This window comes from Mustela lutreola, chromosome X (assembly GCF_030435805.1).
Source record: "Mustela lutreola isolate mMusLut2 chromosome X, mMusLut2.pri, whole genome shotgun sequence".
NCBI lineage: Eukaryota > Metazoa > Chordata > Mammalia > Carnivora > Mustelidae > Mustela > Mustela lutreola.
Window position 1 is genome coordinate 42,939,153 of NC_081308.1, and position 105,414 is coordinate 43,044,566.

Consider the following 105,414-nt stretch of genomic DNA (forward strand, 5'->3'; position numbering starts at 1 on the left):
GAGCCTGTCCTTTTAATCAAGTAATAATTGAGCCCCAGTTGTTTACTTTGCACTGTATAGGCACTGGGGAGATGCTGGTGAAACGAGACATAAAGATTTCTAACTTTGTGTAAACCTAGGTTGGAAAAGGCAAAGGAAAGAAGAAAGAAAAGAAAAAAGAAAAGAAAAGGAATAAATTAAAGATAACTTCAGAGAGAGGTCAGAGTTATAAAGACAGCTAAAGGAGGTTATGTTGGTGGAAATAATGATGGTGGGCTGCTGGTCTCTTTGAAGCCAACCTTTGAGCTAGGACCTGATTGACCAAAAGCCAAATAAATGTATGAAGAGCTTGGAGAAGGGCACTGGCAGCCATGGGAACAGCAAGTGCAAAGGCTCCGAAGTGGAGCAGAGTTTATTTTGTTCTAGAAACTCAGATATGTCCTCACAAAGTTGGAAAGCACACACTCAGTCTGGGGAAAAGTGTGCTTCATTCCTTCTATCACCCAACCACTCTCAGCAGCCCGGGCTGATAGTAGGGTGCCCCTTTCTTGGTTTTGAGGCACCCCAGGTTGGGGTGTATGTGCAGGCAGGCCCTTGGGTCTAACTGTCCTGGCCTTCCAGCCACAACTCTTCCCTCAAATGGGATGAGAATAAAACCAACGTTCAGTCTAGAGAATGTGATCCTCAGCATATCTGTCTCCAGGGAGATCCTGATTCCTGTGACCAGATGCCTGTCTCAGATGCAGAAATCAAGGCTGAGTCAGGAGAAATAGCTCACTTAGGATAACACACTTCAAATGTCATCAGCTTTGTCACCCCAACTGGGACCCCAGGAATCTTCCTCTCATCTTGCCAAGCTTCCAGCACTAAAGAAACGGGGGCTCCTTCCCCGTTCTTCATCTAGGGCTGTGCTGGTGGCTCTCTTCTGAGAACCAGGAAACAGAGGCCCAGCACTTGGGGCCAGGGCCTCCCTAAGATTGCAGAACAGAGAGCCTCTGGGTTGTGACACCGTTAATAATGTCTGTCCCCATGTACTGAGCAGTTTGATGCTCACCAAGCCCTATTCTCTCTTAGGCTGTGCGCTAGTGCAATCTCATTTCCATCACTGCTAAGGGGTTTATTCCACCAACCATGATCCTTTACCTGAAATTTGAAGTCCCCAAAGCTCTGGAAATAGCTTTCCCACGTACTGGGCACCATTTGGTTACAAAACCTAACCTGACTTAATGAGGGACAATTTTCAGTTCTGGCTTATCCCACTTATTGTGAACGATTTCCACACCTTTACTTGAATAAATATTAAGGTTTATTATTATTATTATTATTTTAAAACGGGGCTGCCTCAGACCTCGCTGAGAGTGTTAAGAAATACACAGCTTTCTAAGATCCGAAATATTCAGAATTCTGGAAACATGCCTGGGTTTAACCATGGCCTCAGCCATTTTTACAGCTAAGGAAACTGAGTCATGTGCTTCCCCAAAACCAGATCCCCGAGGTTCTGAATTGAGGCAGCACAGAAAGCATTCCTATTCCGAAAGCGCAAAAGGTCCCGCCATTACCGCACATGGTACCCCGAACTGCCAAGCCTCAAAGGCTGGCGCCCCCCGAGGTGGGGCGCCCTGGGGGTTACGCACCCAGCGGGGAGTATCCTTGGCAGGCGGGGCAAAGGGGCTTCCGGGGCGGCAGCCACCTGGCCCGGCCCCCTCCGGCCCCGCCCGCTTCTGCTCTGCGAGGTGATTCACTCCCTCCTTCGCCCCGAGGGCCCCCTTCCCAGCCAGACGGCGGGCAAGACGGCAGGGTGTGCAGCGTCCCGAAATCCGCCAGAAAGCGAGTAGATACTCCGCGCCCCTAGGGACTCCGGCCCACCCCATGGCGGATTCCGAGCGCCTCTCGGCCCCCGGCTGCTGGGCCGCCTGCACCAACTTTTCGCGCACCCGAAAGGGAATTCTCCTGTTTGCTGAGATTGTGAGCGTCCCGGGACAGGAGGGTGGGCAAAGGCAGGGCGGAGTGGCTGGACCATGAGGAGCCCGGAGGCCCCGGGTGAGGCAGGCGCGGGTCTGGAGGCGCTCGGCAGTGGGGCGCGGGAGTGTGGGTTGGTGGTGGAGGCCCGAATCCAGGGGCTCGGGGCAAACCAGTGGGGACTGGAGAAGGTGGTCAGGAGCTGCTGGGCTACGGGGTGCCGCAAAGGGACCATAGCGCCTATGGGGGGGCCTTGTGGAGGGAGACCGTGTGGACACATTGGTGGGCTCCTCGGAGGGATCCCAGGGGGCTAGGAGGCCGGCGGGGGGGGGCCTCTCGTGGCAGGGCGTGGCGCGGCCTGGGCACTGGCGGGCGGGCTGGCTGCGCGCCCAGAGGCGGGGCCTGTTGGGGTGGGGCCCTGAGCCCTGGTCCTACGGTGTAGGGCGGTCCGCCCTTTACGAGTTCTTCCTTGCCCTTCTGTGGTCCGGAGGATGTCCTTAGCTCTTCGGGCCGCTCGGGGAGCCTGGGTTTCCCACCCTTGGCTTCCTGAAAGTGGGAGCCACTTTGATTCACTTGTAAAAGGGGTGCGACGCCTTTAACAGAGTCCTGCCCCTCCGTTGTCACTCTCACCGCTTCCCAAAGGGGTTGCCGAGGGAACCGCAGGTCCCGCCTCTGTTAAGGCCCTGAAGCTGGCGCCAGCAGTGCTCACCAAACACCTGGCAGCACCACTCCCTGCAGCCCGCCCCTATGCTGTAAGGGAAAAGGCGGGGGACCGAGGCACCCAGCTCTATCCCTTCCTAGGTGCCCCCGCCCCCGGGGCAAGTCACTTAACCTCTTAGTGCCTCAGTTTTCTCATCTATAAAATAAGGTTACTAATAATAGTACCCAGCTTATGGGGTTGTCATGATGATTAAGTAAATTCCTACTTGTACAGCCTCTAGAACAACTTTTGGGACAGTGAGCACAAAGTAAACGTTTAGCTGTTAGTATTTGTCATCTTTCCAGCCCTGGTAGGCATCGTCGGAGTTTGAGACCTCCAATTTAAGCCAAATCCCCTCAGCCCTGGATGCTGATTGGAGTTGGGGGAGGGGGTTGTCCCCTTTCCCCTGTCATCCTTCCAGATATTGTGCCTGGTGATTCTGATCTGCTTCAGTGCCTCCACGCCAGGATACTCCTCCCTGTCGGTGGTCGAGATGATCCTTGCTGCTATCTTCTTTGTCATCTACATGTGCGACCTGCATACGAAGATACAGATCATCAACTGGCCTTGGAGTGTGAGAAAGGGGCAGGACTAGGGAGGAGCCCCGGGGCAGTTGGGATGGTCCTGGGACCGAAGATGCTGACTTCCCCTCTTCTCCCCATGCCTCACAGGACTTCTTCCGAACCCTCATAGCGGCCATCCTCTACCTGATCACCTCCATTGTTGTCCTTGTTGAGGGAGGAAACCACTCCAAAATCATCGCAGGGGTAAAAGCCACAGAGGCAGCTCCAAGGCAAAGATAGGGGTTAGAGAATCCAGGGCCCAGTTCTGCTTCTGCTTTTGGGAGAAAGTATATGGCCCTTAGCAGGTCACACTTGTCCTCAGAGCCTGCAGGAAGGTCTGGACCATGCTCTGGTTGTCCTCCGGAGATCATCATTTTCCACGAAAGGCCATGCCTTGTCCAACACAGGGACCTCTGTGGAAAGCACAAAGAGGTGGCCCCTTTGTCAACACACGAGACTACTATCCACTAGAACTTTGTCTTGAATGTGCCATGTGCATGGTGCCACTGACGTGTGGGGCCACTGTGTGGTTACCCTGTGTTGGGAGGTTCTAGGAGGAGGGAGGATGGGGTTGGTTCCCATCTCCTGGCTTGTCCCTGGGGCTCTCTGGCTTCCTGATCTGGGGTTTTAGTCACCATCCCTGCATGGGAGCAGTCATTGGAGGTGGTAGATACAAGGAAGCAAGAGGCTGAGTAGGCTGACGGACCTAATACCACCTCCCTTGTGCCCATCCCCACCCTCAGGTACTGGGCCTACTTGCCACAAGCCTCTTTGGCTATGATGCCTACATCACCTTCCCCTTGCGGCAGCAAAGACATACAGCAGCTCCTACTGGTAAGTGTGTGTGTTAGTGGGGGGAGTGTTGCTGGGGGTTTGAGTAGGAAAGGGGGTCTCCCACGGGCATAAATACTGATGATACTGATGGCTTTAGCCCATGAGTACGGTAAGCTTCAGTATTCCTTGTCTGGAAATGGGCATAGGATCCTGCCAATGCTTTCCTCTCTTTTCCTCACTTGCAGACCCTGCAGATGGCCCGGTGTAGGTGAACTCCCTTCATTTCTCTCTGAAGCCTGCAAATAACACTTCCTTCGAGTAACTCCTCCCTGCCCCGACAACACTCCCAGCCAACTCCCAGCCTCTTACTGAAGTACAAGTGCCTTTATTGGGAGAATCTGTCTTCCTAGCTGCCAGTCCCTCCTGGGTGTGGCCACCTTTATGGGTGTGCCTCTCTGTCTCCCTTCTGCAGCACCCAGGAGGAGACACTTGTTCTGCCTGGACTATGCACCCACTGAAGCCACAAAATGAGGGTGGGGGGGGCCCAGATTTCAGATTCTAGGCCCTAGGTTGTGACCCACACCAAATAAGCTCCTCTATGTGGGGGGTGGTTCTGTGGGGGATAAATAAACAGATTGTTACAACATATGATAATGAATAAATTAATCCTTTGGTCAAATGTGGATAAATTTCAAGCATCAGGAAGGGGAAAATTGGGGAGGGGACAGCTGGAGCGAGGAGGTAAAGAAGCCAGGCCTGTTTTACAGCAAATATTAAATTACTTCATTAACACAAACAGATGAAGGAGGAAGGGGATTTATGGCTTGGGCTGGGAGATGGGATCATCTCCACTGACGGGAGAACAGAACCCTCCAGGACTACACTGCCTTCAAGCCACGATGCAGTTCTTGTCTCTGGCCTGGCGAGGCATCCCTGGGCGAGAGCTCCTGGGGAGCTGTGGAGATGGGGATTTGGGGGTTCCAGTTGCATTGTCCTTAGCAGGGCCAGGCCTGCAAAGATGCGGGGGCAGGGGGATGCGTTCCCCTAGGAAGAAGCCGTCCTCCTCTGAGGACTCAGAGCTGGGGCTAGAAGGTGAGCTGGAGCAAGATCCTGAGTCTGACCCTGATCCCAAATCACACTGGTGGTGGTGATGTCTGCCTGAGTGGCGGCCGTGATGATGATGATGGTGGTGGTGGCGACGGCGGCGGCGATGGGTGGGGCCTCTGGGTGGGGGACTACGAGGCCTGCGACGTTGTGCTGGGGGTGCACTCAGGGTCCGCCGAGGACCTCCTTCAGACACCAGAGGATCACGGAAGCTGACGCGAGGGGTGCTCTGGCGACCAAAGGCACCATCTTCTGGGCTCGGATCAGGCTGGCTGGGGAGTCCTGGGGGCGGCTCTGGGGGGCTGCGGAGCCCCAGCTCTGGCATAGAGTGGCGGTGGGGGGCCCCTCTCAGAAAGTGGGTGGGCTCCTCAGGGCCTGCAACTAGAAAGAGAGGGAGCAACTCCCTGTTATGTGGCCCCTGAGGGGAGGCGGGTAGAAGGGACTTCTCTCCACCTTACCCCGTCAGGACTGGGAAAGTGGGAGCAGCAGTTGGAGGGCGGCAGGGAGGTGGGGGGAGTTTGGGAAATGTGAAGCTTGGAGCAGACTCTGGGTGGAGGGAATAGAAGCGTGGCTTCTGACGTAAGGGGGGGTGACATTGACTAAAGTCGACCAAGTTAGCCATAGAATGGGGGGTGGGGCCTGGGCACGGAGGGAGGAAGGTGAGGGGTTTGGATGAAAGGAGGAAGAACTTGGGTTCAAGAGGGAACAAGTTGAGGCTAGGGGACGGGCCTTGTAACAGAGGGGCGGAGCCAGGGTTCACAAGGGGTAGTGTGGGCTGGAGACTAGTCCTAGCACGGTTTGGGGATGCAGCCTGGACGGAGGTGGGGGCGAGGCCAGGGATGCTGCCTGAGAAGGGTCTGGGCAGCCAAGGGGAGGTGTCCGGCTTGAGGTGGGGGCGGGGACTCGGAGAGGCTAGGCGTGCCTCCAGGGTTAGCTCACCGGGCTCTGGCTCCGTGCTGGTCCCTTTGCTCGTGGTCTCGGACGCCTCCGCAGTGGAGAAAGAGGCTGTGGATGCTGCGAGAGGTGTGGAGACCGTGCCCGCGCTCCAGCTCCGGCGGCCCGTCCCGGAAGGTGTGGGCTCAGACCCCAGGCTGCAGGCTCTCGAGCAGAAGATCAGGCCACGGCGTGGCAGGAAGGGGCGGCCCAGGAGAGCTCGCCCGCAGCGACTACAGCAGAAGCAGCGGTCTGAGGCATGCCAGTGCTGGCCCTCATAAGCCATCTGACCCTGGTCCAGGCCTGCGGGGATGGAAGAGGGGGAAAACTGAGGCAGAGCCAGCAGGCATAGCCCTTGCCTGTCCTGAATGGGGCCCATCTTGGGAAGAGGCAGGGAATCTGAGGCAGGGCACCCCAAGACACCCTCCCTCCCAACTCTCCAGAATGGGGCTCTTTTCTGGAGGAAGAAGGGAAACTGAGGTTTGGGCTTCACTCTAAGTTTCTTCATTCTTTCTCTCTGTGAACCCAGCTGATGTCTCCTCTTCTCCTTCTCTTTCTTTCCCAGGGTGCCCCCTCCCAGACTGGGGGTGGGCATTGGACTCTTGAGATGTGGGTCAGGTGGATGGAGTGTAAAAGGTGGACCTGAAGGAAAGTTGAGGGGCAGGGCTTAGAAGGTAGGGCGGGGCCTTGGTGGGAAAGGAGTGGGTCTTAGAGGGCAGAGTGCGGCTCAGGAGGTAGGACTGACTGTACCTAGCTGATGGAGGAGTTTTTTTTTTTTTTTTTTTTTTTTTTTAAAGATTTTATTTATTTATTTGACAGAGAGAGATCACAAGTAGGCAGAGAGGCAGACAGAGAGAGGAGGAAGCAGGCTCCCCACTGAGCAGAGAGCCCGATGCGGGACTCGATCCCAGGACCCTGAGATCATGACCTGAGCCGAAGGCAGCGGCTCAATCCACTGAGCCACCCAGGCGCCCCTGATGGAGGAGTTTTAGAGACTATGGAGAGTCTAGGAGAGTTGGGCCTCCGCCTAGGGAGTAAGAGGGTGACCACAGGGGGCTAGGGGAGCTGGGAATTAGGGGGAACCCTGGAAGTGGGCATAGATAGGCAGTTGTGCCTAGGGTCACACAGGTAGGGTTTCATAAGTCCAGCATGATGGGGGATGCTGGTGAGGGACTTGCAGTAAAGGGTGGAGGGCTATATGCGGGCACTAGACCGCAAGTATGGACTATAACGGAGGATCCTGGTGGGGTGGTGCTACGGCCAGGCTTTCCATGTGTTGCCCCGTCCCTTTTCCTATTCACCCACCAATGTGCTCCCCACAGCCATCACAGTACTCAGCGTGGCGGGCCTCGTAGCAGGCGCAGCAGTGGGGGCGGCTCTGACGCATGACGTAGCGCTGCCCTCCCAGCGATGCTTCGCACTCGAAGCAGCAGAAGTGCCCCATGTGCCAGTGCCGGCCCTCGGCCTCGGTGCACTCAGGGGAGAAGATGATCTGAGGGGGGAAGGAAGGGGGGAGAGGGACACGGGCCACCTTGGCCATCAGAAGGGCTTTCCCCTGGCCCCGCTCACCCTCCACTCCCACCCCGGGGTGGACAGGCATGAACCTCGTCACAGGCTTGGCAACGTGGGCGCAGGCGCTCTGCGTGGTGGCGGCCGCAGTAGACTTTGCCGGCATGGTAGAAGTAGATGAGGTCCACCAGCAGCTCGCGGCACGTGGAGCACACGAAACACTGTGGGTGCCAGCAGGCACCCAGGCCTGCTCGGCTGGCAAACACAGCGATGTCGCCACCTCCGATCTGCTTCCCGCACTGCCAGATGACAGAGAGACGCTGCCACTGACAGTCAAACCAGATGGGGGTCTGCCGAGGCCTGTCACACTTGGGCCTGCCCCTGGCCAACTTCTGTGATCCTAACCCACAGAGACTGGCCCTTCTAATTGTGGGTGGCCTTAAAGGCAAGTCTTGTCCTTAGGGAGCTGGGGAAATCAAAGAGACAGGCCAGGGGGCACCTAGGTGGCTCAATTGGTTAAGCATCTGGCTTCAAATCAGGTCATGATCTCAGGTGGGCCGGGGATGGAGTTCCATACTGGGCTCCCTACCCAGCGGGGAACCCGATTATCTCTCTCTCTAGTCGTCACTCTCTCAAATAAATAAAATCTTAAAGAGAGAGAGAGAGAGAGAGAGTTAGGCCAGGCCCAGTGGGGGAACCTTAGCAACAAACCTCACCTTAGAACCTCAAAGGAGGATCTAGGGTCAGGCTCCATCTGCCAGGAGGGGCCTTGAAGACAAATTCTACCTGCCACTGGGCCCTATAGACAGGCCAGACCACTGTGGCTCAGTTCTTAAGGACATGTCTTAAACACAAGAGGACCAGAGAGACAGCCCACACCTCACATCCACTGTGAAGAGGGAGCTAATAGAGAAGGTCCACTAGGGCCTCCTTAGAGACAGACCACAGTCAACCTTGAGCTGAGAGGGAACAAGCCCTGTCCATCAGGGGGCCCTGCAGACAGATCTTGCTGGCCAGGGAGGCCTTAAGGCATGGTCCCTGCCTAATGGTGGGATGTGAGGAAAGGACCCCATCCACCAGAGGGGACATGAGAGACAGACCCCTAGGACTGAAGCTGCAGGCTTCATCTCTTCCCAGGGCCTGGAGCAAAGGCACTGCTCTCACCCACTGGGGCCCAGCCTGGCTCACCTCCTCACAGATGGCCCCAGTGATGGTCACGGGGAAGATGCGCACGGTGCCACGGCCCAGGTTCTCCCGCTTCCGCTGCTGGCTGAAGGCTCTGAGCTCTTTCTTCTCCTCCTCCTCCAGTGCAGTGCAGTACTGTGCCTGGGGTGGGAGGGTCTTCCAGGCTCCTCCCACCATGCTTCCCCCCCCTTCCAGAATTTATCCACACTCAGTTCACCTGTAGGCTTTGGTCCAGCTGGGTGCTTCCTGCCCGACATCTCCACCCTTTACCTCCTCTCCCAGGGCTCAGCTGTGGTTTGGCCAAGGAATGGCCCACCTGTCCCTGCCTGTGTACACCTTTCACATTGGATGGGCTTCCCTTTCCTCCCCTGACCCTGTGTGTTTCTTTCCAGCTGCTTAGCATTTGCCCTGGTTGCGCCCTGCCCCCTCACTACCTGGCATGGCCTTCCTGTCTTCTCACTCCTCACCTCACTGTCGTGTGGGGGCAGCTGGTGCAGCAGCTGCTTGATCCTGTATTTTTCCCCAGGACTGTTGACGTAGGGAACCTTATCCTCTGGGAGGCAGCTGAAAAATTGGTATACCTGGGAGGATGTGGGGGACGGGAGAGAACAATTGAGACTAGCGGTGAGCTAGGATGCAGCGGGATGGTGGGCCCCTACTTCTCCCTACTTCTTGGAATCACATCCAAACTCATGGTTATAAACTTTATAAATTAAAGTCATCGGAAGGGACTGTCTACTGACACTCTCCACCTTTCCTTCCTACAGATCATTTCCATCACCTCCCACACATGCCATGAGTTCCTTCAGGCCTTGACCCCACGTTTCTCTCCAGCTGCTATCCCCCATTTTTTCTTTTACAGCAGAGTTCCTCAAAAGAGCTGTGGGCACTCACCCCCTCCACTTCCTCTCCCATTGTCTCCAGACCCAACTCCAGTCAGGCTTCCCTGCCCCTTCCGTCCCTGCTGCTCCTCAAAGCTGTTCCTGTCCCAGTCATTGACGATGTCCACACCTTCAGAATCCTTTTTCGGGTCTCAGTCCTCATCCAGCCAGACCCATAAGTAGCACTGAACACAGCTTATCACTCCCTTTTCCTGGAAATGCTTTGTTCCCTTGGCTTCCAGAACACTGTCCTCAGTTTCCTCCTACCTTATTGGCTATTCCTTCTCTGTCCCCTTTTTGGTTCTTCTTCAAGTAACCGACCCCCAAATGTGGGAGGAGCTTCAGGCTCATCCATGGTTCCTTTGCCTCTCTCTACATTCGCTCCCTGGGGAATCACATCCAAACTCATGGTTATAAATACCACTTCATGGCTCATGCTTCACAAATCCATACCTCCAGCCCTGTGATACCTCCCTTGAGTGCCAGGCCACATGGCCACTCACATCTCTGATGGGCATCTCAGAACTCCAGATGGCCAAAACCGAACTTATGCTCTGCCTTGGCCTGTCCCCTGTCAGTTAATCCATCCCTCCTTGAGGTCATCTTTGACTCCTCTCTCTCACACACCCACAAGCAAATCCTCTTAGTTCTGCTTTCAAAATGTATCCAGAATCTGACCACCACTCACTACTTCCACTGCCAACATGGTTATTAGTCATGGTCCCCCTGCCTCGACCCTCATACCTATAGCCTATTTTCCTCACAGTAGCCAGAGGGGGAGCCTGTTTAATCTGAAAGCAAACCACATCCCTTCTCCGGTCACAACCCTCTTGTGGCTTCTTCTTCATTCAGAATAGAGGTCAAAGTCTTCCCCATGTCTCCCTCCCCACCTCTGTCCTCACTTCCACTCCCTCTCCCAGTCACTCACTCTGCTCTAGCCACAATGGTAATGGTCTCCTCACCGTTCCCCACACGGCCGAGCACACTCCTGCCTCAGGGCCTTTGCTTGGCTATTCCTCTTGCCTGGATAGCTCTAACCATGGATATATGCATGGCACTTCTTTACCTCCTTCAGGAAGCCCAAACATCATATTTTCATAGAGGCTGACCCGGGCACCCTATTTACAATTCTAAGATTTCTCTCCTTCACTTCTTCCCTGCCTTTTTTTTTTTTTAATTCCATAGCCCTTAAAACTATCTGACATATTTTTCCAGGTGTGTTTACTGGCTGGTGCTCACTTTAAGACTCTAAGCTCCATGTGGGCAGACATATTTTGTGTATGTCTTATCCACTGCTGTGGCCCCAGTGCCCAGAACAAAGTGTGACATGCAGTAGGTGCTCAATAACTATTTGTTGAGCGAATCCATTAATGGAAATGTGGAGAACAAAGCGCTGGCATGAGACCTGAGTCAAGGGGTAGAATAGGAGTGAGGTGAACAGGCCCCGACCAACCTGCTCAGTGATCATTCAGTATTCGCCAAGAATTGTGGGGGAATGATCACTGTGAGATTGCAGGGGGGTCAGAAGGATTCACATGGTCTCATGTTGTCCCAGAAATAGGATTCTACCTGAGTGTGTGTATGTGTGTGCTGTGTGTGCGTGTGCGTGTAAGCATCTACTGGAGAAGAAGAGTGGGTGGCGGCCTCTGGTCACCTGCTCTGGCTTGAGACCAGGGGGCACCCAGGCATACTCCTCCGAGGCACAGCCTGAGTCATCATCGGAGATGGAGTGGCGCTGGAAGTCTGAGATTAGCCGACACATGATGCGCTCCAGGTCCACAGGCACCGTGTGCACCGCGTGCTCCTCCCTCGGGCATTTGCAGTGCTGACAGATCTTTCTGAGGGGACGGGGATGGAGGTCAGTGATTAAGGGGTGGCTCCCTTGGACCCCTGAGCAGCCCATGAAGGTCCAACTAAGGGGCTGGGACAGACAGATCAGCACCACCCAAGGACTTCTGGGCCTGGGGGAGGGGCTGCCGTGGGTGAGACCCGAGAGGAGGGCAAGGCTGGGAGCTGGAGGCAGGGCTGTAGGGTCTGCAGGCCCGCCTATGACTTTTATCTCTGGGACTCAGGTCAGACTTTCCTGGCAGTGGGCCTGAATAGGGGCGGGGCTCTGAGTCTGAGATTGGAGCTTTAAATTCAGGGGGGTTTCTCCTCGGGACTGGCTTTGGAGGTTGTGGGGGAACTTTCCCTAGAGGCGGGCTCTGGCCTGTGCTGAGGCTCTGAACTTGTGGGCGGGTGGAGGCTCCGAGCCTGTAGATGTGCCAGCTGTGGACTCTGGGGTATTTTGAGATGTTTGGGGTACAGGGCTCCAGGGGGAGGACAGGACACTGGGTCCACGAGAGGAATTTTGAGCCTGAGAGGCGCTGGATGTCAGTAGACGATGCTCAGCGCCTTGGGACTGAGGATTTCCCTAGGGATGGGACTCTGGCGTGTGATAACCATCTGAGGGCGGGGCTATGGAGCGGGTGGAGCTTTCCAGGGAACAGGACAATTGGGAACGAGTCAGGGGGCGGGGCCCTGAAGCTGAGCGTGAGGCTCCACCCCAGCTGAGTTGCTCTGAGGGACCCGGCTCAAGCCTAGGGGTGTGGCCGAAGCTTCTAGGGGTTTCCCCTGACGGCGGGGCCCTGACAAAGGGCGAGGCGCTTCATGGTCACCTACCTCCATCCATGCAGTAGGAAGCCGGGGCACTGCTCCCTGCAGGAGTTGCAGGGCTGGCCGCGGTCTGGGTCCTCCGCCTCTGGAGGCTGAAGTGAATGGGGACAGACGCGGGACCCAGCGAGGCGCGGGGGCGGGGAGAGAGAAGTCAACGCCCGCCTCTCCACTCCCGCGACCGCACGCTGAGGCCTGTCCCACCAGGGCAGCGCTGGGCAGGCTGGGACAGCGCCCGCAGCGCGGGGGAGGAGGGCACGACTGAGGTAAAGGCGGAGCAGCTGAGACCACCTCCCCGTAAACCCCCTTTTCAGGGAATTCCCTTCCCCCTCACCCAGCCTTGGATACCTCCCAACTGCCTCTGACTTCTTCAGACCTCACATACCTCTCCCGAACTCGGAATACTCTCCCCACCTGAGCACAGAGTCCCTAATCTGGGTGTCTTCTCTCAGGCCTCACCTTGGCCCCTTCTCTGCCCAGGAGGCCAGCAGGACTCCGGTTCCACAGGGTAGGAGTCTGCGGCCCCATCCTTACTCGGGATCTCTACAATAAACCTTCCCCTCTTTTCTGAATCTCAACAGCTCTCCCCTAAATCCTGGCTTCCCCCTTTCATACCCAAGGAACTGGAGACCCTCCTTCAGGATCTCAGGAGGCCTCTGATCCATTGAATAACCCCCACCCCAAGAAGCCTTGGTCTTCACCCTTCACATCCTAGGGCTATTCACTCCTCTGGACCACCAAACCCAGACCCCACCTAAAGACCCCCTCCAAAAGAAAAGCAACACTGCTATCTAGGAAGTCAGAAAGCTCCTGGCTCAAGTAGAAGCCTGGAAGCCCTCTTCCCCCACATCCTAATCCCTGGACCCTTAATATTCAGGCACCCCAGCAGTGTGACCTCACCCCTAAGATCGCCTTCTGTCAAAGTACAGGGGAAGTCCCTTTCCTCAGAAATTCAGGAGGTCCTCGTTCAGTCCAGGACCCCAGGATCCAGTCTGTTGGCCCTCAGAATCCCTTCCCAGAATTCACACGAGAAGGGAGCCCACCAGGTCCCTGGGGTGCTGATAGAAGTATGCAGAGAGGTGAGTAGGGAACAGGTGCCATCAGACCTGCGCCTTCCTCAATCCGCACACTTCCAGCAGCCCCAGCCCGTCCGTTCTGGGAATCTGGGGTTGGGGATTCCCAGACCCTCGATGGAGCGCCTCCTCGTTATCCCAATTCCCTGCTCCCGGGCCTCAGTTTATCCCTGACTCCCACCGCTGCCCCAAGTCTCGCTCACCGCGCGCCCGGAGCGGCGCCTCCGGGACCCACGCGCGAACATGGCGCGCCCGGGCAGGGTCAAGCCGGGCAGGGTCAGGCCGATGGAATCCTCACAGCCGTCAGGCCACCGCGCGTCCGGCCTGGGAGCTCTGTTCCGTAAATCTGACACCGGCGTGGGAGGAGCGCGCCCCGCACGGTCCGCCCCTGGCCCTGTGCTCACTCCTGGGCCAAGGCGCCCCCTGCCTAGAGGTGAGGGGCAGGCAGCCTAGGAGCGCCTTATGGGAGAGCTCCCCAGCCTTCTTGCCCTGGACCCAAGCCAGGCCTCAGAAGGCATGGCCCACAGGGCCTCCCACGGAATAGTCTAGGGCTTGAGGGCTCTGCAGCGGAGGAGGGGGGACTTGGAAGTGGTGAGCTAGGGTATTTGTGTTGGCATTTCGTGTCCGTTTATCTTGGAAGTTCATTGGGAGGAGGGGAGGGGTTAAAGCAACCTTTTGGCGCTCCTCCCCACTGGTGATATTCTGAGGGTCTCTTTCCCCCGGATGAATGCTGCAACAATGATCCCCAAGCCCATCGCAGTCCCAGCTGGTGCTCCCTCGCCACCATCAGAGAGCTGGCTCTCATATACCCCCACAGCCTCCACTCCCAGGCCTTATCAGAGCCAGGACTATTTGAGATTTATGGGGGAAAGATGTGAAAGTCACTGGACAGATTCCGAGGCCTCACCTCCTGCTCCCTTCCCTTCCTTACAGGTCCAGCTGTCTTGTCGCCCTAAGTCCTGAGAAATAGATCTTAAAGCTTTCCCTCCCTTGACTTCCATTTTTCTCTCTCCAGTTAGATATCTTTTTCCCGGAGCTCAGTCCCATAGCTGGGAGTCTCTCCTTTGCCTGTCAGACTTCGCCGTGCCTCAGGGCTGGGAGGAGGGGGTCCCCAGCCTGCCATCAGAACTCGGGCGCTAGGCGGGGGTTTCTAATTAGGCAAGGTGGGGGCAGCAGCCGTCGGGTCTTTCAGCGTGGGCCTAGGGTACCTCCTCCATACTCAACTCCATTAGGCACATCCCAGTCACTTCCCACCTCTCCCTTCCCCGGGGAGGAGCCAGGGAGAGGTGAAAGGGAATGAATGAATGAGGTAAGGAGTCACCCCAGTGCTCCGCCCACTGGCCTTGCAGCCTAGAGGGTCTCCGAGTTCTCCAGCTCTGGTGGGGAAAGGAAATGGCGAGAAAGCTGGGTCTGAAGAATAAGAGGCGGGTGGGTAGGGGGAAGTCTCCCTGTGAAGTATAGGAGTCCTAGCCGGACCCCTTGGGGTTTGAGGACAGGGCTCCACAGGGCCTGGGAAGGGGTGTGCGGCTAGTGGGCCAGAATTAGAACCGAACCCTAGAAAGACAGGGCATTTGGCAGCCAGTGGGCAGGGGCAGTGGGCAGGGCTACTCAGAGCGTGACTGGGAATGATTAGATCGGCAACACGGCTGGAGGGACCTGACATGAGGGGGTGACTTGAACGGCAAGTCCAGCAGGTCAGGGGCGGAACTTCCTCTCGCCGCCTCTCCCCCACCTCTCTGTCTCCCCCCCCCCCCCCCAGAGAAAAAAGACACACTGAGAAATCAGAGCCGGGAGGACTAGGTGGTTGAGGAGTTTATTTAGGGGAGGAGAATTAATCCTATTTGTTCTTCCTTGGGGAGGTCTTCAAACAATACCGAAGGGCTAGGAAAGGGGTGGGGGGCGTCTGAAGGAGAGAGGGAGGGATCACAGCCAGACAAAATGGCAACACACGATCACAGGCACTACCGACGTCACAGACACAGCGGAGGGTGCAGGATAGAGACTCCAGACCGGGCCGGGGTGTGAAGGGAGGGAAGAGGCACGGAAAGGGAGGAGAGGGGGTGGGCCGGCCCCACAGACCCCTTGGCTCTGTCCTCTGACTACCTAGCTGTCCTGTCACACGGGAGTGGGCAAGGGTGTGAGGGGTGCTTCTCTCTGGATCCCATCCCTTACCCTCCAAGCCTTATCTCTCCGCTCCTCCCAGGCCACCTTAATCCTCAGTTTTGGCCAGAGATATTCCCGCCCCCCACTCCACCGCCAAACCCGCCCACTTTAAAACATTTTTTGCACTGCTCCATTGGGGTGGGCTGCCCCTTCTGAAACAGCCACGAACACCCACTCTGCGCCCCGCCCTGTCCAGAACTCAGACCTCACGTCAAGCTTGGCCCATTCCTGAATCCCACTTCTTGCCTTGCACAAGATCTGCCCCCTTTAGAATCAAACTCGGTCTCCTGATTATTCCTAGCTATACCGCTTCAGTACACTCTGGTCCCAATCCAAGACCCGCCCACTCTGGAGCCTAAACCCATTCCTGGTTCAGGCCCCACCTCTCTAAAACCCAGTCCTCAGGTCACACCCCTTCTTGTCCTATTTCAAATCCTGCCCACTTTTGGGGCCTGACCCTTGCCTCACTCAAAGCTCCACCCATTCTAGAACCAGGCTCTCAGCCTCATTCCAACAACCCCTACTCCAGAATGCTCTAGGGCACCCCTCTTCCTTAGACTCTAGATCCAGTATGTCTGGAATCCACACCCCTTGCTTACCGGTCCTCTTCACCCAAGAGCTCCCCTCAAGTCCTCCTCAGGTCAAGTCCCCCAATCTGCTTTTCTCCCCCCTCAGGGTTGAATTTCCCCTCATGGCCCCTGTTCAGACATTGCTGGAGTAGTCAAGGCCAGTTGGGAGGAGGGAAGGGAGAGAGGGGAGAGAGTCTGAAGTCACACCGACCCTCCCCACTTAGCTGAGACCTGTCTTTTCCCTGTTCCCCTTTTCAGAGTCCCCCAACCTCAGGGCACAGGGCCAGGGAACAGACAGGGGCCAAGGGATGCAAAGGAAGGGGTGGGGTTAGGAGAGGGACCCACTCAAGGTCAGGCCCCTAATGCATGAGGGGTATGGAGTGGGGGCAGGGCTCGGACAGATAAATAGATATTTATATATAATATATATATATATAAACAGCAAAGAGAGTTAGAGTCTCCTGGCTTGAGGGGCGGAGACCTGGGGCATAGGGGTGGAAAGGGCGGCAGGGCTTCTGAGCTCTTGCCCACCCATGGGGTCCTCCCGGGCTGCACTGACCTGTGGAGACAAAAGACAGAAAGGAGAGGGGGTCCAGACATAGGTTGTGTCCTTAGGGTGGGGGGCTGGGCTGCTATGCCTCCACCTTGGCTTTACCCTCTGCCTGCCGTGCCTTTGCTTCCTTCCTCCTTCACTCATAGTCCTTGGGTCCGCTTCATCCCAGATGCCCCTACTGGGAAGGTAGCGCTTGTGCCCACTAGATTAAGTACCAAAGACATTGTGGTCCCCCTTCCACCAACCCCAAAATATCCATTAACATGTTACTGTTCTAGCCATTGGTGATAGACCGTATTGGGCAAAACAAAGCTGCCTATCTTTGTGGTGCTTGTGTTGTGATGGAGAAGACAGACTTCAAACAACAAAAATGTGTTAAGTGAGTTATCCAGTATGACATCAGGTGATAGTAAGTGCAATGTAAAAGCAAAAGGTAGACTAGGGTGAGGGGGATTAGGGAAGAAATGTTGCTGTGGTAAGTGGGGGTAGTCAGAGAAGAACTCATTTAAGAAATGATATTGGAATAAAGAGTTAAGGACATGAGGGAGTGAGCCATGCAGATAACTGGGATGAAGAAAAATCCAGGCAGGGGGAATAGCCAGTACAAGGGCCCTGGGGTAGAGCCACGTCTAGTGTGTTTGAGGAACAGCAAGAAGGTCAGCGTGGTTTGAATGCAGTAAGCAAGGGGCAGTGGTAGGAGGTGATGTCAGAGAGGCTGGTAATGGGGTCATATAGGGCCTTGTGGACTAGGCTGAGGACATCAACTTTGGCTCTGGATGAGGTGTAAGTCACTGGAAGAATTTGAGCAAAGAAGCATGAAATGAGAATACATGTCTCATGTTGTTTCTATTATTTCCTCAATAAATGTTTCTTAACATTAGTAGGGCTCTGAGTGATGTGTGTACATCATGAATAAGTCATGGTCACGTCCTATAGTTTAGTGGAAGAGACAGTCAATAAATACATAAATTAATAATTACAGACTGTGATAAGAAAAGCACAGGGTACTATAAGAGAGATAAGAAAGGGGACTTTGAGAAGCTGGCCAGGTAAGGTTATCAAAAGTAAGTGTGGGTGCAAAACTCCAGGGGGAAAACAAGTAACAAAGCCCTGAATTTGGCTTGTGCCTGGAACATGGTTGGGGTGGGGAGTGGGAGAAGGGAAGGGTGAGGCTTGGTGTCATGCCTGGTGTGGGCTTTAGCTTTTTTTTTTTTTTTTAAGATTTTATTTATTTGACAGAAATCACAAGTAGATGGAGAGGCAGGCAGAGAGAGAGAGAGGGAAGCAGGCTCCCCGCTGAGCAGAGAGCCCGATGCGGGACCCGATCCCAGGACCCCGAGATCATGACCCGAGATGAAGGCAGCGGCTTAACCCACTGAGCCACCCAGGCGCCCGGGCTTTAGCTTTTAAGGAGAGTGAGATGGGAGCCCAGGCAGAGCTCTGAGCACAGGAGGGCAGTGTCAGGATTTAGGATTTAACAGGATCCCTCCAATGCTGTGAGTAGAACAGAATGGGGATGTGGGGGGCGCCTGAGTGGCTTAGTTGGTTGGGCAGGTGTCTTCAGCTCAGGTCATGATCCCGGAGTCCTGGGATCGAGTCCCACATTGGGCTCCCTGCTTGGCGGAGAGTCTGCTTCTCCCTCTGACCTCTCCCCTCTCATGCTCTCTTTCATTCTCTCTCTTTCTTAAATAAATAAATAAATAATAATAAAAAACAAAAGAATGGGGATGTGGGTAGAAAGCTGTGATGTCCAGGGGAGAGGACAGTGAGACGTGGAAGATTATGGATATATTTTAATGGTAGAGTCGACAGGAATTTTTGATGAATTAGATATGAGGTACCTAATAAACTCCTCCCTGCCCTTTCCACCCTGGCCAAGTGCCAGAAGCTACCTCCATCCACGTGTCGTCATCTCCTCCTCTTCCCATTTCCCTCTCTCACAGGTGAGGAAATCAGACTTCTCAGACCCAGCAAAAAGGCCCAGAAGCCTCCCATTGCCTCCGCCTGCCCCCTTCCTTCCGTGAAATTCCACACTACCTCCCTCACCACAGGGGTTGGTGAGAGATGTTAAATCTATCACCACCTCCGGGACTGGTGTCCTCGACTGACCTTCATGACCCAAGGCCCTTTACCCTCACCATCTATTGGCCTTCTTAGAACAAACTGGCTTATCAATCACTTCTAAGGCTCACGTCGTCTTTCCTCGGCGGATTCCTGCACTACACAAGTCCTCCTGCCATTCCCTTCTTTCATTGGTTGCTCTGTCCGCTTTTCTCTCCCCTCCCTTCCGTCAGAGAGGCCCTTCTACTTCTCTCCCATTGGCTTTTCCTTCCGCCCGTCTTCAAGCACTTTTCTCTTGCTCTCCATCTATTGGCTAGTTTTTCGTTCTTCCTATTAGCTCCGCCTCTCTATTGGCGCCTCCAAGCCCCCACCCTGTGCCTACGAACCAATTACTCTTGACTCTTATTGGCTTACTGACCCGCCCGTCCCCCTTCCCGTACCATTCTTGGCCGCGCCGCCCGCCCGTCACTCACCAGACTACATCTGATTGGAGAAGGAGGTGGGCGCGCCCTGAGGGCCATAGCCTTGCTGCCCGTAGTCTCCCTGAGGCCCGTAGCCGCCGCCGCCGCCGCCGGCCGGCTGCCCGTAGTCGGGCTGGTAGCCGCCCTGGGGCCCGTAGGAGTCCTGGGGCCCGTACCCGCCTGGGCCCTGCCCGTAGCCTGCCTCACCATAGGCGTCCCCGGGCGCTGGTTGCTTCTCGGGGGCGCCGGGAGGTGCACGCATGAATGGGGCAGCCCAGCCTGTCTCCTTGAACACGAACCACAGGTTGCCGACCCAGAGCACCAAGTTCAGGAAGCCAAACACCTGCGGGAAGACAAAGCCAGGCCGTCGTCCTGTGCCTGTTGATTTGGCCCCGGGAGACGTCGAGGCCGCGCGCGCGGAACACAGAGACCTGGCCTCCCAAAGGGGGGTGCTTTCTAAAACCCGGACCCTCCAGAGTGCTGGCGCATGAACACCAATGTGCAGAAAAGTCACCTGGGGCAGGGGCATGGGGCGTGTTAGAATTCACACTTTCAGGGATGTTGACATCTATCACTATTACATACATACATTTATACATGTATAAAATATAATATAAATTTGTAATAAAGTAAAATGTTAAGCATAAATTTTTATTATGTATGTAGATATACTAACAGATGCATATACACATACATTATATATGCATATACAAAGTATATAAATATATGCTTTTATATTAAAACAAATACATGGAGCTTAAATATATACAATATAATTCAATTTTGGGACAGGCAGTAATAGCTCCTCTTTACAGTTGAGGAAGCTGAGGCCTGGAGAGGCTAAGATGCTCCAAGTCTCACACCCAGCAAGTGATAGAAAAAAAGTTGGGGGGCCCCCGGGTGGCTCAGTGGGTTAAAGCCTCTGCTTTCGGCTCAGATCAGGATCCCAGGGTCCTGGGATCGAGTCCCATATCGGGCTCTCGGCTCAGGGCGGAGCCTGCTTTCCCTGCCTCTCTGCCTACTTGTGATCTCTGTCAAGTAAATAAATAAAATCTTTTTTAAAAAAAGTTGGTATCTTAGCATCTGTAGCACGTGTGTACAACTTACCACATGCCAAGTCCTTTTCTAAGCACTTTGTATATTGCTAGTTCACTGAATACTCAACTTGGAGCAGGACCTCTTAGTAGTTTTCAGTTTACATGCGCAGCCTGAGGCTGAGAGGCTGAGTAACTAGTTAGCAGGTGGCAGAGCTGGGATTGAAGCTCAGACTGCCTAACTCTGGCCAGTAGGGGGAGTCCAAGTGAGAAACATTTCAAGTTATTCTTTCATTTTGCATACTGTAGGCAAAATGGTCCCAAGATGGTACCGAGTGGTCAGAGGTTCCCCACGACTAGGCTGGGCCTGGGATCCGGATCTCCCAAACGTAATCGGACAGAGAGTCTCATATTCCCTTCCTGAGGACTATTTGTGGTATTGCAGTGGTTATAACTGCTCTCTCATCCTTCAAGCCACTGTTGTTGGCATGCCTCCTCTGGGGATCCCTCTTGGATCTCCTTTGAATTCTCCCCTCATTCTCTCCACCGCTCCCCAAACCAGACTGTGAGTTTCCCAGCCTCCCTCCGCAACTGGCCCAGCAGCCCAGCCACCTTCCCAGGGCTTACCACTGAAGTGTTGAGGCCAGAGGTCACAGGGTCCCTAAGCTCCTTGCATGTGTTCCCCGTCTGGTGGCAGACAGACATCCCTTTGATAATGTTCTCTGGGTCAGTGGCCATTTTCACGTCTGACAGTCCCTTGGCCCATGCTGATGAGCTAACCAGCCACATGAAGGCGAACACAGCTGTGGCCAGGAAGTCCTAGGGCAGGCAAGGAGAGGCAGATGGCACTGTGACTAGGCTGCTTCATGACATGCTGTGGGGCCTCCTCAGATCACAGGCTTTCTTGGGAGGGGGAGGCCCCACAGTAAAACCCTGTCTCTCTCCTGCCTTTTCAGCTCTGAAGCCCCCAGTACTCACGTAAAGGTGAGCATTCCTAGCTTGGGCGTTTATGTGTGTGCGTGCGCGCACGTGTGTGTCTGTGACACAGAGGATGTGGGAGTGTAATTGTGATGTGTGGGTATGTGTGGGGGGATTTTGTGGGATGGTTTCCGAATCTGTGGAAAGTAGCGTGTCTTTCTACTTTCATCTGAATGTGGGAATTTATGTCATTTTGTGTCGGGATGAGGGTGTATGAGTACAGCTGTGTAGGAATCAATGTGTCTGGGTGGCATGATGACAAGCATGACTATCACAGTGAACCTCTGTGCACCTGTCTTTGATCTAGACTGTGTGGTTGTGTGCAAGGTGGCAGGTTTCCAGGGGGTAGGTCTGTCTGGGATTCTGTGTGGGCTCTGAGTGGGTCCCTGTCTTTCTATGATTCGGTTTCTTTGATGCTCCCAGCAGCGGCAGCAGTAACATCTGTAGCTGTTATGGGGACTGCTGGCATGTGGGACTGTCTATGGTTTGGTAGGTGCCTATGAACATGACCGTGTCCCTGAGGCTCTATGTCCCCCGGGCCCTGTACTTGAGCGGCTGTGGGGGGCTTACCATCATGGGTCCTTTGTTGTTCTCTCGGTACTTATTCTGCAGGAAGATGTAGGTGGCCAGAGCCCCCATGGAGTACAGAAAGGCAAACACAGCCACGGTGACAAAGAATTCAGCCGACGAGGAGTAGTCCCCCACCAGGAAGATTTTCTCCTTGTCCCCTCGGCAGGTGGGTGCGTCAAAGTACACTTGGTGCAGCCTGTGGAGAGACATGGCAGGTGTGGTCCAGACCCTAGGAACATGCCCCCCCAAATCATGGGTTCCCCAGATTCTGACAAGGTTCCTGGAAGAAAGAGGAGGAAATAACCCTTCACAGAGCACCTACTGTATACCAGTCACATTTTATGGATTGTTCACAGCATCCTGGGGAAATAGGTCTTAATCAATCCTTCCTTCCTCTAACCCAGGAACTTTTTTTTTTTAAAGATTTTATTTATTTATTTGACAGAGAGAAATCACAAGCAGATGGAGAGGCAGGCAGAGAGAGAGAGAGGGAAGCAGGCTCCCTGTTGAGCAGAGAGCCCGACGCGGGACTCGATCCCAGGACCCCGAGATCATGACCTGAGCCGAAGGCAGCGGCTTAACCCACTGAGCCACCCAGGCGCCCTAACCCAGGAACTTTGACCTCTTGGTTATTTGTAGAACATCTGAGGCACCCTCCCACCCTAGGATCTTTGCACTGGAATGCCCTTCTCCTAGATATTACTCCCTTCATGTCCTTCAAGTTTTGCTCAATTGTCACTTCAGGGAGGCCTTCCCAGATCTCCGTATTAAAATCAAATGGAACCATTCCCTCCCAGTGCTCCTTAGCCCCCTTTCTAGCTCCATTTTTCTCTATGGCAGTGATACCCCATGCATCTGACATATCATGTGTTTTATGTTTTTCCTGGATTTTCCCCATACTTCAAAGAGGGCTGGGTTTTTTCCTTTGTTGTGTTCACTGCTGTATTCCTAAGACCTGGAACAGTGCTGCCACACAGTAGGTGCTCAGTGCATGTTCATCCAGTGAAATGTACAGAGGCTCAGAGAAGTGCATTAACTTGCCTAAAGTCACACAGCTGGGGAGAGAACGGCACAGGTGGGCTCTGAACACTGTGTTTCCCCCTACATCATGTTGACTTTTCTCACTACCTCACTTCAGGTCCCAAAGAGAAAAGAAACGTATGCTTAGCAGAGGAGAGCACAGAGACTACAAAACAGAAGACAGACAGACAGGAGGGTAGAAGGGATCCTGGAGCACACAGAACACATGTACGAATGAGAGGTGCAGATTGGGAAGGTGTCCTGGGACTAAGGCCTTTCCTGCGGTGCAACTGAGGTCATAGGGAGAAAATGCATGTAGGGAGAAGGTCTTAGGTGGAGTCCCAGAGATCTGGCCTCAGACTTGGGGGGCAGGATCCTGAGACAGAGCAAATGTTGCTAGTCCCCTTGTGTGGCAAAGGTCCTGAGGGAGGGAGCTTACACTTATTGATTGATCACCTACAAGGCACTTTAGATAACTGCCTCACTTAATGACCCTCTCCCTAAATCCTCTAAATCAGGGATTAGTACACCCATTCGACAGATGAACAGAGGTTCATCTTAACACAAGGTTGTGTTAAGTTGCCCAAGGTTGTAGAGCTGCTAAAGGACAGAGCTAAGACTTGAATCTGGGTAAGTTTCTGGATTTCTAGTGGGCCAGGTTGGGAGAGATGGTGTCTTGTGGGAAATGGGGGGCCCTTGGGAGGTTATCAGGGCAGTGGGGGATTCAGTCAGGGGGACCATGGCAAAGACTTTTTTTTCCCCTCGAAACTTGTGGGTAAAAGGCAGGTCTTCAGGACTGGAGGTCCTAGGTGAGGGAGCTACTAGAGAGTGGAGGTTTCTGTGGCCTTCTGGATTCCCAAAGGAATCCCAGCAGTATCCCAGGCTGCTGGTTCCTCCCCTTCCCCCAAACTCTCTTTCCTGTCTTCTGTGAACCAGTGGATCCCTGCTTCCCACTGCCCCTCAGGCCATGCCTCCCCTGGTGCTTCTTTTTCTTTCAACCATTGCTCAGGGTCTGTCCTGGATTTTCCTCTTTACACTCTTCCCTCTAACCCTGGGTGATCCCCTGAGCCTGCATTTATCCTTAGTGCTCAAAAATGCCCAATTTCCAACTCAAGCCCTGACCTCTTTCCTGAGTCCCTTAAACGTTTTTATTTTCTTTATTTTAACAAGCCCTTGTGGCACACTTATTGTGTGCCCAGCACTGTGCTAAGCACTTTGCAAGTATTAACTCAGTCACTATTCATCATAATCTTGGAAGGGATATTATGGCATTATCACTGCCATAGAGAAAAATGGATCTAGAAAGTGAGCTAAGGAGCACTGGGAGGGAATGGTTCCATTTGATTTTAATACGGAGATCTGGGAAGGCCTCCCTGAAGTGACAATTGAGCAAAACTTGAAGGACATGAAGGGAGTAATATCTAGGAGAAGGGCATTCCAGTGCAGACGAGTAAATGGAGACCTGGAGCACTTATGTGATTTGTCCAAGTAGTGGAGGAGCCTCAGAAGCCTCTACTGAAATTTTGTCTGTGGGTCTCTGTCTCCCCACTCCCCAGGAGGTAAGCATCATTGCGAGGGCAATGACCTTGCCTGCTTGTGCTCGTCCTCATGTTCCTAGCACCTGGCACACAGTATGAGCTCAGTGAATATCAGAATTGCTTAACTGGGTTTAATCATTCCCTATAGCTAATCAGACCCCCTCATTATTCTCTGTGATAAAACGCTGCAAAAGGATCCCCTCTTTGAATTTCTCCCAGTCTGTAATCATCCTTTTTATCAATTTATTTGTTAACAAATATTGGCTCCCCGAGGGACAGCATGTTGAGCAGAAACTGGCATACAGTAGGTTCTCCAAAAAATTGTGTATGGAATGAATGAATGAATGGGAATTAAATTATATTGGCTGACATTAATTGAGCAACTAGTGCTTTAAGGCTATTTATCCGTATACACTTCTACTTTTGAATCTTGTTTATTGCCGTTCTTCTGCTCCTCCTCATTCACTAGAACACAGCCAGAGGGCACCAGCCAATGCCTGTCTTGCTCACCAGATGTCCTAGATGTCCAGAGCAGGGCCAGGCGTAAGGTATGGGCTCGGTGCTTGTGCGGTGACCTGACCCACCATGGTCTCCTGAGGTGGGGGCTGAACAGGAGCCACTGCGGAGGCAGTATTGGCCAGTCCTACCCCACCCCCACCATCTCCCCTGGGATCCCTGGGGTGGGCTAGGGTTGGGGGGCGCACCTGAAGGGGTACTCGAATTCAACCTCGATGCTGAGGTCACTCTCTGACTTGTTGGCACACTCCACGCTCAGCCGGAGCTCCCCGGTGTAACTGCCGCATGTGGCAAAGGCGAAGATAGCAAAGACCTTGGGCAGCAGGGATGGGGATGGTCATGGTGAGCCTGTGTACACGTGGGATGGGATGCCCTCCTCTGGACAGATCAGGGCCCAGCACAAGCAGCAGCAGATGGACCAGTCCCCACCCCCACCCCCTAATCAGGGCTCATCGGCTCCAAGGACAAGCTGATTACAGGGGTGTGGCTGTCTCTTCCAGTCTTTCTCTCAATGTCTCTCTTAGTCTCTATCTCTCGATGCTATGATCCCCCTCCTTCTCTCTTCTGTCTCAGTCTCTTTATTCCTCTATGTATTTCTGCCTGTCTCTGTTGTTCTCTGTGTCTCTGTTTCTCTTGGTATCTGTTTCTCTATCTTTCTCAGATGTTTCTCTGTCTCTGTATCTCTGTTTCTCTCTCTGCCTCTACCTGTCTTGTATCCATGTAGGTCTCTTTCTGTCTCTTTTTCTCTGGCTCCATCCATGTAAATGTATGTCTCTCCCTGTGTGTATTTCCATCCTTGGTCTGCTTGTCTCCATCTCCCTGCTCTGTCTCTGACTCAGTCTCTGTATCATGATCTCTCTGTCTCTCTTGTGCATCTCTTTCCTTGCTCCCCTGAGTATCTCTCTTTTTCTGTTTCTGTCTCTCCCCCATCCCATTTTTTCTGCTACTCTTCCTGTATCTATTCCTCTTCTCATCTCTGTTCTCTGTGCATCTCTGTCTCCCTTTTTCTTTGTCTCTTTCTCCTTGTCTCCACTCTCTCTCTCTCTCTCATCTCTCTCTGTTTTCTTCTTGGTATTTCCATTTCTGTTTCCATCCTTCCCTGTCTCTCATTCTGTCTCTGAATTTCTCTGGCTTTCCATCTTTTCTGCAGCAACCAGTTTCACACTCCACCTCCCCTGCCCCTCTCTCATCTCAAGGGAGGAGGTAAGACGTCACATTCTTCCACTTCACAATGGGGGTACCCTTGCTCTTACATGACGTCACATCACAGCCCCTCTATTCACTGACCCCAGCCCCCAGGACCTCACCAATTCTTCCATCCCCTTCCACCCGCACCCATCCATCCATTCCTTGCTCCCCACCCCTACTCTTCCAGAGCCCACCACCTCCTTCTCTCTCCCAATGGCCCAGACCACACTCACCCATTGCAGCACCTTCACGAAGCCAAGGGGCTCCTTGACCACCCGGAACTGACCCCCGGCCACCAGCTGAGGAGAGAAACGGTGGGGAGGGGGTAGGATTGTTGGGAATGGAAAGGGAGGTGAGAGGCAAGTCCACCAGGCAATGACCCCTGGGACTAGGGCATGTGACCTCCAGGAGTGAGTGATATTGGGAGAGAAGGGGTGAGAAGGAGAAAGTGACACTTCAGGGAAAGTGTGAGCACAGGGTCTCCGAGAGAAGATCCTTGGGGTTCAGGACTGGAGGGGAGGTCTGGGGAGATGGTGAGGTTGATGGCAGAGGGTTGTTGGGGTGAGGAAGATGGGGATGGGGTTGGGAACTAATTAAGGAAGGGGAGAAGGTCTGAAACAGTAAAGGTGAGTCAGATGGTGAAGGGGATCAAGTGGAGAGAGTGAGGAAGGAGTTGGGGTTCATTAGGGTGGGGGAGGGGGTCTTGGGTGGTGAAGGTGAGTCATACCAGGGAAGGAGTCAGGTTGGCTAGGGTGGGGGAGGGGTCTGCAGCGGTAAAGGTGAGTCAGATGGTGGTGGGGGGGGTCTGAAATGATGAGGGTGGGAGGGGTTGGTACTGGTTAGAGATGGGTGAGGTTCTGAGGTGGTGAAGAAGTGTGAGATGGCAGGGAGGGTCTGGGCTGAGTAAGGTGGGGGAGGGCTGGGACATGGCTTCACTGGATATGTACTGGGGGAGGGGAGACTAGGGGTTTTGGAGAGGCAACGTCGCATCGTCCCCCTTGATCTGCTCTGCGGGAAAGGGTGGTCATCTACTGGGGTACCTTCCCTGGGAGGGGCAGGTGTCAGCCCTCCCCCCCCATCCCCCGCCCCCACGCCTTCTGTCGCTCTATTTCCTAGCTCATCTATGAGCAACCCCCATCTTCCTTCCACTGTTCCTCCTCTCCCCGTCCCCGTTACCCCTACTCTAGCCCCAAGACCCCTCTTCCTCTCCTCACGGTTGCCGGTAAGGAACCGGGCTTCTGGCGGACCCCGCTGCTGCAGTGAGGACGGCCCTCGCTGCGGCAAAGGGCGCGCTCCTTCTTTTCTCCACCTCCCTCTTCCTCCCTCGCCTGCCGTAGACCCCAGCCCCTGTGCTGGGGACCGACTGTCCGCTGCCAGGACCCTGGCCACCACCACTCGGAGTCGCCTGATTCGCGGCGATCCGGGCGGGGAGGCCGGGCAGCGGCGGGCTCTGTCCTCGGTGCTGGAACACGTACCTGATTCACCACGTCCATGTCTGCCAGCAGCAGCATCAGCAATGCGGGGGGCGGGAGGCGCCTGCTAACAAGGGCGGGCGCGGGGCGCGGCGGGGGCGGCGCGCAATCGTCGGAACAGCCCAGGCGGCCACGGCTCCGCCCCTCGCGCCCCCGCCCCACTCTCGGCGCGCGCCTGCACACAGCGGGCCGAACCTAAATCTCGCCAGCCGCCATTCCAGCCCTAGAGCTGGAGTCGCGAGAGCGCTCTGGGAGGATCGGTGTCTCGAAAAACACAGCTAGAGGTCTGGGGAGTGGAGGACCATTCGGTCCTACAGTAAAACGTTTTTGTCAGGCCCTTTACGGAGTTTGTTGAGTGTCTTCTTACAATAGCCCTATGTGGTAGGGACCATTAGCCCTGTTTTTTACAGATGAGGAAGATGAGTCCCCGGAGAGGTGTAGCTGCTTGCACAAGGTCGCCCCACTAGTAATTGGCAGTGCCCAAAGTCTCAGCGATTTCAACGTAGTTCAAGGTCTTAAAAACCCTCTCTCCTCCTCCAACCATCTCCCCTATTTCTCTATCCTTTTCGTCAAAATTTTGCTTGCTCCAACTCTACCCTTTACATCCTGTTTATTCCCCAGCTCTCTTTTAATCAGACTATCCCTCCTTCATGCTACTAAAACCAGGCCCACAAGGTCAGTGGCGATTGCCATGTTGCAAAATCCAGTGGATAAATACAATGAGAGTTTAAGATGTTCAACCTCGTTTATGCTAAAAGAAATGCCTATAAAAGCTACTAAGATCCTGTTTTTCATCTTTGAGGGTGGTGAATATAAAAAAGTTTGCTTAAGCTCAATATTGGCAGGTTGGCCAGAAACAGGCATTCCCATAAATTACCAGTGGAAGTTAGATTGGAATAGCCTATGTAGAGGGCAATTTGGCAGAATTCGGCAAACTAACAAATCCATATACTGATCAGCTCAGCATTTATACTTCTAGGAACTTATCTGACAGATTCATACATGTGCTAAAAGTTGTATGTATAAGATGATTCACTGCAGTGCTGTTTATAATATGACTTCCTAAGCACTCCTTAATAGTGACCCATTTAAGCAAAATCTTATACATCCACAAAATGGAGTACTATGCAACTGTCATTAGTACTAATATGGAGCCTTGTAGGGGCACCTGGGTGGCTCAGTCAATTAAGCAGCTGCCTTTGGCTCAGGTCATGATCCCAGGGTCCTGGGGTCGAGCCCTGCATCAGGCTGCCTCCCGGTCAGGGAGTCTGCTTCTTACTTAACTATCTTGGTGATCATTCCAAGGCTCCATATCAGTATTTTTTAAAAAGATTTTATTTATTTATTTGACACACACACACATAGAGAGACAGAGGGAACGCAAGTGGAGGGAGCAGCAGGTAGAGGGAGAAGCAGGCTCCCCACAGAGCAAGGAGCCCAACATGGGACTCAATCCCGGGACTCTGGGATCATGACCCAAGCCAAAGGCAGATGCCCAACTGACTGAGCCACCCAGGTGTCTCCCTTTAGAATTTTTAAAAAGTATATGTGTTTATTTAATCTCTACCCTCCACTGGGGCTCAAACTCACAACCCCGAGTTCAAGAGTCACATGCTCATCTGACTGAGCCAGCCAGGTGCCCCATGTACCTTTTGAATTTTGAACCATCTGGATGTTTACCTACTTTTTAAAAACATCCCCATGTACACACACTTGAATTCACACAAATATGTAATGGATACCTCGCTGTTGGTGCCTTTTTGGCAAAAGAGCTTGGGTTTCAGCAATTACTTGCATTTGAATCCCACTTTAATATTTATTCCTGTGTGACTTCGGACATGTAAAATAGTTTTAACATGGTACCTACAGGGTTGCTGCACTGATTAAACAAGATAATCACTGTTATGCGCTCAGCCCGGGGCCAAATAAATGGTTCATTCTACTTCCTACACAGCTCTGGAATCCACTAATTTCTCACCATCTCCTCTGCCACCTCCCCTGGCTACGGCAACCATGGTTCCTGCCAATTTTAGCATCTCCAGTCTCTTCCCCCTCCCTTCTGTTTTCAGCACAGCCGTCAGAGCATCCATTTAAAATGCCGTTAACTATGTCACCACCCTGCTCAAATCTCTCCCGTGGCTCCCCACTGCTTTTAGGAAAACTCTTGCTCTGAGAACTGGGATGAAACCCTGGGTCGGAACCTCCCTGGCAGTGGCCCCATCCAGGACCTTTCCCAGCACTGCCTCTGATTCCTTCGGAGTGGGGCTGAATGCCACCTTGGACAAGTCCCGCGGCTTATCTAAGCCAGCTCAGTTTGGCCTGAGGGAAATCCAGAACAGTGCCTGGCACAAAGTAAATGCCTGATAAAACTTCGCTTGGTTAATGAGACCCCCAAAGGTTGGGTGATGACTACAGGCAGGGCAAGAAGCAGAAAGAGGAGCGCTGGGATCTGTGCGGGACAGTGGGGTACTCTTAGGTGGTCTCAGGAAAACCAGATGGGCCCTGAGTGGGTTCCCGCAGGCTGAAGGCTTCGCCCTTTGCTGTCACCCATGTCTTCTGTCAACGGACTTAGATTTTCTCTTTTTTAGGCAGAAGGTAGAAAGCAGGAGACAGGGTAATCCCAATTTAGCTTCCCAGAAATTCCTGATGCTGTCAGAGGACCCCTCTGCCTGACTGACGTATTACATACCAGGCTAAATCCAACCTCCAGGCCTTTCTACTGGCAGGACTCTACTCTGAGTTTTCTTATCCATTTCATCCCATCTGTTCTTCCTCAGGCTGACCTGACTGACCCCTTGTGGAATCTTTGACTTTCGCCCACTCTTCATCCAAGCCTCCACACATCCTCTCTCCTCCTCCTTCCTCCATCTCTGTCCGGTCCCCTTCCCCTCCCCCACCACCTCCACTCTGTCTCCAGCTTTTTTTGGCTGCTGTTTCTTCCTCCTCCTCCTCCTCCCTCCTTCCCTAACGCTGAATAATCAGGCCTGGCTGTCCTGGTTTCTGGAAATATTCGTGTGTGGGCAGTGGCTCAGGGCTGAAGCAGGGGATGGATGCCTGGGGGGCTCTGGGCAGCCCCAGACCCCCAGTGCAAAGATACCGAAATCCAGGGTTGTGGTCCATGCCTGTCTCCCTCTGGGGAAGGGAGAGCAGGTTTATTGAGCAGGGGAGGAGGGGTGGGAATTCAGAGGGCATGGACACAGGCCATTTCGTCTCCGAGGTCCTCCTCATCGAAGCGAGAGAGGATAGATTCCTCATCACTATACAGTGAGCTGGTCCCCTGTGCCAGCAGGTCACTGGCAGCACTGTCCATCTCGTCCAGTGTCAGGCGACAGGCATCTGCAATCTCCTGCTTGGCCAGGGCCACAAAGCGTGGGTCTCGGGCGAAGAGGCCCAGGCCCTCGGAGATGAGCACCTGGGGGCACAGATGGAATCAGAGTCAGCAGAGGGCCCAACATGGAATCAAAGCAATGTGCACAGCGGGTCAGTGTAGGTAGATGATGCATCATCCGTGAAAGTGTGCAGGGAAGTCACTGGGGACAGTCGTGCATACATCATGCTAAGCAGAAGTTGCAGAGCAAAGGGATAGATAATCACACACACAGTGCAGAGACCGGGGGTTGGGGGGGATGCCCTCTTCCCTCCTTCCCAAGCTCCCACTTCCTCCCCTTCTCCCCCATCCCCCTTGCCCAGGTCCCTTCTCAACTCACAGCCTCCACCAGGCTGTCAGCACTGCCCCTCTTGCCATGGCTGGAGTCCGAGTGGGTTCCAGGCACGGGCAGACAGGTGAAGGTGCGCAGCGGACCACTGGATTTGTGGAGGTATCCCTCCCCTGCTGCGCCCTCCTCCACCAACAAGAGTGGGGCATAGAGGAGCCGACTCCGTTGCGGAGGGGTTGCCCAGGAACCCTGGACCAGAATAAACATCAGGGGGCTCAGGACTGATGGGTGGGATATGAGGATCTAGGACTCACCCCTGTACCTACCTCTTATCACTGCCCACCACCCTCCAAGCACAACTGGAGGCAAACTGAATGCGAATAAACCAGACTTGAGTTTATTCAGGAGCATAAAAGACCTGGGTATAAATCTGAGCTCTGCCACTTACTGGCTGTGTGATCTTGGGTAAGCCTCTCCGGGCCTCAGTTTCCTCATCTGTAAACTAGGACTAACAACAGTACCTATCTCACAGGTACAGTGAGGCTTTTGTGAATTCTTTTTTTTTTTTTTTTTGGGAGGGTGGGTGGGCAGCAAAGCTTATTGAGCTCCCGAAGAGTGAGGGGTCCCGAGAGGGTTGCTTCCCCCAACCCTTTTTTTGCTTTTGTGAATTCATATGTGCCTCATTCTTCAGAAGACATGTGGTATGTTTGATAAATTCAGCCTAGGCTAACTCTACCCCTCCAGACCTCAGCACCCCATTCCCCACCTCACCTGTGCCCTGCTGGTGAGGGGTAACCCACGATGATAGGTGCCTGGGATGGGTAAATCTTCACAACCACCCTGGCGCCTCAGACACTGGATAGTGAAGGAAGGCTTCCGAGCTGGGGGTGGGGGGGAGGCACAGTGCGGGGAGGGGCGGGGGGGCAAAGAAGAATGTCAGTGCCACCCACCCTAGCCCTCTGCCCTGATGGCTCTTGGTAGGGGGGCTAGGATCCATGCCTGCTCTCACCTGCAGGTGTGGGGGGCAGCAGACGGCGGCGTGGTACATTGTGCCCATCCAGGTATCTCTGGGGTCTGTGGGGTGGCAAAATGATGGGGCGTGGAGGAGTCCCTGCCTGCTCGTTTAGGTAGGAGAGCCTGAGCGGGAGAGAGGGCTGAGGATGAGCTCAGGCCTGCGCATGGGCAATGAGGTCCCATTAGTCCTGCCCTCCTGCATGCGGCTCATGGGGTCATCCTACATGTCATGGCCAGAGTCCTTGGTGGGGACTTCCTCTTCCTTGTCCCGATTCTCCCGCTCTTCATTTCCTTTGAGTTGAGAACTTCCTTCTTCTGGAATGGTGAAAATAAAGCCGCCAGAGCTTCTCCTGGGGAAAGTGAAGCAAGTTAGACAAACCAGACCCCCTCCAACCACAATCCTCCTCGTATTGTGGCCCTGGGCTCCTGGTTCCTTCTTGTTCCATGCCCCATCCCCTACAGAAACACTGGGCTTTTAGGTTTTTTTTTTTTTTTCCAATTGGGGAAACTCACATAAAATAAAATTAACCTGTCATCATTTTAGTTTTTATTTATTTATTTATTTATTTATTTTATTTATTTATATGAGAGCGTGTGCGCGCACGAGAGAGAGACTGGAAGAGGAGCAGTGGGAGAGGGAGAGAGAGAATCCCAAGCAGATTCCATGCTGAGTGCAGAGCCCCAGTTTGGGCTGTATCTTGTGACCCCAAGATCATGATCTGAACGCAGATCAAGAGTTGGATGCTTAACTGACTGAGCCACCCAGGCGTCCCAACCTGCCATCATCTTAAAATAAATGTGGGCTTTCTTTTAATAGAAGTTTCTCATGGGAAGGACCCAACATTTAAAAAAAAATCAAAGTTGGCCTGTTGAAGAGACACCTTCAACACAGGAACTGGGAGTGTGTTGGGGGAGGTGAGGAGGAGGCTATAAAAGCTAGGTGTGACTTCATTATGTTCTTTCCTTATTTCTGGGAGGTAAGTGCTGTTATCATCCACCTTTTACAGGTGACAAGATTGAGGACCATGGAAACTAAGTGACTAGCCCAAGATCACTTAGCAAATGGCAGAACCAGGATTTGAACTTAAACTCACTTAGTTCCATGTTACGTGCTTTTTGTATCAAACTTTTGCATTGCCTTTCTCTTATGAATCTCTTATTACCCTCTGTTCCCATCTGAGCCCTTAAATCCCTTCCATTTGTCCTAAATTTCCATTCAAAGGTCCCCTTGCTCCTGAATTACCTCCATGTAGTGGCTAGTCCCTGCCTTCCCTTACAACATCCCACCAGACCCTTGACCGTACCTGTGGCCATGGGATCCAGTCTGGGGTCCACTGGGCTGTCTGGAATTGGGAGCCCCCCCATCGTCATCACTGGGCCCAAGGGAGAGTGAATCTGGAGGTCTGTCCCCAACAGGTAGAGACACAGAAATCATGGAGCTCCGGCGAGATGGGGGCTGGGAGCCCATCGGGGCCTGTGGAAGTCACAGGATTGAATGTTGCCATTCACGTTACATCTAAGTCACTCGGTCAGTGACACAAGTCACTTGAAGCTTATTCCCAGTGACCTCCCTAAGGGTTAAATCTGGGTTTCACCTTCCAACAGTGGATGGTAGGTATCAAATAAACGTTTGCCTGTTGTAGGGAGTCTTCTCAGGGGGCCTCGTCCCCAAAGGCAGTGTCCAAGTTACATAAGGAATTAAGGGAGTGTTTTTTTACAATCAAATTCCCTAGGGGAGTGAAAACTTGCCCTCACTTTATAAATTTCCGGGTTCTTCTCATCTTCCTCCTCCTCTCTCTCCTGTCCCTCTTCCTCCTCATCTGTGTCACAGGTGAGGGCCTGCCTGATCTCAGGACCCAAGTCCTGTAGGCTCCTCAGACCAGCCTGTGAGGGTAGAAACATAGGGAAGCAAGGTAGCTCAGGGTCCAAACTCCCCCATTCATGAGCCTGCTTCCCATGCAGGAGTGTGGGGTGGGGTAAGGGGTCCCTCAGCCACCCCTGACCCTCTGTAAGTCCTGGGACCTCTGTTTCCTTGTCTGTGACATGGGTTACACAAGACCAAGAGGGCAGGCAGCCTCAGCCATGGTGCTCCCACATACCCCACCCCACCCAGGCCCCTCTCTGAAGACCTGAAGGGCAGAGGAGGTACTTGAGGGGGCCTCACTCCCTAGTAGCCCCTTTTCTTTCCTCCGCCTGAATTTGCGGAAATAGTCCTGGATCAGAAATGTGGCGTAGAATTTGCCCACGGTGACCTCTTCCTCTGGGGGCAAGGGAGAAGAGGCAAGGTCACACAGGGGTCCTCTGTTCCCCCTACCCACAGCATAGACTCCCTTTGGCCCCCACTCCCATCCAATGCTAGTTTCCTGATGGTGAGTAATCGTTTGACATTTGGGTGGGCTCATGGAATTGGGGTGGAGCTAGCTCACCGTCAGGAGGGGGGATGACCTCATCTAGCAGCTTCTGCTTTATCCGCTTCCAGATCTTTTTGATGACAATCCGCAGCTCCTGATTGGCTTGTTCCAGGTTCCCTGCATCAGGAGAGAATATGGGGCATGAGCCAATAGGAGGAGCCCTTCGCAGCCACTCCTTCCCTGTTGGAAGGGGCTTCACAAGCTTCTACGCAGTCACACACCACCCCCATTGAACAGGTGGTAAAACAGGGCAGGAGGAGCCATAGTCACTTATTTTGAGGTTCTGAGCCAGGAGCCAGGCCCATCACTCAATGAGATTGATCCCTGCACCTCCCCCAGAGGCCCTCCCGCTCCTGCCTCTTCCCCATCCCTCCCATGCACCTTCTGTCTTGATCTTCAAGGATGTCCGAACCAGGGCAAAGAGTGTGGCATTGAATGTCACTGTCCCGTCTGAGTTGAGGGGCATGTTCATCGCCACAAGTCTCTACACACCAGGGACATGGAACCCACTTTGATCAAATGCCAGGGATGAAGGCATTGGATACCCAGGGGCAGAAACCTTTGAAGATAAAACCAAACACACCCTCCCCACCCAAGACAGGGTCCCTCCCCACCCCTGCGGTGGGCGGACAGCCCTTTCAGAGGTGGGGGGTGGGCAGGTGCACAGACCTTGCAGGCCACTCGGTGTGGGCACAGCTTCCCAAATCCCAAGGGGGGCTGGATGCGTCTCAGCAGAGCAACCACATCTAGGTGCTTGATGCGGCCCCTGGGACAAGTTGGGGTGGGTGGGTGGCACCGCTGTGTTGGAGATACCTCTATCCCTTTCTGAAGATTCAACCAGCTCATCTCTACCAACTTCCCCTACCCCCAACAACCCAGAGCCTGCCAGGGAAGAATCTGAGGGCAGTTGGGGAAGGCAGAGGACAGAGGCAGTGGGAACCTTGGGGCATCTATTGACTAGGTAATTGTTAATGGATAACAGGTCAGAAGTTCTGGGACTGGGGGACTAGGTGGGACAGGGCACTGTCCCCTGCAATCCCAGTTATGTGGTTATAGACCATACTTGGCTCCAGGGTCATATTCAGACCAGATCCTCTTGAATTCATCAAGGTGATGGGGGCCCAAGATGGACCAGTCTCTGGTTAGATAATCAAAGTTATCCATGATGACAGCCACAAAGAGATTTATGATCTGTGGGCCAGTGAACAGTGAGGGTTAGGTGAAGGGCTAAGCTGGGTGTGGGAGGTTGGTGGGACGCTGAGGTAAACTTATGGTTACTGGGTCACTAGTCCCTGGTTGATCTTATCAGACCAGCCCTTTCACCCCTCTGAAGATCTGGGCTCCCCACCTTGTCCCCAGACCTTTCAGGGCCAGCCCCCATGGCAGTGGTGGTGGTTGTGGGGAAACAGTCCTCACCAGGAAGGCGCAGAGCATGAAGAAGCTAATAAAATAGGCGATGGCAAAATTGCTACCACAGGTAAACTCCTCGCCAGGGCTGACATCAGACTCAGGGTCACACCGACTCCCAGGAAGGCTGGCAAGCATTATCTCCTGCCATGCCTCACCAGTGGCACACCTGGGGGTCATACAGTGGGGCCATTTTGGAGGGGAGGCTATGAAATCATCACAAGTGGCACTGTAGGGGACTGTAGGGTAAGAAGATGACCCACTTCATGCCAGGGGTTATATCTGGCACAGATAAATTCCATAAAGCATTTCAATATTTTAAAAGCTGGTGTGGCCATGACGATGACAGTCATGTTCATCAGGTATCCCCATGTTGATCCTGATGCTACTGATGGGGCACTAAGGCCTAAGAAGTGGATACACCTTACAGCCAGAAAAAGAATGGTCGAGGCTAGATTATTACACAAGACTCTTCAGATCACAGCCATAAAAGGTCTCAGGCAAAATGAACCCCATGCTGCCCTGTTGTTTCCACAGCTCAGACAGTCTGGGGCCCAGACAGGGTGTGTGGGCACCCAAAGACATGCTGGGGACCAAGATGGCAGTGGAGGAGGCATGGATGTCACCTGAACAAAAGCAGCACGGCCTGGGGAAAGGTCTGGAAATTGTTGTTTCGGTTGATCTGTGTGCCATCCTGAAGAGCCACCTTGCCAAACATCTGTGGGTGCACAGGGCATGTGTCAGAGTGGCAAACCCATGCCCCTACAGGTTGTCACCCATTTCATACCTTCCAGTACTCAAAAGAGTACTAGATCAAAAGATTCTCACAGATGTGTAGGTACTGCTGATCCCATTTCACAGATGTGTGGACTGATTCAGTGTCATCCAGCTTGTCTTTCAGCCCTCCACCCCCACTGTGGGTGAATTCCTACCCATAGTGCCTAAGGGATGCTCCCTGGGCTCTCCACTTGCCTGCATCCCAATGACTGCATAAATGAAGAATATCATTGCGATGAGAAGAGCCACATAGGGCAAGGCCTATGGGATTGGAGAGGAGGATAGATATTCAGGTCCAGGCAGAGAACTATAAGCCACAAAATGCACTGCTCCCTCAAGCCTGGGCCTACCGAGAGATGTGACCCATCCCCAAAGTGCCCATGACTATCAATGTCTCCCAAATGTGGACACAGTATTAAATACAATAGAATAAGGTCAGTGAGACCAAGGCTAGTTGGGAATTGGGAGGCTAGAAAAACAGAGAAAACCAGAAATGGTAAATTGCAGATGGGTATGGCCCACTGGGAAATGTAGTTCTTGGGGTGGTAAAAGGACAGGCTGAGAAGTGTGAGATGAGGGTGAGGGGTGGTCAAAGGGATGGGGAGTTACCTGAAAGGACTTGATGAATGTCCAGAGCAATGTGCGGATTCCTTCACCTTTACTGAGAAGTTTGACTAGTCGCATGACTCGGAAGAGGCGGAAGAAAGTGATAGAAATGCGGGAACTGTCCTCAGAGCTCTGAAGTTGGGGGTGTAGGTAGGTATGATGAGTCTACACTTGCCCCAGCCACCTCCCTGGCTCATGCTTTGGCCCTCCCAGCCCCCAAGTCCCTCAGAACTCAGGCCCCAGGATATAGTCAGGGAGCATTTCTAAGGACTCTTAGGAAGAAAGGAAGGGAGGGTAGGTGTGGAAAGAAGCATAGAGTCCCTGCTGTGAGGTGGGGGCTACCTCGCCAAGGTGGCCACCATTCTGCAGGGAGAAATGGCCAAGACAGAGGTGACAGAGGAGAGGATGAGATCGCAGGCCCAAATGAACAAAGGGAGAAACAATGTAGCAGATATAGGGGATAATGGATGGTAAAGTCATTATTCAAGGGATGATGGAGAAGGTTATATGGTAGTGGATCAAGATGGTTGTGGGAAGAGTTGGCAATGAGGGTGGAAGGGAAATGAGAGGGTATGGAAAATGATGGCAGAGAGCCAGTGGAGCCAATGGAGGAAATGATGAAGCCAGTAGTTTCATGGAGATGATGGAGATTAGAGAACCGATGGAGGACCCAATGGAGGAGACAGTGATGGAGACATGGAACCAGCAGCATTGTCAATCGAGGTGACAGAGCCAAGTAGTACCCAATGGAGGAGATGATGGAGCCCATGGCACAGTCAGTGGTGATGACAGAGCCGTGAAATACCCAGTGTTGGAGACAGTGGAGTTGTTGGAGAAAATTCAGCCAATGAAGTAGTCAGACGGAACGATGGAGCCAAAGCAGGAATTGGTGGAGTTGATGGAGTTAATGGAGGTGGATGTAGAGGCAATGAAGGAAATAATGGAAATAACAGGAGAGTCGTTTTAGGAGATAGCAGATGGAATTGAATGGAATGGAATAAGGGATATAAAGTAAGGAAATAAATGGAATAAGGGAGCTGGTAGGGGGGGCTTTGGCTAAACCTGACAGGGATTCAAGAGACATGGAGCTGGAATGAGGATTAGGGTGGAGGTAAGTTGAGAGGCCCTGGGGTTGAGGTGGGGGAAGGCTGGGTTTGTGGAAAGGCCAGTCCTTACGTTGACTTCAGTGACGGCAATGTCCACTATGCTGCCCACCACAATAAGAGCATCAAATGTGTTCCAGGCATCGGTAAAGTAATGCTGTAGGCAGGAAAAAAGTAGAGTCTTGTCTTCTCAGAGCTAGCAAGTTAGTATAGGGGTCCAGCGGTAGGTGATATTATGGAGGCAGGGCTCAGCTTGGACTACATGATAGGCCTTCATCTGGATCCTTCTCACTCCTTGATCTATGAGCCCTTGGTTGCTGCCCCCCCCCCCCCGAGAGCTCTGCAATGAGTGCCACCCCAAGGAATTCACCCACTGCAGGTGAGTCTAGGGCTTGGGGGGGGCACCTTGGGTTTGAAGGCGATGATTTTGAGCACCATCTCAACAGTGAAGAGGCCAGTGAAGACCATGTTGAGGATGTCCATGGCATAGTTAAAAGGAGCAGTCTGTTCATAGTGCTGGGAGAGAAAGCCAAGTGTGAGGACGGAGCCTGAGGCAGAGACCTCTCCACCCACAACCAAATATTTTCTGGCTTGGACTGAGGTGAGTCTGGAGATGTGATAGAACTATGCTTTGGCCGAACTCCTCAAACTGTCGATATCCCAATATAGATATTGGAAAGCCCAGTCTTGATTTCCTTGCAGCTACTTCTGACTAATGAGACAGAAATGGAAGTCTTATGCTGGCTGGGCAGTTTCTGTGAAAACTATTTTTGCTTTCCAATAAAAGGATAAAATGAGAAGAGCCCTTGGGTGCAGTCTTCCTTCCTTTTTCCTGCCTTGAATGTGGTTTTGATGCCTGGAGCCATGGCAGTCATCTTGTGACCATGAAGCAACAATCATGAGAATGAAAGCCAACTTGTTAAGAATGGAGGAAGAGAAAGACACTGGATACCTGATGAACAATTATCAAACAGCCTACCATATTTTGTTGACTCCAATATGCACATCTTTTCACATTTAGAATCTTTGAAAATGGGGTGCATTTCACAATCAATAGCAACTTACAGTGGCCATATGCATTTCCCCCACATTCTTATATCTCTTAAGTCAGGATGCAACTTCCAATTATTGGCCTTAGATTTGAAGAAATGTGGCAAATATTTTTATAACTTAAGTCTCTGTCAGTTGGGGATTTGGTTGCTTGCAGCCTAAAGCATTCCTAATGGTTCCCAAGGGATTGTGTGAACAGAGTAGGGTTCAGGTGTCTGGCAGGGGTCAGGGTGGGGAGCTCAGACCTGCATGGCTAGAGCAACCGTGTTGAGCAGGATGAGCAGGAACATGAGGTACTCGAAGGCAGCAGAGTTCACAGTGGCCCACACACGATACTGATGTGGGTTCTTGGGGATGTAGCGGCGGAGTGGCTGGGCCTTGAGGGCGTACTCCACACACTGGCGCTGCATACGGGTGCAGGGCATGAGTGAGCAGTGGGATCCCAAGGCAAGAGAGTGGTGGGGAGGGGTTGGAGGCCATAAGGTGAGGGGTTAGAGGTCACCTGGTTCTTGTCCAGCTCACAGTTTTGGTATTCCTGCTCGCCCTGGGCACGGAAGGTGATGATGACAAAGCCCACAAAGATGTTCATCATGAAGAATGCAATGATGATGATGTAGACAATGAAGAACACTGAGATCTCCACATGGTAATTATAGATAGGACCCTTGTCCTCTGCATTTGCATCGATGGCCTTGTATAGTAGACTGGGGAGGGAACCAGTGGGAATGGGTGAGGAGATATCCCAGTCCCCTGAGACCTGTCCCCAGACACCTTATAACAGACACTCTAGAATTTCCTGCTTAGCACCCCAAAGACCCCAAATCCCCTGACTTAGCCATCTGGGACCTCCATGCATACCCAGTGGTCCCCATACAACCTTCTAGAGAAAGTCTCCACCCCAGTCCTTCAAGACCCCCAAATCCCTTAAGTTCCCATGGACCACTAAATTCACTTCTTCATTCACCTCAGATCCCCATTCACTTCCCCAGAACTCCCCCACAGCCCCTGAAGATCTCTAAATCCTGTCCCATCAGCTTGAATTCCTTGCACCATCTTCCCAAAGATCTTCAACTAGAACCCCAAAGACTTATACAGCTCTCTGAAAACCACTGAGCTCCATCTCTCTGAGACCTCCCCCCCGTGCCTTCCTCCAGACCCCTACCTGGTCCCCCTTAAATCCTACCCAGTCCTTTCTAGACGTCCTCAGAGACCTCTAGCCTTTCTGGAGACACCCCCATACCCAGTCCCCAAAGCACCCCCAGCAAACTTCTGGAGGACCCCCACTCAGTCCTCTGATATGCTCACCAGTCCTCAGAAAACCATATCCAGTCTCAAGATACCTTTCCACCCATCCCCAAGGAGATCCCATTCTATAGACTCTTTCCCTCCTTCCCTGCCCATCCCTGGAGCCCTGCTCCTTACGCAGGCCAGCCTTCGAAGGTAGAGACAGTAAATAAGGCCATCATGGCTGAGAGGACATTGTCAAAGTTGAAATCACTGTTGACCCAGAGCCGCTCCCGGACCAGTGGTCGTGATACATCTCCATCAGGGTAGACCAGGAAGGAGCCCCTGTGGATGTTGCAGACAGAGTGGGTGGGTGAGCAGGGGTGGAGAGCTGGGGAAAGGGGCCTGGTGTCTCCAGCATGGAGTGGTGAGGCTAGATAGCTTGGGTTCAAATCCTACCCCCCTGCATTTACTGGCTGGGTGATATTAGGCGTTTAACCTCCCTGTGCTTCAGTTTTCCTCATCTGTAAAATAAGAATACTAACAGAACATATTTCCTGGCCTGATACAAGGATTAATCAAGTCATTCAATGAGAATAGTATCTTGCATATAGTTGGTACCATATATGTTAACTGTCATCTCCATTATCATCATTGTCATCTCCCAGGAAAAAAAATAATACTAATAATCAACATTTCTCAGCGTGAAGGATATGTCAAACCCTGTACTTGGCTTTACATGTAGAAACTTTACGTTGTAATACACTCTCCTTGTAGTAACTCATTTACTCCTTACAGAAACCTGTGAGATCTGCATTGTTTTCAGTTAAGGAAAATGGGACTCAGCAAGGTTAAGAAATGTACCCCCAAGTCTCATGAGATGAATTTGAACAAGGAATGCTTGACTTCAAAGCACATGCTTTTAATCACCACCCTCTACAGGAATCTCAAGATGGAAGCCTGGGACTTTATGACAGTGGCCATGGGTGAGGGGAGTGTTTGGGGATTTCTGGGGGGTCCATAGTAGAATGTAGGTAACTCTGGAGAATGAGAAGAGGGATTTGGGGGAGGTATTGAGGGTCTTTTAGGACTTGGCAAGACCTGAGGGCCTTTGCAGCTCTTGGGAAAGTTCTGGGGGTGTATTGTGGGGAATTGGGGGAGTTTGGGGGGCTTGATAAAAACTGAGGGAGTTTCTGCAGTTCTTGGGAGGAAGCTCCAAGGGTTCCAGGGGCCTGGGTGAGATCTAGGGGCCTCTTTAGCCTTTGGGAGGGGCCCCAAGCTCCACCAAGGGCAGGGTTTAGGGCACTCACTTGCACTCTTGGGGGGTGTGTTTGGCTTCATCAGTGCAACTGTAGAATTTCCCCTGTAGGGAGGATACTTGTCAGGCAGGTTTACCCCTTGCTCCCCACCTTGACCTTCCAGTGTTTCCTCTCACCTTGAAGAGCTGCACGCCAATGCAGGCGAACATGAATTGCAGGAGTGTAGTCACAATCATGATGTTCCCAATGGTTCGGATAGCCACGAACACACACTGCACCACGTGCTGCAGGTACCCACACAGATGGTTCATGAGACTACAGGCCACAGCAGCCAGGGGGGAGGGATTCTGGGAGTAGATGGGGCTCAGGGACTCGGGCTGGGGACACCTGGTCATGGACCAGGGATATGTGCTCAGGACCATGTGGGCACTGACTAGGAATAAGTATTTACCAGGAAGGGATATGGGGCCACATTTCAGGAACTTGGGTCAGAGAAATGTGGCCATGGGTAGGAATTGTTAGTTACTTGTAAGGAATATTGGTCAGGCCACATGATCAGTGGTCTGGGGTGTGGTTTACATGTTGGGTCCAGGCTGTGTGGTCAGGTGTCTGTGTAAATAGTCAGTCTGATTGGAGATTGGGGCCCTAGGAGTGGGGCAGGACATGGGTCCTTTGGGTTTGGGTGGGGCTGGGTTACCTTGAGTCCCTTGGCCCTGTTGATGGCTCGGAGAGGCCTCAGTACGCGGAGTACCCTCAGGATCTTCACCACTGAGATGGCGCTGGAGCTGGAGAAGGGTGAGTCCTCAGGCCCTGGCCCAGGTTTGGCCTCTGCTCTGGGAGCAATGGAGTGGGCAGGGGATGCAGAGGGTCACTCACTGGATGCCAAAGGAGATGAGGGACACGCTGACCACCAACAGATCCAACAGATTGAACCAGCTACGGCAGAAGGAACCTCGGTGCAGGAAGGCCCCAAACACTGTCATCTGCGGGAGGGGGAGAAGAACATCAGGGTAGACTCCGGGTGTGGGTATAGAGAGGGGAGGAGGGCATGGAAATAGGAGAGGTGGGCTGTGGGGGTGGGTACAGGATGGTTTGGGGCAACTGGGGGTAAGACTGGGGGCCTATTCATTACCTTTAATAGAATCTCCACGGTGAAAATGGAGGTGAAAGCATAATCAAAGTACCCCAGAATCTGGGAGTAGAGAAATAGGGGAAGCCACTGAGTCATGGCTTAGCGAAATCCTAGGGGTATGTGTATATGTGTGTGTGTGTGCACGTGCTTCCTGTAAGCTTTGCTGTCCCTCCCTCCTCCTTCCCTTCCCTCCCTCTCTTTTTCTGTCCTTCTTCTTATGCCCAGTATGACACCACTGGGAGTGTTCCCTCAGCCCCCAGCCAATGGCTCACATGGTTGCGGAAGGAGTGGGCTCGGATGGGGTCCTCAGCGGCCAGGGACACACTGCTGAGGATGATGAACACCAGGATAAGGTTGGTGAAGATATGATGGTGAATGAGGGTGTGGCAGGCCTTCCTCAGCCTGGGGAGTGGGGAATAGTGAGAACCCAGAACCACAGAGCTGATTGGGAGAGCCCAAGGGAGACAGCTCAGCATCTTTTGCATCGGGCTGCGCACCCTGCCAGAGCCTTGGTTGGTACCTGGCCCTCCACCTGCCCCAGCCCCTGCTGCCTCAGCCCCTCATCCATTCCCAGAACTCACGGGTTAGTTTGACTGAGACAGAAGAAGGCACTGCCCTCAGGGATGGGTATCACCTTCTCCTTGGGTACAACTTCCTGCAGAAGTTCCACATGCCCTGCACCTCCTTCCTCCTCTTCTTCCTCTTCTTCCTCATCTTCCTCGTCCTCCTCTTCTTCCTCCATGCCTGGTACCAGAAGAAGACCAAAAGACAGACAATTCATTGGAAAACGTATGTAAAACCCGTAGAATAGTGGTTGTCACACGGAAAATTCTTTCCATGTGTCAGCTCCTCAGAGAAGGTCTTTTAGTTTGTTTTGTTCACAGTTGGGTCTCCAGAACTTAGAACAGTGCCTGGAACACAGTAGAAGCTCAGGAAATGTCTGTTGTATGAACATCACCATCCTTGCCATCCAATACACGCTATCTTACAATAAAGGCTCTGAGAAGTTCTGCAATAAAACAAAAGTCTTTGTTTTCATTAATCTCAGCATCTCAAATGCTGCTGGCCACACACCAAGCCCACTACTTTTTATCAGTTTATTAGTTTTTGATGTAGTGCTCAATGATGCATTCGTTGCATGTAACACCCAGTGCTCATCCCATCATGTGCCCTCCTTAACGCCCATCACCCAGTTACCCCATCCCCCCACCCACCTCCTCTTCCACAACCCTCAATTTGTTTCACAGAGTCAATGATCTGTTATGGTTTGTCTCCCTCTCTGATTTCTTCCCACTTAGTTTTCCTTCACTTCCCTTATGATCTTCTGTGCTACTTCTTATGTTCCACCATATGATAATTGTCTTTCTCTGAGTGATTTATTTCACTTAGAATAATACCCTCCAGTTCCATCCATGTTGATGTAAATAGTAGGTAGTCATCCTTTCCGATCAAGCCCATCACTTTCAAGATGATTTCAGAAAAGTCTTCTCCTCAGACAGGAGGATCTAGGTGGTCAAGAGGTCTGCCCGGTGCTGTCTCTAAGGTCCCACACCTCCTCCATCTGGCCCTGCCCACTTGCCTGTTTCTTCATTCTTTCTGCCCTCCTCTTCCTCATTCTCCCCACCAGGCACCTGGGGACAGAAAGATGGGGGTCACCCATGGTGGGGGAGATACTATAGAATAAACCTAGGGGAGGCATGGAAGGAACACAGTAGTGGAGAGGTGCACAGGCAGAAAATGGGGGTTAAAACACACACACATAGACAGGTATTGGTGGTTATGGGAGGCGTAGACAGTGGCCAGGATTCTAACTCACCAACACTCCATTTTCCTGTGGGAGAGCCCCCTCGGTGCTCTTTTCCCTGTGAGAGAAAAGGGGAGCAATTGCTAAGGATTGCAGCAGATAGACGAGGCTGAAGGGGTCCGTGCAATCAGAACAGACCTTTCTGAGGTCCCATAGAACCTCCCTGCTTCTGCCCTCATCCCCACAATCTGTTCTTTTCACAGCAGCCAAAAGGATCCTATTAAATCTTAAGTCTGGCACATTCTTCCTCTGCTCACACCTCTCCTATGGCTCCCACTCACTCAGAGCAAAAACCAAAGTCCTCACTATGGCCCAGAATGCCCCCAATGGGGTCCCCCTATTCCCCCATTTGAGCTCACCTCCTACCACTCTTTTCCTTGCTCACCTCACTCCAGACTCCCTGGTTTCCTTGGTGTTTTCTTAAATGTGCTGAATGTGCACCTCAGGACCTTTGCACTTACTGTCCCCTTGTCTGAAGCACTCTTCCCCCAGATATTTTCATGGCTCATTCTCTCCCTTCATTTGGGTGTCTGTTCAACTGTCACCTCTGTGTAAAGGCCTTCCTTGACCAAAATAGGGTCTAACCCTATAGCAAAATAGCAACTTTCATTTCTCTCTATTCTTTTTTTCCCAAACTCTTTTTTTCATTATATATCCTTAACATATATTTAATTAAATTATGTTATATATTCATTTCTTTGTATTTTGCTTGCCTCCCCCAACTAGAGTGTCATCTTTGTGAAAGGGAGGACTCTGTCTACCTTGAACCCTGTCATCTCCTCAGTGTCTAGAACATGGCCTGACACAAAGTGGGAGATCAAAGAATTCACATTGAATGAATGAGGACTGACAGGTTGGATCTGGGGATATGGGTGACCCCAGGGTGACCAGGGTGACCGAGGCATCTCTGGTAGTGTGGGATGTATGTATGTGTGGAGACATACAGTCAGGGATCCCAGGGAGAGACTGTCTTGGGGGCAGAGCCAGACATCACCTGCCCTTGTCATTGACAGTCCCTGTATCTCCGCTGGCCAGGTTATCCACAGCAATGGCAAGAAACACGTTCAGAAGGATGTCTGGGGTGAGCTCAGGCTAACAAAGGATGGAGAAGAAGCCTGCCTGTGGACTGCCCATATCCCCTTAGCTACCCCACATTTTACCAGCACCCAGCCCCCCAAGGCTCCAAGGATACAGTTGCCGCAGATGAAGAGGATAATAAAATAGACACACACCAGCATTCCTGGGAAGAAGGGGCCGCCATAGGCCATGATACCATCATACATGACCGCATTCCAGTCCTCACCTGTCAGGATCTGAGGGTGAGAGTTCACTGTGAAGCTCTTTGGACCCTCCCACCCTATGCTTTCCCTACTCCTCACCCAACCCACCCATCCCATGGTCTCCAGACCTCACCTGAAAGACAGTGAGGAGGGCCTGGGGGAAGGTATCGAAGGTGCTTCGCTTGGTGTGGGTCTGGTCAAAGTTGAATTTGCCCCCAAAGAGCTGCATGCCAAGCAGGGAGAAGATGATGATGAAGAGGAAGAGGAGAAGCAGCAACGATGCAATGGATTTCATTGAATTGAGCAGGGATGCCACCAAATTGCTCAGAGATGCCCAGTGCCTGCAGCAGAGATGGGGGAGGCAGGGTTGACATGTCCAGTGGTGAGTCAGGACCCAGGGCAGGACTCCAGCTTGCAACGTGTTAAGGGCGGGTCAGGTCAAAATGAGCTTTGGAAGGGCGTTTGGGTGGCTCAGTTGGTTGGGCATCTGCCTTTGGCTCAGGTCATGGTCCTGGAGTCCTGGATCAAGCCCCACATCAGGCTCTCTGCTCAGCAGGGTGTCTGCTTCTCTCTCTTCCCCTCACCCCACTTGTGCTCTCTCTCTTGCTCTCTCTCTCTCTCTCAGTTTCTCTCTCAGATAAAAAAAATATTTAACAAAATAAAATGAGCTTTGGAGTTGGGTTGATGTGAAAATAAGATGTGAGGAGAAGGTTGAATTTGGGGTCAGTGTTGGCGTTGAGGGTGTAATGAGAGATGAAGTTAGGATGGAGGTTATATGGAAGGTGAAGCTAGAATTGGGTTTCAGGTTGGGACTGGGACTGGGATTGGGGTTAGGGACTGTAGCTGGGGATGGGGTTGGGGTTAGGGGTTAAGAGAGTATTTGGAGTTTTAGATGACTGAGTTGGGGATAAGGTTGTGGTTGAGGGTTGGGATAGAAGAGGGGATAGGAGTGAGATTGGGTCTGGGTCTGAGATTGCAGCTGGAGGCAGGCTACTGGTTAGGAGTTAGGGACATGGGGGTTGTGGTTAGTGATGGGGATAGGCTGTGATTTAGGGAGGAGATTAGAGATGGAGTTGGCCTTGGGACTGGGTGTTGGGGCTGTGGATGAGCTTGCATATGATGAGTGGGTAGGGGTTAGGGTTAGAGATGGTATAATATTTGCAGATGAGTATGGAGGGGAGTTCAGAGATGGGGCTCGGAATAATGTTTGAGCTGGAGTTGAGGTTGAGGAAGGGAATGGAAATAAAGTAGACACCCGCCCCAATGGACTTTAATCTCCATGAGGCCAGAGGAACCTGGGTGGCTCAGTCGGTGAAGCATCTGATTCTTGATTTCCACTCAGGTCATGATCTCAGGTTTGTGAGATCAAGCCCCTGGTCAGGCTCTGAGCTGGGTGTGGAGGCCGCTTAAAATTTTCTTTTTCCCTCTCCCTCTGCCCCTCTCCCCCAACTTGTGCTCTTTCTCTCTCTCAAAATAATCTCTGCAAGGCGGGAACTTGTGTTTCACTAGGCCTAGTGTTTCTCTGAGTGCCTGGCACCAAGTAGGTGCTCAGTGGTATTTGTTAAATGAATGGTAAAGCTGATAGTCACTGGAGCTGGGGAGGGAGCTGTTCAGGCTGTGCTTGGGGCCCCAATCTTCCCCAGCTCCACGCACCTAGTGACTTTAAAGATCCTGAGGAGGCGCACACATCGGAGCACTGAGATGCCCAGGGGTTGCATGGTGCCCACCTCCACCAGGGTGGTCTCCAGGATGCCTCCACAGACCACGAAGCAGTCAAAGCGGTTGAAGAAGGAAGAAACATAAGCAGAGGGGCCCAGGCCATACAACTTGAGAAGCATCTCCACCGTAAATAGACAGAGCAACACCTTGTTGGCATACTCTATGGGGAGAGGGGCAGAGGTGACTGGATTGGCCAATTTCCTCAGTAATGTGTAGGGGGGTGGGGGCCATGGGGCGATATGGGGTAGCTGTTATCGGGCCAGACACAGGCTGGGGGCAGGTAGGACAAGGGTTAGGGATTGGGGTGAGTCTGTAGGTCAGAGTAGGTGAGGTTTTGAAAGGCTTGGAGAGGTGAGGAGAAGAATCCATCAGCCTCTATGAGTCCAAGAAAACTCCATTTTGAAGCTAGTGTTAGAATCTGGGGTTTAGCTGGGATTGAGGCTGGTTTGAGGCTTGGGGTCAGAAGTGCGTTCAGTATTCAGGTTGGCATTGAGATAAAATGAATAACGGTAAAAGCTAGCACTTCTAAAATGTTAGCTTTATGTGGACTAAGCCATGTTCGAAGCACTTTTCACTTTAACTCACTTAATCCTTCCAACCACCTGCATGAAGTGGATACAATTACTAACCCCATTTTTGTAGATGGGGAAACAGACACAGAGGGGTTAACCCATCCAGACAGTGTGGAGTTAAGATTCTGGAATCCCAAGCCACCTGCCTGGGTTTGCCACTCACTAGCTGAGTCCTGGGATTAATCATTTAATTCTTCAGTACCTTGGCAATCGGTACTGTGTGCAGTAGTAGTTGCTTCACATAAGGCTTTAGTGAAGAAAAATTGAGTTAGTCCGTGCAAAGTGCTGAGAACAGAGCTTGATGCCCAGAGCAAGTGCTCTGGGAGTGCTAGCTACAAGGTGCGATGGGACAGGCTAAGGTTTCTGCATTTATTAGGGCAAGAAGGCAATGTCTGGGGGTCTGAGGAACCCTAGAGGCCCTGGATTTGGGTTTCTAGAGTGGAGAGAATTGGGGGTTGGGGAAGAGGGCTGGTAGTCCGGCGGTTGGGGAGAGGGCGCACCCTGGATCTGGGTGAGCCAAACGGGCTGCCCGTGGTGCTCTGAGGCGATGGTGAGCGTATTGAGGAAGACGAGCACCAGCACGGCCCAGTAACAGGCGGTGGACTTCACAGCCCGCCGGCAGCGTGCCCGAAGGCCCCGGTTAGCTCGGCGGAGGTGGCGGCTGGGGAGGAGGGGAAAGGTGAGTCCTCTGGTTGAAATTACCTACCTAAGCAGGGCCTGGGGGGCTTGGGTGGGCTAGCCCGGTGGTCACGGGGGACTTGGAGGTGGGGCTCACACAAAGTCATGGGGCCCCAAATCCCTTAATTTTCCCAACTCACCAAACCCTAGTTTTCATGATCTTGTTTCTGGAAAAGAGGAAGATGGAATGTGAGCGTCATGAGGGACTAAGGGGCAGTCGGTGGCTGGGGTTGGAGCTCAGGGGCTGGGGTCAAGGTTAGAGGGTCCAATAAGGATGGGGGTCAGGGTCTGGACTGGGTTCTGGACTGGTCAGGGGTCAAGGGCTGGAGGCCCTTACATGCAGCGTGTGCAACTGGCCAAAGCCCCCTCCTCTTCTTCCTCATCGCCTGGGGTCTCTGTCATCGAACCAGTGTCACTGGCTGGGAGGCTGGCTGTAGGAAGGGTAAGAGTAGAGGTCTGTACTTGAAGACCCCAGGTTCCAAACTTGGCTTGCTTCTCTGTCTGCCCATCCCACCATCCCCCATCTGGCTGGACCCTCACCATGGCTGCTGGTGGAGTGGGTAGAGCGGGTAGAGTGACTAAACCAGCGCAGACGTCCACGTCTCCTGGTGGTCAGCTCTGCCAGCTGTGGCCCTGCCAGATGGGAAGGACAGTTGGGGAGCGTGGCCTGAGGTTGGGTTAGGGCCGTGGTGGTGTGTGTGGGGGGGTGTTATTTGGAGACTTTGTTCTGGGTACAGGGTATTCAAGTGTGGGTCTGGTTCTGTGTCCTAGGCTGGAACCGGGAGCTGGGCCTAGAGCTGTTGCCAGTCGGGGCGGGATTTGAGGAGGGTAGCCCACATCTGAGGCATGCGTGGAGCAGGGAATGGGCCCCACGGGGTTGCCTACGGTGGCCGGCCCGGCCCTCTTCAGCCATAGAACCCAAATTGCCATCTGCTGAGGGGTCTTCGATGTCCAGGTCCTCTGCCTGCGTGATCCAGTCCAGGTAGCCTTGCAGGTCCTCCTCCAACTGTTGCTTCTCCCGCAGCTTCTGGAAGTCCCCTCGTGCTTTGGCCTTCTCCCTCTCCTTGGAGAACTCCCTGAGGGAGGAAGATGGAGAGCTAGGTGAGGGAACCACTCTGGCTCCCTTGCCTTCACCATTCCAGCCCTACTGGTCTCCTTGCTGTTCTCGGAATATGTCAAACACATTCTAGCTTCGCATCAGCGGTTCCCTTTCCTTGGGACACCTTTTCCTCAGATATCCATGTGGCCCATTCCCTCATCTCTTTCACATTTCTACTCAGATGTCACCTTCTCAAGGAGTTCTGTCCTGATTGCCCCTATTTATAATTGCACAATTTGCTCATTTCTATCCTTATCCTTCCTTTCTTTCCATAGCACATATTCCATATAAAACACTACATATGTGAGGTGCCTGGCCAGCTCAGTTGGTAAAGCATGTGACTGTTAATCTCAGGGTTGTGAGTTCAAGCCCCACACTGGGCATGGGGCCTATTGGAAATAAGAAAAAATTTCAACAACCCACCACATACATGTGTGTGGGTGTGTGTATACACAATCTGTTGTGTGTATTGGTATTATCTGTCTCTCCCCACCAGAATGTAATATCCAGGAAGACAGGGATTTTTGTCTTTTATTCTATTCCTAGTGCACCCAGTAGTTGCTCAATGTTGACAGATCGAATGAAGTGGTATTTCTGATGGGTTCTGAAAGGATGCCTAGGAGTTTTCTAGGAACAGAACAAATGGGACTGGGGCTGAGGGGCAGTATGGGGGAGGGTGTCTAGGCTCCTCACCCGCTCAGGACACCAAGTACAAGGTTGAGGACGAAGAAGGACCCAAAGATGACGAGACTCACGAAATATACCCAGGGAAGCTCATACCCCATGGCATCCTGCATCTGGGGAGAGAGAGGACATGCATCTCTCAGTATATGCAGACGCTCTTGCCTGAGCCTGGGGAGGAAAGGCAGGTGCAGTCTCGCACTGTGTGCCTGTCGTCCACCTCACCCAGTAGAGCACGTCTGTCCAGCCTTCCATGGTGACGCACTGGAAGACGGTCAGCATGGCGAAGAAGAAGTTGTCGAAGTTGGTGATGCCTCCGTTGGGCCCTGCCCAGCGCCCGCGGCACTCGGTCTGGTTCAGGGTGCACGCACGCCCGGATCCCGAAGATGCGCAGGGCGACGGGTCCTCCTCCGCTTCCACGTCTGTGGGAAGACGGGAGCTTTGGGTTCTGAAGCCTGCCCACCCACAGTCCCTGCTATCCTGGAGCTCCGTCCACCTGAGAAGTTAAACTCAGGGTTCGAGATTTTTCTAAATCAAGGGCAACTGTAAGCTCACAACTCTGCTAGATCAGGATTCAGAACCACAGGGAAGTTGTGAGTCTCAACCACAGGTATCTGGGGGGTAGAACTGTAAAACTTCTGGTAGAATCTTGTAAAGAGCAGTGAGCCCTGAGCCTGGGGGAGGAGTCTTGTGAACTGGGAAGGGACTCTTGGAAAAAGGGCGGGGACAAGGCTTGGGCGGGAGTCTGGATAAAGGGCTTGAGTATTTGGGGCCAGTCCTGGAGGATGGAGTCAAGCGCCTGGAAAGGTCTAGGCCTGTAGGTGGATTCTTGTGATGGGGCGGAGCTATTAGTCAAGGGGCGGCAGTAGTCCGGGATTGAGGGCGGAGCTTGAATAAAGGGGTAGGGCTTGTTATCCCGGAGGCGGAGCCTGAGCCTGGGGGTGGAGTCCTGTGGATTTGAGCACAGGGTGTGGCCCAGAAACCCGCGGAGGGAAGGGCGGGGCGGTGGTGGTGGTGGTGTCCTGTCCCCAGAGGGGTGGAAAGGCTGACCAGATCCCAGGAAGTAGCATGTCTTGTGCATGCGTCCAAGGAACAGCTCGAGTCCAATGATGGCATAGATGATGATGACAAAGAGCACGAGCAGGGCGATGTGCAGCAGGGGCACCAGCGCCTTCATGATGGAATTAAGCACTATGTGCAGGCCTGTGGGAACAGAGGGGCGAGGTTGGCCTAACTCCCAACTCCGGCGCCCCTCCCCCACCTCCAACCTCCTGGGGGGCGTGCCACTCACTTGGAACCCCAGATACCAGCCTCAGTGGCCTCAGCACCCGAAACGCCCTTAACGCCTTCACATCGAAGCCTCCCGGCTTTCCCCCTGTGTGCGGGGTGTCTCCCGGCCGACCAGGGCCCTGCTCCAGTAGCACGCTGAACAGCCTGAAGGGGTAGCACGGGATTAGGAGGCCTGCGGCGGGCCTCGGGACCTCCCTTCACCCCTCCCTTCTCGGAAAAACACAGGTCCTCGTGACTGGAAATGTGAAGAAGTTTAAAATATGTTGATATTCCTGATTCTGGCTGCCAAATGAGGGCAGTCGGAAACAGACATTTCCCCTGGGCCCCGAATTCAGCGGGCCTGGGGTAGGAAGTTGAGCTAAGGTCCCCTGCAGACGCGCACCCGACCACAACGATGATGAAGTCGAGTAGGTTCCAGCCATTGCGGATGTAGGCACTGGGATGGAGCACCAGCCCGTAGGCCACGATCTTGAGCACAGTCTCCACAGTGAAAATCACCAAGAATACGTACTCCACTTGCTCCTGAGGTTGGAGCCAGGGGCGGGGCGGGAGAGTGGGGGTTATTTGAGGGTGAGGCTTGAGGGGGGCCGCCGAAAAGGAAGCATAATCGGAGACCTAAGTTTCGACTGGATAGGAGAGGGTCATCTGGGCCAGTGAAGAGCGGAGATGGGGGCTTGAAGGGTTGTGGTGTGGTTCTGCTGGGGCTGGATCTGGCTTGGGGTGGGGGCGGGGGCAGGGGGGCAAGCCTCACCAGGTTGTGGTTGGCCGTGTTGGAGTCATCTTCTGGAAAGGGGATGTAGACCCCCAGGGCTACACAGTTGGCAAAGATGGTCAGCAGGATGAGGATGTCAAAGGGCCTCAGGTGACAGTCAAGGACCCAGGCAGATAGGTCTCAGATTCCCCACATTCCCTTGGAGCCTTCCCCATCCAATGCTGATGCTTAACTCAAGGCATCCAGCCCTGACATCCCAGCCCTTGTCCTGACCAAGGGTTTGACTTTGAACCCCCTAGAAACATTAGCCATCCCCAACTCTTGCTTTGATTTAGCCCTTGACTCTTGACACTCCTCCCCCACCCCCCGCAGTGACCTTCACATTTCTCAACTCACCCTCTAATCCAGTTCTTGACTCTTGATCCCTAGTGACCTCGGCCTTCCTCCATCCCAGCCCTGACCCAAACCTTGACTCTTGGTACCCTGGTGAAACCTCACTCCTGAGCCCCGCTCCGGCCTTCCAGGATGCTTCCACTCCACAATGCTGATGCAGAACCGCCGCAGGGGGTTGGCCAGGGTGAGGCAGAAGAGCGCCCGGGGTGACCGCTGAGCACTGGCCACTGCCACCGTCTTGTGCTTACTGTGCTGAGTCCTTCGCTTAGGGGTCTCCAGGCCCGATGCCCCATTGATTTCTTCACCCCCCGATGCTGGGGGCCCAGGGCACAGCCCCCATTCAGGACCAGGTCCCGTCCCATTGGCTGGGCTGGGCTCTGGGGTGTTGTCTGTGTGGAGAAACCGAGTCAGGGAGGGAGAGGGTATTGGGGCAATCATGGTTGCCTCCTGCCCGGTCCCATCCCTGTGTCTGGGGGCAGGAGAGAAGAGCATGTAAAATTAGGGAGAGTTGGGGTGGTGCCTGAGTTAAGAATTGCAGGGAAGAGTTGGTGTTGTAATTGATTGGGGGTAAAGAGAGTTTTTAGAGAAGGGAAGGTGAAATTACATTTCCAAGTAAAGTAGTCTTTGCTGTTAGACTTGATATGGAGTTTAAATTGGCATGGGGTAGGATTAATTTTATAGCTAGAGGCAAATTTAGGGTTAAATTCTAGTGGTGGATTTTGGATTGGGTTTAAAGATTTTTTTTTTTTTTTTTTATTTATTTTATTTGACAGAGAGAGATCACAAGTAGGCAGAGAGGCAGGCAGAGACAGAGGGGGAAGCAGGCTCCCTGCTGAGCAGAGAGCCCGATGCGGGGCTCGATCCCAGGACTCTGAGATCATGACCTGTGCCGAAGGCAGCGGCTTAATCCACTGAGCCACCCAGGCGCCCCTGGATTGGGTTTAAATACAGGAAGGAGTAGAGTGTCTGAGTTGGGATTAGAATTAGGATCAAGGTTAGGGTTAAAGTTAAGTTTGGATGGGATCTGAATTTGGGATTGGGGTTTTCAGCTAAAGTCATTCCCAATTCTTGTGGCCTTGTTCTAACCTCTGAGGGGCAGTAGGTTGGCTTGGTTAGGATCCCCAGTGTTGGAGGAAACAAGCTGTCTGAACTTGGCACCTGTGTGCAACCTTGGGAAAATGGTGCAACCTCCCTGAGATTCAATTTTCTTATCTGCGTAATGGAGTGATAAGAGTACCTATGTTATAGAGTCGTTGTGAAGATTAAGTGAGTTCAGCATTCAGAATAATGTCTGGCACAGAGTATTATTCCCATTTTGCAGGTAAGGAAATTGATGCAAAAAGGGAAGTGATTTGACCAAGTGGCCGAATTGGGATTCCAACATATGCAATCTCTGACTCCAAGGTAGTAAGACTTAATGACTTACTACCACCATCAAATGTGTTCATTCTCTCTCTCTCTCTCTCTCTCTCTAGTTTTTAAAATTGATCTGTGCTCTTTTTGGAGACTTTTTGGAGACTCAGAAACCTACTCACTAACAATATTGATATCTCGATGTTGGGGTTGAGGTTAGGTGAATTTATAGCTCATACTAAGGGGCTGAATCTACATTGGGGTTTAGACCCTGACAGGGGTTTGCCCTCTGGTTGGTAAGGTTTGCGTTAGGATTAAGCTTGGGGCTGGTTTTGGAATTGGACTTGGGATGGACACGAGGATGGAGGTTGGGGCCAGGATTAGGGCTGGGATTCAGTTGTGAACTAAAGCTGGGGATGGGGCTGGGAGGCCATAGGGGCAGGGTCTGAGTCAGACTGAGCGTCAGGGTTCAGGTGATACTAAGGCTATGTTTGGTGCTGTCGGGGAGGGAAACAAGGTGATGTGGTTCTGGTCCCCTGGTGACTCTTCAGGGGTGGGGTCCTGTTGGGCAGTAGATGGGGCAGAGGGGCAGAGGGTAGAGCAAAGCCTTGGCTTGCTCCAAGGGTCTGCAGGGGTGGAAGGCTGCTCTCACCTTTCCCGCCTTCAGACGCCGACATCCTCCTTTCAAGGTTGAAGAGCCATCTGCACACAGCCCCCCTCTCTTCTCCCAGCTTTAGAGAGATTAAGGTCACAGGGCGGGGCTGTAGCCGGGTTGGATGGGAGGGTGAATGGGGCAAAGATGGGACATTTTTGGGCTACAGTCTGACAACAGAAAAGGCACCGATTTTTAAAAAATATTTTTATAAAATATATACGAGTCAGAAATTAAAATAAGAAAAATGATATCATTTCCCAACAGTATTTGAACTTTGAAATGTGTAAAAATAGTCCTAACATAATATACTTATGTGTAAGATCTCCATGGGAAAAAATTTTCAAATACTGTCAAGTGATTAAAGGGAACCTAAGGAAATGGAGAGATATATTAAATTTACTAATAGAAATAGTCAATGTTGTGAAAATGTCAAATTCTTCCCAAAGTGATTTAGAGATTCAATGGCTGTCCCAAATGAAATCCCGAAAGATTTTTCCCTGTAATTTGACAAACTCATTCTAAAATTTATATCGATATACAAAGGATCTACAAAAGCCAAAATCCTTTGAGAAGGAACAAAGTGGGAGGACATTCCAGATCAGATATTAAGGGATGTTATAAAGCTACAGTAATTAGGAACAGAATAGAGTTCAGAAACTGAGCCCCATATATATGCAAACATGATTTATTTTTGACAAACACAGCACTAATGAATGGTGGTTACATGAATGTTTACTCTGTAATTATTCCTTAGCCTGTACACATATGTATAACATGAAGAGAAAGCATTTATGGAATACATGAATATTAGTGGTTACAATTTACATAGCGCTTTCCTACTGTATTATGTGTCAGGTACAGAGTTAGCAATGCTTTACATAAATTAATTGTTTTAATCCTTACAGATGAGGAAACTAAGACACAGGCAAATTATATAACCTGCCCACGGTTGCACCTTTAGCTAGTTGAGCGAAACATGTGAGCTAAAAAGTTGAGACGCAATTGTAGCCGCTTTATGCTAAAGCCCTTGCCCTTAACCTATACACTTTCACGATATGGAAGATGAATGCCGCCTTAAATGAGTCAGGAAGCCTCTCTACCCTCCGGTCCCTTTTCTACCATTGCGCGCGCGCTCACGCGCATAGACAGGCGCACACACACAGAGGTGTGCGCGCGCTCGTTCGCTCGCTCGCTCGCTCACGCGCTCAAAATACACTTAATTGCCCCCTTGGAGGAACCTACCGGACTGCAAGCGGAAGAACTACAACTCCCAGCAGCCATTGCACGCCCAAGCCTGCAGTCGCACCTTCGCACCAGGACGCCGCCAGGCATCCGGCGTGCGCCACACTCGTCCTCCGAACTACACATCCCGGCTCTCCCCGCGCAGCCTGTGACACTCCTTGGACCGCGAGTGCGGAACGGGGTTTCAACTGCGCCTCTCTTGCTCGGACCCGGCCCTGGACCCGACTTCAGACTCGAACACCGCTTCACCATGGAGGAGGCGGACCGAATCCTCATCCATTCCCTGCGCCAGGCCGGCACGTAAGGACAGAGCCCCCGCCCACCCCGGAATGCCCACATCCGGGACTCCAAAACTCTGGACCCAGTCACCCGGGAACCTTAAAACCCCAGACCCTGACATCTGGGGCTCCAACTTCCAGGACCCTAAGACACCCCCTCCTTACACACACACACACACACACACACACACACACACACGCATGCACGCACTCTGACGGCAGGGAGCTCCCAAACAAACCCTTTGCCCCCAACACTTGGTAAACCCCAAATTCCAGGACCCAGGCATCTCCAGAGCTTAAAACCTTGGATCCTCAACACCCAGGATCCTGAAGTATGTAGTTCTTGACATCAATACTCCGGGATCCTGGTATTAAGAAAATTGAAGCCATCTTGAGAACCAGGGAATTTAAACACCCAGGACGCTGGCACTCAGAAACCCTGGGACTGGATACTTGGGAACCTTCAAACCCTGTTTCCCAACACCTGGGCTTTTAAAATCCCCAGACCTTAAAATCTGGCGGCCTCAACACTTAGTCACCCTGACACACAAGGACTTCTGCATTCAAGGACCCTAAGAACCGAGGACGCCAACATCTAGGGATCCTGATTTCTGGGTTGCTTGAAACTAGAAGGTCTTGATATCCGGGGATCTTGACATCTAGGGACCCTGACATTTGGAACTCCTGCAAACCTGAGCCCTGAGATATCTAGTCTTAAAACCCTAGCAGCTCAATATCTAGAGGCCTCTGACGTGCAGGGAGCATGATACCTGGGGATCCAGAAACACAGAGAGCATGCCACCTGGGTCCCTTGCCCTTCCCAGACCCCAGAACTTTGAGATTTTTAAGGATATGGCAATTTGAGGTTTTTTTTTTAATAAAGATTTTTATTTATTTATTTGACAGAGAGAGATCACAAGTAGGCAGAGAGGCAGGCAGAGAGAGAGAGGAGGAAGCAGGCTCCCTGCCGAGCAGAGAGCCCGATGCGGGACTCGATCCCAGGACCCCGAGATCATGACCTGAGCCGAAGGCAGCGGCTTAACCCACTGAGCCACCCAGGCGCCCCCCCCCCCTTTTTTTTTAAATTCAGCTCCCTTACGTCCACCATTAGGACCTAAGGACTTCCCCAGTTCTTAGTTTTCCAAATGGAAGTTGAAGTCACCAACGCCCAGGACCTGTCTGAACTGTGACCATCCCTCCCCCACCCCACTTCCACCCCAATACTAAAGCTTCCATAAGGCAGCAGGGCCCAGCCTGATCCCTTTTGCCTGGCCTGCTTCCGGCCTGCCCTCTTTTTTTTTCAGGGCAGTCCCTCCAGATGTGCAGACGCTACGAGCCTTCACCACGGAATTGGTTGTAGAAGCTGTGGTCCGCTGCCTGCGCGTCATCAACCCTGCTGTGGGCTCCGGTCTCAGCCCCCTGCTCCCTCTGGCCATGTCTGCCCGGTTCCGCCTGGCTATGAGCCTGGCTCAGGCCTGCATGGTGAGTGCCCTTCTCCCAGTACACATGGCCTCTTCCTTCCTCCTTCACAAAGTCCCCGAGCTCCTTTGAAATGCTCGGCTTTCCTCTCTGCCACCTCCTCTTGTGACTGAGCATTCATTAGTGGTTAAGGACGCTGGCTCTGTGGTCAAACTGCCTGAGTAGCTCAGACCTTCACTACTGTGTGACCCTGACCCTTCTGGGCCTCGGTTTCCTTATTTCTGAAACTGAGGTGATAAAAGTAGAGTTATTAGGAGCATTATATGAGTTGATCTAGTTTGAGCCTGGGCTGGCCCTGGCTCCCACATTTTAAGCTTAGCGCCACTAAAGCAGTGCTAAAATTTTACCCCACTATGTTATCCACTTAGGAGATCCAGGAAAAGGCTTGACTTGGGTCACAGGCTCTCTCCTAAATTAATCACTATGTGCACTGATCGGCCTCACATGGATCACATGGTCATCCCCATAGGACACTGTGACTGGCTGCTCCTGCAGGATCGCTTGGGAGTTGGGGGTCAGAGGGTTACCTGAAGGAAAGTATGCTGGTTAAGTAGAGCTGTGTCTCTACTGCATTCCCCCTCGTGGCCCTGCCTCTCCTGAGAATAATTCCCAACCTGTCTCCCAGGTTAAGTGCCCTGTGGTGAAACTCTCATACCTCCCCAGTACAGATCTATGCCCAGTTACTATGCCTAGGCCCTCTGAGTAATGTCATTTCTCTTGGCTTGCTCACTCTGTGATGTAGGGTCAGTCCCTTAACCTCTTTGGGTCCATTTCCTCACATGTCAAACCTGTGTGAGAGTCGCACCTCCCATCTAGGGTTGCTAGGAGGAGTAAAACTCAGTGAACATAGAAAAAGTGGGCTAGAGCTCTGTGTAAGTGGTGTTATGGCTCTGAGAGAGGCCTGATCTGGTGGCTTGGATTCTAGCCACTTTTGGCTACATGACGAACGTGAACTTGGCCAACAGACCTAGGATAGGTGGCAGACGGATAGTAGAGTAAATACAGTGAAAATTTCCTTTAGCTCCCCCTTCCCGGGCCCTGGGGACAGGGTGGTCAGGTTTCTTGAATTTGGACCTTGCTTATGCAGTTTCTCTCTCTTCCCAGGAGGCCAAGGTGCTCTGCCCATCCCTTAGCTCTCAAGTTCGCCTGGCTCTCAGGGGTTCTCAGGTTCTTCTGCTGTCCACCTCTTCACATGCCCCACACCCAGTACTTTCTGCCACTCAGCCACCTCCATATTTTGGTGTCTGTCACTTCACACACCTGACTCCTGGAATGAGTTTCTGTATCAGTCACAACTCTTTGATTGCAGGTGTTGGAAAAAACCCAAAGTAAAGTTGTTAAAAAACCGGTGGTTTTCATACTCTTGTGATGGTGACCCTCTGACATAAATCCTCCTGTTGTGACCTAATCCACACACATAGGCAGATAATAAGGATGTTTTCTGAGTGTCTACCCTGGGCTGGACACTGTGCTAACATGGTATGATATTCCTTTGTTCTCTTGACAACTTTCTCAAGTAGGTACTGTCAGTATCCCCCCCTTCTTTTTTTTTTTTTTCAAGAGGAGGAAACTAGAGCACAGAGAACTTAAGTGATTTGCCGGAGGTCACACAGTGGGTCAGAGGCAAATCTTTAATTTGAGTCTGGGAAGTCTACTTTCAGAGTCTGTGGAGCTCCAGACCAATGGCAATTCTGACAGAGAATCAAGCTTTCCTTCTGGGCCTGTTTCTCAGGCCCCATGCAGAACCCTGATGGGGCCTATGAGCTCTTAAAGCAGGCACATAGGGAACCCATTTTACAGCTAGGAAACTGAGCTTCCAGGTAGTTCAGTAATCGGTCAAAGACCTTAGCCAGTTAGTGGCCTGGGCTGGATTTCATTCCCAATCTTTTCACACCAAAGCCACTAAGTCCCTTTTTATTTTTTTAAAGGTCTTATTTATTTATTTGACAGAGAGACACAGCGAGAGAGGGAACACAAGCAGGGAGTGTGGGAGAGGGAGAAGCAGGCTTCCCGCAGAGCAGGGAGCCCGATGGGGGGCTCGATCCCAGAACCCTGGAATCAGGACCTGAGCCGAAGGCAGAGGTTTTAATCCACTGAGCCACCCAGGACCCCTCTAAGTCACTTTTGTTTCGAGTAGGTCATTTTATTAGTCAGGGTCCAGTCTGGGAACCAAAACCCCAGGTGTAATTTGAGCAGGGACATTTTAATACAAAGAACTGTTAATTAGGTAAAAGGTGGTTAACCACTGAAAGGGTAGGAGAGATCTCCAGGGTGTGATGGAAGGAACATGGTATCTCGCAGTCTCACACTCCAAACCGTTCACTTTAACTGGTCTCTGTGTGTCTTTATAGGTTTTTGTTTTTTGTTTTTTTAATGCAGATATAAGCAAATGTGAATATACTTATCCCCCCCCCCTTTCTCCTTTCTATCTTTTTTCTTGCTATAGTAGATTTTGATTGCCCAGTTTCTGGTTGTAAGCAGTGATTCATGACACATAACAAAAGTCCCATCCACCTAACTTAGTAACCATCTAGGGTATGTACGAGCCACGAAGCAAGGCAAGAACCTATTTCTCTGAAATAGTCTAAAAACCCTTGTATCACACAGATAGATCCCCTTGGAGCATTGTGTTGACTACGATTGGACATTGTATCCTTCCTCTTCATGGTCTTCCTTATTCTGCTCCGTTTCCTGCTTGTTCTGCTCCAGGGAGCACATCTGCATACTCTGCAGTCTGGAAGGCAAAAAGCAAAACCAGAAATCTGCTTCCTGGTTTGGAGCCAGGGAGAAAGGCCCTCTTCTCACTATCAGAAGGGTCTGCCTGAGGTCATTTGGGAACTCCCAAGGTTTCTTTGCGGAGCCCTTCCCTTTTCAGGGCTTTGCCCATTTGTATTTCTCCTTCTCCTTCTTCTCCTTCTTCTTCTTCTTGTTCTTCTTCTTCTCTTTTTAAAGATTTTACTTATTTACTTGACAGACAAAGATCACAAGTAGGCCGAGAGGCAGGCAGATAGAAAGAAGGAAGCAGGCTCCCTGCTGAGCAGAGAGTCCGATTCGGGGGCTCGATCCCAGGACCCTGAGATCATGACCTGAGCTGAAGGCAGAGGCTTTAACCCACTGAGCCACCCAGGAGCCCCTTGTATTTCTTCTTTAGCAAAATTTTTTTTTCGTTACCTTGGCTGTTCTGTTGAGAAAAGGCTCCCTAAGGGACCCACACTCTGTCGTAAATTAATAAAGTCTGTCACGCGGAGGAAGAGGAGGTGAGGGCAGTGAACCCGCAGCCTTTTGAGGGTAATTCGGAAATCACAGCACTGTGATAGAGTTGGTCATTTTAATTTATGGGAAATCTGTAAAACAAGGGGAAATAAAGACTAGCTACCCATTCCCACGTTTGGTTTAAGGAATCGAAGCATGGAAAATAGAGAGGGCTTGACACAGTATCCACCATTATAATCGTCACTGGTATTCATTTTTTACGGGTGCTGGAGGAGGAGATGCTATATCTCAGAAGTGGTAGAAGAAAGCAGCGGCTGATAGCACTGTAAGAATCAAAAGGGAGGGAGCACTTGGGTGGCTCAGTCGGTTGAGTGTCTGCCTTCGGCTCAGGTCTTGATCCCTGGGTCCTGGGATCGAGCCCTGTGTCAGGCTCCCTGCTCAGCAGAGAGCCTGCTTCTCCCTCTCCCTCTGCCTGCCGTTCTGCCTGCCGGTGCGCGCGCTCTCTCTCTCTCTCCCTCTCCCTCTCCCTCTCTCTCTGTCAAATACATAAATGCAATCTTTTTTTTTTAAATAGATAAAATCTTAAAAAAAAGAATTAGAAGGTAGATAATCAGAGTCTTCTTCATACAGAGAAGGAAGACTCTTTTCTCCTTCTTACCTTTTTTTTTCCTAATCCCCCCGCAAAGCAGCATTTAATGTATTAAATGCTTAGACATGTAGAGCGTTTCCATTATTTTGCAAATAATGCCATAAAGAGGAACCTTGTGCATCTGTCCTCTTGAATTGTTTAGGGCATGGCTTCATGGTCAGCTCCTCAAAGCAGGCTTAGCAAAGTGGAAGAGTAAAAGCAGATGTTATTTTTGGCCAGTTTTGCCCAGTTGCCCTCACCTGGCTTTGTTTCATTTCTGCCTTCCTACCATCCGCGCTGGGGAGAGCCCCTGCTTCTCCATAGCCTGGCCCACTGATTTGTGGCCCTTCAGTAGGTGAGGAATGATATCTCGGTATCATTTTTCTCCCCAGCTTTGTACTTGGACAGACGTTTGTTAGCTTTGTGCTCCATTCTTTTCTCTGTACACACACACACACACACACACACACACACACACACTTCTTTGCCGAACCATTTGAAAGTGGCCGACAGCAGGATACCCCACACCTACAATTTTCATCACACCTCTCCTCAGTAGGACATTTGCCGAATCCCTGAAATTTAATATTGATAGTATATACTTAACAATTGATAGTAATATATTAGAACAACAGTATCTCCTATCCAGTGCCTGGTGGAATTTCCCCAGCTGTCCCCAAAATGTCCTTTGTTGCTGTTTGTTTGTTTGTTTGTTTTGTTTTTAACTGGGGAATGTATCTAATCAAGGACCCTACATTTTGTTTCACTGTTACTTCTCTAATCTTGCATAGTCAACAGTCCTCCTTGGTTTTTGTTTCTATGTTTCTTTTGTAATGACAAATGTTTTTGAAGAGCCCAGGCTGGCTGTTGCCTGGACTGGCTTACCCCTTGAGTTGGTTGGAGTGTTTTCTAATGAGCGGATTCAGGTTTTGGGCAGGAACACTGCCCTAGCGATGGTATCTCCCTCTCAGCATGCACCCGGAGGACGGATCGTCGCAGTGTCCTGGATCAGTGATGTGTGTGTGTGTGTGAGATCTCTCTGTGTGCTTTCAGTCTGCAGCAAGGTTGGGCATACTTGCCTAGGTTGAAGGACCATTTTCATTTCTTTTTCTGTGAACTGCCTCTTCCTATCTTTCGCCGACTTTTCTCTTGCATTGCTGGTCTTTTCTGCTTGTTTGATTTTAGACACTCTTTATAGACTAGGTAGATTTACTCTTTGCTTGTGATGTGAACTCCATATACATTTTTTTCTAGCTTGTCATCACTTTTGTGACTTTGGTAATTATATTCTTTAAATTTTTTTTAATTAATTAATTTATTTGACAGACAGAGATTACAAGTAGGCAGAGAGGCAGGCAGAGAGAGAGAGAGAGAGAGGGAAGCAGGCTCCCCGCTGAACGGAGAGCCCGATGTGGGGCTCGATCCCAGGACCCTGAGATCATGACCTGAGCCAAAGGCAGAGGCTTTAACCCACTGAGCCACCCAGGTGCCCGTATATTCTTTAAAATTTTTGTTTCTTTTCAGGGATTCAGAAATACTTGTCTTCTCTTTTGTGACATGTGGATTTGGGGTCCTAGTTAGAAAGGCCAGAGCCTTTCTTACTTCTTGCTCTCTGTAGCATTGACTATAATCACTCTGTGATTCCCACCCCTGTCCCCCGCAGAGGCCTGAAGGCCTTTGGGGAGCCAAGGTGAAGTTGAGAGGGTGGTGGTTGGTGAGAGAGTGGGAGCCTTTGTGGTCCAGGCCCAGGGCTTCCGGGACAGGGGAATTCTGCCTGTCTGACTGATAGAGGCTACCTCCCCAACCTCTAGGACCTGGGCTATCCCTTGGAGCTTGGCTATCAGAACTTCCTCTACCCCAGTGAGCCTGATCTCCGGGACCTGCTTCTCTTCTTGGCTGAGCGTCTGCCCTCTGATGCCTCCGAGGATGCAGATCAGCCTGCAGGTATGGTCTGCCCAGGGCATGGTGGGGGTGAAGGACAGCATGGTGTTCCTGGGTGTCGTAGGGGCCTGAGAGAGGTGGAGGTGGTAAAAAGGTTGACTGGGGGTGGGGTGGGGGATGTATCTTTGGGAGAGCTGGGGGGGCAGGGGAGGATTGGGGCTGGGGGAGGGGAGTCAGGGCAGGGGGAGAGGGTCCTGGGCTTGGGCTGCCCCAGGTGGGAAGTTGGTGCTGGGAGGGACCTCGGCCTCTCCTCCTCCTTCTCCTCGCCCCCCCCCCCCCACTCCAGCCACACCAGCCTCCTTGGTGCTTCTCTGACCCTCCAGGTGTGCTCCTGCCTCAGGGCCTTTGTATTTGCCAGATTATTCTTCCCCTAGATATCTTCCTGGTTCACCCTCTTACCTTTTAGAGGCTCTTTTCTTTTGTCACCTCAGGGAGGCCTTCCTTGGACTACCTTGTTTAAAATTGCGTGCCCCTCTCAGTGATCTTGACCCTCCTCTCAGATCATCACCTGACAGCTTTCTGTCTTGTACTTTTGACCTGTTCTCCTCTACCAGCATGCCAGCTCTGTGAGGGCAGGGGTACTTCTCAGTTTGTTCACTGAAGTATCCCAAGAGTCTAGAACAGTGACTGGTACACAGTAGGTGCTCTGTAACTGCTTGTTGAGTGGCCGAGGGTGAGAAGGCTAGCTAGCTAGATACGCATCTGTGGGGAGGGGGGTCCAGGAGCCGTGGCTGCTTTCCCAGGGTTTGTATTTTTGCTGTTATGGCCTTGTCATCTGATGGATGCTGCTTCCCCACTCTCCCACAGGGGACTCAGCTATCCTTCTCCGGGCCATCGGGAGCCAGATCCGGGACCAGCTGGCCCTGCCCTGGGTCCCACCCCTCCTCCGCACTCCCAAGCTCCAGCACCTCCAGGTGGGACCCATCAACTCCCATTGATGTTGCCTGTCCCCACCTTGGCCCCATCTGGGCGCTCAGGTGTTTGGCCTCCCTCCCACTAGTGGCCCCCACCACAGTTCCTCATGGAGGCTCTGATTCTGCTCTCCCCACCCAGGGCTCTGCCTCCCAGAAACCTTTCCACACCACCAGGCTGGTCCTGCCTGAGTTGAGTTCCAGAGGAGGTAAGCCTGAGGTTGTGGGGACGGGGCTCAGGAGAAGGATGGCCGTGGTAGGCCTGGTGCCCTGGGCCCAGCGGGAGGGCTAGCGGACTCTGTTCCTGCCCCCAGAGCCCCGGGAGTTCCAGGCGAGTCCTCTGCTGCTACCAGCCCCCACCCAGGTGCCCCAGCCTGCCGGGAGGGTGGCCTCACTCCTCGAAAGCCATGCCATCCAGCTCTGCCGGCACACGGGCCGGGACCGCCCTGGAGACGAGGACTGGGTCCACCGAGCACCCCGCCACCCCACCCAGGTACAGCCTGAAGCTCGGCTCCCTGCTTCCGAGGCCCCTGCTCATGGCTGCTTCCTACTGCTCCCATCTCAGCATACCCTGGTCCTCTGTGCCCTCCTTTCCCGATTTGGTCCCTCATCACCTCCCCTCTGCATGCGCCTAACGGGCTCTTCCCCTGAGAGAACACTGAGGTCCGAAGGACTGGGAACCTCAGACCAGTCACTCTCCTCTCCCCTCCCCAGAGCCTCGGTTTCCAGTTCTGAGACTTGGGCGGGGGTGATAGTGCCTTCCCCTCAGGCTAACGCTCCACCGAACAACCGGCATGTTCTTAGCAGCCAGAGAGGTCGGGTTTGCCCCCTTCCCTCCTGTTTCTATTACCTTCTTCCTGCCCCCGAGTCTCTCGTCGTTTCTCTGTCTCTGCCACTGTCCTCCGTGCTCATTTTTTCCATCCCTAGGTCTCTGTGCTGGCTCTTCTGGTCACTGTCGTTCTCGTTCTGTGGTGTTGCTGCCCCTCTGTTCTTGCTCCTCTGTCTCCTCCTTTTCAGACTGTTTCTCCACTTCCCTTCTGTTCACCTCTGGCACTCACTTTCCACCTGCTTCTGTGTCCCCCGCTGCCATTTCTTCCATCTTGACTTCTGTCTTTTTAATTAATTAATTATTTTTTTGACGTTTATCTTTTTTAAACTCGTAGACATTTTCAGACATAGAATATTCTAATGAATCCTAGGTGCCCCTCATCCGCTTTCAATTATGAGCCTTTCACCAATCTTTCTTCATCTTTTCTCCCTGAGTTGTTCTTTTTTCAGTATTATTTTAAGGCAAATCCCAGTATACATGCCATTTTGACTGTACATACTGAAGTATACATCTCTTAACTCATAAGGGTGTCCACTTTTTAAGGTAACCCCTGGGTCATTTTCACACCTGATAACATTAACACCTTAATACCATCCGTCACTGTGTTCGTAATCAGATTTCCCCAGTTGTCTCCAAACTGCTTCTGTTCATTCTCTCTTTCTCTCTCTCTCCTACTCTGCTTCCACCGCTTCTTTGCCCAGCACCTCTGACTCTGTCTCTGCTCTGTCCCCACGTAGCCTTGCCCCATCAACCTCTGATTTGGAGGCTGCTGATTTGCTGCCTCTCTCCCTTCCCTCAGCTGCCTTCTGTGTGGGGAGCGAATGGGTGGAGAGAAGCATGGCTGGGGGGGGGGGGGGGACCCTGTCCTTGGGGACCTCCCAGACCTGGTGCGTCCCGAGGGGGGAGGACTGGGCCCCCTTGGTGGGAGAGGCGACTGGGTGGAAGCCCTTTGTCAGGCGGCTCCCTGGAGGAGGCAGGACCTCGGGTGCTCAGCTCGCCTCGACAGCCTCCCATCTGCGCTGCCTTCTGTGTCCAGGAGGATACACGGGCCCAGCGACAGCGGCTGCAGAAGCACCTGGCTGAGCATCTCCGCCAGACCTGGGGCCGACCAGGGGCTCCCGCGCAAGCCCGAGACCTGGGAGAGCTGCTGCAGGCCTGGGGTGTGGGGGCCAGGACTGGTGCTCCCAAGGGCTCCCGTTTCACCCACTCAGAGAAGTTCACCTTCCATCCGGTGAGTGGGTCTGAGTGGCCCCGGGCGGGCTGTCAGGGCCGAGGCAGGCTTGCAGGGTCAGTGTCTGTGCAGACGACACACTTTATCAACACAGGTTCCTGTGTCCCCACTGGGTGTGCCCTCTGTGTGCTGGGGGTCCCCTGGCTTCTCAAGAGCTTCCGTGGAGAAAGGGGGGAGGGGTGGAAACCATGGCAGGGTGTAGGAGTGCTTTGTGCAAACCCCAGCTTCCCCAGATGGTTTCCTTGGACATGTCTTCGCTCCTTGACCTAGAGGGGCCATCATCCTTCTTGTATCGGGGTCTGGAAGGTTTCTTCATGAGCAAGAACTCCAGCCTGTGGTCTCAGAGCGTCTGGGTCCCCTAAACCTGCTCTGACAGCCGTCAGCCATTGAGTGGACAGGAGTATGGCGCTCGGAGGGCCTGCTGAGGCTGGGCTGGGAGGGGCAGGGCCTTCTCTGACAGCCAGGATACCCTCGTCTCACTCCCCCAGGAGCCTGAGGTCCAGGCAGCCCAGGTGTGCGATGTGCCGGCCCCCTCCCAGCAGCCTGAACAGGTAAGTGGAGCAGTGGAGGGGGTTCTGGGCTCCTGCCCTGCCTAGCAGGCCTGACACCCCACCCCCACTGGCCTGTCCCTCCTAGGACACGAGGGCAGCCCAAGAGCAGGAGCTGGAGTCTCTTCGGGAACAGCTGGAGGGAGTGAACCGAAACATCGAAGAGGTTGAAGCCAACATGAAGACCCTGGGAATCAACCTCGTGCAGGTAGGAGTGGGAGATGGGGATGGGGGAGGGGCCGCCCACCTGGGGTTGCATCCTGGCAGGGCCTAAAGGGCCTAGAGGGACTTAAAGGGGCTGAGAGGGCTTGGTGGCGGTCTGCTGATGTCAGAAGGGTTCAGAGGCAACCTCGGGGACCTGTGGGCTCTTGAGGGTTCAGGAGAATCAGTGGGGGTGAGAGGGGGATGTAGAGTCAGGGGCGTTGGAGCTGTGGGGGTTAGGGGCACCTGTGGGCTTCAGTCAGGATGTGTTGGTGTCTGTGAGAATCAGGAGGGGTGTGAACATCTGTGAGGGTGTGATGGGTCTGTCTGGGCAGCGGCTTGTGGGCCTTGTCAGGGCTTCCGGGGAAGGGGGAGGGGGTCATTGTGGAGGCAGAGGGATCAGAGGGGCCTGTGGGTGTCTGTCACCATCAGGAGGGGTCAGGGGGCTGCTGGAGGGTGGAGGGGTGTGTTGTCATTTGGGGGCGCTTAGGCTCAGTGGGGGCTAAAGGGCTGTGACGTGTGGCTGGGCTCCTCCACCAACAGCAGCGGGGGTCTTGGGGTGCCAGGTAGAGGCAGAGCGTCGTCAGAGCGAGCTCAACGTGGCGGAGCGTGAGCAGGTCCTGCGCTTGAAGAGCCGGGCGGCAGAGCTGCTGCCTGATGGGGCTGCCAACCTCGCCAAGCTGCAGGTGGGGCTGGCAGCGGGGCTGGGCGGGAGGGCCGGAGGCGGAGGGGTCCAGCCTGTGTGACACGGATCCTCTCCCATCACCTGAAGCTCGTGGTAGAGAGTAGCGCCCAGCGGGTCATCCACTTGGCGGGTCAGTGGGAAAAGCACCGGGTCCCTCTCCTGGCTGAGTACCGCCACCTCCGAAAGCTCCAGGATTGCAGAGAGGTAGCTTGTCAAGTCCCTGGGCTGTGGGTGGGGCGGGTTTGGTTCCTCCCTAGGGGGCTGTCCTTGTGCTGTGCTCACTGCCCCTCTGCCCCTGGGGTCCTGGCAGCTGGAATCTTCTCGACGGCTGGCAGAGATCCAGGAGCTGCACCAGAGTGTTCGAGCGGCTGCCGAAGAGGCCCGCAGGAAGGAGGAGGTCTATAAGCAGCTGGTAAGGCCCGTGCGGGGGCCTTGAGTGGCTTGGAGTGGATGGGGACTGGGTCCCAGGAGAGCGTCTGCTGTGTTCCTATCTAGGTGTCTGAGCTGGAGACCCTGCCTAGAGACGTGTCCCGACTGGCCTATACCCAGCGCATCCTGGAGATTGTGGGCAACATCCGGAAGCAGAAGGAAGAGATTACTAAGGTGCATCACTGTGGCTGTGGAGGGTTGGGGCCAACAGGCAGACACGTGCAAGGAGCAGAAGCATGTAGCATGGCCACACAGGGACCTCACGCCCTCTGAAAGGCAGAGCTCTCTAGCCACTGTCTGGGTGTGAGTGTGGGCTCATGGCTGCCCTGTTCTCTGCCAGATCTTGTCGGACACAAAGGAGCTTCAGAAGGAAATCAACTCCCTGTCTGGGAAGCTGGACCGGACATTTGCCGTGACCGATGAGCTTGTGTTCAAGGTGCGGGCCTGGCTGGGCTGGGTCGGGGGGTACAGTGGGTCTAGGCTCCCGCCTGCCTGTCTGCTCACAGGCTAGCTTGGGCCTCCGCCTGGTGTGAGCCGTGTAGGTACGCTGCGGCTTGGGCCCTGCTGTAAGCCACAGAGGGGGAAGTCAGGGGAGTGGGAGAGGGTGGACTTGGGGTCCTGGAGGTGGTATGTGTGGGGGGCGAGGGGGAAGCTCACTGGTCCCTTCTGTCTGGTCAGGATGCCAAGAAGGATGATGCTGTTCGGAAGGCATACAAATATCTAGCTGCCTTGCACGAGGTAAGTGGAGAAGGATGCTGGGGGCCGGCCGGGGTGGCGTGTGGTGGGGGTGCAAGCCTTCTGCTCTTGCCGTCCCCAGAACTGCAGCCAGCTCATCCAGACCATCGAGGATACGGGCACAATCATGCGGGAAGTTCGAGACCTTGAGGAGCAGGTGAGGCCCGGGGGTAGGAGGGGAAACCAAGGCAAGCCAGTGGACAGCACCTCGGCTTATGCCCAGAGAGGCTGTGGGAGCAGACATAGCCCATGGCTGGACTCTCAGCCTTGCCCCTTAGTAGCTGTGTGTGTGACCTGGCACCAGCCAGCGGCCAGAGGGCCCCAGCTTCCACTCGGAAGGGCCTTGTACCTGCTTCCCTTGGCCATTGGCAGAGGCTTCAGCCAGAGTATGTAGTGGCTCATGCTGCCACGTTAGCACATGACACTTTAGGCAAACAGATGGCACGTGCAAAGGCCCTGCGTTAGGGCACAGCATGCTGTTGCAGGAGGAGGGTGGGAGGAGCAAGGAGGGGGCCTCAAGTGGCCTTAATTAATTCAGGTGGCAAGCAGGAACTGGGACAGGGGCCCCACACACTGAAGGCGTGTGATTTGCCTTGCCTTAGATCGAGACGGAGATGGGGAAAAAGACCCTCAGCAACCTGGAGAAGATCCGCGAGGACTACCGAGCCCTCCGCCAGGAGAACGCAAGCCTCCTGGGGCGGGTCCGGGAAACCTGAGGAGCTGCAGTGCCGGTCTGCTCCTGGCATGGGGCAGGGAGCTGGGATGTTGGGGGTGCTGGCCAAGCACTTGCCCTAGCCATTCCCTCTGTTGGCTGCGCTCCTCCTGCTGTGGCCTTGGGCCCAGATCCCCGCCCTCCTGACCCCAACCCTGATCTGGAGTGATCATCCAGAGCATGGGAACTTGGCTGCCGTTTATTGGAGAGGGTGCTGGGGTTAGGACCTTGGATCCCAAATAAAGAAGGGGCTCTGTCTGCAGTCTAAGCTGAGGCCTGGATGGGGACATAGCGTTCAAGGCCGGGGAGGTGGGGCTGGCGGCAGGTGAGACATGGGATCTATTTGGCGATTCCATGGGTGTGGCTGTGAAAGCCCACTTGGGACCCCGGAGACCCACTGGGGTACCAAGTGCATGTGTATGCACTTGTGATGTCCCTGTGTGTTCTCTTGGCCTGTGTGAGCGAGCTGATGTCTTGGGAGCTGCATGAGAATGTGCATGACTGGGGTGTGTTTGTGTGGCTCTTTGGGACCTGAGATCTAAAGGTACCAAGGCTGCTTCTGTGCAGGGCGGGGGTGGGGTGTGCTGGGTGCACCCCATGTGACACCACATGCACGTGTGTGCCAGGCAGGGGGCTGGCCGTGGGTGTGTGCTTCAGGGGTTGTGGGTTGACAGGACCATGCTCAGGTGCGATGGTCTGTGAGGCTATAGAGGTTGTGGTTATCCGAGAGTACTGAGGCAGGTTCTTGGTCCTGTGTCCAAGAGACAGGATGGCCCGTGTGTGTGTGTGTGTGTCTTCCAGCCCAAAGGTGACCTGTCTGAGCGACCGAGGCAGGCTGTGTGTGTGGTTGGTGTGAAGGCTCAGTTTGGCTAAAGAGCTTGTTGTGGGAAGCTGGGCCAGGGGGCAGGGGCCAGGGCCCCTCTGAGCAGCCTTGGTACAGGGCGGATGCTCCAGAAGGGTGGTCTTCTGAGGCTCAGGGTCCCTGGCAGGCAAGACCGTGTATACCTCACTTCTTGGCCCCAGTGGGCATGTCCAGGGCCCATCACCCCTACCCCTGGCTACTTCCACCGCCTATTTCAGCCCCTGTCCATCCTTCCTCTTTTCCTTGGTTTTGAGGTTAGGGGCCGGGTGTGGGGTTAGCACTCCTGCTGGGCCTCTGGCTCCTCTTCTTGCGGAACTCGAATTCATCCACGGTCCACACGGCCCCTTTCTCACTCTCCACCCGCACGAAGCACTTGTGCAGGCTTAGGTTGTGGCGGATGGCGTTCTGTGGGAAGAAAGCCCACCGGGCCGGGGGTAGGGGGAACGGCTAGGCAGTCAGCCTCTGAGGTCAGCAGGACCCAGCCCAGACCAGCCACCCAGCCCTTCCCGACATGTCTACAAGCCCCGCCCCCCCCCAAAACCACGCCACTCCTGAGCTCGGCCCAGCACTCCGGTGACATTGGAGGCCCTCCCAGCCACTGCCATCGCCAGAAGAGCTCACCTTCCAGGTGGCAGGGTGGTTTCTGAAGAAGGCAAACATGCGCGTGAACCAGTGGTAGATCTCATTGAGTGTCCGCTGCTTCTCGGGAGCCTCCAGGATGGCCTGGCGGTTAGGGGGTCAGGTGGTCAGGGAGCCCTTCCCCTGAAGTTGGGCTGAGAGTGGCAGTGGCCCACCCTGGGTGTCTGACAGGGGTGGAGCTGAGGTGGGCAGGGGAAGGGAGGGAGGGAGACGGTGTGCAGTGATAGGTCAGAGACAGAGTTAGAAGTGGGTTGAGGTGGAGGATCAAGGCTGAGGTCGCAGTAAGTCTGGTTCGGGGTAGGCCTGCGATTGGGTTAAAGGTCTGGGATGGAGTTGGAGCTGGCCTTCTCCACGGGAGCAAGATGTCAGGGTTTGGGAAGGTCAAAACCCAGGAGTAGGGCCAAGTTAAGGATGTGGGAGCGGTAAAGGACCAGGCAGAGTTAAAGGTCAGCAGGGAAGGGGCTGGTTAAGGGTCTGGCTGGGGATGGACTGGGGCAAGTTGAGGCAGGGGAATGTGTGGTGTTGGGGATGGGTTAGGTGTGGGGATGGGTTAGGTGTGGGCCTAGGATGAAAGTTCTGGGCAAGCATTAGGGAGATTCAAATGAAGGGGCTGGGATTGGGTGAGGCCAAGGGTCAGATAGGTGTCACAAGGAAGGGGTGAGAGGCAGGATCCTGCCGGCTTCTTGGGGTATGTGGGGGCTGGGGAAGGAGGATAGTATCTGTGGTGGGGTTAGGGCAAGGGGCAAAGATCAGGGTCATTTGGGGGCCATTTTACAGGTCTGGGAGGGGGTTAAGTATGGGGTCGAGGTGGGCCCCAGGAAAGGGGGGGAGGTGAGGGCCAGAATTTGGCTCACACAGGCCTGGATAGTGGTTTCATTTTGGGTTGAGGGGGCAGGTCTGGGGTGAAGCTGGCATGGGGGCGGGTGGGGAATCCTGTGGGAGGCCTGGGTTTGTTCATGAGGGAGCCTGACCTGGGGGCGCTTGGAAGGAGGCTGGGAATGTGGGAGCCTGGTGCTCCCCTTCCTCCCCCCACCCCCATTTCTTTTGCTTCTCCTTGGCCCACACCGCCTGCTTACCCAGCGGATGAGGGTGGCATAGGTGAAGGGGGGCCGCATGTTGTGGAACTTGAAGTAGTCCATGTTGTGGAAGAATTCTGTAGGGGGTTGGGGAGGATCAGGTCCCGACCTGGAGCTCCTTGCTCCCTCTTCCATCCCCCATGCTACAAGGAGAGGCTGCCCAGCTGAGATCCCTCACTGCCAGTTGTCACCCTCATGGTGACCATGCTGAGCATTGGGCGCTGATGTGACATTTACTGCTTGTGCTACTTGCACCAAAATGGGCCTCACTGTCACCGAAGTTGAAAGGAAGTGAAATAACTTGCACACCAGAGGGATTCAGGTGGCCAAGTGGCAGAGGCAGGATGGCACTCAAGGGCCCTGATCCCTCTTAAGCCCACAGCCCAGGCCTTGCGGGCAGCCCCTGGATCCATGAGCTTGGGAGAATTCCCCCCGCTTTTCCTTGGAGGGGGCAGGGAGAGTTCCTGGGGAGTGAGGGGAGCTAGTTCCCTCCCTGCCCTCCCTTCTGACAACCGAATGGAGTAGCCAAAGCCCAGATTGAGTGAGCCCCAGGCCCTAGGGGAGATGGGGCTGGACAGGAGAAACCGCAATGGAGGGGGTGGGAGCAGGGGGCTTACAGGCTTTGGAAACGCTTAAAAGCAGCTTTGGCAAGGGGTTGTGTTTTCCCAAAGGCTGAGTGGCAGTGCTGGGGAGGTTTGGTCCTGGCTGTCTCCCACCCTGGGCCAGTGGGGGATGAGGGGCTGGGGGTAGGGTGCATGGAGGCTGGACCATGTAGGGATGTGGACCATCCTTACCTGGGAACGTGCTGTTTCCATGGCTGCCCCAGAGGTGCCTCCTCACAGCGAACAGGCCATCAGGGGCCTCCTGGGGGCTGGGCCACGCTGGGCCAGTGGTGACGGGAGTGCCACTGGCCACGATGCAGCAGGAGCCCTTGTCCGATGACACCTGAGGGAGGAGAGAAGAGAACGGCTGGTGATTCAGAGGCTTAAACTTTTCACTTCAATTTTAAATAAGTTTTTTTTTTTTTTTTTTTCCCAAAGCGAGGGCACTCTCTTCCCAATTCCAGTCTGATACAGAATCCCACAAAGCAGCATTGAGCTGTATGATGCCGGGGCCACGAGCTGGGGCTGAGTTGGGCTCCCTACCCAACTGTGACCTTAATCTTAGGGATGATAGTAATAACTATCGTGAGTGGCTTCACGAGGATTTGATAAATTAACCCCAGCAACATGCTCAGGAAAGGGGCCTGGTCCCTGGAGCCAGCTCCACGGGGGTGTGGCCTGTGTGATCACAGGGGTCCCTGCCCTTGTGTACTGCTCTGTGGGGGTCATCTTGAAACCTGGGCCCCATATGTCTATTTTGCACCAACCCCTGCCCCCTGGGTGTTACACGGCCAACCCTGCCCACGGCACTGGCTCTGTTGTCCAGTAAATGCTTGGTGATTTGCCGTTGCTTTGAAAACCCAAGATCATGATGTTTTGGGACCTTGGGGGGATTTGTAACCGAGGGGAGAGGTCTCCAGGTCTGGGCATGTTTGGAGCTGGGGATGGGGGGCACAGAGTCCCAGGGTGTGGGTGCAAGGGCAGGTTCCCTCCGCCCCCTCCAGCCGCCTGTACCGCTTGTGGGCCCAGGGTGGCTCACCGTGGATGGGGCTTTGGTCAGGGCCATCTTCCCAGCCAGGTGGGCCTGCATTGCTCCCAGCTTCTCCTTCTCCAGCACCAGCTGTGAGGACAGGCGCAAAGTGAGGCCTCAACTTGGCCTTTCTCTGCCGCATCCTGGCTCAGGCTGTGATCCTCCCTGGGAGTGCCCTACCTCCTCCCTTCCTTTATGCCAGCCCCCGTCCTGGGTGAGCTTGGCTCCTGGCACAGGGTAGACGGAAGGCTCGCCCATCATCCCCCAACCACCCCTCTCCTCTGTCACCTGCTGCTCCAGAGACTGCACCACCTCCCTCTGGAGAAGACACTGTGCCTTGCCCTTCTCATCTAGGAGATGGTCCGCCTGGCAGTGCCTGGGTAGGGGGAAGAGTCCACGTGGGTGACTATGGTGGGCCTGGCCTCCTGGCTCACCACTCCAAGTGAGGAGGGCCAGACCTTTTGGGAGGTGTCTCCTTGGTGCCTCAGCCTCCTCCCCTCTCTACCTCAGTCTCCCTCTTACACCTGCTGTTCCTTCAACACACGCTACTTGGCATCTCTGGTGCCAGGCCTGAGCTCGCCACTGGAGCCTGGCCAGGGTGCTGGAGACTCTGTTGGAAGGCTGGTGAGCTGAGAGGTAGGCGAGGGCAGGAGAGGCACTCCGGGTGGGGAGGGGTGGACAGCCTTGCAAAGTCATGCTCGTGAAGAGGACAGGGTGTAGAATTGCCACTGATAGTTGGGTATGGTGGGAGAAGGGGTGTGTGTGTATGTGTGTGTGTTGGGGGAGGCAGCAAGAGTCACTGTGAGAATCTGGAACTATGGGGATCAATGAAATCAGGAGGGGTAGGGGAGCAGAAGCCTGGCTGCCTGGATTCAAATTCCAGCTCTGTGACTTAGGAACTGGGTGATCTCGATTAAGACACTTAACTTTTTTATGACCTCAGTTTCTGTATCAGTAAAATGGAGGTAGGTAATAGTATACACCTCTGTTATGATGCCCCATTACACAGATGAGGAAACCAGGGGCCAGAGAAGCTAAGTAGCTTGCCCAAGGCCACGCAGCCAGTGAGTGGGATTTGAATCTTAGCCTTTGCCTTTTGTCTCATCAATGTACTGAGATGAGGCCTGAGCTGAGACCTGTACCACAGGCCTTTTCCCGCTCACTGGGGACCCTCCTGGACTAGTATGAGCCTGGATCACTCACTTGAAGAAATCCTCTGGCTCCTCGAAGACCTTCTCACATCCGGGCCACTTGCAGACACCATTTGCCAGCAGTGAGTAGGAGCCCTGGGGCACGGTCGAGAGGGCACTAGGAGGACAGAAGGTGTAAGGGGAGGCAACGGCAGAGCAAGGGTCCTTCCCAGCCTGGTCCACTGACCTGTCTTTCCTGGGTGTGCTGGGGCTTGGGAAGGTGCAGAGCAGTGCGGGCTCCCTGGACACCCACTCCAGGCTGGCCACGTTGATCCCTGTGGGTGGGGATGGCGTACCTTTGGGACCCTTAGGCTGGTCCCTCAGGCTTAGCCCACAGAGACTCTCATTTTGAACTTCCCACCCTCCTGAGCCTCTCAGGCCCTGATTCCCAGGGATTCTGTTGGCCCTAACACCCAAGGCTTCTTGGGGAGCAGCTCAAAGGCTGCCATTTGCGAGCGCTGACATTTCAGCTGCAGAGACCTGCGGTTCTGTGATTCGTGCCTTTCTGCATCTTTAAGGTTCTGAGCCTGACATTTTTTGGAGGCTGGAGTTTCCCAGATGATAAGACCCGATGCCTCCGACCTCCTGAGGGCCGCCATTCAGCAGCCTACGCGGCTCACATTCACGCCCTGGGGGGGTGGGGGTGGGGCTTGGGGTTCTGTAGAGAAGCAGGGTGGGGGGTGTTACCAGGTGGCAGGCCAGGCCGGGCCTTGAGGGAGAAGACACTGGTGGCAGCAGTGGGTGGCGGCAGGCTGATCATAGCTGGGCTGTCCAGTGGGCGAACCTGCAGCACGGGGGTCCGAGTGTGGGTATCCACCGTTGAGAGCTGGGGGCACACAGGGGCTGTGGTTCAGCCTCCACCCCGCCGTGGCACCCAGTTGTCCCACCTGCTCCCGCCGCCCTGCCCATTCCCGGTCAGTACCTGGTGCATGAAGTGTGGCCTGTCCTGGAGGAGGGCTTGCAAGTGGGGCGAGGGGCCCAGCCGTGCCCCAGAGGGTGCCACCATGACTAGGGGCACTGTGGGCAGCTGAGTGGGGAGAAGGCAGGCGTGTGAGATGCCATCCTTATCCTCACTTTTCTACATGTCTAGTTCATACACTCCTCACCACAGCCCCACATGGTAGGTATTCTGACCATCCCCATTTTACATATGTGGAAACTGAGGCTCAGGGAGAGCGAATGACTTTTTCAAGATCAAACAGCTAATAAGTGGCTGAGTTGGCCTCAACCCCGTCACCTCATATCTCTGGGCACCAGCCCTCTCCCTTGTCATGTGGGGATGCGGACACAGGGCCATGCCTGTGGGACCATGATAGGATCTCCTCTCCCGAGACCGGGATTAGGAGGTCGGGGAGAGCCTTGAATCTCTGAGACCTGCTAACTGGGGACTTTCTTGGCCCCGTGACATCTGCATAAGTCACAGACTTGCCTGGGACCCAGAAAACCACTTCCTGTGCCCCAGCTGGGCCCCCCGCCCAGTGCCACAGTAAAGGTCGGCACCTGTAGGCCCAGGTACCTCACCCTGCCTGCCCCATCCTGGGCCCTGGGCCTCACCTGCAGCTGCGATGGTGGCATGGGGTTCAAAGAGGAGGAGGAGGAGGTATGGGCCCCGCCTCGGAGGTCCCGGCCCTGGAAAGTTGCCCCTGGGCCCTTGGCCCCAAGCAGATCTGAAGTCTTGGGTGTAGCCCTCCAGTTGGGTGAGGCTCCCGGGGATGGGCCAAGCACCAAGGAAGGGGCCGAGGGCTTGGCTGGCCTGGGGTTGGGCATTGAGTCCTTGTCCGAGGGCTGTGGGGACATAGGGGGAAGGAGTTACACGTGTCCCCAGCGTTGGTGTGAACTGCTTGACCACTTGAACCATGTAGAGCACCCCTTGCCCTGTGCCCCGGTCAGAGCAGGCATCAGTTGGGGCCTGTCCTCAAGGGCTCCACGGCTGGACCCCAGCTCCGATCATGCATACATGTGGCACACACCCATGCATACATTGGTGTTGGGAACACAGATGTGCATGTGTCTCTGCACACGTCCCAGGTGCAAACGTGCCCGGCTCTGGCACTCAGCCTGCCCGTGCGTGCTGGCAGAGCGCTGGTGGTGATGTGTCCTCCACAAGGGAGGTGGGGGATTGGGGTTGTTTCTGGGGCCTCAGCCACAGGCAGGTGTCAGCTTTTCTTCTCCCAACTGCTTGGGGCTCGTCTCCAAGCCTTAGGCCCCTGGTCCTCCCTGCACTATACACAGGGCATAAAACATTTGCTGATCCTGCTGGGACTGGCTTCTGATTCTCTGGGTGGCATTATTTTATCCCAGTGACCTGGCATTTACAAGAGTGGAGGGGGGCATGGACTCAAGGTCCTTCTGGCTGCGGGGAGAGGGACAGACTCTCGGAAGGTGAAAGCTGGGGTACTGGTGAGGAGGCTCCTGTGACAGTCCAGGCAAGTGACAGTGGTGGCACAGACCAGGATGGTGTCGGTGGAGATGGTAAGTTGGTGGATTCTGAGTGTGCTTTGAAGGTGGAGTCAGGAGAATTTGCTGGAAGCTTGGATGTGGTGGGGGCTGGTGAGAGGGGGAGGGTCAAGGAGACCTCTGGCCTGGTATTTGCCTGAGCAGGCTGGAAGGACCAAGTGGACATCTTCTAAGCTGGGGGGAGCAAGGTTGGGGGTGACGATCCAGGGGTGGATAGACACGAAGAGTCTGGCATTAGACACACTTGTGGAAATACTGAGTGGGCAGTGGAGGATGGGAGTCTGGAGCTCAGGCAGTGGGGGGGTCTGAGCATCTCTGGGCTCCTGCCTTGCACGAAGCTGACATGGCAGGGGCCAGAGAGCAGGGAGATCTCAGGTCCCCTGAGCCAGGGCTGGTGGGAGCATCTTGACTCAAGCCCCACCAGTGTTTACCCCAACTCTGCTCTCCAAGCCTGCGCTCCTACTAGATGCTGTGCCTGGAATGTCTGCTCTTTCTCTGTATCCCCTATCTGAATCCCATCCAGAAAGTCCTCCATAATGGCATTGGGCTCCTTTGCTGAGCCCCAGAACTGAACACTCTGTGACAGGCAGGGCTTCTGCTTCTCAGAATCCCAGTCTAAGAGGAAGCTGGAGCTGGAAGGGACCGCCTAGTCCAACCACCACTTTACAGAAGGGAACACCCAGGTGCGTTCCACTGTCCCACGGCAACTTGAGAGCTCCCTGTCTTTGTCTAGAAAGTGTGTGTGCATGCATGTGACTCCCCAACACACAGCACTGGGTTGGGCACACAGCTGCTGATAGTAGCCCAAGCTGGCACAAGGGAGGTTTAGGGGAGCAGCTGCACCTTCCTTTCTTTGCTGTCAGCTCACGGGATTGTCAGGAGCTCTGGCATGGAGGGAGGTGGGGGTGAGAATCCAGGTAGTAAACTCTTAGTCTCTTGGTGCGGGGGGGTGGGGGTGGGGGCATTACATTACTGTGTGAGAAGCAAGAGCCTGGATCTGTGGAGGCTCAGGACTCAGGGACCATGAGGAGGTGAGCAAATGAATGAAGGTGGAGATCAGGGAGAGGCTTCTAGAAGCCAATGCATGCCAAAGACTGCCAGCAGTCCTCCAAGAGCTAGAAGGGAGGCATGGGCAGATCATCCCTTGTAGCCTCAGAAGGAACCAGCCCCACTGGCACCTTGATCTCGGACTTCTGGCCTCCAGAAGTGGGAGACCATAAATTTCTGTTGTTTAAGCACCCCCCTCCAGCTTGTGGTAAATGGTTATAGAAGCCTGAGTAAACGAATACCAACTTTGGTCCATGAGTGGATGGTCTCCACCACTCTGGCCTGGCCCAGACAGCTGGCCCATGGTCACTTCTGACGGTGCTGGGACACTTGGCTGGGGCTTATAAGAAATCTCTTCCTCAAACATATCTGGAACGTCCAGCCTCAGGGAAGCACAGGGACATTCTCAGAAAGGGGACATAGATGCGGTCTGTCTGGTGGTGGGGAACCTGGAGGGCCGGGCTGGGCAGCCAGCTTCCTGCATTGTCTGTTGGGGCGTCCCTTTCTGACTGTTTCTCAGAAGCTGCATGGAGGTTGTTTCTGGGACACAGAGAGCGTTTTCATATCGGGGTCTGCATCTGGGCCCTGTTGTCACATCCCCAGATTTTCCGCCATTGACGTCATGGCGGCCGGATGCGCAGGGCTTCATCGGCATCAAGGAGGAAGAGAAGGGGGCAGATCCCCCCCCACGGGTTTCGTTCCGAGAATTGGCTGGCCCATCCTGCAGCCGCCTTGGCCCAGGTGGGGGTGATATGGGTGCTTGCGGATGTGGTGAGTGACGTCCATCTGGCCACCATGACAAGTCCTGGGCCCTGTAGACTTAGGCCATGGAGAGACCAAAGGTTTGATGCTTGGGGACTACCATGCAGACCCTACAGCTGTTGGGACCCTGGGGCTCTTCAAATGGTACTATGCCAGAACCTCCGAATCATAGAACGTCATTTCTTATGTTCAAAGGATCCCAGAGTCTCAAACCCCCTCTGTGAGGGTCTTTGGGTCCAACTTCACAGATGGTGAAGGCCAATGTCAATGGTGTCCAAACTCACCGAAACTCCCTGAAGGACAGGCAGCTCACTACCTCACAGGGTCTCTGGCCTTACCAGGCTTGGCATTGTAGGACGCATCTGCCTCTTCTGCCTCTTCTGACAGTTTCCCTCCCAAGTTCTGTGACAGAAGACTCCCCTGATCCTGGGGTTGGGCTCGGCCATTAACTAGCTATAACTCTCCTTGGTCTTGCATGTAAACTGGGACAGTAATTGTACCCCTCGTCCCAAGTTAATGCACATGAAATGCTTAACAAAATGTCAGTGATGGTAAATGAACACGTGCAGGGCCTCAGTCTCCCTGTTCATTCTGGGACCATGTTCCTGTACTCATAGCTGTTCCACAGGAGATGGGGAGGAAAGGAGGGGGAGCTAGAGGCCAGCATGCCTTTGGCTAGGGCCTCATGGTGGGGGACACGAAGAGCCTTGGCCAGTAGGGAGCCCACTGCCAGGCTCTCTGGAGGGGTCCCGGGGTGGAAGTTCCTGGGGACCCATGCCCACTCTGGGGATATGGTTGAGCTCTATCCACAGACAGAGCCACAGAAAGCCTGGCTGACTTACATCCTTCCAGTATCACTACCCTGTGGCCACAAGGCCTTCTGAGTCATGGGACCCTGGGACCCCACCCAGACTAGCTCTTAGGAGGTTGGGCTCCATACTGGCCCATATGGCCACAGAGCCTCCTGCCTGAGTAAGGGTCCAAGTTGTGAGAAGGCAGAAGGGGGAATGGCAGCAGCCAGGGGGAAGCTCAGCTCCCCCTCCACCCCTCATGGGTGCTGAGAAGTAAACTGAGGCCCACAGTGCAGGGGAGAGACAGAAGCAGGGTCCTGCCAAGAGTCCTACGGTCTGAGTTTGGGTCTTAACTCTGCCATTCCATCCCTGTGAGGCCTTGGGAGAGGCCCTCTTGCCCTTCTCCAGGCCTCAGTTTGCTCCTGCGTACACTGGGCAGAGAGAGGCATGGAGGAGGTCAGGGCCAGGGCCCTTCCACTTTGTGTCTGGGGGACCTGCTACATGTCTGCAGGGCATCAAATCTACAACAGCCCCTCCAGCCAGGGGACTAGCTGAGAGACAGGGATACACACAGAGACAGAGACAGAGAGAGACAGACAGACATAGGGGGAACACAAAGACCCAGAGAACAAGAGATACAGAGAGATGGAAGAAACATGAGGTGGGAAAGAGATACACAGAGAGTGAGAGATGCTGAGGGAGGGAGAGAGAGAAAGGGAAAGAGAGAGAGAGAGAGAAAGGAGGGAAGAGGAACTCAAAGGAACAGAAAGTCCTAGAAGTATACACAAGGAAGGAGAGAATGAAAGAAACAAAAAGAGTAAGAGAACAGCACAGGGGGAGGGGAAGAGGATGAGGTAGGGAGAGGGTGAGAGAGAGGGAGGCATGTCCCAGATAGAGATAGAGACAGAGACAGAGAAAGAGGGAAACAGAGCGGGGCTGGGGGGAGAGAGAGAGAAGAGAGAGAGAGAGAGAGAGAGAGAGAGAGAGAGAGAGAGAGAGATGGATGCCCCAAATAAGAATAGTTGTTGGTCTCTGGCTACAGGAACTGAGGCTGCATCAGATAACAAGGAAAAAAGAAGGGCAAGATGCTGGCGAGGCTGGGTGGTGGGGGGCGGCCTGTGCTGGCGGATATATTGTACTGTGAAGCAGCAGTCAGCAAAGTGCCATGGCTCAGACACTGGGGAACAGAACAAAACAGAAATCTCAATCACAGACGACTGTCTAGAGGGAAGCAACTTCGTGATAAATGTGGCGTTTCAACCTGGGAGACAGCGGAGGCTACACTATTTGACAAATGCTTCTGGGAATATTAAGGGAAAGATAAAGTTAGTTAATGAATGATCAGTCCATTTTCCCCACCAATTCCTCTCTGGCCAGTTTGAAATGTCGCCAGTCAACATATACCCTGAAACGCATTCCAGATTTATTAAAGAGATAAGTAAGAATATTTTCTTGGGTTTCTTGTATGCCAGCCCTATGCTAAGCACTTACATGGTAAATACATTTAATCCTCACAACAACTCTTTGAGGTAGGTGCTACTATAATCATCACAGTACATACAAGGAAATGAAGGTACAGACAAGTTAAATGCCTGGCTAAAAATCATACAGATGGCTTGGGGTGAGGTTGGGCTTGTCCCAGACAGTCTGGCTCCAGTAAACCACACTCTTAACCTCCACAGCAAATGGAAAAAATGAAGCCATAAAAGAGACTAGAAGCCAACACAGGTGAACATTTATCTCATTTTCAAGTGGGAAAGGACTTTCTAAGCACAAAACCAGAGACAGTAACCACAGAAGGAAAGAGTAACCCATCTGTCTATATAAAAACATCACAGCATCACAAAACTCCATAAACAAATAGAAAAAGTGAGAGATGAATTGGGGGAAAATATCTGCTATACCTGTATGCCTATTGGAAGGTTAATATCCTTTCTAAATAAAAAGCTGTGACAAAGCAATAAGAAAAAAAAATGATGAGCACTCCATTGGGACTAAGGATATGACCAGACAACTTAAGAAAAAGTATAAATGCTCAATAAATAGTGTAAATAATCAAAGAAAGCAAATGTCAACAATGTGATATTTTTCCTTACCTGGTATGCTGAAAAAGGATTTAAAAAAATGATAATACCCACACAGGGCTGAGTACAAGAAGCATATAACAGGACAACCTTTTGGAAGGACGATTTGCAGAGAGGGTCAGACAACCTTAAAAATGCACGTGCCCCTTGTCTCAGCAACTCCATTTTCAGGAATCCAAGGAACTAATCAGGGATGATTATGGGGGAAAGAACTAGAAACAACCTGAATGTCCAGGAATTGGCACTTGGTCGAACAAATTGTGGTTCATACCAGTGTGAGGACAGTCTTGACAGCTATGAAAGATCATATGTTGAAACAATTTTTAGTGATCTACAAAAATGCTCCTATTAATTGAATAAAGCAGGAGCAAAACCAATAGAGAGAGTGGTTCTAATTTGGTTAAAAAAAAAAAAAAAACTAACAGCTAACAGTGAGCACTGCTAAGCCTGCACAGATGAGCTTTTCCCAGCCCTGAACAGCCTGCTTGGTTCCTGGACATGGACTCTGGACACACACACACACACACACACACACACACACTCACACACACAAGGTCCCAGGGTAGGACCACACAGCTAAACCACGACCAACAGTGGCACAAAGTACCCCCCAGGAGGTCCCCTCGTGCCGTGCAAGCCCAAGTTCAATTAAGTGCTCAGCCTGACCCAACAGCTCACTATCCTCCATCGATCGGGACAAACAGAACTGATGCTCACTCTGGTAAAATGGAAATGTCCTCATCAATGTTACTCAATCCACTATGATTAGGCACCAACGGTACAAAGCTCTGTGCTGGATCATGGAGCGGGGAAGGCTGGTCGGGGAAGGCTACACAAGAGAGCAGGAGAGACAGTGGGAGAAAGAGGAAAGGAGATAGTGGGAGTGTGGTGAAGATGGAGGAGACAGAGGCAGGGAAGCTGGGCAGAGCCAGAGAAAGGGCGATGGAGAGTCTGAGTGCCAGGGAAACAGACTGGGAGACAGAGCAACACAGAAAGAGGGAGACAGGGTGAGTAGACAGAGAGGGATGGGAGCTATCAGGAGACAAGAGACGAAGAGGAGGGAGGGGTGTAGTTGAAATTTCCAGTTACACCTGGACAGTTTCAAATTGTTCAAAGCTCTGAAATTCACAAAGACTGGCAGTTGGCCTATTTAAAAAAAAAATCCTGCCCATCTACATAGCAATCAATTTATTTATCATTGCCTCTGCCCATGCATTGATCAAGCACTTTCCTAATCAGTCTGCCGGCATTTATTATTACTATTATAATTGTAAAAAAAAAAAAAAATCTCTTACCTGACTGGAACCAAAGGAGCTGTCTTGCCGGTACCAGAGGTCCCCTGACCCCCGCCCGGTGCCTGCCTCACTACCATCTCCTCCACTGGACCCGCATCTGATGGGGGAGAGCGGGGACACTCACCTTGGTGAAGTGGACTGACAGAAAAGGATCAGCCTGGCTTGTGGGAAACTGTCACATATCAAAAACAACTTTGCTTTTATACTGAGAAGAAAAACCACGGTGTGGAAGCCACAGACCTCTCTCTCTCTCTTCTAATAATCCAATTTTTTTTTTTCGATGAGTGTGTGTGTGCTGATCATCACGGGGTGGGGGGGTTCTCATAGTTTTTTCTTTCTCTTGCTCTCTCTCTCGCTCGCTCGCTCTGTTTCTCTTCTTCTTGATTATGAGACTTAAACGGAAATTTTGAAATTTTGGGTTTTTTCTTTGCCCTTTACGAGTCATCTGAAAATATGATTTCTTCCCCTCGCCACAGAGGTGAGAGGTATCAATGAGATAACAGGGCTCATGAGAAACCACAGTTTTTTACACAAAAGTGTGCAGAGTTAGAAAAAAAGGGGGGGGGGACTCAAATAAATCACAGAGGTGTCCCAAGCAGGTAGAGACACCACTCTGTGAATGTGATGGGACAAGAAACACCAGGGAAAGAAACTGAATAGGGCTGGGTTTCCAGAGACTTTGCCCTGCTCCATGCCTCAGTATCTCCTTAAGCAGAATTGATATGGTCATCACTGTTCTTACTGCCCAGGGAGGGGGAGATCTGTAATGTGTCTCCTTACAGAAGGGGACGTGGAAGTTATTTCACAGAGGAAAAGGCAGGGAGTCCCTCTCTATCTGCCACAATTTACAGAATCTAACAGTCTGAGAATCACTAGCTCCCAGAATCCACTTTGCATCACTGAGCAAGGAGAGGGAGAAAAGTCTCGCCTTATCACGCCGTAAGGCCTGAGAGCTCTAACCTGGAGGGTACCCTACAGGGAAGATCCCTGTGTTAATGCATCTGTCCTCATGAAGCCCAGAGGCACCTTAGGACCCCGACCCTCTCCTATTCAGGGACACCACGATCTCAGTCTTTGCAATTCTCTACTTTGAAAAATCCTAGTTTCCAGGGTTTTTGGATGCCAAGTATCCACCATCCTCTCTGTAGCTGACATTTATTGGCAGTTTTCCCCAGGCCAGACACCATGTTGGACAAGTCTCCCAAATGATCACGTTCAATCCTCACCACAGCCCTTCTCGGTCCATCTTGTCATCATGGCTGTTACGCAGATGGGCCAAACAGAGGCACGGAGTAGTTGACGGACTTGCCCAAGATGACAAAGCAAGTGGGGACTCTGCCTTCTTTGGTGCCGGACGGGCTTAAAAACACCCAGGTTTCCTTGGGCCCAACAGTCTTGGGTCTTAAATTCGAGGCTGCAGTGACAGGGAAGTTCTGAGATTTGGAGATTCCTCAGGGGAGGTGAGGCTTGAAGCTTGTGAGGTTTTACGGTTGTCCAAGAGTTGGCAGCTGCATTTCCTTACTTGAGCAGTAACCCCCTTGAGCAGAAGCGCCAGGCCCCAGGGGCTTCTCCTGATAAGTCACAGCTGTGGCTCCCAGTCCCCGGCTCCTCAGCACCCTGCGTGGCCCGGGGTTCTGCCATCCAACATCTACTCCAAGCCCTATGCAAAACTGACTTCAGGCCTGGGGAAGAGAAATTGGAAACCGCTCTTTATTCACATGATACAAACCTAGTGGTTAAGACCCACCCCTTTGCCCCTTCACCTTTCCCCCCACCCCCACCGCCCCATTTCCCAAGCCCTAAAAAAAAAATCCTTAACTATCCTTAACTCTGACTCACCTTTCTGGAAAAGCCCAGAGGGGGCCTGATGGTCTGGCTTTGTGAAGATAAGAAAAAAAAAAGTGAATATATATATATATATATATATATATATATATATATATATATATAAAACAACCAGCCAACAACAACTTAAAAAAAAAAAAAAACCAACCCTCCCTACCATTAGTTCAAAACAAAACTTTCACTGGTTGAGGTTTCTGGGTTGGTGGGACACGTCTGAGACCCAGAGATGGCCCATGTGTGCTGGGCAGCCAGAGGAGGCACCAAAGTGGGATGAGGTCCTCAAGCTGGAGGCTTGCACAGGCTTAACAGGTGTGGCATGTGGTTGGGAGCAAGAGGGTGTGCGGCGCTTGTTGGTCAGGAAGGCATTTTGGGGAGCTGCCTTTAGGGATGTTTCCAGGCCCAATGACCCTTTGCTCTGCCTGGACTTGGGTCTGAACGTTACTTATACTTCCCGTGTAACCATAAACTAGGACAATTATCGAGGTGGAGGCCTCATTTCTTGCTCCAGGACCTGTCCCCTCTTGAGAGAGGGGACTGGTTTTCTTTTATAAGGTCAGAGGTATACTCTCCCTAGACCATCTCTCCCTTACCGTCATCGGCTCCAGAAGAGGAGTGGCCAGAGAAGTAGAGGGATGACTGAGTTAGGCTGGTGCCCCAGAGGCCCAGGGACCAGGAGGCCACTTGAGTGGGGCTCGGGGGTGAGGTGATGCTGTTGCTGCTGCTAAGAGCTGGGACCCTTGCAGAGTAAGAGCTGGGGGGTCAGGTGGACAGAGAGGGGCAGAGATCACCACCTCCTCTCCGTACTGGACTATATCGTCTTGTGTGGAAGGCTTCTGGGGGAGAGTACACAGGAGTACACAGACAGGTCCATGAAATTCCCCAGAGAATGGGGGCAGGGGGCTTGGACAGACTCGGGGGATGGAGCCACGGAGATACCTGAGTGGTTCCAGAGGGAACAGACAGCTCAAAGGCCCTGAGTGGGTGTGTGTGATTTGCTCGAGGTCTACGAAGGTGGTCGGTGTGGTTACAGTGGCGTGAGCAAAAGGAAGAGGGGGAGAAGGTGAGGTCAGAAAGGAGTTATGGGTGTTAGACCCTGCAGGACCTTGTAGCCCATTGTAAGGACTTTGGTTTTTGCTCTGAGTGAGGAGGAGGCCACAGGAGGGTTGTGAGTGAGGAGGCGACATGAACTGCCTTAGGATTTAACAGGATCCCTCTGACTGCTGAGTATAGAACAGACTGTAGGAGTGAAGATGGAAGCAGGGGCATCAGACACAAGGAAGCTACTGCAGTAATCCAGTGACTGATGAAAGCATTGGCAGTGGAGTGGGGAGGAGAGGCTGGATTCATGAAACATTTAGAATGGAGAGCACACAGAATTTGCTGAAGGATGAGAGTCTAGGGGCCAGGCCAGGACACAGATAATGCCCTAACTAGAAGTAAGAAGAAGAAAAAAAAACCCTCCAAGTCTATCTTGTTTAAGCCCCTACTCTTTCGTGTTTTTTTTCCTCTGTTGCTTGCAAGTGAACATATTCCTTCCTGATCCGTGACCCCACCCTGGACACTGAGACCTGAGAAGGGGGAGGTTACCGGAGGGGGGGGGACCTCCTCTCTCCTCAGGATGTCGCATGTCAGCACCTTGCATACAGCTGGTGTTCAGAATTTATGAAGGGTCATGCTCAGTGGACCAAAGCTACATGTCAGTTCCCACAGGAGGCAGGACCTCAAAGGAGAATGAATGAGAAAGCCAGAGCAGCGCTTGTGGCAGAGAAAACAGCAGGAGCAGAGATGGGAGACAGAAAGAGGGAAGTGAGGCCACTTTGGGATATGGAGTGCCGGTGGGGCAAGAAAGGTAGGACTCTGGTTTGTGATTACATTAGACATCTGCCAATGTGTTCAGCCAACTCCTGGCGGCATACAGTCAGGCTCAGTATTTTGCTGAGCTGAAGTCAGAAGAAGCTCATTTTCCAGAAGAGGTCAATTTTTCATTTGGCCATTCTTCAACAATGGTGACAAGTCCTGGAGAATGCTGAGGGTCACAGCCAAGAATATTCTTGGCTAGTGGCATTGCTCAAGCAAAGGATCCGAGGTGAGCAGGGAAGACCCAGTAACTGTGATAGGAGAGACCGTTTTGCTTTCTTAGACCTCACACTAGGGTGCAGTCTAGGTCTTCAGGGACGCTAGGCATTCACAGCTCTGGGGCAATGAGAAGTCACGAAGGGATAAGGAGATGGTGAGTCCAACCACAACAGGCATACTCTCCCCAATAGCTGCGTGCATTCTATGGATCTCCGGCCCAACCACCGCACAGCCCAGACCCCCTCCTCTGGCCTCTTTATTGGCTGTTCATCCCCTCCTTCACACAACCTCCAACACCCCGGTTGGCTCTGCTCTCGGCCGATCCTCCTCCGTGTCCTTCCAGTCAGCTAGACTTTGCAGCCTTTGCATATTGGTTCATTTCGTGCCAGCACTGCCCTTTGAGGTCTCAACTGCCTTCATTCTGGGTCCCTCATTGGCTATCAACCATCTCTCCTCCTGGCTCCAGCCTTCACTGTCCACTCCCATTGGCCCTGCCCCCCCCAGTCCCGCCTCCGAGGCTGTTCTTACACCGCCCCTTGGGTCTCTTTCTAGCCTTCGTATTCGTTAGTTCAGCCCTAGCACCGCCTCTTGAAGGCAGAGTGCAAGCTCACACGACTCCCCCACTGGCCCGCTGCAGCCATTATCTTTTCGTCATCTCCTCTACGCCACCGGTGCATGGCTCTCCATTGGCTATTCGCGGCCTCTGTCTTCCCGTCCCAGCGCCTACGCAACCAAGGGATCTCCTGCTTTTCTGGCCGCTCCGTTCGCTCCCCGCTGCCCCCATCGCCTGTAGTCATTCCATTTCCCCCGCCGCACACATGCCGGTCCCGCTGACACTCCCCAACTAGCAGTCCTACTTCTGCTCCTTCCATCCCGGACCCCGCACCACCCCAATTTAGGCATCCCCATTGATTCCCAGATCATCCCGCCTCCTGCACCGCCCACTCTCGGGCATCCCCATTGGCTGCGTGCTTTTCCTGCACTCGCTTCCCCGCTACGTCATCCAGGCGCGGCTCCCTATTGGCTTTCTGTTCTACCTGTCTTCGTCTCACCGCCTACACCCCCCGTGAGCCGTACCCCCCCCCGCGCTGGCCTTCCCATTGGCTGCGCGCCCCTTCAGGCCCTGCCCCCGCCGGTCCCGCCACCGGTGCCGTCGGTGCCGCCGCCGCCGCCGATATGGCGCGCCCAGCCCCTGTGGAGCCCCCGCTGCGGCATCCCGCGCCCCCCTCGCCGGCCGCGGGCGAGCCCCGCACTTCTGTTGAGGCGGCGGTGGCCCCGCGGAGAGTGCTGTTCGCCGACGAGGCCTTGGGGCTGCCGCTGGCGCAGCTGCGCCGCTACCGGCCGTGGGGCGGGCCCGGGGCGGGCAAGATGGCGGCGGCGGCCGGGCAAGATGGCGACGGCGGCGGGGCTGACGAGGACGACGATGGCGAGGATGGGGATGAAGGGGAGGAGGAAGAGGAGGCTTGCCCTGCGCCCTCGCCGCTGTGCCCCGTCCCCGCTGGCGGGGGGTTTTACCTGGTGCCCACATTTTCGCTGCCGCCCGCGCCGGGCCGTCTGGAGCGCTTGGGGCGCGTCATGGTGGAGCTGGAGGCGCTGCTGCCGCCTCCCGGAGCGGTCCCCGGGGGTGCCGGGGTGTGGGTGCCTGGGGGGCGCCCGCCGGTGCTGCGCGGGTTGGTACGCGTGCTGAACCGCTCCTTCGAGAAAGCGGTGCACGTGCGGGCCTCACACGACGGCTGGGCTTCCTTCTGCGACCACCCAGCGCGCTACGTCCCGCGCAGCCCGCCGGGGGCAGGAGCGGGAGGACCAGGAGCAGGAGATCCCATCCTGGATCCCGGCCTGGGCCTGGGCTTGGGCCTTGGCCAGGCGTCCGCCTCCTCGCCCGACGACGGCGGCCGCACTGACCGCTTTGCCTTTCAGCTGCCCTTTGCTGAGGGCGCGGGCGATGGGGCGCGCCTGGACTTCGTGGTGCGCTATGAGACCCCCGAGGGCACTTTCTGGGCCAACAACCAAGGCCGCAACTACACAGTCCTGCTCCGGATCGCACCCGCTCCCACACCCACTGATGCTGAAGGGCTGCCCCAGCAGCAGCAGCTGCAGCAGCTGGAGCCACAGCCCGAGTGCCAGGGTCCCGTGGAGGCTGAGGCCAGGCAGCTGAAGAGCTGCATGAAGCCGGTGAGGCGCAGGTAATGTCTGCCAGCGCCACCTCCGCCAACGCAGGGCTGTGTCTAGGATGGAGGACAAGCATCCCGACCCTGGAACCCCCTCAGGCCTGCTCTCCAGGACAGGGAGGAGGGCGCATTCAGTCAGTTAGTCAGAGTAACGGAGGCCAAACATGTGCTAAGCTCTGTTTTAATTACTGGGGTTTCATTCATTTATTGAATTCCCCGGTAAAACCCTGAAGGAGACAGACATCTTCCCTACCCTCAAGGATGATGTAGGCTTCTCTGGGAGATGGTTTGAAAGAAAAAAAAAACAAGCAAGCAGATAAGATACGGAGGGATAAGATTAGTTGCTGAGAGGAAAGTGAAATAGGTTAAGGCGATAGTTTGGAGGGAATAGATGCTTTAGAATGTTCAGGGAAGACCTTTAAGGAGGTGAGTCCTGGATGATTGTAAGAGTCATGTGCAGGTATGGGGGTGGGGTGGGGAGAGTTTGTAGAAAAGGGAACAAGGAGGACTTTTCTGAGGGGGCGCAATTTAAACTGAGTCCTGAATGATAGAGGAAGAGTGGTTATGCACAGGTGTGGGAGCAGAGAGAGATGAGGACAGAGGTCCTAAGGTGAGAATGAGCTTGGTGTGAATGATGAGCTGTGTGCTGCAGTGGACAGAACTTAAGTGAACTTAAGTAGGGTAGACCAAGGGCTTTACCAGTGGGGGACAGGGGATCTGATCCCCATTTGACAGAGCAGCAAACGGATTCCAGAGGGAGAAACTGGTTGAGGAAGTGATGGCGCCTGGCTTTTCCAATTCCACCATGGCTGACCTTGAAGCCTGTGCATCTCTTTACTATTACATTCTAGTCCAGTGCGAGGTCTCCTGCAGGATTGAGGGGCTGAGTCTCTGCTCTCACAGGGAAGCAGTGGCTCTGGCAGAGGCAGAACCAGATGGGCCTGGACTTGAAGCTCTTGTCCTTTGTTTTTGCCTGTGACCATTCAGAGCCTGGGAGAAGGAGCCACTTAACCCCAGGAGGCATCATAGGAGACTAGATTTTCTCAGTCAAGCTAGGAGTTCTTTGAAGGTAGCAGCTAGGCCTGATTCTTTTGGGGGACGGGGTCACGTAAGTCTAGTCTGGGAGAAGTAGAGTCTCCGTGCGTGTGTGGGAAATGCACACATTTCCCTGCCTCTGGGAAGGACTGGAAATGGGAATGGGAAAATGCGTTCTGGACCTTGTATATGCTTGATAAGAAGCCTCAGGCTGCAGCAAGATGATTGTGGTCCTGGCAAGGCCTTAGGCTGTGAGTGAGTGATTCAGAAAGGTCTAGCTTGGGGCTGGTGGGCAGTCAAGTACCCACTTACGGACCTGTGAGCCCCACAGTAACCTGAGACTTAAGTGTAAGGGGCCAGGCAGCATGCCTTCCCTTATGTGTTAAGAGAATGGATTCTGACATCAGTGCCTTGGTTCAAATTGCAGCCTTGCCGTTTGTTGGCGTTGTGACCTTGGCTAACTCATTTAACCGCACCATGCCTCAGTACCCTCACCTGTAAAACAGATAATTACAACACCTACTTCAGAGGAGACGAGTAAAAGCACTCAGAACCAAATCTGGCTCATAGCAGTGCCAGAAAGTGTTAGCTAATGTTTATGTTTAGGGAATCACACATACAGTTCCTTGGATATGCCTCCCAAACTCGGCTCTGCCCATCACCTACTGTGTGGCCTTGCCTCAGTTTCTTCATCTGTAAGCCTCAGTCTTCTCATCTGCTAAAGGGGAATGACAGTCACTTTGGATTGAACACAGCAAACATGGGCAAGGCACTGAAGGATGGTGGTAGCCGTGGAAGAGAATAGTGGTCAGCATTTACTGAGCTGTGTGCTGAGAGCTTCAAGGCTGTTCTCTCCTGAGTCCTGATGTGTGTGCTCTGTGGTACAGGCGCTCTGGTTATGTGCATTTGATAAAGGGGGATACTGAGGTAGCTCAGGGAGTGACAATGCCAGGGAGGACATGCTGGGGACTTTTTTTTTTTTTAAACTACTCCTCTGGAAGTTCTGACAGGGTTCAGGAAGAGTTCTGCATCTCATTTCTGGTGTTCCCAGCAGGGTATGCTTTCCTTTTCTCTCTCTCTTTCTCTTTTTCTCACTCTTTTCTGTCTGTCTCTCTGTTTGCTTTTTGGAGGTATCCCTTTACGAAGTGTAGTGTCTTAAGTATAGGGCTCAGTGGATTTTTACATACATATGCTCGTGTAGCCATCACCCAGATCAAGGTTTGGAGTGGTCCTGGTTCCCAGAAGCGCCTTCATTTCTGTCACTTTTCCCAAGTTGTCTTCCCAGGTGGCTGCATGGGAGCCCTGTCTGTAAGATGCGACAGTTTGGGTAGCCAGAGTTTGGTCATTTTAGAGTGTTAAAGGAAGAGAACCAGAGAAATCAAAAGCTCGCAGGGCCAAGGTGGGTGGAGAGGGTGTTTTTCTTTTAAAATACATGGGCGGTTTTAAGGAGAAATTGAAGCAGCTCGTTCAGACAATTGTTTTGGTATCTGGCCCCAGGTCTGTGGTTCCTAACATGACTTGTGATATTATTTTAAGTGGGCAGATGGCTTTTTGATAGCTTCTTTATCTTTTGATCTCAGCTCTTGCAAAGGGGAGGTTGGTGCTCATTGCAAGATCAGCGGTAAGATTTTCTTTGTAGGTCGGTGGCTTTCTTGGCGAGTACATTTCAACTTATTTTTGTTTTAAAAGCTGTGTGCTGCCCGGGACTTGGAGCACTGTTGAAGAACAGCTGCCCCTGCGACCCAGCCCTCTTGGGAACCAGTAGCTGGTCGCAGGGGATAGGCTGAATGCGTGGGAGCCCTGTGGTAGAGGGCCTTGTTCAGAAGTGCCGGCCGCAGCCCCTGCCCCTGCCTCTCGCCCTGAACTGGGCATGGCCACGTCAGGTGGGGGCACAGGGGAAGTTTATGTTATGGGACCAGGCTTTTGATAACACTTAGGCTTCGAGATGATCCATCAACAAGCATTTGTTGAGGGCCTACTATGTGCTGGGCACGGTGCTAGGTTCAAACAGGGAAAAAGACGCAGACTGGCACTAAGCTGTCGAGGGTATTGTGGTGGAATTGGGTGGGAGAGGCAGGGATGGAGGGCTTGGTGTGTGACGCTTGGCAGAGACCCTACTCTGTGCTGGGCGTTTTGCTGAGGGTTCGCATGCAAAGGCCTCATCTAATCCCTTGAGAGAGACTGTTTTTATCCCTCTTTCCTGGATGAGCAAACTGAGGCTCCCAGAGTCCAGAGTCCTAGGGCTGGTGTCGGGAGGAACCCTCCTGGTCTGCCTTGGCTTAACACCCTTAGGAGGTGTCCTGTTCCTCTTAGAAAAAAAAGACCAAGAAAGCCTCAGCATGGCCTTCCAGCATCCTCCTGCCCTGTCCCCCAGTCTGTCCTCCACAGCTGCTAGTCTCACATCCCACCATCCATCCTCTGCCTTCAGAGCTCCTGTCACTGTGGTCTTAACAAGGTGCCTTGCCCCTTAACTGCCTCAGGGCCTTTGCCCATGCTGTTTTCCATCACCAGGAATGTTGATCCTGTACTCCTTGTGGTCTCCTCGTTTTGATCCCTCAGTTCTAAGAGTGCTTCCCCTGGAAAGCTTGTCCATCCCAACATCCTGATGTTTTCTTAGCATGGCCCTGATGTTTTCATAGTGTAGATCAGCCAAGCCCTGCCTGAAAATGTCAGGTAGCAGAACAGGTGTGTGTTGCCACAATTTTAAGATCATTTCCCACCCTGCCTGGCAGTCCTATTCTATTTTTCTGATCCACTCTTGTCTCCACCTTGCTGTGACTCTTTTCAAATGTTCTTTACCTTCAGACTTTACTTCCTGCTTCAAAAAAACAAAAAGAAGCTGAAAGGATGGAACTCCCCATAGCTCACAGCCCCCCAGCATGCAAACTAAGTTCCCTCCCTTGTGTTACAGGGGAGGAGGGGCCCCTTTTACTGTCTCAGGCCAGTCTCCCCATTTGTGCTCTGCAAGTTCCATTTTCTGCCACCTGCTCCAGAACTTGACCCTTTCTCTCCTGGCAGCTTTTTTGGCCCTCCTCGCTGATCCTCTCTCTTGGCCTTCATACATGCTAGCATCTCTCCTGTCTGAAAAACCTGTCCTTTGACCTCCCCTCTGTCCCTGCTGCTCCCAACCAGCACCTAACCACCCCTTCCTCTTCAGTGCTGACCCCTCTCTGAAGAGTTGCTGACACTCTCCTTCTCCGTTTGCTTCAGCCCTCCACATCTACCAGATTCCAGAGGTGGTTTTGGTTTTCTTCTTGAAGTTGCTGAGCATTCCTACTTAACACACGGTCTCTCCCTTGCCTTGGGACCACGCTCTGCTGCTTTTCCTCTTAACCCCCTGGCCTTTCTCCTTGCTCTTGCCTTCAGCTCACATAGCCAGGCTGGGTGTCTCTCACTTGGCTGGTGTCCCAAAGATGGGTCCCGTGTTCGAGATCGAATCCATCACCTCCCCAGCAGTGTTTCTGAGCGGCCTCTCCCTGACTCCTCCCTTGCTTATCTTCCTTCTAAGCATCCTAAGCCCATCCTGACCCTGGAGTCTGGGCCAGGGCCCTTTGTTCCAGAGCATTCTTCCTTTCCTGAAGGCACAGACCTCAGTTTGTAGTTAGACCTTCATTAGGGGATTACTGGATGACCCTCTCTGCCCTCTTAGACTGTAAGCTCCGTGAGGGGTAGGGACATGGTCTGCTTTTTGTTCACCTTTGTATTCCTGCAGGGCCTGCCATGGTGCCTGGCACTTAACAGGTGCTCAATAAATGTTTGTTGAAAGAATGAGTGTGAGTTATTTTTTTAAATGTCTTCCTCCACACGAAATTGTCAGCTTGCTAGTTGGGTGTGCTCCTCCTTGTGTCTCCAGGGTCTGTCACTGGGCTGATGCACGGTAAGGCCTCAGTGATTTTTAGGTCACCTGTTGCTGAATGGTTGGGGACACAACTTGCTCTCTGAGTTGGTAGCCTAAGGGGAAACCAGAACAAACAAAGTTGAAACAGGACAGGCCAAGGGCCGTCTTAGTTGTCCAGAAAGTCAGGATTGAGTGAGAAAGCGATCCTTTTGTACTCCACCGACAATTGGTAGGGCATCATGGTTAAGGATGTGGACTGAGGCCACACACTATGGAAGTGGCGGAACTGGGCTCTGGGCCAGGGTGGTCCTCCTCTAGTTCCACAGTTCCTAAAGGCTATACAAGGCTGGGTGGTGCATCTGACCAGCGGGGCATTGCCAGGCAAGTTGCTGTCCTTTTCAGAGCCTCAGTTTCCCTCAGTGGGAATTTGGAGGGGATCACTGTTTGTTAGCACTTTATAGGCGATGTTCCACTATTTTCTCAGTCTACCCCACAGCCCTCTGGGGTGGCCATTACCATTGTACCTTCCTTACGGAGGAGGAAAGTGAGGCATCGAGAGGTTAAGTGACTTGTTCCAGGTCACACGGCTGGTAGGTGGCAGAGCTGAGATTATTCAAAGTTAACCTGTTCTGACCCTTCATTGAACTGTGAAATCAGTTTCCTGGATCCCAACCAATATTAAAGAAAAAGAAGTAGCATAGGAAATAGTGTGCATCACAACAAGTAGTAAAGGTAAGTGCTGTTTCACTCGAAGAACAACTGTTTTTCAATTTTCTATAACTGTATATTTACACATGTATGGGGGGTGCCGGCGTATGATGTCAAATGTATTTCTTACTGTGGGTCACTGCCAAATGAATGAAGTCCCTGCCATGAAAGAAGCTCGTGGCCACGATAAACTGCTGTCCTCCCTGCCAGCCCGCCTGAGGGGCTGTGAGTCCCAGAGTCGACACTGACACAGACCGTAGCTGGGGAAGGCAGAGCAGTGCACCCCCCCCCCCCCCAGAATGTGGTGACTTTCACAGCTGCTTCAAACCCTGTTCTTGTCAGAAAGCAGATGGCTGGGGGAGTAACCAGAATCCTGGGATTCCAAGTATCGTGGGGCAAGTTTCTGAAGCCACCTGACCTCCTGGGGAGTCAGCATGATCTTCGAGTTGACTGCATGGGAGCTGGGGTCTGCTGAGTTTCCCTTTGGGTTTCAGCACATGACCCACTTTGGGCTTGCCAAGTTCTTTGAAAACAGCGTCGGGGGTACTCCCAGAGGACTCGGGGTGGCTGCAGTGATGTGAGTGCTCTGAGAGTCTGCTTTGTTCTCGCCCATTGGGGGTTGTCAGCCCTCCCCCGCTTGCACTCTGGTGATTAACTTTTTTGTTCTGTCTCGGCTGGCCCAGGCTGGGGCTGACAGCACCTCTTTCTGAAATCTCACCTTCCGGTCTCTCCGCATGTCGTCTGAGGTCAGCGGTCGTTGAATTTCCTGATGGTAGGAGGAATTTCACACTTAGGAGACTGGTGTGGCCCCTTCTAGGCTGCACTGTCTTGACTAGTTTTTGAGAACACCCCAAGGATGCATCCTGGGTGTGGGTCCAGGATCCCGGGCCTGCCCCCGGCCCACTACTGCGTTTTGCCCTGGAGAAGATAGCACGTGGCATTTGTGGGGCTGGTGCCAAAAGAGCAGGTTTCCTTCTCGAAAATTAGCAAGCACCCTGGAGGTACAGTTTTGTTCTTAATCTCCTCCCTCCCAGTTTTTCTAAGAACCCCTCTTCTCTGTTACTGATCAGTGAGTCAGTATACACTTGTACTCCATTTCTCTTACTATCCTCCTTTTGATTAAAGTCATAGCTGCCCCTGAATGTTTACTGTGAAAGACAGTTCAAGGATATCTAGGTTTTTTTTTTTTTTCAGCCCACAGTTTCGAGCAGTCTTCAAAATGGAGCCTTCTTTGGATTGTTATCAGTGTGGTATGTAGTTAGTGGGTGTAGAGACACGGTTCCTTGAGCCTCAGTTTCCGCATTTGTAAAAAGGGAAGGGTGTTGCTTTGAAGGATAGATGTGAAGGTTTTCAAATGACTTGGTGTATCAATGAAAAGGGCCCACGTTGGAGGAGATAAACGATAAATGCTTGTGCCTCCTGCTTTCATCTCTCTGACTTCAGAGGTATGGAGAGAGCCCTGTGTACTTCTGCTGACTTTGTGGATCTTGGGATCGGCTGAATTGCTTGACCTGATTTTTGGAAGCCCCCCCTCTTCTCACGCTCCTCTGCTGCAGAAGAGATGCTCTGGGGGCTGAGGGATTTGTATTGTATTTGTTTTTCCTCTCCTTCCTTCAGCTGAACTGTGGAATTCTTTTCCTTCTGGTTGGCTGCATCCTGTGTCCCTCCCCGCCCCACCTTTTCTCTCTCCAATACATCTAGGACTCTGGAGTGGTATTTCAGAGCCTGGTTGTACATGTCAGCACTGGGCCAGATGGCACGGGACGGCTTGCCTAGTCCTGCCCCTGGGAGGGAGGACTACCCTTCTGTTTGTGGGTCTTCTTGAAGAAACTTGCTTTAGATGATCTTAGAAAGGTAACTTTTTCCTCTAATGAAGGACTGTGCTAGCAAAAGAAGTCTTTAGAAATTGTTTTGGGCCACAGGTCCAAAGACCTAGATTTTAATCTTCTGGGGGGACTGGCACAAGATCAGGCTGGTTTATTCCAAATCCTCCTTTCTTCTCTGTGATGCTTAGGAGTTGGTGGCCAGGATTCTGGAGTCACTCACTCCCGGGCCTGGTAATACTCAGATTCAAATACCTTCGGTGGGACGCACGAGCTCTAGCCCATAGAGAAAGATAGTTCCTTCTGGAGCTTCCAGACTCTAGATCCATGTACCTGATTCAAATTTCTTCCCTGAGGGACCTTGCTGTGACTTCTGTGTCTGGTGGTCACCTAGCCACATGTCCCACGAAGGCAGGGAAACTGGGAAAGAATATATGAGCAAAAGACAGGTCCAAAGAAAAGCCTGAATGAATGAAGAGGGAGAGATCTTGTCTGTTATTGCTGCCCCCCTCTACCTACTTCTGGAAAGGATTGGAGATGGAATTGGGGTAAGACCCCAGTTTCCCCCCGCCCCCTGTCCAGGAAGCAGCAGTTTGTTGATCAAGAGCCTGGATTTAGACATGGGAGCCAGAAGGCTTAGGTTTTGGTCCTTGCTGCCTGACCTCGAGCCGTTTCCTCAGCTTCCACGTCATTATCTGTGAGATGCAGATAATACTACCACCCACTTCACAGGATTAAAAGTACCTTCCTCATAGGATTATTGTGAGGCTGCGTTAATAGATGTGAAAGCACCCAGAACAGTGCCAAACATCACAGAAGGTATTCTATTCAGGTCAGCTAGTGATCCCCGGTTTCTGAGAGGCAATTAATTATGTTTTTCAAAAAGTTGCAACCATCTGCAGAAATGTCAATGTCATCATATTACCTTTTAGGAATGAGAAGTTCTGAGCAATTGCCTTAGCTCCTCTCCGCCTCTGCTCATGTTTTTGTTAACGCTTCCCTCTCATTTGCCTTAATCTGTAAACATTTGGTACTCATTTCTGAGAATGAGAACAGCGATTTCTCCATGATCCCTGTGACCCCACCTCTGGGAGAGACCGGGCGAAATACACTTGCCTTATGCCACTTAGACGGCGGGGCCTGACTTCCGTTGTGGAGGAGGACCAACCTTAATGAATACCCGCGGTCGATTCAGCCCCCTGCTCTGTGCCAGACCCTGGTGTCTGGCTCGATGGCCTTGACTGCCCTGTGCTTGGTGTGTATATCCTGACTGTCCTGTGCTCCGTTTTAAGGTGAGGAGGGCGAGGCTCCGAAAGGTTAGGGGGTTGGCCAGGCTGATTGGGTGACGGGGGGCATGTTGGTGGAGGGACCCAGGTCTTTGTGACCCTGGGCTACTTCCTTTTTCTGCTGGCTTCCTTCCTGTCCTCCAGTTGCTTCCTTCCTCCTCTTTGCTGCTTTTCTGAGTCCCACAGTCCTCACCTGGCCTTTCTTGGAGAAAGCGGGTTCCTCTACGGCTAGGATTATACCCTAAGGAAATGATCCAAAATGCTCATATAAGCCATGCCCAGTAGTGTCTGCTGGAGTCTGCTTCGTGAGAGCAGAAAGAAGGCAACAAACGAGCCGCTCAGGAGGATGGGAGTGGGTTACAGATGTCATGGTGAGCCACTGTGAGGGTAAACAGCCACCTCAGGTGTTGACAAGAGCATATAGTGATGCTTCATATGGTTGCACGGACATTGCACGGACAAAGCCAACTGCGAAATATTGTCTGTGGAAGCTAAGTTGATTTTGTAGAATATCTGGAATGAACTTGTCCTTCGTGGTCCTAGTGGTTGCCTCTAGCTGATGTGTGACTTTCCCCCCTTCTCTATGCTTTTCTGTGTTTCACAGCATTTCCCCAATGTGTCTGTAGGACTTTTCCAATCAGGGTTGGGTAAAAAGAGGTGGCAGAAGGGAAGACGGCCACTGTCCCTTGGGAGTGGGCTGCCACGGAGTCTCGGAAGGGGCTGGTGGGTGGCACAACTGGCCTCTCAGGGACATCAGATCCATGCATTCTCCCCTTTGCCCCCCGACAGGCCCGCTGAGGAAGAGCTGAGAATGAGGAGCGCGGAGGACAGCACCCCCGCTGTGGGTAAGCAATTGGCAGGCTGTGGGGGTTTCAGCTTCTGCGCACTGTTCCTTTCTTTCTCCCTGTTTTCTCTATATGAATTAGGAGGTCCCCTCTGCCTTCAACTGTCCCAGAGAGCCTCAGAGACAAAGCTGCAAAGTAGCCCAAAGCGTAGCCTTTCTTAACTAAACCTGGCTTGCCTGGACACCTGCCTCACCCCAACGCTACCCCTTCTCTTCTCTCCAGCAGAGCGCCCTAATGTCCAGGAGTCAGTGGGTCCCCTTGTGGCCCCCACCCCTCTCCGCCCATGGCCTCAGATGACGCTTCAGGTAAGCAGGCCCAGCAGCCTCTGGATGGACAGCCCAATGGGAGACTGGGTGGTGGTGGCCAACTTGCTCCAGGTCTACCCTAGGTCGGAGGGAGGCCCCCAAAAGCAGAACCTGAGGGCGGAGGGTGGAAAGCCGGGATTCACCCGAGCTTTGTTATGTTAGCAAACATTTATCAAGTGCTTGCCCTGTGCCAAGCAATCCTGTGCACTGGGAAGCTGGGAGTGACCAAAAAAGAGGTCTCTGTGGGACTTATTTACACTTTGGTGGAGTGAGACATGACAAAACAAAAGAATAGTTAAAATATATGCTGTTTTAGGTGATGATGAGCGCTAAGGAAAAAAAATAAAGGGATGGGGAGTGTGTGTGTGTCATACATGTGTGTGTGCACATGCGCATGCATATGGGGTGGGGGGAAGGTTTGTGAGTTTAGAGCAGTCGAGGCCTTCATGGAAAGTGAGATTTGAGCAAAGATTGGAGAAGGTGAGAGTGAGCCACATGAGTAACTAGGGGAAGAACATCCCAGGCAGCTGCAAAGCCCCCCAGGCAGGGCCATGACTAATGTGTGAGGAACAGCAAAGAGCAGTGAGTGGGGGGGGGGGGCGTGGGGAGCAGCAGGAGGTGAGGTCAGACAGATCACGTAGCATCTCGTGGGCCTTGGAGAGAACCCGGGCTTTTACTCTGAATGACAGGGGAGCCACGGAGAGGTAGTGAGCAGAGGAAGGCCATGATCTGACTTAGGATTTAACAGGCTCCCTTTGGCTGCTGTGAGAACAATAGGCTGTAGGAATGAGGGCAGAAGCAGGGGGACTGTGACGGGAAGGCAGCTGCAGTGGTCTGGGCAATTGATGCTGGAGATGGCAGGGGAGATAGAGATTCTGGAGATGTATGTTAGAGAGAAAGAGAGAGAGAGAGCGAGCATGTGTGTTTGTGTGTGTTTTAGTACAAAGGTTTTCAAACATATATAGGAGGAAAGAGACTAGTATAATGAACTCACATATTCCTGTCACCTAGCTTCAACAAATTTCAGCACATGTCCATTCCTACTTTTCCCATACCCTCTCTGCCCCACCCCTCAATTGCCTATGGAATTATTTTGGGAAGAAATCCAGACATTATCTCATCCACAAATATTTCAGTTTGTATCTCAGAAAATTAAGCACTCTTTAAAAAAAAAAAACCACCCACAATGCAGCATCATGCCTCTGGAAATTAACAGTTAGTCCTCAGTATCATCAAATATTTGATCAGTGTTCAAATTTCCTTATCTCATAGGTGTTATAGGATCCAAACCAGGTCAACACATTACATTTGGTGGATGGGTCTTTTTTAGATTTTAAAATCTCCCTCACTTTTCTGGCAGTTTGTTTGTTTGTTGAAGAAACCTTGTTTGTCCTGTAGAGTTTCCCATAGACTGGTTTTGGCTGATTGTATGGAAACATATTTCTCACTCTTTTTTTAAATCAATATGTTAATTCCACTTAATTAATGTGATCTATTAAATCCAGTTAATCTACTTTAAATTGATTTATTAAATACCATCTATTATTATGAAACTAATTTAACTAGAATTGATTCTATTTAATTCTCTTATTCCCATTTCATTTAGTAACTGGAATTCTTTTCCAAGGAAAAACGTTCTCATATCAACCATTTGGCTGCCTTGAGGGTATATAATTTGTATTGAAAAAGCTGTATAAATACTTAATTTTTTCCCTTTTATTTACCAGTTTTCAGAAGAAGTGAACTTCTCCAAAGGTGACCAACGAAAGGATTTTTGGTTTTGGTGTATTATTATTAACTCGTGAATTTTAAACATATTTGATAAGTTTCCACCCATTGCATTTATTTACTCATTTTGATGCTTAAATTGAACTCTCTCCAGTCAGTAGGAGCTTGCTTACAATGGTTCCAGAGTCCTTTTGAACACAGTCACATCATTCTTGGACCACTTCTTCAGATTCTTGAATGACAGTGTGTCCTAGACTCATTTTGTACTTACCCTACCCGCAGCCATTTAGTTAGAAAGCTCTGGTTCCTTTTAGGGGAGAATGGTATTTAAAAACTAGAATCTGGGTGCTCCGTGTGCTTTCCTCTTGCTAGATAGGCCATTGTTTCTAGGCCTTGTCAAAATAAGTGTTTTTGAAAGAGAAAATACCTGAATTCACGTGGATATTCTGGATCTGTTTTAGAGGTCAGCCAACAGTACTTATGGAGAGCCATTCACCAAATGTTGAGGCCCACTGCCTTCCTTAGCTTAATGGTCTGCAGGAAGTTCCCTTTTACTCCATCTGATTTGGTTATGTTAATAAAGATGACATAGGCTTTGGCATTTGGAGCATTAGAGAGGGCTCTTTAAGGAGGGTGTACCTGGAAACACGGGTGGGGCTGGGTGTGGGCTGTCACCAGTCTCACTGTCTCTGCCTGTCCCATCCCCTCCTCTACTTCATTCCTCTTCCTTTCTCTCCCCTCCTGCCCTACCCCCCCCCCCAATGGCTCTAGGTTTCTGAAGTTACAGTGACTGGCAAACCCCCAGAGGAAGGTGACGTCCCCAGAAGCAATCCGCCTGTGGCTTTCACAGAGGTCCCCCAGGCACGGGCCATCAGGATTCTCCCCTCTTCCTCTCTCTGTGGCCTGGGTGGCTCCCCCAGGGACCAGGCCTCGGGGCCCGATGCAAGTGAGGGGACAGTCGGGCCTCTTCTGGAACCCAGCCAGCAACAGGTGGAGGCCACGTGGGAAGTATCGCAAGAGAATGGAGGGGGCCGAAAGGACTCCATGGTGGGGGCCTTAATGGATGAACCCCCTGGGGGTCTGGAGGTTGTAGGTGGGTTGGAGGAGCTGCTTGGCGAGGACACCATTGACCAGGAGCTGGAGCAGCTCTACCTGTCTCACCTGAGCCGCCTGCGGGCCGCTGTGGCTGCAGGTGGGGTGGGAGGTGGCGGGGAGGGCCCCACAGATGGGGGGGTATCCCCCAGCCATCCCCTGGGCATACTCACGGACCGTGACCTGATCTTGAAGTGGCCTGGCCCCGAGCGAGCCCTGAACAGCGCCCTGGCTGAGGAGATCACCCTGCACTATGCCCGGCTGGGGCGTGGTGTGGAGCTTATCAAGGACACTGAGGATCCTGATGAGGAGGGGGAGGGTGAAGAGGGACTCTCCATTGTACCCTCCAGCCCAGAAGGGGACACCCCCAAGGAATCACCTCCAGAAATCCTCTCAGGGGTCCATCCTGTGGTAGCCACTATGGGAGATGTGTGGCTCCCGTGGGCAGAGGGCTCGGGCTGTGACAGCCCCGTGGTTCTGGGTGCAGAGGGTCAGTTCACTGGGGCTCCAGAAAAAGGGATGGGCAAGGACACCGACTCTCTGCGCATAAGTAGGGTGATGGCTGGTGTGACCGGGCCCCCAGGGGAGAAAGAAGGCCGGATGGAGTTTACCACTGAGTGGGCAGACAGCTTGGTTCCTAGATCCGGTAAGGAGCCAGCTGCTCCAGTCCTACGGGGGCAAAGTTTGACCCTCCTCAGTCCCTTGGGGCCTGAAGTCTGTCCTTCTAGCCTGGCCAGGCCCCATATGAGCCCCCAGGATGAAGAGGGTGCAGGCCCAAGCCTGGAGCCCCCAAAGAAGTCCCCCACCTTAGCAGCCCCTGCAGAAAGTGTGTGTGTATTGCCTCCCCAGCTGTGGGGGCCCTTGACCCAGACTCTGGGGGTCCTGGCTGGGTTGGTGGTGGTCCCTGTGGCTCTGAACAGTGGTATGTCCCTCCTGGTGCTTGCGCTGTGCCTCTCTCTGGCCTGGTTCTCGTAGAGGCTGCTTGTGTGGGGTGCAGCAGTAACAGACTTCCCCCCTCTCTGGGGTGTGGAGAGAGGCCGTCCCTGCACTGCACCCAGGGGGTTCAGATAGGATGTGTGGCCTGTATAGTAAGGGGTCTTTTGCTTCTGAGAATGCCCAACTGGAGAGAGACCTTCCCGTCCCTGAGGACTTGTCGGCACAGGGCTCCCTGTGGTGATGCCGGTGGAGGGGAACAGGGCACGGTGGACGGTGTGAGATAACTTTCAGAGAGGAACTGGGCATGCCCTCCCTTCCTCCCCCCCCCAAGCCTGTATTTATTTTTGTATAATTCTCTGGACGAGGGCAAGTGGTCGTGAGCTGGTCTTGGGGCACAATTACCCAGAGATATATTTATTAACAGCCAACCTGTGCAACCTGCTGGAGCTTTATTTTTAATTTAATTTATATAGAGTACCTATTATTATATGCCACAATAGAGCTCTATGAGAAATGATGTGTCTTGCTGTACAGTGTTCTCCTGTGTGGGCCTGAGTGTGTGGGGTGGTCCTGTTCTATGGGAGGGGCGGGTGGGGAGTTGGCCGTGGGACATGGCCATGTCTGCTGCCACAGCTTCAGTCCATGCCACCTCACCTTATGGTCCTGCCCTGTGTGGTCTGGTGGTCTTTGGAGGGGCGGGTCCTTTGGTCTTTTCTATATTCTGCTAGGGAGGGAGGAAGAATGATTGCCATGTGAGGGTTTGGTGTTGAACACATGGCTGCGGCAGTGGATGTGGTCAGTTGTAGATGTGGGAATACTGGCTGCAAATAAGCCACAAGGTTTTGAGGTTCCTGGGGAAAAAAAGAAACCTTTGACACCAGGAAGGAGACCCTTCTGTCTCCAAGATTGGGAAGGTCTCAGAAGGGACACAGGAGTTCATGTGCTGTGAAGAATTCATACCAGAGTTGCTGTCCACAGACTTTGCCTTTATAACTCAAAACAGGAAACCCAGAAGCTTTGAAAGAAAGGATAGATATATTTACTGCATGCAAATAAAAATCTCTGCATTAGCACAACAAAACACCATATATTTATTTACTTGCCTTTGCAACAAAACTTTACACCAACTTTCTTTCATTCTTCTCCAGGGCTCCCCTGCTTTTCTGAAACAGCCCCAATCAGATTGTTTGCCCAGCCACTTCAGCAAAAAATCCCTGATGATATTTGATTGGTCCATCAACAGCCACATCCCAGATTTCATCTTCCTTGACCTATTGGCAACATTTGACACAGCTGGTCATCTCCTCCTTGAAATCTCTCTTTACTTGGTTTCTGGGACACCATACTTGCCTGGTTTTCCTCTTTCCTTGTTGGCCACTCTTCTAGAACAGGGCCTGGCACCTAGTAAGTCCTCAGCAAATGCCTACTGATTGAAATAAATGAGGGAACAAATAAACAGATGTGGGAAAATAGAGACATGGTTAGAGAGCTTAGCTGGGCATTCAGTGGTGACAAGCTCAGG

General features: G+C 52.9%; 7 protein-coding genes and 1 non-coding gene across 14 annotated transcripts; 4 read left to right on the top strand and 4 right to left on the bottom strand.

Moving 5' to 3' along the window:
* Positions 1 to 1,695: 1,695 nt before the first annotated feature.
* On the top strand, positions 1,696 to 4,623 carry PLP2 (proteolipid protein 2). Its single transcript, XM_059157526.1, has 5 exons — positions 1,696 to 1,944; positions 3,060 to 3,212; positions 3,310 to 3,405; positions 3,945 to 4,035; positions 4,221 to 4,623. The coding sequence occupies exons 1-5, from the start codon at positions 1,849 to 1,851 to the stop codon at positions 4,241 to 4,243; spliced, it is 459 nt and encodes a 152-aa protein (XP_059013509.1). The 5' UTR covers positions 1,696 to 1,848; the 3' UTR covers positions 4,244 to 4,623.
* PRICKLE3 (prickle planar cell polarity protein 3) lies at positions 4,624 to 13,662 on the bottom strand. 2 transcript variants are annotated; one of them, XM_059157524.1, is made up of 9 exons: positions 13,516 to 13,662; positions 12,249 to 12,334; positions 11,242 to 11,425; positions 9,174 to 9,287; positions 8,710 to 8,847; positions 7,617 to 7,820; positions 7,318 to 7,504; positions 6,019 to 6,315; positions 4,624 to 5,460 (listed from the first exon to the last, which is right to left on the bottom strand). In XM_059157524.1, exons 1-9 carry the CDS (start codon positions 13,555 to 13,557, stop codon positions 4,865 to 4,867), a joined length of 1,848 nt encoding a protein of 615 aa, XP_059013507.1. In that variant the 5' UTR covers positions 13,558 to 13,662; the 3' UTR covers positions 4,624 to 4,864. The 2 variants fall into 2 exon arrangements, with proteins under 2 accessions (XP_059013507.1, XP_059013508.1); XM_059157525.1 differs by lacking the exon at positions 4,624 to 5,460 and adding an exon at positions 6,506 to 6,654 and having other exon boundaries at positions 6,050 to 6,315; positions 13,516 to 13,651.
* Positions 13,663 to 15,098: 1,436 nt separating this feature from the next.
* On the bottom strand, positions 15,099 to 27,545 carry SYP (synaptophysin). Its single transcript, XM_059158063.1, has 7 exons — positions 27,439 to 27,545; positions 26,197 to 26,262; positions 24,964 to 25,088; positions 21,702 to 21,897; positions 20,781 to 20,972; positions 19,132 to 19,462; positions 15,099 to 16,603 (listed from the first exon to the last, which is right to left on the bottom strand). Exons 1-6 carry the CDS (start codon positions 27,472 to 27,474, stop codon positions 19,136 to 19,138), a joined length of 942 nt encoding a protein of 313 aa, XP_059014046.1. The 5' UTR covers positions 27,475 to 27,545; the 3' UTR covers positions 15,099 to 16,603; positions 19,132 to 19,135.
* Positions 27,546 to 30,616: 3,071 nt separating this feature from the next.
* On the bottom strand, positions 30,617 to 55,332 carry CACNA1F (calcium voltage-gated channel subunit alpha1 F). Of its 3 annotated transcripts, none has more exons than XM_059156877.1 (48): positions 55,308 to 55,332; positions 53,439 to 53,691; positions 52,949 to 53,054; positions 52,580 to 52,719; positions 52,199 to 52,341; positions 51,958 to 52,110; positions 51,133 to 51,329; positions 50,920 to 51,023; positions 50,046 to 50,203; positions 49,668 to 49,760; positions 49,465 to 49,558; positions 49,268 to 49,294; positions 48,950 to 49,110; positions 47,812 to 48,037; positions 46,292 to 46,499; positions 46,071 to 46,191; positions 45,873 to 45,954; positions 44,891 to 44,936; positions 44,654 to 44,705; positions 43,656 to 43,818; positions 43,347 to 43,476; positions 43,075 to 43,134; positions 42,819 to 42,925; positions 42,640 to 42,727; positions 42,119 to 42,226; positions 41,994 to 42,046; positions 40,882 to 41,028; positions 39,962 to 40,163; positions 39,705 to 39,863; positions 38,815 to 38,925; positions 38,483 to 38,566; positions 37,649 to 37,669; positions 37,310 to 37,438; positions 36,896 to 36,961; positions 36,550 to 36,641; positions 35,933 to 36,092; positions 35,580 to 35,707; positions 35,186 to 35,282; positions 34,898 to 35,000; positions 34,532 to 34,633; positions 34,235 to 34,365; positions 33,861 to 33,989; positions 33,410 to 33,579; positions 32,330 to 32,455; positions 32,101 to 32,228; positions 31,863 to 31,972; positions 31,143 to 31,340; positions 30,617 to 30,847 (listed from the first exon to the last, which is right to left on the bottom strand). In XM_059156877.1, exons 1-48 carry the CDS (start codon positions 55,330 to 55,332, stop codon positions 30,617 to 30,619), a joined length of 5,922 nt encoding a protein of 1,973 aa, XP_059012860.1. The 3 variants fall into 3 exon arrangements, with proteins under 3 accessions (XP_059012860.1, XP_059012859.1, XP_059012861.1); XM_059156876.1 differs by having other exon boundaries at positions 50,013 to 50,203; XM_059156878.1 differs by having other exon boundaries at positions 50,013 to 50,203; positions 53,439 to 53,456; positions 55,271 to 55,332.
* Positions 50,537 to 50,609, top strand: TRNAN-GUU (transfer RNA asparagine (anticodon GUU)). Its single transcript has one exon. It is a non-coding gene; the product is annotated as a tRNA-Asn (tRNA).
* A 1,297-nt stretch (positions 55,333 to 56,629) lies between the features above and the next one.
* CCDC22 (coiled-coil domain containing 22) lies at positions 56,630 to 70,640 on the top strand. The gene is made up of 17 exons (XM_059157156.1): positions 56,630 to 56,852; positions 58,135 to 58,312; positions 63,962 to 64,094; positions 64,899 to 65,005; positions 65,145 to 65,211; positions 65,317 to 65,495; positions 66,868 to 67,062; positions 67,551 to 67,613; positions 67,699 to 67,818; positions 68,378 to 68,497; positions 68,584 to 68,700; positions 68,807 to 68,908; positions 68,992 to 69,099; positions 69,266 to 69,361; positions 69,604 to 69,663; positions 69,743 to 69,817; positions 70,263 to 70,640. Exons 1-17 carry the CDS (start codon positions 56,803 to 56,805, stop codon positions 70,374 to 70,376), a joined length of 1,884 nt encoding a protein of 627 aa, XP_059013139.1. The 5' UTR covers positions 56,630 to 56,802; the 3' UTR covers positions 70,377 to 70,640.
* FOXP3 (forkhead box P3) lies at positions 70,556 to 89,781 on the bottom strand. 3 transcript variants are annotated; one of them, XM_059157159.1, is made up of 13 exons: positions 89,644 to 89,781; positions 84,332 to 85,889; positions 77,326 to 77,556; positions 76,694 to 76,798; positions 76,459 to 76,597; positions 75,959 to 76,046; positions 75,785 to 75,889; positions 74,870 to 74,957; positions 74,591 to 74,671; positions 73,744 to 73,894; positions 72,950 to 73,026; positions 71,856 to 71,957; positions 70,556 to 71,639 (listed from the first exon to the last, which is right to left on the bottom strand). In XM_059157159.1, the coding sequence occupies exons 3-13, from the start codon at positions 77,536 to 77,538 to the stop codon at positions 71,490 to 71,492; spliced, it is 1,299 nt and encodes a 432-aa protein (XP_059013142.1). In that variant the 5' UTR covers positions 77,539 to 77,556; positions 84,332 to 85,889; positions 89,644 to 89,781; the 3' UTR covers positions 70,556 to 71,489. The 3 variants fall into 3 exon arrangements, with proteins under 3 accessions (XP_059013142.1, XP_059013141.1, XP_059013140.1); XM_059157158.1 differs by having other exon boundaries at positions 75,785 to 76,046; positions 76,459 to 76,555; XM_059157157.1 differs by having other exon boundaries at positions 75,785 to 76,046.
* On the top strand, positions 89,255 to 104,450 carry PPP1R3F (protein phosphatase 1 regulatory subunit 3F). 2 transcript variants are annotated; one of them, XM_059157155.1, is made up of 4 exons: positions 89,255 to 90,311; positions 99,776 to 99,831; positions 100,057 to 100,136; positions 102,636 to 104,450. In XM_059157155.1, the coding sequence occupies exons 1-4, from the start codon at positions 89,305 to 89,307 to the stop codon at positions 103,929 to 103,931; spliced, it is 2,439 nt and encodes an 812-aa protein (XP_059013138.1). In that variant the 5' UTR covers positions 89,255 to 89,304; the 3' UTR covers positions 103,932 to 104,450. The 2 variants fall into 2 exon arrangements, with proteins under 2 accessions (XP_059013138.1, XP_059013137.1); XM_059157154.1 differs by having other exon boundaries at positions 100,054 to 100,136; positions 102,636 to 104,449.
* Positions 104,451 to 105,414: the final 964 nt, after the last annotated feature.

What these genes read in the sequence shown, in the direction of transcription:
- CCDC22 (XM_059157156.1), top strand. Translation starts at nt 56,803, where the DNA reads ATGGAGGAGGCGGACCGAATCCTCATCCATTCCCTGCGCCAGGCCGGC. An exon ending in GGATGCAGATCAGCCTGCAG is followed by an intron (nt 64,095 to 64,898) that starts GTATGGTCTGCC and finishes ACTCTCCCACAG; the next exon opens with GGGACTCAGCTATCCTTCTC. An exon ending in AGCTCCAGGATTGCAGAGAG is followed by an intron (nt 68,701 to 68,806) that starts GTAGCTTGTCAA and finishes GGGTCCTGGCAG; the next exon opens with CTGGAATCTTCTCGACGGCT.
- FOXP3 (XM_059157157.1), bottom strand. Translation starts at nt 77,538, where the DNA reads ATGCCCAACCCCAGGCCAGCCAAGCCCTCGGCCCCTTCCTTGGTGCTT. An exon ending in TGCCACCATCGCAGCTGCAG is followed by an intron (nt 76,799 to 77,325) that starts GTGAGGCCCAGG and finishes CTCCCCACTCAG; the next exon opens with CTGCCCACAGTGCCCCTAGT. An exon ending in ATGCCACCCTCATCCGCTGG is followed by an intron (nt 71,958 to 72,949) that starts GTAAGCAGGCGG and finishes CCTAACCGCCAG; the next exon opens with GCCATCCTGGAGGCTCCCGA.
- CACNA1F (XM_059156876.1), bottom strand. Translation starts at nt 55,332, where the DNA reads ATGTCGGCGTCTGAAGGCGGGAAAG. An exon ending in ATGCTACTTCCTGGGATCTG is followed by an intron (nt 51,330 to 51,957) that starts GTCAGCCTTTCC and finishes GTCTTCCCACAG; the next exon opens with ACGTGGAAGCGGAGGAGGAC. An exon ending in ACTGGATCCCATGGCCACAG is followed by an intron (nt 32,456 to 33,409) that starts GTACGGTCAAGG and finishes CACTTTCCCCAG; the next exon opens with GAGAAGCTCTGGCGGCTTTA.
- PRICKLE3 (XM_059157524.1), bottom strand. Translation starts at nt 13,557, where the DNA reads ATGTTCGCGCGTGGGTCCCGGAGGCGCCGCTCCGGGCGCGCG. An exon ending in TGCCCCCACACGACAGTGAG is followed by an intron (nt 8,848 to 9,173) that starts GTGAGGAGTGAG and finishes CTCCCACCCCAG; the next exon opens with GCACAGTACTGCACTGCACT. An exon ending in CAGCACGGAGCCAGAGCCCG is followed by an intron (nt 5,461 to 6,018) that starts GTGAGCTAACCC and finishes CTCTCTTTCTAG; the next exon opens with TTGCAGGCCCTGAGGAGCCC.
- PPP1R3F (XM_059157154.1), top strand. Translation starts at nt 89,305, where the DNA reads ATGGCGCGCCCAGCCCCTGTGGAGCCCCCGCTGCGGCATCCCGCGCCC. An exon ending in ATGAAGCCGGTGAGGCGCAG is followed by an intron (nt 90,312 to 99,775) that starts GTAATGTCTGCC and finishes GCCCCCCGACAG; the next exon opens with GCCCGCTGAGGAAGAGCTGA. An exon ending in GGACAGCACCCCCGCTGTGG is followed by an intron (nt 99,832 to 100,053) that starts GTAAGCAATTGG and finishes TCTTCTCTCCAG; the next exon opens with CAGAGCGCCCTAATGTCCAG.
- SYP (XM_059158063.1), bottom strand. Translation starts at nt 27,474, where the DNA reads ATGCTGCTGCTGGCAGACATGGACGTGGTGAATCAG. An exon ending in TCGTGAAGGTGCTGCAATGG is followed by an intron (nt 25,089 to 26,196) that starts GTGAGTGTGGTC and finishes CTGCTGCCCAAG; the next exon opens with GTCTTTGCTATCTTCGCCTT. An exon ending in CTGGCCTCAACACTTCAGTG is followed by an intron (nt 19,463 to 20,780) that starts GTAAGCCCTGGG and finishes GTCTTCCCGCAG; the next exon opens with GTGTTTGGCTTCCTGAACTT.
- PLP2 (XM_059157526.1), top strand. Translation starts at nt 1,849, where the DNA reads ATGGCGGATTCCGAGCGCCTCTCGGCCCCCGGCTGCTGGGCCGCCTGC. An exon ending in TTCTCCTGTTTGCTGAGATT is followed by an intron (nt 1,945 to 3,059) that starts GTGAGCGTCCCG and finishes TCATCCTTCCAG; the next exon opens with ATATTGTGCCTGGTGATTCT. An exon ending in ACATACAGCAGCTCCTACTG is followed by an intron (nt 4,036 to 4,220) that starts GTAAGTGTGTGT and finishes CCTCACTTGCAG; the next exon opens with ACCCTGCAGATGGCCCGGTG.